The following is a 121896-nucleotide window of genomic DNA, read 5'->3' as shown; positions in this document are numbered from 1 at the left end:
AGAATGCAACGACATCAAAACTGTTGCATAAAGATAGCTCTTAAAGCTTGACTGAGGAAGGGGCTGGAGAGATGGCGCAGCGGTTAAGAGCACTGACTGCTCTTCCATTGGTCCTGAGTTCAATTCCCAGCAACCACATGGTGGCTCACAACCATCTGTAATGGGATCTGATGCCCTCTTCTGGTGTGTCTGAAGATAGCTACAGTGTACTTGTATACATAAAATAAATTAATTAATTAAAAAAAAAGAGCATGCCTGTAATCCCAGCACTCTGAGAGGCAGAGGCAGGCGGATTTCTGCGTTCGAGGCCAGACTAGTCTACAGAGTGAGTTCCAGGACAGCCAGAGCTATACAGAGAAACCCTGTCTTGAAAAAAACCAAATGCAAAAAACCAATAATAATAATAATAATAATAAAGATTGGTTGCAGAAGACAAATTTACAACTCTCTTTAGGGGAGCATCAGGTGCTGGAAGTCTCTAGCCAAACAGAGCCAAGGTCACCAGGTTAATGCCTGCTTCCAGCCTCCTTCCTTTGAAGGAACAACCTTGTATGCTTAACATTACAGATTCCCCCAGTGTTGTATCTGTATCTGTGTATCCCTCCCCCATGCCTCCTAGAGGAAAGAATTAGCATTTGTAGGAGATGGTTATATTTGGTCATTGTGCTCAGATATGATTATGGAATACACTTTTTATCCACCAGAGTGTGAATTTGTCTCAAATTTGTGTTTGGTAAAACTGAGCTGAACAATCACCACACCCTCATCATGGGTGCCAGGCCTGTTCCTGGCAACTGTTAAGGCTTCAGGGAGGAGAGTGCAAGTTCCAGTCAGGAACTTTTTCACTGCTCCCCTTGATGGGGAAAGCAGGCTTGGCAACCCCCTTTGCAGAACGAGTCTCCATTACTAGACACATTCCTCTCTAATATCTTTTACTAGATCCACTCTGCTTCTCCACATGGTTACCTCTCCACAGTGAACGCTACCAGATTTAGACCCTTGATTAAACAGTAAAAGAACCAACCAGACCCAGATAGAGCTTTGCCCAGATCTTCCAGTTAGCTGGTGACAGAGTTAAAACTCTCTTCCAGGTTTTCTCTATGTAGACTAGAGCTGGCCTTGAACTCAGAGAGCCACCTGATTCAGTCTCCTGAGTGCTGGGATTAAAGGCGTGAGCCAACTCACAGCTGGTTCGACTTTGTTTTTCCATCCAAGCAAAACCCCTTCCAGACATTAGGGCAGGCTGTCAAATACCTCAGGTATCAGCTTCTGAACTGATTTAAAAACTGAAGACTTCTTGTTCACAATGTGCTTTACCTTCTTTCTTCTCTTTTGGGGTTCCTTGGAAGGTCTCTTAACAGCTGAGATTCTAAGATCTTCACTAGCTTGTCTAGTCTTATTCTTGTAATCGCCACGTACCTGCCTAATGGTTCTCCTTTTGTTCTGAGATAGATAAGACTGTATAGGTCAGGATCACCTGAAACTCATAATCTTCCTGCCTCAGCCTCGAGGGCTAAAATTAGTTATTTGTAATTCAGGTCTCTGGCCTTCTCCCCTACAGGGAACTCTTTGCATCCTACCTCCACACAGGCGCTACTTTTCATCATATCCTCCCTTAGGCCTTCTAACTTGTGAATTCCCTACGGCCTCATTGGAGAACTTTCTTTTTTGTTGACTGTTCTTTGTACAGTTTGTCAAGTACACTGGGCTGGGCTAGGAAAACCATGCTCAACCTTCAGCCTTTGCGCCTCTTTCCTTTCGCGTGAATGAAGCACTGCTGCAACCGTCACGGGCTGCGGGCTACTCCGTTCACATGAACAAGGGGCAAAGGGACCTTTGGACGCTTTCTTCATCCAGGTTCCCGGCTCTCCCCAAAACATCACAGCCCCATGCCGCACGAGGGACTGCAACGGCGCCACCGACTGCGCACGCCCCAGTTATTGGCCCCGCCCCCGAGACCCCCCCCTCACCCCCGTGCCTGGCCGCGCCTGCGCAACCCTGCACTCTGGCTTCCGGGTGGAGAGAGCGCGATGGGGCGGCTGGTGGACGTCGCGGTGTAGCGGTGGCGAGTGGGCGTGTGCGCCGAGCGGTCGGGCGCCCGCGCTGGAGTCGCGGGGTCTCAAGGAACCGGTCCCGGGCGCAGAGAGAGCCTTCGACTGCCACCCGCATCTGCTCACTGGCATGTCGGCTAAGGCCTCTGGCCCGGCGGCGGCTGAGGCCGAATGCCTGGAGTCCCCTAGCCCCGCGGGTGTGGAGCCTGGCTCCCCCTCGTACAGTCTGAAGCCCCTGACCCCGAACAGCAAGTATGTGAAGCTGAACGTGGGCGGCTCGCTGCATTACACCACGCTGCGCACCCTCACGGGGCAGGACACCATGCTCAAGGCCATGTTCAGCGGCCGCGTGGAAGTGCTCACAGACGCCGGAGGTATGCGTGCCGCCGGTACACGTGCTGCCCTCCAGCCCCCAGTTCATTCCCGGCTCCCTAGTCCTTACCTTCCTAATTCAAAATCTCTCCTTTTCCCCAATCCTTTACTTCCAGCAGTAACATCTGCCAAGCGCTCCATTGCCGATTACCTGCTCTTCCCTTAGTTAAAAAAAAAAAAAAAAAAAAAAAAACCCAAGGAACCAGTCCTACTGCAAGCAGTACCCCTCACAAACCGTTACCACTTCCTTCCCACTGCCCAGCCTTTTGTTTGCCTCTCTGCGGTAGAACCGCCCCAGGTAGCCTCAAGAACTGAAGAATTTGGTCTGTCTCTAACACAAGTGCCTGCACTCTTATCTATGAATGCATATATGTAGAAAGAGAAGGCTGCTCTGGGTTTGCCAGGGGCCTGAGTGAAGGGCGCAGCTCTTATTGACAGGTAAACTTTAACCTCGGAGTGTTGCCTTAAATTTGGGACCCACTTATTGTAGAATAGCTTTAAAGGGAAGGGTTTGACAAAGATGAAAGCAAACACTTAGGAGGTGAAGTTCAGCTTTCAAACTGAAGATGAAAACTCATTAAGTACTGTGAAGTGTCTGTTAGTGGTAGAGAAAGTTTGGTAAAGGTATCTGATGAATCTTAGGGAGTTAACCCCGCGTCCCGCTTGGGGAAGGCATTGAGTAGGAATGACCAGAAGCAAGAAAATCTCATGTAATCAGAGTAAGTTCTTGGTATTCCAAGTAATATTCTTTCTTCTTGAGCGTTGTGAACTGGAGGGTTGAAGTGGGTGTTTTCATTAAATTAGTTAAAATTAATATAAGGAGTTAAATTTTTTAATAAGGTAATTTGGTAAGAATCTCCCCATGGTAAGCTGGGCTTGGTGGCACCTGCCTATAATGCTAACACTCAGTTTGGGCTACATAATGAGATCCTGACTTAAAAACAACTTTCCCATGGTGAGAGCCTTCTGACTGTCCAGCAGATTTGGGAGGGAGCTGTTCTGTGGCAGGTGTACGTATGATACACTGGAGATGTTTGAAACAGGTTTTGAATGTGGTAGAGGTCTGAGGCCAGTAAGTATTAGGTTTCCTTGTTGTCTTTGTTGTTGCTTCCCTGTCCCCACAGGGTTTCTCCATGTAACTTTGCTGTCCTGGAACTCACTCTGTAGACCGGGCTGGCCCTGAACTCAAGAGATCCACCTGCCTCTGCCTCCCAAATACTGAGATTAAAGGGGTGGGCCACCAGGCATATCTAGGTTTTCTTAGGACTTTGAAATCAATTTTCTAAAGATGTATTAGCCCCAATGCCCCCAGCAAGCCATCCTTCCTTTTGCCTTTTCCCACCCCACCAGGTTGGGTGCTGATTGACAGGAGTGGCCGCCACTTTGGTACAATTCTCAACTACCTGCGGGACGGGTCGGTGCCACTGCCTGAGAGTGCCAGAGAACTCGGGGAGCTGCTAGGTGAAGCCCGATACTACCTGGTCCAGGGCCTGATTGAAGACTGTCAGCTGGCGCTGCAGGTGAGCCCCCCCTCTGGGTCCCTGGACTCCTATCCAATAGATATTATAGCTATTACTGCAGAAGAGAGACAGGGCCTAGAGAGCCTGGCTTAGACTGGACAGAACCCCTAGACTTTTGGCATTTGGGGGCACAGTCCTCAGCAACATCCCTGCTGCTTAAGGCAGGGCCTCAATGCTACCTGGTGTCCAGACTGTCGCCATTAGAAATGCCTGCTCTTGGGAGGGGGGCTGAGGTGGGGGGGAGTAGGGAGCACTGAAGAAATGGCTTGGGAATTAAAGCACTGGCTGCTCTTCCAGAGGTTCTGAGTTCAATTCCCAGCAACCACATGGTGGCTCACGACCATCTATAATGCAATCCGATTTCCTCTTCTGGTGTGTGTGTGAAGACAGAGCATGCGCGCACACACACAATTATTTACATAAAATCAGAAATACCTGGTCTGTGTTTGCAGCTGTTCCTGTTCAGCTAGCACTCACCTGAGTGACCTTCCCATATAGCCTCAGGTCATTCCAAAGTCCTAAGTAGCTCTCTAGGCAGTAGGGGCTCTCAAGTTACATATTTAAGTTTTTGATTCCTCATTACATTTATGTATGTATGTATGCGCGCGCGCGTGTGTGTGTGTGTGTGTGTGTGTGTGTGTGTGTGTGTGTGTTTTCCTTTTTCACCATGTACATTCTGGAGATAGAACACTCACTGGTCATCAAGCATCAGGTTTGACCGCTGAGACATCTTACCAGCCTGCTCTCACTACATCTCAGTTTAGGCTGGAATGTAATAACCTCAATGGTTCTGGTTTTCTGCCTTGGGAGGCAGCGCACATTTGCACTCAAATGCGCATGCACAAATGCCTACCTGTCTTCCAACCCTCAGGGGTTTTTATTTTTAGATTTTTTTTCAGTGGTGAAACTCTTTTCTCAAAGTGTCATAAGGTGGAGCCGTACTCCATCAGCAGGGCTGGGGCTTCCCTGGCCTCCCCGTCTCACTGTTGTACTTCTGTGGGTTCTAGGGAACCCATCAGGATCCCCTTAGGATCCAGGCCGACTGGGCCTAGTACTCTTGAGCCAATCAGTTCCTACCTCTAGCTTTCTGTTCTCATGTTCCAAAAGATAAGTAAGAAAAATAAATACAGTGTAGTAAGTTTTAATCAACTCTTTTGTTCAGGGTCATTGTAATAACTCCGTAGTAGATTGTTTGCCAGTTGTCGTTAACTGGAGATGGACTACTTTTCTCTCAGGGAATGCTTACTGGTTTGAACTGTTTTATTGTGTTTATTCATTTAATGTGGGTGTGTGTACAGGGAGAAGGAACCATAGCCGGTATGTGAAGGTCCGAGGATAACTCTCCCTCCCAGTTCTTTACCTCCAACAGTAATCAATAATTATGCCAGATACCTTCTTCCTACCATAATATGGATTCCGGGGATTGAATTTAGGCCTACCAAGCCACCTCACTGGCCTGATTATTGGCTCTTGAAATCTGAAAAAGCAGAATTCTTTCAGACAGTATATATATTTTTCAATTTTTTTACCTGTAGCCCATAGGGAAAAAAATTAGTTTTGTCCTTATATAATTCAAGGCATTTTGTGAAAGGGTGCTGTTAATAAAATGTCCCTTAATATATCATTCCTTTGCCTCCTCCTTCCCCCTCTCTCTAATATTTGAGACCCATTATACTCATGTAGCAGTTTTAAAAATGTTGAATATATTTTTTAACATATTTTTGGGGGGAGAGTGGCGTGTGCCACACGTATTTGTGGAGGCTGGAGAACAACTTTGGAGAATGGATTCTCTTCTACCTTGTGGCACCTGGGGCGGGGGATCAAACTCAGGTGTCAGGTTCTGCCTCCTTTCCTTCTGAGCTCCTTGTCTGGCCCTGAGATAGACCTTGGGGACACAATTCTGCTTAGTTATTTTATCTTACATGTTTGAGACAGGGTCTAGGCATGTAGCCCAGGTTGGCCTTGATTTCAGCCTCTTCCTGCGACAGCCTCCTGAATGCTGGGATTACAGGTGTGCATGTCTATAGCTTTGCTCTGTAATTAAAGCTGAAATACTGTCCTTGCCTACCTGCTGAGTCTGAAGGAATTTTTCTGTTGCCTTGTTGGTACATTTTGTACCCTTGATTAACATAACAAAGATACAAAGAAACATTAGGGTTGCTTTTAAGGCCAGTGAGTTCCGTTTATCTGACTCCTGAGTATAGTGCTTCCTTCCCGTGCCCCCTCTCCCAGCTTTTTCCCACACCACCCTCTGCCCTGGCCCCCACCCCCACCCCCCACCCCAACCCTTGCAGCAGCTGCACAGTCCTCAGGGCATGCCAGAGCTTCTCTGGTCTAGGCAAATCTTTTCTCTTTCAGTTTTGTGTCTTCTCCTCCTCCCCCTATTCCCCATCCTTTGTCCATCTCCCTTGACTCTACCCTGTCTAATCCTAGTGTGCTGGTACATGTTCTTGGATTATACCTCTTCCTTGCATATATGCTTTGGTGTGTCCTTGTTTCCATCACCATTACTTAGCTGTGGGCCTTGGGGCTGTTTTCTCACTTAGCACTTCCTGCAGGGTCCAGTCACGCGGTGTGGACTGCAGCGTGGCCATGCTGTATCTTCATCTTATTCGTGCATCCTCCTGAGTTTGGAGTGTACTTTCTCCTTCCCGCTCCTGCAGTGCTGCGGCAGGCATCCTGAATGTGCACCCTCTGGTCTTATGTGAATTTCTTAACAATTATAGCTCGAGAATTACTATGCTAGTGGATACATGCCAGCCAGACTTCAGTAAATATGGTCAGATTGTTTTCTCAGACGGTTGCACTGACAGGCACTGCACAAGAAACCTCATTCCGGCATTCTCAGTAATCTTGCCATCCTCCATCTTTCTAATTTTACCATGAGGATAGGTGTGGCATGATCTCATTTGACTTCCGTGCTTCTCATTACTAACCAGGTTGAGCGTCTTTCTCATAGGTGCTCACTCGACTTCTTTAGAGTCCCTTTCTGCAACTGCTTTACATATTTTCTCCTGAGTTTCTTATGTTCTTTTTTAACAGGAGATCCTTGACTATTTTAGTTTAGTTCCTAGGAGAATTAAACCATGTTACATAAGAGCATGTATTACACATCTTCTAAGGCATGTGTTAAAAACAATTGACTTTTCCAGCCAGGTGTGGTGCTGCACACCTTTAATCCCAGCACTCCGAAGGCAGAGGCAGCAGGATTGTAAATTCAAAGCCAGCAAGAGTTCTATAGGAGCTGGGCATAGTGGCACACACCTTTAATCTCAGCCCCAGGGAGTAAGAGGTAGGCTGAACTCCTACCTAAATTTCAGGTCAGCCTGGTCTACAGAATAAGTTCCAGGATAGCCAGAGCTATACAAAGAATGCCTGCCTGCCTTCCTTCCTTCCTTCCTTCCTTCCTTCCTTCCTTCCTTCCTTCCTTCCTTCCTTCCTTCCTTCCTTCGAGAGTTACGTAAGGAAATCCCATGTCAAAAGCTCAAAATCTTCAGTTTTTCTCCTGGCTTTTGAGGATCAGGTTTAGATATTGTCAGTGTTTTCTCTTAACATATCACTTGTCTGTGGAATAGAGATGTGTATATGTGTGTTCAATATTTTTTTACATTTTATTCATATTTGTGTGGGGGAGAGTATGTGTGTCCTACAGTGGGAATGGTTGAGGTCAGAGAACAACTTGTAGCTGTCAATTCTCTCCTTTCAACATGTGTGTCCCCAGGACCAGACTCAGGTTGTTGGGCTTGGTGACATGCAGCTATGTGCTGTGCCATGTTGCTAGCCCAAGATCCTTGAATTCTTAAATTGCAAATAGCCATTTGTGTATAGGTGTTATGTCTATGTGCACATGTGTGCATATAGAAGCCAGAAGTTAACATCCAGTGTCTTCCAGTGTCATACTCCACATTGCTTTCTGGTTTGTTTGTTTGTTTATTTTGAGACAGGGTTTTACTTTATTGTACTTGCCTGGAACTTGCTGTGTAGGCCAGACTGGCCTCAGATCCACAGAGACTTGCTTTTACCTGCTAGGATTAAAGAGTACATTCAGCTTCCACCTTACTTTTTGAGACAGGCTGTCACTAAAATGGCAATTCACTGGCTTGGGTAGGCTCTGGCCAGTGAGCTCAAGGGACCCACCTGTTTCCACTTCCTCAGCGATGGGATTACGATGTAGGGCACCAGCTTTTCACGTGAATGCTAGGAATCTGAACTCAGGTCGTCCTGATTGTATGACTTTATTGACTTAACCATCTCTCCAGCCCCACCACCTATTATTTTTAGAGCAGTATTATCAGCTAGAGAAATTTAGGAAATAAATCACCAAAAAATAAAGCATCAATTTTTTTTCAGGTTTTGTGTGTGTGTGTATGTTTCTGTGTACTCACTAAAATCTGGCCATGTTGTATGTACTATTTTGTATACTTTTTTTGACATTGTTAATAATTTATATCTTTCTGTGTCAATAAAATTTTACTCTAACATGCAGGGCATATGCTCCAGTTTTTCTAGTTCTACTTGAAATGTGTTGAGTACTTCACTTAGAGTTGAGTTTCACATTGTGTCTGACTATGTTCTACAAGTGTCTTTGAATCTGAGACAGTCTGGGTTTTGTTTGTTGTTTTTTTCTTTCTTTTTTTTTTTTGTTTTGTTTTGTTTTGTTTTGTTTGGATTTGATTTTTTTCGAGACAGGGTTTCTCTGTGTAGCCTTGGCTGTCCTGGAACTCACTCTGTAGACCAGGCTGGCCTCGAACTCAGAAATCCGTCTGTCTCTGCCTCCCAGAGTGCTGGGATTACAGGCGTGCGCCACCACCGCCCTGCATTTATTGTTTTTCTTATAAAGGTTGTTAGAAGACATTCCCTGTAACCATGGTCTGCTTACCAAACTTGCCTGATTGCTCAGTTCTGATGTCATTTGGTTTAAATCCTGATATATCCGAGATTTGCTGTAAATTAGGTCATAAATTTAAAGGTTTGATTGGTTAGAGTACATTCTAGAAGGTGTACTGTATTTCATACTGTATGACATCAAGAGACCCATGATGTTGCTAATATGACTAACAATGCAGATTTGGTCCCTGAATTCAGATAATAGATTGAGTCCTTCCTGCACTGTATTTAGATTTCCTTGTTGCTAACTATAAATTTATCTGTGTGTTATTAATTTGGGCATTGTGCACGTGGCAGTTGCCAGTCACCAACACACCAATTGATAGTTCTTGCCTGAGTCAGTGATTTCATTAGGGCTATGGGATAATTACCATTTAGCATTTCTTCAGTGTTCCATGTGGTTGTTTGTAAAGCCCTGCTTTACACTATCAACTGAGTGAGTCTTGTAGTCAAGTAGCACCTTTCCCTAACAGTGTAGGTAAACATTAGTGGGGGAGGGGGTTATATATCTTTTTTACTATTCTATGTTTTTTATTAGCTTTATAATTTTATGTATAGATCTTCTTGCCTGCATTGTGCATATGTATGCTACGTGCATGCCTGGGACATCAAATCCCCTGGAACTGGTGTTATGAATGGTTGAAAGCTGACACGTGGGTGTTGGAAACCAAACCTAGATCCTCTGCAAGTGCAGCAAGTTCTCTTAACCCTTGAGCCATCTCTCCAGCCCCTCATATATGGACATTTTAATCTTAATGAAAGCAGGGTGGTGGTGGTGGTGCACGCCTGTAATCCCAGCACTCTGGGAGGCAGAGGCAGGTGGATCTCTGATTTCGAGGCCAGCCTGGTGTATAGAGTGAGTTCCAGGACATCCAGGGCTACACAGAGAAACCCTGTCTCGAAAAAACCAAATCCAAAAAACCAAAAAAACAAAAAACAAAAAAAACTTTTAATCTCAATGAAACTCACTTTTATAAATGTAAACTGTGAAGGGATTCAACTCTTCTTTTGTTCCTCATAGAGTAAGTTAGTTTCCATCTATTAAACAGTTTTTGATACCTAGTATCCAAAATGGCCACCAGTGATTCTTGCCTCCCTTAGGATTGGGCTTTCTTTCTTTCTTTCTTTCTTTCTTTCTTTCTTTCTTTCTTTCTTTCTTTCTTTCTTTCTTTCTTCCTTCCTTCCTTCCTTTCCTTCCTTTCCTTCCTTTCCTTCCTTCCTTTCCTTCCTTTCCTTCCTTTCCTTCCTTTCCTTCCTTTCCTTCCTTTCCTTCCTTTCCTTCCTTTCCTTCCTTTCTTTTTTATTTTTCGAGACAGGGTTTCTCTGTGTAGCTCTGGCTGTCCTGGAACTCACTCTGTAGACCAGGCTGGCCTTGAACTCAGAAATCCGCCTGCCTCTGCCTCTCAAGTGCTGGGATTACAGGTGTGCACCACCATACCCAACTCAGGATTGGGCTCTTATTTAGTCCCCTCCCACACTACTTAGGACTAATGTATCCCATCATATTGTAGAGATACAGAAATGGAAAGAGTTTCAAGTAGTTGCCCACTGCGAGAAGAACTTCTGATTCTTCTACCACCACCACCCCCTACCACCACCACACACCCCCACCACCACACCCCACACCCCACCACCACCGCCACCAGGATCTCAGGTATGCACTACTACTCTCAGCTCTAATGTGTGACTTTTGAAATTAGGTCATTAAAAAAAATAGTTTCCAACTTGTGGACCCTTCACTCTGGTAAGCAAGCCATTGTATGAGGAACCCAAATAGCTCTTGGGACATCTCCCTGGTAAGGAGCCTTCTGTCAACTGACTCCCAACTGTGTGGGCCAACTATCAGAAGCAGATCCTCTAGGCCTGGTCAAGTATTCAGATGATGCAAATGCACTTCTGGCCAGCATCTTCCATTGTTTATAGTGTTGAGATAAGGTCCCCGCGTATAGCCCAGTCTAGCCTTGAACTAAGGGTCTTCCTCCTTTCACTTCTTACAGACTGGGATGACGTGTGCTAGTGTGGCCATCATTTAGACTAGTTCATGAGAGCCTGTGGGCTGGGCTGAAGGTCTGACCCTCAGAAATTTAAGAAGGCAACAACAAATGACTATACAGTAGTCATTTGTATAGGCTGCTGTGTCTATAGTAATTTGTCATCGAGAGGTAACACATTGTACAATGACTTTCAGACACAACAGAACCCAAACACATACAATAGAACTCACAGAGACCATGACTAGTACACACCCAAACCAGACAAAAGCTAGGCACTAAGAAGGGGAAATGGATGCAAAGACCCATCCCTAAGAAGAACCCATTTGCAGTGGATATCTTCTGGGAAAGGGAATATCCATGTTCTTCAATGGAGTATCACTATAGCAACCATTTCAAGGTGTCCAGGAGTGGGTAGCCAGCACAAAATATATTCCATACCTTTTAGTTTGGTATTCTCTGTCTTCCTGATTTTCTTATCTCTTTGTTTGTATTCAGACTGGGTCTCACTATGTATCATGGCTATCCTGGAATTCCCTTTGTAGACCTCAAAGTTACGGGGATCTATTGCTTCTGTTTCCCAAAGTGCTTGGGTTAAAGGCATGCACAGTCACCACCCAGCTTGGTTTTCTTTTCTTTTTCTTTTTTAATTTATTTACTTTTATTTTATGTGCATTGGTGTTCTGCCTGCATGCATGAGACTGTCAGATCTTGGAGTTACAGACAGCTGTGAGCTGCCATGTGGTTGCTGGGATTTGAACAGGTCCTCTGGAAGAGCATTCTTTCATTCCCCTTAACTGCTGAGCCATCCCTCCAGCGCACCTTCCTCTTGAGAGAGGGAGGGAGAGGAGGAGGAAGAGAGAGAGGGGGGGGAAGAGAGAGAAAGAGAGAGAGAGAGAACACTGAATTTGGGTGGGAAGGGAGGTGGACCTGGGGAGGATAAAGAATATGATCAAAAAAAGATTTAATAAGCAGGGTGGTGGTGGTACATGCCTTTAATCTCAGCACTTGGGAGACAGAGGCAGGTGGATTTGAGTTTGAGGCCAGACTGATCTACAGAGTGAGTTCCAGGATAGCCAGAGCTACATAGAAAGACTGTCTCAAAAACAAAGCAAAACAAAACAAAACAAACAAAACCCAGAAGAGATTTAATACATTAAAAAGAAAGGTAACAAATTGTGATTCTAGTGTGTGGGCTTTTCTATGCAAAACCTATTTCTATGCAAAACCTTTATAGAAAATGTCACGTCTTTAATCCTTTAAGCACTCATGAGGTAGAACAGGCAGACCTCTGTGAGCTCCATGCCAGCCTGGTTGGTCTACAGAGGGAGTTCCACAGTCAGAGCCTCGAGGTTTCTTGTACTGGCAGAGGAGAGGGAAAGCTAAAGAAGCAAGCAGCAGAACAACAAAGCCAGGAAGTATTTGTGCATTCCCAAGCTTTCCAGATAGTACATACAATTAACAAATGGCTTCCATGCAAAGATTAAATACAGAACATTCCCAGGAGAATATAAAGATAATTTAAGAATGTGATTGTAAAGTCCTTTGTTTAGACCCCAGAAGTCCCCAGAGATGGCCAGAGAATCATCCAGTTATATACTAGCCTTTTGGTTTTTAGGCAGGCTTCCTTTGTAAGCATAAGTCTCATCCTTCTATGAACTTGATTACAGGAATGTGCTATACATTTACCCAAATAACAGCTCTTCTAAGAGGCTAACATTGCACCGTTCTGGTGGTACACTCTAATCCCAGTACTCAGAGGCAGGGCTCTCACAGAGACCCAGTCTACTAAAAATAAAAGTTTAAGGGCTGGAGAGCTGGCTCAGTGGTTAAGAGGTCCTGAGTTCAATTCCCACCACATGGTGGCTCACAACCGTCTGTAATGGATCTGATGCCCTCTTCTGATGTGTCTGAAGACAGCTATGGTAAACTCATGTACATACAATAAATAAGTCTTTAAAAAAATAAAAGTTTTAAAAAGGCAACTTAAGATGTGACCTCTCAGCAGCTTGTTTCCAAGCCTAAAGCAGTCAAAAGCTCTTTTCAAAGAGGCTATAGGTGTGTGTGTGTGTTTTTCTCTTACTACATGAACCCTAAGCTTAGACAACAATAAGCATTTATGACATTAGCAGGGACTTGAAGGATCAGCTATAACTGAAGCACAAGAAGGCTTTGTTTTTTTGTTTTTTGTTTGTTTGTTTGTTTGTTTGGTTGGTTTTTTAAGACAGGGTTTCTCTGTATAGCCCTGGCTGTCCTGAACTCACTTTGTAGACCAGGCTGGCCTCGAACTCAGAAATCCCCCTGCCTCTGCCTACGCCACCACCGCCCGCCTAACAAGAGGGCTTTGGACAGTGAAATTCTTGCACTTGGGAAGCAGGTTGAGGAAGCCAGGATTATGAATATATCCTGGGGGTGGAGCAAATGATGCTTCTGGACGCCGGAGCTCCTGTGTGAATCATACATGGTCAGGGAGGGCAAAGGAAGGTGTCCAGTGAGCTGCAGACTTTAGACTTTAGGAGAAAAGACTTCTACGTGCCTCCTCTTGTCTTTGCCCTCCCTACCTTTTGAACAAGAGCATCCTAAGTGGTTGTGTGGAAGAGGCATTGCCTGTACTTCATCATGCCTGTAGTTTCCTGCCTCTTCAGCTAGGAAAAAAAAGTCCCTTCATGAGCAGCAGTTGATGAACTGTACCCAGATGGCCTCATCCCATCCTGAACCTGGTTCAGATTTTCTGTGCTTTGAGCTGCCAATGTAATGGTGAGATGTGGACAGTCTTGGGAGCAATGAATTAATGGAGCCAACCTTGAGACAGCTCCCAGTGACTTAAGGCAGATGAAGCTAGTCACAGCTGTCTGTTGTCCATCTTTTGCATTATTTTCTCTGGAGAAAATAACTGTTATAAAGACACTCAAGCAGACCTACAGAGAGGTATAGGTGACAAAAGGTGACAGAGGTTAAATCCCTCATGCACCAGCCATATGAGCATAGCAGCCATCCATGTTTCTTAGAAAGTGATCCCGAAGAAGCAGCCTTGCTCTCAGAGGCTGTAGCCCTGCTGTGAATGCCTTCATGGGTCAGGGAGCCTGGGCCGCAGGACCTGGGCTGCTCACAAAGCTTCCTGGCCCACAGGAGAAGGAAGCCATAAATAGAAGCTCTGGCATTTGGGGCCATTCGTTACACAGCATAGATAACCAGTATTCACTCTGCTTCCTGCGCTTACTCCTCCGTTCTCTGATGGCCACACCCTTTTGTTTCTGGTTTCTGTCTACTTTCTTTTGTCTCTATCAAAACTTCAGTTTCCAGGATTTTGCCTTTGTAGTGTATCTTTATGTCTTACAAACTCACAAATTTGCAGTAATTGAAGACTTCTGTGCTTCCATTGATTTGTTTGTTTGTTTTTGTTTTGAGGCAGTTTTATTAAGTACCCTAAGCTACTTTCAAACTTGATGACCACTGGCCTCTGCCTCCCAAGTGCTTCCATTACAGGTGTACACATTCCTGGCTTTCTGTTGTTTTTATTTTGAGACAATCTTGATGCAGAGTCCTGTACAGCCTCAGATTCTATATAGACCAAGCCAGCCCTGCGCTCGTGGCCCTGCTTAGCCAGCATCTGTCTCCTGGGGTTATGGGTAAACTTATTTTTTCCTCTGTACTTTCTTTGAGAGTTAGGTCTAGGCTGTTCTCACAGTCCCAAGTTTAAGCAGCCCTCCCACCTCAGCCTCTAGTAGCTAGGCCTTAGGGTACCAGCTCCCATGCCTGGACTTCCATTTAAATTTTATATGTATATCTAAACATACAGAAACACACACATACACACAAAAACCTCTTAGCTGGGCATTATGGCTCACACCTGTAATCCTAGTACTTGGTTGGAAATCAGAGGCAGGTGGATCTCTAAGTTTGAGGCTAGCCTGGTCTACAGAGTGAGTTCTAGGACAGCCCAGGCTACATGGAGAAACCCTATATATCTTAAAAAACTAAATAATATCTTAATTTCTGAAATTTGTCTCAGAATTGTACCTTTAGAGACAGACATGTCTTTTTTGGTTTTTTGAGACAGGGTTTCTCTGTATAGCCCTGGCTGTCCTGGAACTCACTCTGTAGATCATGCTGGCCTCGAACTCAGAAATCCGCCTGCCTCTGCCTTCCAAGTGCTGGAATTAAAGGCGTGCACCACCACCGCCGGCTCAGACATGAATCTAATATGTCTCTAAAGGTACATTTCAACATTTGGGAAGCTGAGACAGGAGGATTGCTTTTTCTTTGTTTTTGAGACAGATCTCACTATGTAGATCAGGCTGGTCTCAAATTCTTGGAGCTCTGATCCTAAGTGCTGGGCAGCTGAGGCAAGAGACTGCAAATTCAAGCAATTTAGTAAGGCTGTCTTGGTATTTAAAATGTTTAATTTAAAAAAAAATGGTGAGGTGTATTAAGTCAGTGGTAGAGTACTTGCTTGGTATACCCTCATGGTTCTGGGTTCATCCCCCAGCACTCCAAAGATAAGCAACCTCACTGTACCCAGTCATTCAGCACCTGTATACTGACCATTACCTGTACAGTCCTCAGGAAGTACATGTCAGAAACAGACATAGACTTAATTAAGTGCTGTGAGGAAAAGGAACCAATACTCGGAACCTAAGGAAGCTATGTGACTGCACAGGAGTGGAGCTGTCCTGTGGGGTCAGCATGCTGCACACAGCTCAATGAAGCACACCCTGGAGGCTGGCAGGCTGACCCGTGCAGTCAGGGAGCACAGCCGGGTGCCCACAGAACAGCAGGTTGGTGGGAAGGTAGCATTGTGGGGAGGGCACTAGCTAGACCCAGCCTCTAGTGGCTGGGCCTTTGGGGACCTGCTGCCATGCTTGGCCTTTCATCTTAATTTTACATACACACAAACACACGAAAAATAAACCTCTTAGCTGGGCATGCTAAATTATATACTAGCAGTAGCACTGCACAACACTGCCAGAGTGGTGTGGGGTGGTCACATCCTAGTGAGCCTTGGGGACATGGAAGAGAATTTCCAACTCCCAAGCAGCGTCACGGCCTTTATTTAAGTAGCATGAGTGAACACCAGTCGGACTGCTAATCAGCTTCCACTTCCTCCCCAGCAAAGAAGGGAGAAGCTGTCACCGCTCTGCCTCATCCCCACAGTGACATCACCCCGGGAGGAGCAGCAGCTCTTGGCTAGCACCTCCAAGGTGAGGCCCTGGAGACCAGGGTTGGACGGTGGTCGTGAGGGTTGTGATGGCTGTGACGGTTGTGATGCTGCTGGTCTCTCCCTGATTCTGATTACATCCTTCTGCTTCCCCTACAGCCTGTGGTAAAGCTTCTGCACAACCGCAGTAACAACAAGTACTCCTATACCAGGTGAGCACTGTGGGCCAAAGACGTGTCTGTGGATTCACACTCCGCAGAATCCTAGGTTTAGCACAGCTCTGCTGTCCCATGGAGGACTCTGGTCATATGGAGAGACTACAGAATGCCTGCCCACCTTTCATCAGTAAATGAGGATCAAGCCAAGCCTGTGATAATGCTTAGCATAGGTTAGTTCCTTATCTCCCAACAGGATTGGTCTCAGTGTTGTTGACTTATCCACACTCCAGTGGTCTGAGGATGTGATGGTCTCCATCTGGAGATGATACTGTGGCACCAGAGGATAAAATAACGTGCCTAATGTTGCTTAGTTAAAATGTGGCAGTGCTGGGGTGCCTCTGCGCTGGGCAGCGTTTTGCCCTGCAATGCTCCCCTTCTGAGGTCTACACAGTCAGAAGTGCCCTGCTGCACAGGACTGGAGTACAGGGAGTGTGGGCCCTGAGGTGGGGTGGAGGGGAGGAAGACAGTCACCTAAGGCCTGCTGGCCCCTGCTTCTCAGCACTTCAGATGACAACTTACTGAAGAACATCGAGCTGTTTGACAAACTAGCCCTGCGCTTCCATGGGCGGCTGCTCTTCCTCAAGGATGTCCTGGGGGACGAGATTTGCTGCTGGTCTTTCTACGGGCAGGGCCGAAAAATCGCCGAGGTGTGCTGCACCTCCATAGTCTATGCTACGGAGAAGAAGCAGACCAAGGTCAGAGGGGACCAGGGAGGGGCGGGAGGCTGGCAGGGACCCTGGACAGAGGTCGATCACATGCTGGCAAAGGAAAGCTCTTTGATGGTTATCAGGGACAAGAGTTCTAGTTCATGGCTATGTAGTTTGGGAAGGTCGCCTCATTACCTATTAGATTAGAGAAGATTCTGTTTTCCTTTTCTTTGTTTGGGATGCTGGAGATAAACTGGTCTGCAGGCCTTGTGAAGAGCATGGTTTACTTGTTTGTGGCTTTTTAAAAAAGCTGTGTTTATTTTATGTGTCTATGTGTTTTGCCTGCATGCACATAAATATATCACATATGTGCTGGTACCTGTGGAGGGCAGAAGAGGGCGTCAGATCCCTTGGAACTACTTGTGAGCAACCATGTGGATGCTGGGAAATGAACCTGAGTCCTCTGCCAGAGCAGCCAGTGCTCTTAACCACTGAGGCAACTGGCCAGCCTTAAAGCAGGATTCCTTTTTTTTTGTTGTTTTTGTTTTTTTGTTTTGTTTTGTTTTGTTTTTTGGTTTTTTTTTTTTTTAAGATTTATTTATTTATTATATGTAAGTACACTGTAGCTGTCTTCAGACACACCGGAAGAGGACATTAGATCTCGTTACAGATGGTTGTGAACCACCATGTGGTTGCTGGGATTTGAACTCAGGACCTTCGGGAGAGCAGTCAGTGCTCTTAACCGCTGAGCCACCTATCCAGCCCTGTTTTTTGGTTTTTTAAGACAGGGTTTCTCTGTGTAGCCCTGACAATCCTGGAACTCACTCTGTAGACCAGGCTGGCCTCGAACTCAGAAATCTGCCTGCCTCTGCTTCCAAAGTGCTGGGATTACAGGCGTGCGCCACCACTGCCCGCTTAAAGCAGGATTCTAATGTAGGCAGTGGAGAGGGTCAAAGCTGTTTGAGGTTCCCAGAATAACATTCAGGTTTGGAAACATGTATGTGTTTCTCTGCATGGAAGATCCATGGAGCTGGGTCCAGTGTGCATGTGATCCCAGCACTCAGCAGCCTGAAGAGAGAGGAGTATGAGTTTAAGGACATCCCGGGCTACATAGTAAGATCCTGTCTCAAAAACTATCCCCCCAAAAAGGTTCATGGTTCACTTTAGAACCCCAAAAGGCCCATTACCAAGAACGAGTTTTGTTTTTGCAGTATTGCAGAAGGAACTCAGGACCTCAGGAAGCTAAGCTAGTGCTGTTCCATTGAGCCACTTCCCCAGCCCTTTGTTATTTCATTTTGTTTTGAGACAGTCTTATGCTGCACAGGCTGGCCTTGAACTTGCAACCCTTCAGCATCAGCTTTGACTGCCAGAATTATATACCTCCAAGGACAAGATATGCATGGTGGCCCATGCCTTCAGTTTCAGCACTCTGAAGCAGTTTTGGACCTGCCAGGGCAGCATAGTAAAATTCTGTCATTAAAAGAAAAAACCTCAGGACCTTCTGAGTATATGCTGTGAATATGATAGCATCAGTGAACATTCACAGTACCAGGGCTGGAGAGATGGCACAGTTGTTAAACACACTAGCTGCTCTTAAGGATTACATGGGTGTGGTTCCCAGCACACACCTGGAGGTTCATAACTCCAGTTCCAGGGGATCTAGCACTCTCTGGCCCCTGGGGGCACCGCATACAGGTGATGCACAGACAACATGGAGACAAAACACCCACACATATAAAAATTAATTAGCTAAAATTTAAAACTCAATATCCAATCTGTGTTAGGCACTGCTCTAGACTCCACACCACAGGCACAGCATGTTGAAGAGAGTGTGAGTCTTCCCTGGTGGTGTACAATAAGCAGTCTTTCCCTGCTGTCTGTCAGCTAAGGAACTTGTGCTTTCAGACCCAAGCCAAGCATCATTTCTCTTTGGACATATTTGCTCATGAAATTTCAGTGCAGCTACTCCAGACAAAGTTGTAAAGCTCCCTTTTTAGCTACACACAGTGCTATAGTCCTGGGTAGAACTGTGGCTGCAGAGCAGTACTGTAACCTCTTCCTGTCCAATGTCCCCTAACTAATATTGGCCTGATGCTTGTCACCTGGTGGACGGACTAAGAAACATTGATCAAAGGCATGGTGGGTGCCTCATCTTCACAAAGGGTTTTTCCCCCTGCAATTAGGAAGACAGGAAGAGGTAGTGTAAGAGGAGGGTGTGATGGTGTATACCTGTAATCATACGTAACTGGGAGACAGTCACACTCAGTTGTATTGGCTGACCTTATACAGGAGGATTGCATGTTCAAGGCCATCTTGGGCAACCTAGTGAGACTGTCTTAAAATAATTCAGTAATAAACAATTTAGAGAATGGGTGTAGCTCAGCCGTAGAACTGGCCCAGCGTGCATGAGACTCTGTGTTCATCCTGTCTTTTTGCAAACTGCCCCTTTTCCTGCTTCTTTTCCATATGTTTGTCGTCTTCATTCTGTCTTGGCATTTGAGACACATTCCTGTCTTGCTGCCACTCCTCATGTTGCTTTCTCTAGCTATCTGCCTCCCCCTTGAGTTGGTCAAACACCACATTCCCAGCAAGGCGTGTTTGAGTTCCCTACTGAAAGATGAAACTCTCTTGGGAAAGGCCATTCAGGTCCCCCTTTTCAGCTTTCTGAATAAAATGTCATCATTTGACTTAATATATCTCTTAGGAAGAATGTGTCTGTGTTCTCCCCCTAGACTTCCGACATGCGGGGGGCAAGCATTTGTTTATAATACTACATTCCTGATGCATGGAACAACCCAGGGATAGTGGCAGGTATTCAGGACTTATTAAATGAAAAGCATTCCAAGAGTCTGGGCAGTGAAGGAAAGAAAAGAACCCTAAGTGCCTCAGGGCTTGGAGGAGAGCCGACAGAGGGGCCACTGGGGAAGCGCTGGGGACTGGGCCGGGGTAGGAGCTGTGGGTTGCTGGCCTTTTGCAGGTGGAATTCCCTGAGGCTCGGATCTTCGAGGAGACACTGAACATCTTAATTTATGAGAATTCCCGAGGCCCAGATCTGGCTCTCCTGGAGGCCACAGGGGGTGCAGCTGGCGGTGGTGGGGCAGGCCGAGGGGATGATGAAGAGAACCGAGAGCATCGTGTACGGAGGATTCATGTCCGCCGCCATATCACCCATGACGAGCGTCCTCACGGCCAGCAGATTGTCTTCAAGGACTGACCGCATCTCCCCTGCCTCCCTCTTGCTTCTGGGACCTAGTCCCTCTGTCCCTTTGCCCCGGCTCTGCTGGCCAAGTCGTGGGTCCTCCCTCTGTCCCCTCATTGCATTTGCATGCTATCTATGTTCAGTGAGCCCTTTCCTCCCAGCCATCCCCACTCACTGCTAACTACACGGTACATTCCAGCATTTCCCTCTGGTGGGCTCTTCAGAAAGCCAGTGACCACCCCTCCCCCATAGCCTAGTTCTGCCATCTTTCTTTGTTTTTTTTCTGCCATTTTTCTCTTACCATCTAGTTTAGAATGACACAGGATTCCCTTTCCACTTTAATACATTGAACATACATGTAGAAAGGACAGTACCATCAACCACACTCCAAGCTGCTTTCTGCCATTGCGACAGTCTTTGCCCCTCCTGCCTCACCATTCGCCCTACCTCCTTAACTTTGTACTAGGCTGGCCTGGACCTGATCCAGCTCGGCTATCTTGATCTGTTTCATATTATTTATTATTTTAATTTTCTATTAAATTATTGGAATAAAGTTGAGCAGAAGGTCTGCTGCTGACCCGGATGAAGGATGCAGAGACAACTTGTATTAAGACGCCGGGCTGTTCATGTGGGAGAAACATGAGCCCCTTGCCCCAAGCCCTAGCCTGGGATTGTAACTGGGAAGGAAAGAGTCAGGACTTAGGAGAGGATTGAGAATTTGTATTCAGTGCTGGCTGAGTAAGTCACACCTTCCTGCCTCTCTGGAAAAAAAGGTCTGACCGCCCACCACTCAAGCTGTCCTTGAGTGCAGCATCGCTCCAGCTCAGGTGCCGGCTTCTTTCAAGGGTCTGGTGCGAAGACAAAGTCAAGAGCTTGGCGTTCAGCCCCAGCCACGTTAGGGTGCCAGAGGTCCACAATGAAGACCACTCGAGGCCCATCTTCAGGGGATCCTAGGGCACACAGGGATGGAGACAGCAGCTGATACAAGAACTTCTGTGCTAGGATTCATATACACTGAGGAAAGCCACAGTCAGTACCAGGCCCTCACCAGTGCATTTGTTCATTTAAGCCAGGGTTTCATCATGTAACCCAGCCCTTAAACTCACCATCCTCCTGCCTCAGCCTCCTAAATGTCACCATACCTGGCATTTATAGTGATAACTATGTGCCGAGAATGGGTACATTTTATGCCAACTGACAGACATGATTAAGAAAATGCCTGAGGTCCCACAGCAAGAGGACAGAGGTGCACATACTCTAGCTTATGGCCCTAGCTCATATGCAGTCACCGGTAAAGAAGGCAGATGCCCCACAGGTGAGGAGCTGTGACTTGCCCAAGGCTGTGCTGCTGAGAGAAGATGGGCTGGAATCCCTCAGCTCTTTGGCCCCCTGGCCCACCAGAATGTGAGTCCGGTTACCATTGTGAGCCACTGTGTGCAGGAAGGAGTCGTCCACCAGGAGGCAGTGCCCTTCAGCCCAGCACTGGGGCTCACCACCAACGACCAGCTCACAACCAGGAGGGATCTTCAGGCCTGTGAAGAGAGAGAGGGCATCCACCATTCCTGCCTGTGTTCAGGGGCCTGCCCACTCGGGGAGGGGCGTGGGCTCACAGGCCAGATTCTGTGGTCTTCTCAAAGATGGCTGGAGTACATTCACCACACAGTATAGTCTGAAGGATGCTAAGACACTGGGAAGTACTGCTATGGGAAGCATATCTGTCATTTGGAAAAGAGTTCCCCTGAACGATCTCCTCCTGGACTTTCTGTCAGTTCAGTTCCAGAATGTACTGTGTACTGGGCACTTCTCCTATGAGGCAAGACTAATGGCTCCAGTCTGACCCCAGGACCTTAGTGCTGAAAAACAGCCAACTCTGATGGCAAATAAGACATTCCAGAAAGTAGCATCTGGAAAAGTCCTTAAGGCTGGGTAGTTTTCTCAGTGTTACTGAGGTTAAATGTCCAACCCGTGCATGGCGTCTGCAGGAAGCAGCTGCTCCGTAGGAGCTTCCCGTCATGCCCCTGGGCGTCACGTGGCACGAAGCCGGAGGAAGGCAGGTCTGGTAGGAAAAGCCGTGTGCCCCAAAGCATAAGACACTTCCAACTGGCAGCACAGAGATTTAGGGTAAGCTGAAGACATAATATTTACTTTTCTGGTTTTCTTCCAATGTTTAGAACATAAGAAAGAAAAACCCAGGGGGCTAGGGAGATGGCTCAGCGGTTAAGAACACTGACCGCGCTTCCAGAGGTTCTGAGTTCAAATCCCAGCAACCACATGGTGGCTCACAACCATCTGTAATGAGATCCGATGCCCTCTTCTGGTGTGTCTGAAAACAGAAAATCTCAGATTGGTGTTATTGAACACCCCACTAACATTGCTACTCATCAGTGAAAAGACCTAAATAAAGTAGGCCACCTCCTGTGCGCGCCTTCAGTCCCAGCATTCAGGAGGTAGAGGGAGGCAGATTTCAGTTTGAGGCCAGTTGGTCTGTATTTAGAGTTCCAGGCCAGGACTACATAGTGAGACGTAGATTATCTCACTATACTCCCTAGACTAAATAAAAGAGAAATAAGACCCAGGCTTGCCTCACATTTGGGATCCTTGCCTCAGTCTCCCAGGTGCTGAGATTATAGGCATGCAAGACCGTGCCTTGCTGAGGGCTATCTTTTTTTTACAATTTAAATGTGATTTTCTGAGTATTTTTCTCTTCAGGGCAAGTAACAGTGACCACTTACAGTTCATTGAGGATTTCTTTTAAATTAAAAGAGGGGAGGGTGATTGGAGAGAGAGAGTCAATGTGGAACACTGGATAGTTTGCATGAAAGCGGAACTCAGGAGATCTGGTTGGGGAAGATTCTGAGAGGCATGATGGGAACCATGGTGCAAAAAGACCCAATGGCAGAGAAGAGGTGGTGAAGTAGGAAATACGGAGGGTTTATACTCACCCAGATGGCATCTAACCCGAGCATTGGTGGGTCCACAGCGGCCCTCGAGCCGGGCCCCAGGCAGTAGAACGGAAAAGCCAGCATTGCCGAAGGTATTGGCACTCATGAAACTCCGCAGCCCCCTCAGTGCCCGATAGGCTCCTGGGCACCGCCGGCAGTTGCTGGGTTGGCACCGGCCTGCTTGGTACAGCAGGAGCTGGTAGCACCCAGGGGCCACGGGTGGGGACCAGCCCCGAGGCAGAGGGGTAGTTCCTGAGAAGTCCCAGCTCACAGCCCCGAAGTCCCGCAAAATGGCGGGGAAGCTGCTCTGTAGGAGCTCCACATCGTGCCTCTGGGCATCCCGTGGCACAAAGGGGGACGAAGGCAGGTCTGGTAGGAAAAGTAAGCCAGGGCGCTGAATGCCCATGACCCCTGTCCCTCCTGTGAGGCCAGAGCCTCCCTGAGCTGCCCGCCTCACTCTGCCCATCCCAGCCCAGGAGTAACGCCTTGCATAGGCCCGAAGCCGCCTGCTCACTAGACCTTCTGCCCTGAGTCCTTCCCCGGGACCCCCAGGGCCCCTCGGGCCCGTCTGAGAACACACATCGGGCATACCACTAACACCCCCGGCTCGGCTCCCAGCCCCCAGGGCCTGCATGTCTTCGGAGCCCAGGCGGTAGCAGTACCAAAGGAACAGAGAGGTGAGGGCTCCGAGGAGCACCGTAAGAGCTGAGGAGCAGAGGGGCAGTGGCCATGGAAACAGGACAGGCAAGGAGGCCCTGGCTAAGAGGCAAGCTGCATCTGGCAGACCCCAGCTCCCTGGTCCCCCCAGTTCTCCACCTGACCCCTCGATGACTGCCTCCTGATTCCCTCCCTTCCACATCCCCACTCCTGTTCCCTCCTCCTACTGCCCCCCCAACAGACCTTTCCCTCACTTCCCTCAATCTCTTTCTCTCCTCCCTTCTCTGTCTCCACTCTGAGATCGCTCTAGTCCTCAGTCTTCCTTCCGTAGCCCCCCTCTCGTTCTCCTTCCCGCAGTCTCCTCTTCCTTTCCTCTCTCTCTCCACCCTCAGTCTCCCAGTCTCGGCTCGTTTCTCCTCCCTCCACTCCAGCCCCCCTTTCCTTATCTACCCCTTCTTGTCTTCTTAGCTTCCCCTGACGACAGCGGGCCCTACTCCACCTGGCCCGCAGCCCACTCTATAGCGGCCCTTTCTCTTTCCTCTCTCCTTGACCTGTCTTCTCCCTCGACCGGGTCGGGTCCGTCCTCTCCGATTCCCGACCTCCTACACACCCCTTCTTGGGCGCCCACTCACCCTGACGTCACTCCTTCCCGCAGCCCTCTCTGCTTAGCTACCCAGGACCCCTCCCAGAGGCAGTCGCAGCCCAGCCCTGCAAGGGGAATGGAGGTGGGGAAGACCTCTCTCTGGATTTGCCTCTCCGGACCCCCTCCCCCAGCCCTGACCCAGCGCCACGTGGGGTACAGGGACACGGTGCCAACCTCTAGCCGCCCCGCAATGCGAAAAGAAGGGCGGGGTAGACTCGGGGGCGGGGCGAGGGCCCTGACCCGGGCGTGAGGCCGGTGCTCTCGTACTGCGAGTCCGGCCGTGGGCCTGCGGGTCCCTGGAGAGGTCGGCCTGTGACTCCCCTTTCCCTAGCTTGGCTACCGGAGCCAGCACTGAGCGAGACGCGGGTTCGTGAAAGCGACTTCAGCCAATCACTGGCTTCAAGGCCCGCCGCGCAGGCGGGGCCGGGAGCTGTCCGCGCGCAGAGGTGCTGAAAGGGCGCCCGCTTGCGAGTGGCAGAGCCAGGAGATCACGGGTGGGAGCCGCTAGGCTGCAGGCTCTGTCCTGTCGCCTACTGGAGGAGGGAGTCTCAACACGTACCCCTCAGACTCGGTACAAACCTGGATACTCCCCTTTTCCCTGCGGGAGGGGCGAGCCCATCCCACCTGAGCTTCTGTAAAGGGCATAGCGAAGGCCCTGGGGAGGTCCGGGAGTGGACAGAGGACATACTGGACAGGCCAGGAAGACGTGAACCAAGCTGTGCCCACTCTCGGCACCTTAGGAAGACCAGGTGCAGTTACCAGATGTTCTGGAATGGCGTCGGGAGGGAACCTAATTACTACTGGGACCAGAATTTCCTTCCGCTCCCCTAGGGGCCTCGGGAAGTGCAGATTACGGTCCTGGCTCGGGATCCCTCCTTCCTCCATCTGCACTTCCTCCTCCTCCCTCATCAGAGAATAAATCCCAGGCCCCTCCCTTCGCCCGTCCCCAGGATCTGACGTGGGCTTGACACCTTTCTCAGCTTCTCCCTCCCGCAGCTCCAGTGGCCGAGCTTCAGCTTCGCTGGTTCCGCAACCCCTTCCCTCTTCCTCTCCGTGATAAGCCCCGGTGGAACCCCAGAAGGGCCCTCTGGATCCTCCAGCCCACCCTGGACCCCCGGAAGCTGCCTTTCTCCTCCCACTTTCCCCGGCTATCTATCTATCCATCTATCTATCCCGGAGGGCCCAAGCTCCCGAACAAGGGGATAACCTTCGGCCCTCTCGGCCCCACCCCCCGCAGCGGGAGCCGCGCCCCCCTTTGCCATAGATCGCAGAGCAAAGGATAAAGATTGAGCAAAAGGGGGCGGACTCCAAGCAACCCCTAGGCCAATTCTGCGCCTCCATCCCAAAGGAAGAAAAATTGCCTTGCTTTGCTGACCCTTAGCAGGAAAGCAAAATTAAAGGAAAAGATAAAAGGACGCGGAGGGAAAGTGACAGCTAGATTATTCAGAAGAGCCACAGAGAAGAGAAATAAGCGTGAGTCGCCATGGGGACTCCCAAGGCCCAGCACCCGCCGCCTTCCCAGCTGCTGTTCCTAATTCTGCTGAGCTGTGCCTGGATTGAGGGTAAGGACATGTGGGGGTGGGCCCTGGGAAGGTTCTCGTGGGTCCTCTACCTTCTTTCTCTGAAGATATTGAGTCTTCCGAGCTTGTGGGGGGAAGGGAGGGGCACAGTTGACTGGGAAGGGGCAGGCCAAGGCTCTCTGACTGGTATGTGGAACCCTTGAACTCCTAATACTAGGGAGGTAGAGGAATGAATAAGAGGAGCGTTTCGTTGTATTTTAGGGGTTAAATTCAGGAAGAAGAGCTGGGGGAAGTTGGGTGGATTTCTGCGGAGGCGGTAGCAGCAGGCAGGGTACCTGGGTGGGAGATGGGGGTGTGGGAGAGATGACGGGCGCTGTTCAAACAAATGTTCTTGGACAAATGGACAAAGACAGACGTACACAAGCAGGGATATTCAATCCCTGACTCTACTCTGATCCCCAGCCAGAGTCCAGAGAAGGCAGCAGAGGCTGCAAAGACTGCAGAGAGAGAGAGAGAGAGAGAGAGAGAGAGAGAGAGAGAGAGAGAGACTGTCTGCAGAGGCATAAACCCAAAAGAGAAAGCTGGCGCTGCAGAAGCAGTCTGGGAGATGCTGTCAGACTCGCCTCAGAGTTTTGGGGTCAGGGGAGTGTGTCCCTGTGGAGGACTAGAAAGCAGCTCCAAAGCTTGCCCTGCTAGAGCTGTCCAGGGTTAGTACTAACTGGGACTCTCACTGAAGGCCCAGAGACCAGGAGCTGGAACTCTAGGAGGGAGAGGGCCGATTGGAGCAACTCCTCTGATCTTGGCTCTCAGCCCAGCCTGGGACCCCCTGAGTGTCCGATAAGATGTGCTCTGGGAAAAATCCTTTCCAGATACGGATGGGAGGTAGAGGAATGGAGAGGCTCACAGGCCTTCACCTCCTAGGTCTGCCCCTGAAGGAGGATGACATGGTGCCAGAGCCTGGAAGTGAGGCTCCCACAGCAGCCTCTGAGGACCTGGCTGCGCTGCTCCACGGGGCTTTGCTGCGGAAGGGCCCAGAGATCGGCTTCTTGCCGGGTGAGGCCCACAACATGTCTTAGAAGTAGAAAGAGCGGCTCTGTCTCTGAGAGATGGCGTGCCTGGCTAGAGGGAAGAAGGTGCAGAGACCCCTGGGAAGCCCATGGAAGTCAGGAGAGGCAAGCTGAGAAAGAGTCGAAGCTGACCCTCCACAGAACCAGAGACAGGGACAAAATGATGAACAGTCAAGAGGTCATGTATACAGAGAGAGATGTGAATTCAGACAACAAATGGCAGAGCGATGCACAGCTAGCAGTTGATCCAGGATCGTAAAACCAGAGAGCACTAAGGATGCCAGGCATGGAAAAGCTCCAGCGAGAGCTCCACAGGACAGAGAAGGGAGGGGCAGGCAGGGGGAGAGCCAGGTCAGGGTGGGGAGAGGCTCAAGGGGGCTGTCAAGACTCTGGTGGAAAGAGAAAGGGAGCTTTAGCTGAAAAATCTTGAGAGACTGTGGTGGAGAGCCTGTGTGGGTAAGGGGAAATGGGGCCGTACCCTGTGGGGAGGTTTTGGGGTGTTTCATTCTAAGCTGTTCCCCACCCCCATGGGCCAATTTGCTGCTCCTGTGTGCTGACTACCCTTAAATTATCTCAGGATCTGACCCAGACCCCACACTAGCCACCCCTCCAGCCGGCCAGACTCTTGCAGGACCTTCCCTGCCACGTGCCACTGAGCCAGGGACAGGGCCTCTGACGACAGCTGTCACCCCTAAGGGGGTCAGGGGGGCAGGCCCCACCGCGCCAGAGCTGCTGACCCCACCCCCTGGGACTACAGCCCCGCCCCCACCTGGCCCCGCCTCCCCAGTCCCACCCCTCAGGCCCGAAGGAGGAGAGGAGGAAACCACCACCACCATCATCACCACAACGACTGTCACCACTACTGTCACCAGCCCAGGTGAGGTGATGGGAAGGCATGGAGGCTCCCGTGTGGGGTTGGATGAGGGACAGCTGCATGGAACATGTGGAAGATTTAGGTCGAAGAGGGGTAATGACAAAAGGCCAGCGTTAAGATCCAAGGGCTCTCCTGTGGCCTTCCATCCATATTGTAGTTGGGGAAGGACTCAGTAGAGATAGAAAGGGAGCACCGGATAAAGATGGTGAAGGGTGGTGCGGATACAGGCCAGCCCTGAAGATGCTTGCCTGGGAGGGCGTCACACAGGACCTCTCAGTCCCAGCCACTTATATCTCTTTAGTTCTGTGCAATAACAACATCTCGGAGGGTGAAGGGTTTGTGGAGTCTCCGGACTTGGGAAGCACCGCCAGCCGCTCTGTGGAGCTCCTAGATTGTACCTACAGCATCCATGTCTACCCTGGTTATGGCATTGAGATTCAGGTACTTTTCTGTGGTGCCCTTTGAAAGTGACTAAATCTGGCCTGGGAATCGATGAACCTGTTTGCTGACTTAGATAATCTGAAAACTCCTTCAGAGTTCTGCAACTTGGGGCATAGGGGCTTAGGTGGTCATGTGACCCCTCCCCTGCTGATGTGCCCTGGCCTCCCTGTATCTGGCTTCTCTAGGTGCAGACGCTCAACCTGTCTCAGGAGGAGGAGCTCCTGGTGCTGGCCGGTGGGGGTACTCCAGGCCTGGCCCCCAGACTCCTGGCCAATTCCTCCATGCTGGGAGAAGGACAAGTGCTTCGGAGCCCCACAAACCGGCTGCTCCTGCATTTCCAGAGTCCTCGGGTCCCAAGGGGCAATGGCTTCAGGATTCACTATCAGGGTGAGGAGTCTGAAGGGCCATTAGAGGGACAAGAGCCATCTAGGGTACAGAAGACATCTCCAGGGTCCTTCTGACTCAGGGTTCTGAGAGAATCTTCCTCCTGCTTGGGACCCTGTGGGGGCAGGACTCTCAAAAGACACACGTGTACATTTTCTCACGCATTCCTGGATCTGTAAATGCAGGTGACTGAATCCAAGTAGAGTGGAATTCACTATTCCATTCGATGAATTTTTACTGAGTACTTCACACCAGGCTCTGTGTTTGCCGCAGGGAAAACAGTGAATAAGCTCACTCTAAGTCTGTCTTTAAGGAGCTGAAGATCTGGGTAGAAACAGAGAGTAATTGGAATGGCGGTGTCCATCGGGAAAGGACTACGCTGGAGGAGAGGCCAGGCCAGGGGAGTAAGAATCAAAGGGACCAGTGTTTTTCTGAGGGATATAGGAATGGCTTCTTGGAGGAGGTGGTGACTAAGAAGAGACCTACGGGATGAGCTGGCCAGGGGAAGGGTGGGAGGAAGAAAGAGAAAGAAGCAACTGGAATGGATTGGAAGAACAATTCCAAGTCCCAGAGAGGAGAGAAAATGGAGCCCTTAGAGAGACAGAAGGTAGGATTGTCTGCATCATGTGACCCAGGGCAGTTTATTTCACCTTTCTGTGTCTCGTGGCTCTGTCGGGAAAGCAGAAGTAAGAAAACTTACTGTGAACTAGGATGATCAGGTGAGTTAGTACCTGTGGAGTATTTAAGACAGGGTCTGGAACACAGTAAAAACCTCAGCAACGTCAGTCAGTGCTCCCACGGCCAAAGCAGAGCCGTCCCCCTTCTTCCCGGACACCATGTGCATCTTATTGAGGCTGCAGCGAGCGTCCCTTCCTCATGTGCTGAGGGTCGATTGTTCAAGGCAGAAGCTCCTACCACCAGGCCTGTAGGAGAGACCAGTGAACTAGGGCTTGTATTTGGTGCCAGGGACCTGGTTGTTGGAGACAAAAGCATGCGTGCCTTGGGATGCTAGACATCAGATGGAAAATGAAAATAAAGAGCAGCCCACCGGCTCCTTTAACAGCCATTTCCCTGGGGCATCAAAACTAGGACTCCCAGGCTAAGTGGAACAGCGAGGAGAGCAGGGCTGTTTCGTAAAGGGGACGTCACTAGTTTCCCTTATTTGCAGCTCCTGCAGGCATTCTTGGACAGAGGCACTGTTAAAGCCCTCCTTAATCTGTTCTAACTGTGGCCTCATGTCTAGAGTGCCAGCCCAAGGTCAGCAAATTTGCCATGTGCAAAGTCCTTTACCCCAGCCACTGCTTCTCATGCAGAGAGGGTGGAGTCAGCTCCATCTCTCCGAGGAGGGAGAAGGTTTGAGGTTGCATCGCTTTCTCGGGCACCTGAAACTTTATTGAGGAGTCAGAAACCAGATGACCAAGTCTCTGCCCCATGGTCATTCCTAAAATGAGGGTGGGGTGACTGGCATGAGGCCCCTTGGGCAGGAAGTCCTGTTGTTTTGAGACAGGGTCTCGTGTGATCTAGACTGGCCTGGAACTCAACTATGTAGCCAAGTATAGCCTTGAACTTCTGATCCTCCTACCATTTCCTCCCTAGTGCTTGGATTATAGGCCTGGTTAATTCAGAACTAGGTATTAGTGACTGAGTTACATCCCCAATCCTGCATATAACGTTTTTATTTAGATTTCAGACCAATCCCCTTACTAGTATGGATTATTTATATTAGTGAGAGGAACCCCTTCACAGTGTGAGGTCAACCTGCTCAGGCAGTGTTTCAGTCTCATAGTGGTAACAGATAATAGGTAATGTGATGAGAAAATGACATATATAGAATTGAACATGGGGGAGATCTTGTGGGAACAGGGAGAGTCTAGACAGCTTCCTGGAAGGAGTGGTACTTAACTTACTCTTTCAAAGATCAGAAACAGCCTAGAAAGCCTTGCATGTGGAAGCATAGGAATGGGCAAAGATACGGAGATGGTTAGTCTGAGGTGGTACATGCAAGTAACTCAAGCTCTCTGGGTGCTGAGTCAGGAGATACAAGAGTTCAAAGCTAGCCTGGACTACATAGTAAGATCTTGTCTCAAAAAAAAAAAAAAAATCAAAGGGTAGCTAGGTGTAGATGGTACTTGGAGGCAGAGACAGATGGTTTCTGTGAGCTCAAGATTAGTCTGGTCTACATAGAGAGTTCCAGAATAGCCAAGGCTACATAGTTAGCTCGTGTCTCTCACAAGGGCTAGGGGTATAGTTCATGGGGGAGCATTTGTCTAACATGAATAATGTCCTAGATTTAATTCCATCACCAGAGGGAAAACGAAAAAGAAAAGACCATGAGATAGGAAGGAGTCACAGACTGGGTTGCAGAGCCTTAGGAGCTAAGTACCAACTTAAGGACTTGTTGGACCGATCAAGCTAAAACATCCAGATTTGGCTCTGTTGGTCACAAAGGGTTGGCATTTACCCAACCTGCTGTACTTTAGATAGTTGTTTCTATGTCTAGTTTTAGTAGACTGGGGACTCCAGAAAGGCAAGTTATGGGCTTGTTTTGTTTCTGTCTGTCCCCACTGCTAGATAAATGCTTGGTGACTTTTGAAATGTGGAGGGGATAGGTTTCTGACAGAGTCACCGAAGGTTCCAGAGTCAGGAAAGACAAAGCCTTCTGCTGGCTATAACTGGCTTGTGCCCCCTACAAGACACAGCCTTGGAAACTGAGCATGGTGGTGAGATTTTCTAGAAGCTGAGGCAGGAAGATTGAGAAATTAAGGCCAACCTGGGCTACATTACAAAACCACACTCCACCTTACCCACTCCCCAGGCTGAATAGTTTCAAGAGGCATTGAGAAAGGGCGGAAGTGATGCGACTGCTCAGAGTGTGTGCGGGGGAAACAGCTCAGGAGAGGATAATCTGAGGACAAAATGACTTGAATGTGGATGAACAGGTCACTGTTGCTAGGGGAAAAGCAAAGTCATCGCAAAAAGGGAGGCCACGTAGTTCTCAGTGCAAGAGATAGAAGACAAATCAACTTCTCAAGGAAAGCAGAGCACTCCACTTCCACTAAAGGATCCCTCAGGGGTGCTGGAGAGTAAGGCCTTCAGTGAACATGCCTAAGGCAGTGTCTTGTGTCTGGCCTGGCTGCAAGCCGTGTGCGTGTGTACCTCCATACAAGAAAATTTGTGAAGAAAAATGCCACAGAGCATTTCACCAGCGGGAGCCTCTGCATCCACCTCCAGGAAGTGGGTTGTGTTCTTTCTCCGCCTACCTTTAAAACTGTAAATTGAGTCTGAAGTTGAACCATCTCTGCAGATGCCTTTTGTTGTTAGTACTGATGGGAGTCAGGGTACTCGGTCGATTTACTTGAGGTGCTGCAACCAATAAGACCAGGCTCTAAGATAACTTTTATCTATAAATGGCCAAAGCACCTTAAATGGCCAAGGCCAGAGGTGAGCACTGCTGACACTGCCTCTTTATGAGGCAGAGAGCCAGCATAGGAGTAGCTTCCCTTCAGTGTGCACTCGGCATGGAGCCGGTTCGTTCCCTGGGAATAGGGGATGGAGGGATTTGCAGAAGGACCAAGGAATGGATTTGAGAACTCACTGCCATGGAACAACAGCCCCTCTTCCTCTTCTTTGACCTGTCCAGCATACCTTCTGAGCTGCGGCTTCCCACCCCGGCCAGCCCATGGGGACGTGAGCGTGACAGACTTGCATCCTGGGGGCACTGCCACCTTCCACTGTGACTCAGGATACCAGCTGCAGGGTGAGGAGACCCTCATCTGCCTCAATGGCACTCGGCCAGCCTGGACTGGTGAGCCCCCTAGCTGCACAGGTGAGTCTCTCATTGAAGGACTTCTGTCCTGGCTAGGGGTGGGGGTGAGCTGGAAAATCACCATCTTTGGGGAGAATCCATCTTGAAGCTTTTAGTTGCTGAGACCCAATGCCAGGGTCTCCCCTAGAGGTCTCTACAGTGATGGTCTCCTTCCTTAGAGAAGCTCCAGTCTTGTCTTGGGATGTCCCAGTTGGCGCTTGCCATCCTGTTACCACTTGTAGACGCCCTTTCTTTGGAGAAGGCTTCATTTCAATGAGCTATGTTTGGGGTTCCTGGCTGGTAGCTCTTGGTCCTAAGATCTTCATTCTGCAACCTATCCACCAAGCTTAAAATGCTTCTAGGGTTGCCGACCTTCAGAGCTTCCCATCTGAGAGTTTCGATTTTGACTGAAATCTTAACTCCTTAAGATTTCAGTCTCCTTAACTGAAGGTACCCACCTCTCCAGAGGCTTCATTTTAGCAGTTCGATGCATAGGCCTCTATTTCAGGCCTGGTAGCAACCTAGAGAAGGTCCTGTCTCTCTGCTAAATGCATGGGGCAGAGGCCATCCCTGGCCAGTACCCACCAAGTTCTAGATCAGGCCTGAGAAAGGGCTAAAGCCTTCCTGTTCTCTCTCTGCCCACAGCATCTTGTGGTGGCACCATCCACAATGCCACACTGGGTCGAATTGTGTCCCCTGAGCCTGGGGGAGCTGCGGGGCCCAACCTCACCTGCCGCTGGGTCATTGAGGCGGCTGAGGGACGCCGGCTACACCTGCACTTTGAGAGAGTCTCACTGGATGAGGACAATGACCGGTAAGAATCCGGGCTTTGGGTCAGAGGTGGCCGCCTTGGGAAAGCTGGGGGGCTTCAGGGGAGATACTGGATGAGGTGTCAAACCGAGTTTTGTCGTAATCTTCTCAGAGAGTGCAGCTATGCAAACCTTAGATGCCTCGGTGGACCTGGGAGCATCTCAGCTCTCGTTGGTAGAATAGAGACAAACAGCACCCTTCCAAATGCTCAATTAATAAAAGCATTAAGACATGTAAGGCAGTTGGAGTGGTGCCTAGGACACGATAAGCATTAGAAACGTGCATGCTGCCATTCTCCCGTTCTTTGTTGCTTTGCGGTGGGCTCTCAAGCTGAGCACCCGGTCTTTCTGTGCCTCTGCATCCTCACCTGTAAAATGAGGGGTTAATAATAGTGTCTGACTCAAGAGTCCTTGTAAAGATCAAACAAGATCAAATACATTGGGGCTTAAGAGAATGCATGGTATGGGCTAGCGTTGGATGACAGCAGCTATGAAGACAAGCCAGGAGAGCAGGCAGGAAAATGCACCTGCCACCCTTGTGTTCATCCCAGGCTGATGGTGCGCTCAGGGGGAAGCCCCCTGTCCCCTGTGATTTATGACTCTGACATGGATGATGTCCCTGAGCGTGGTCTCATCAGTGACGCCCAGTCCCTCTATGTGGAACTGCTTTCAGAGACACCAGCTAACCCCCTGCTGCTCAGCCTCCGATTTGAAGGTAATAATCTTACTTCCTGACCACGCCCAAGTCCACAGCATTTCCTCTTCCTCGCTCGAGGAATGGTCACAGGCACATACCCTCCTCCTTGTGGTTGGTCTCTGATACCTGACAGGGATGCCTTCACAGGGACATCTTTTTATTCCAAGTAGTCTCTTCTAACTCAGTCTCAGACATGGCCAGATCCAGTATACAGCCAAGTGGACAGTTCTCTGTCTTTTAGTTTTTTACTGTGCAGTGACTTCTTTGGCATGGAAGCTCTCCCTGTGTAGTGGACCTAACTACATTCTTACAGGCTATCACCGTACTTAATGCCATCAGGGAAAAAAAAAAATGAAATGAAAATGAGAAAGGAAATGCTTGTGAGAGCCTGGGCAATGATTGCAGAAATGGTTCTCATTGACTTGATTAAGTTCAATTAAACCAGGCAGTATCATGGTCGAGGTTTGAATGGCATGGCTGTCTCTGCTTGGTCACAACCAACCTCATGGACTAGGAGTAAGGAAAGCACATTCCACCTAGTGAGAATAGGGGAGCGGGTACCAGAAGGAAGAATGGATGTTGGGCAGGTCAGAAGGAATCAGTAGTCATGGCAGTTAGGTGTGGCCTCTAGGACGGAGCATAAGGAGATGGTGTGAGAGAGGAAGGTGGAGGGCAGCTGGGGGGGGAGGGAATGGTGACTTGCATGGTGACTCAACTTTTACAGAGAACCAAGTCAACCAGAATGCCCATCCCCAGAGCATTTTCCTGCCCATCTGACTGTATCTTATCTACACAACAGCATGGCTGAGCATTTGTAAAAACAGTAGCAAGAGACAATGGAAGAGTTGGGCAGTGGTGGCTCACGCCTTTACTCCTAGCACTCAGGAAGGAGAGATGGGGGCATCTCTGAATTCAAAGCCATCCTGGTCTACAGAGCAAGTTCCAGGACTGCCAGGGCTACACAGAGAAACCCTGTCTTAAGAACAAAGAAAGAGGTAATAAAGGGAAATGCTCAGATTAGAAGGATGTAGTTTTGAATAGCTTACAAAGAAGTGGGATTGGCCCTGGGACCTGGGAAATGGATGGGATTTGCGCAGGATGCCTTGTTAGGTTAAGTAATACAAAATGTGGTAGTAAATCTGCAGAAACCCAGAATATGATGAGTTCTGAAAGTGCTAAGGAGCAGTCTGTGTTTCGGTGAGAATCCTTATCTGTCTGTCCAAGTAGGCCACTGCTGTGCTGTGAGCTTCAGAATCTTCCCCTGAATCCTAGGTGGTTTTGTAGATAAAATACAGTCAGATGGACAAAAAAAAAAAAAAAAAAAAAAAAAAAAAAAAAATGGCTCTAGAGATGAGATGTTCATTTCGCCGATTTGGTCCTCCGTAAAAGTTGAGCAGCTTCTGCACTAGCTATAATTTTGGATTCTAGCAACAGTGTGGATGATCAGAATCCAAATGTTATTTCTGAGGCTAGAACACACCTACGCAAGCCAGCTTTCCAGAAGCACCCCTTCCCAGGCCCCTTGCTGTTTCCAAAGCCAAATGTCTGTGTTTGAGAACTAATCGTTCAGGATTGTAGCTCTGCCTCTGTAGTTGGCCCCTAGCTGACCCCAAGCAGGTGGCTTTTTGTCTGAAGATGTCCTTGTCTATAGAACGGTGGTTAGTACTATGGTGCTAACTCTAAATGGTGGTTGGCACAGGTACATGGTCCCAGCAGCCACTTGGAAGGCTGAGGAAGGAAGATCTCAAATTCAAGGTCAGCCTGAACTGTATAGTGAGACCCCTATCTCTAGATACCAAAGCAAACAACCTATGAGGGGCCTAGCCACACCCAAAGCCATCATAAGTCTTCAGCATGAGTTCCTGAGATCTGTCTAATGCTTAATGCTTGTGACCAACCCTTCTCTAGCCTTTGAGGAGGACCGATGCTTCCCCCCTTTCCTGGCCCACGGCAATGTGACCACTACAGACCCTGAGTACCGCCCCGGGGCACTGGCCACCTTCTCATGCCTCCCAGGATACGCCCTGGAGCCACCAGGGCCCCCCAATGCTATCGAATGTGTGGATCCCACCGAACCCCATTGGAACGACACAGAGCCAGCCTGCAAGGGTAAGTAAGCCCTCTCATTCCACCGACCCCTTCAGCCACAGAAGACTGGCCCCGAGGCTGGGTCCCCGGGAAAGCATTGTGCAGGAGATCTGAGTGAACATTAAAACATATAAACCCAGAGCCTGGGTAAAGCTCTGCCCCTTCAGAGACTGCTTTCTTGGGGGAGTAATTTCTGGACTTGTTATGAATTCAGGCTCAGACCCAAAAGGCTTCTAAAGCTAGAACTAGATTTAGGCCGAGTGTGGATTGGGTGGTGAGTAAGCTGGAAAGTGGGTGGGGTTAACTGAGGGTAGGCCTAGAGAAGCAACCAGAATAAAACCTGGTTATGGCAAGACCGAGGTGGCCTGTGCACACTGCCTAGGACAATGAGGACTGGTGAATGGAGAACATGTGCCCACACGGGTTCTGAACCTGACACCTCTTCCCTAGCCATGTGTGGAGGAGAGCTGTCTGAGCCAGCTGGAGTGGTACTCTCTCCCGACTGGCCCCAGAGTTATAGCCCTGGCCAAGACTGCGTGTGGGGCCTGCACGTCCAGGAAGAGAAGCGCATCTTGCTCCAAGTTGAAATGTATGTTTGGGTTACGGTAGCGTGTGTGATGGATGTGGGATCTCTCTGAGGTGTGCGAGAGGGCACTAACCTGCATTCTGAGCTCACACAGAGTTCCTTGGGTTCCATGGTGTTCTGAGGGTACAGGACAGAGGTGGGAGACCTGGGTTCAAGTCACTTGGAGAATAAGAGTTAGCATAGCCCACGTCATGGGCTGCTGCAGGTCTGGCGGGTTCTGCTTTCAAATGCTTTACCACTGAGCTATACCTGTGTGTGTGTGTGTGTGTGTGTGTGTGTGTGTGTGTGTGTAACATGGCTTCTTGAGCAAAGGGACCCTGGTCCCAAGTTGGTACCTTATTGCTAGTACAAAGTCAGCAGGTGCAAGTCAGTAGGCTCATTTGGTATGAGGCGGTCACGTGAGTGGAGAGAAGGACAGTGAGCAGGGGCCCAAAACAGATAAACAGGCAGAATCCAGCATCTGAGTTTGGAAGGGCTGTGGTCTATTATTGATCAGGCTGGAGAGTGGATGGAGCTAGGAATGTACAGGCTTGAAGATGAGGAATCGGAGTGGGGAGGAGCCAACCCACCTCTGGAAACCTGGAGGGAACCCTAGACTGGTCAAAACTGAGAGGGGGATTCGGGGCAGATCTAGTTAAGACTGAGCGATTGGGCGGAATGTGATGAGAGGGTTAGTGGTGGTTGGCCTAATTGTCTGATCCCCCTCACCGCAGCTTGAATGTTCGAGAAGGGGATATGCTAACCCTGTTCGATGGGGACGGTCCAAGCGCTCGAGTCCTGGCCCAGCTGCGGGGGCCTCAGCCACGCCGCCGCCTCCTCTCCTCCGGACCTGATCTCACTCTGCAGTTTCAGGCACCCCCTGGGCCCCCAAATCCGGGCCTAGGCCAGGGCTTCGTGTTACATTTCAAAGGTATGGAAGGCAAGGAGGTCTGGATGGCCAGGGGTCTGGCAGGGAAGGGGTACCAGCGCGAGGTCCCCTGAAGCTGGAAGGGCCTCCCCTCTTCACTGCAGAGGTCCCGAGGAACGATACGTGCCCGGAGCTGCCACCTCCTGAGTGGGGCTGGAGGACAGCATCCCACGGGGACCTTATCCGGGGCACAGTGCTCACCTACCAATGTGAGCCTGGCTACGAACTGCTGGGGTCAGACATCCTCACTTGCCAATGGGACCTGTCCTGGAGCGCGGCGCCCCCTGCCTGCCAAAAGAGTGAGTAGGGCCAGCCCCACCTCTAAACCTGCGCTCTGGCCATGGCTTCACCCCTTCCTGTCCCTCTTGGATTCCTTTCTTTTAGCCCTGAGTAGTCCTGCCTGAGTCTTCAAGCCCAACCCCTATGACCTTAAGCCTTATAACCTTAAGCCCTATGACCTTAAGCCCTATGACCTTAAGTCTTGAAACACACACACACACACACACACACACACACACCCTGCCTTTAGCTCAGGCTGCTTTCCTTTCATCCAGTGTGTTCCACCAGCTTTGTTTGTTTGTTTGTTTGTTTGTTTGTTTGTTCCATCAAGGTCCAGCCCCTCCCACTCCTGATTCCACCCCTGCCAGGTTTGACTCCCTCCCCCACAGGGGTTCTGCCAAGTTGCTTCTGGGCTCTGCCCCATCCACTCTTAGTTCTCTTCCAAGCCTCAACCAAACTCTCAGTTCCCCGACAGCTGACTCTGGGAAGTCACCCTGTTAGAATCAAGGCTTACTAGTGGACTAGACTTGTTTTAATGCGATCACCGAAGTCCGGCTCTGGGCTATGGTTACAGGACAGGTTTCTGGCTCTTTCCTACCTTGATGGATCTCAAAGGCCTCTGAGCTTTGGCTTTGCCATGGATGGAGTAGGAGAGGGCCATTTGTGGAGCAGAGGCAGCATTTCATACAGGGCCGGGGCACGGAAACAGCAAGCCACAGCTCCAAGCACTGCATTGTGGCTCCATTCACCCAGGGATGGGCCACATTTACCTCAGAGGAGGAGGCTTACAAGAGCCTGAAGTCTTTGTTCACTTTTTAAGAAAGGTTGGGCACATTGGCACACACCAGTAACCCCAACACTTGGGGAGCTGAGGCAGAAAGATCATGAGTTCAAAGCTAACCATGTCTGAAAAGCCCAAGGACCCTGGGGTGGGGATGAGAGGATGAAACAGGAAATTTCTATAAGTGTAAGGCCAGCCATAGCTACTTAGTAAGACCTATCTCAAACAAACAAACAGACAAACAAGCAACAACAACAACAAAACAAAAACCAAATAAAATAAAGCAAATAGTAGAAAGAAGTAATATCTTGTCTCTTTAACTTTGAGGAAATTAGTTAAGTAGTGGTGGTGGTAGTGCATGCCTTTAATCCCAGCAGGAGGATCTCTGCGTTCAAGGCCAGCCTGGTCTACAGAGTAAGTTCCAGAACAACCATGTCTTGAAACTCTGTCTTGAAAAAGCAAAAATAAAATAAAACTGGGGAAACTGACACAAAGATTGATTTTAGTTCTTTCCCCACCCCTTATTACTTTTTCCAGGCAGGCTTTCTCTGTGTAGCCCTGGCTGTCCTAGAATTCACTCTGTAGACCAGGCCTACATTGGAACTCAGAGATCTGACTGCCTCTGCCTCCCCAGTGCTGGGATCAAGGGCATGTGTCACCACGGACCCATTCCCATTCTGCTGTAGTTCTTGGAAACAGCCCCCAGGGAAGCTGCAATGGTGGAGTGAATGGGGAGGAGTTTCAGAAAGCCAGATTCAGGCTGGACTCAAGGAGGACTGTGTAACCAGCACAGCGCCTCTTCCTTGGATGATTCACAGAACAGGGACATGAGTAAGCTAAGCAGTCAGGTTGTGTAGCCAAGGCTAGCCTTGGAAAATTGCCCAGGCTACACGCTGAGTCTGCTGCTGTGTTGAGACTCAAGTGTCAGGATCTATCCAGTTCTCCAAGGCCCTGATCTGGCAGGTTCCAGCTTGGCTAAGTACCAAGGCCTGGGCCACAAGGGAAATGGTAGTAACATTGATCTCTCCGGAGAATCAGGGTTAAGTATCTCTCAGGGTGTCTAGCACAGGCTTGTATGAATCAAAGGCCATGTGGTTGGAGAGGTAGCTCAGATACCACAACAAGCATCAAAACTTGATTGAACCCGACCTCCGGAATGGGCATAAAGGCCAGGTGTGGTGGTACACGTCTGTAACCCGCAGAGGTAGGGGCTTGGAGGGTCACTGGAGCTCACTGGCTAGACAGCTCTGCTGCACAGGTGAGCTCCAGATTCAGTAAGAGGCTCTGTTTCAGGACATACGGTATAGAGTGATAGTCAGAGACACTCAACATCAACCTCAGGCCTCTGCATGCACATATATGAACACATATATGTGGTCTACAGTCACAAAGGCTGTGATTATGACCTTCTGTTACAGTGGCACTGGAAATCAAGTATAAGTAAAGTGGGCTAGGCACCATGGAAATGTGGGGGACACAAGAGCCATCTTGTCTTGAGACACCAACTTCTGTCCATAAAAATGATCTGCCATAGCTGGGCTGTGGTGGCAGCGATGCACACCTTTAATCCCAGCACTCTGGGAGGCAGAGGCAGGCAGATTTCTGAGTTCGAGGCCAGCCTGATCTACAAAGTGAGTTCCAGGACAGCCAGGGCTACACAGAGAAACCCTGTCTTGAAAAACCAAAAAAAAAAAAAAAAAAAAAAACAAGAATGATCTGTCATGCCAGGGACAGTGCCGGGCTTCCGTTAATGTGCTCTGATATATTGATTATATTTTTAATATGGGCGCTTCTGTTAATGTGCTCTATTAATTAAATATTTTTAATTTTACCTAAATACCAGGTTTGCCCCACACTTACCTGTTTTCAGAAGAAATATAAAACACACTCTTTTTGTCCCCAGCCATGGGGTCTCATTGTGTATTCAGGGTGTCCTGCTCTGGAATTTGCTATGTAGCCCAGGCTGGTCTTGAACTCATATTCCTTCCTTTAGCCCCAAAGTGCATTGCACCATCAGGATCAAACCCACTGACCCTGAAGTGTTCTGGCTATAACCTGTATCCTTCTAAGGGATTTTGAGAAGAGGACAGGGCTGTTTTGAGGAGATGGCAGAAGCTCAGGCCTCTGTGAGCCCTGCTTCCAGACAATCTGCTAAGACCGTGGCAACCCCTAACCTGTCTGTCCTGTCCCAGTCATGACTTGTGCTGACCCTGGCGAGATCACCAATGGCCACCGGACAGCCTCGGATGCTGGTTTTCCCGTGGGCTCCCACGTCCAGTATCGCTGTCTGCCAGGGTACAGCCTGGAAGGCGCAGCTGTGCTCACCTGCTACAGCCGGGACACGGGCACACCCAAGTGGAGTGATCGGGTCCCCAAATGCGCCTGTAAGTTTGGGGACACCCAGGGAAGGGAGGACTGGGGGACCCAGACTGAGCCTGTTCAGTATCTAAGTGGGCATGTGGCTGGTGTGCTCCCTGCAGTAAAGTATGAGCCGTGCCTGAACCCTGGTGTGCCTGAGAATGGTTACCAGACACTGTACAAGCATCACTACCAGGCGGGCGAGTCACTGCGCTTCTTCTGCTATGAAGGCTTCGAGCTCATTGGCGAGGTCACCATCACCTGTGTACCTGGTCACCCCTCCCAGTGGACCAGCCAGCCCCCACTCTGCAAAGGTGCCTGGGCAGACAGGGCAGGAGGGGCATATCAGTATACGGGGAGAGACAGGGTTAGAAAAGTTGGGTAGAAAGTCCAGAACAAAGGCCGACCCTGCCGAGTGCCTGTCCTGTGGCCTCTCCTCCTTATAGGCATGGCTGGAAAACCTGGGGAGATTAGAGGCCCCAGAATTACCAAGGGATGCAGTGAGGGCGCTCTACATAGAGGGAGAGTTTTGCTGTCAGTGAGAAATTCTGAAGCTGGCTGGCTCAGACTGTCCAGGAACCTTGAACCTTTAGTGGTCTGAAGGAAGAGGACAGGCCCTGACCCATCAGCCCCCACGGCCCCCACACACTCGGAAAGACAAGTTCAGATCGAACAGAGGGCAGAGAACCAGGCTGTGCAGCCCACCCGCCCCACCCGGCTCTGGCCCTCTCCAGTCTCCTTCCCTCCCTGGCTCAGACCCCGTCCCCCTCCCCCTCCTCTCCCTGCAGTGGCCTATGAGGAGCTCCTGGACAACCGAAAACTGGAAGGTCAGTGAGGGTGCAGGTGGAGACCAGGCCTGGCCAGGTTGGGGGGGCAAGGTCAAGGCTGGGGGCAGGAGGCCAGGCCCCGGAGGGTGAAGCCAAGGGTCCAGGCCCAGGGCCGAAGGCTGGGAGAGCCCAGGAGTGGGCGCAGCCTGGGTTCATCTGCTACTTTTCCTCCATCCCCAGTGACCCAGACTACAGACCCATCCCGGCAGCTGGAGGGTGGAAACCTCGCTTTGGCCATCCTGTTGCCCCTGGGCTTGGTCATTGTCCTTGGCATTGGCGTTTATGTATACTACACTAAGTAAGTACCCTGCTCTTGACTGCTGTCCAGGGCAGGGGGCTTACCTGGCATGGGAGTAGGGAGGGCCTTCAAGGGCTCCCACATAAGACCGGCCCCCCTACCTTTTCCAGGCTACAAGGAAAATCCCTCTTTGGCTTCTCCGGTTCTCATTCCTACAGTCCCATTACTGTGGAGTCCGACTTCAGCAACCCACTGTATGAAGCTGGGGTGAGTCTCCCCTCCCCTTGGGACGTCCCATCTCTCAGTCTGCCTCAGGACTTCATAATCTTCTTCCAAAGTCCCTGTGATCTTTTTGGGGGATTTCAAACTCATTTGCCCACAAAAGCCATGACAATGCCAAAGTGAGCTATATGTAGACAATAGGGAATAGTAAGGACTGCAGCAAACCGGAGAACCAGAGCCTACAGGGTACAGCTCTAAGCCGTAGCGGGCATCTAGGCTCAGCCTTCCAATTGTTCAAGACATTTCAGAAATTCACATCTTTGTCATCTTAAGATGCTATAGGATATATCTATATATAATACATACACACATATATATATACATATATACATACACACACATTGCACACACACACACACACACACACATATATATATATATATATTCTACCCAGGCAGGAAGCTTGGCTTGCTTGTTTTATTTTTTGGTGGTGTTGTTTTGAGACAAGGTCTCACTGTGTAGCCCTGCTGCTGCCCTGGAACTCACTACATAGACCAGGCTGGCATGGGACTCTCAGAGATCTGCCTGCCTCTGCCTCCTGAATGTTGGGGTTTAAAGTATGCACCACCACACCTGACTAAAAATCTTTACTAAAAAACAATTTCTAAAAATTTTAAACTTGTTTTATGTGTATGGGTGTTTGCCTGTCTGTCAGTACACCAAGTGCGTAAGTGCCCTCCGATGCCAGAAGGGGGCATCAACTCCTCTGGAGCAGGAGTTACAGTGGTTGTGAGCCAGCTTGTGAGTGCTGGGAATCTAAGTCCTCTCGAAAGGCAGCCAGTGCTGCCGGGCTCTCTCTCCAGCTCCTCTATATTTAAATATAGAGGTCTTATTGTGGCTCACAATTTAATTCCAGCACTTCAGAGGCAGAGGCAAAGGCAGAGACGGGCAGATCTCTGAGTTTGAAGCCAGCCAGGTCTACCTAGAGAGTTCCAGGACAGACAATGCTCCACAGAGAGACCCTGTCTCAAAATATGAAGGTATTTTGACTGTGCCTAGCACTAGAGACTGAACTTAGTGCCTTATGTAAAGTCAAAGTTTCATTTTCAGTGTCTCGTTCTTTTGTATTTTCAGACAAGTCTCTCTATAGCACTGGCAGGTCTGGAACTCTATATAAAACCAGGCTGGCCTCAAATTCACAGACCCACCTGCCCCTGCCTCCAAGTGCGGGGATTAAAGGTGTATGTTTCATCATGCCTGGGTCTCCAGTCCTCTTTTTTTTTTTTTTTGAGACAGGGTTTAAATTTTCCACTCTGGCCTTGAGATACGTTTGTAGCCCAGGCCAGCTTTGAGTTGTGATCTTCCTGCCTCTCCCTCTCTAGTAGTTGGAATTACAGGTTGGTACCACCACACTCAAGACAAATATGCCTCACCCCCTTTTCCTGTGGATGCCTCTTCATCCCCAACTGACTCTGATTTATCTGCTTTCTGTCCTCAGGATACGAGGGAGTATGAAGTTTCCATCTGAGCCCCAAGCCTAAGTCTGCAGGACCCAGGACCCCCATTCTCTCATCGTTCTGGGCAGTGAGGAGCATTGGCCCTGGTCTCTGGCTCCCCTCCCCCCTGCTGTGTAAATAGTCTCCCCATCCCATGAGGGGGCTTTGATGGCCCTGGAGACCCTACAGTAAATAAACCAGCATCCTGCCGCCCAAAGCCGCCTCTTCTTAGTTGCCAAACAAGGGGCCTTTCACCCCTAGTCTACTGATTTCTGGACCCAGGGAAGGAAACGCCCCTTGCAACTCTTGGGACTCCTCCAGGCCAGGGCCCTACTCAAGAACTGTCCCTAGCTCTGCTATCCCATGGCCATGAAGGCTCCCTACCCCTAGATGCCTGACTGCTGCTGGGCCTTGGAGGGTGAGGAGGAGGAAGGGAGAGAAGTGGGCCCAAACCCATCCCGTCCCTGTCTCCCCACCCACACTTTCTCCACCTTTATTTGCTTCTGAGTTCTTGTTTTTGAGCAATAAACAGAAAGTCACCACTTGTAACTGAGCTGGTGAGTCTAGAAAGATGGGTCTCAAGGTGTTGGGGCCGGTGGTGGGGAGCCCCGTGGAGAGTGGGTTTGGGACAATGGAAGTTCTTTGGAGGGAAATAGAAATCCAATTTGGGGCAGTATCCCAGGTGTTGGCCTGGAGTCCAAAAGCTGTACACAGTACGAAGTTGCATACCTCTAGTCCTAGCTTGTGGGTGGTAAAAGCGGGCAAATTTTGAGGGCAGCCTGGTCCTATACAGCGAGTTCCAGGCCATAAAGGACTACATAGTGACCCTGTCTTCCAACAACAAACTTGGCTTGAAGCTCTGCCCCTGTAGAGGGCTGGCTGGCACAACCAACCTCTCCACTAGGTCTCGCTAGGTTCCTCCAGCTAGAAGAGCCAGGGAGCCGTGAGCCTTCTACTCCCCTCATGAGCAGTTTCCCCTCTGAAAATGTTTGCAAACAGTTGTGCATTCTGTGTCCTTTTTCCTGCTGATTTTGGTGGCTTATTTATTACCTCTCTCTTAGTGCTATAGCCCAGGGGTTTTACTCCGTAGCTTTGGCTGGCCTGGACCTTGCTTTGTAGACTCCACTCACCATTGCCTTGAACTCCTGGAGATCTGCCTGCCTCTGCCTCTCAAGAGGTGGGATTAAAGGCGTGCATCAGCACACCATACTCCAGGTTGGTCTTGAATTTGAAATCCTGACCAGTCTCTCAAGTGCTGAGACTGTAGGTGTGTGCCACCATGCCTAGACACATCTACCAAGAATGCCCATTTCCCCATAATATCCTATCTACATTATATGCAGACCAGAGCTTCTTTTGGTGCTGAGAACTGAACTTAGGGTGTCACGTATAAGCAGGCCATGTGGCTTATACTCCCAACCCAATGTCTAGCCTATTTGCCAGGTTTTTTTTTTAATCAAATGAGCTGATTTTACTAATTTGAAATTGTGTACTCCAGCTGAATGTCTGCAGGATATTTGAAAAGATGCTAAAATATTTAAAAAGGGGTGAATTTTAGCAGACTCAAGCGAAGTAGCCTTGATTACAGCTTAAGTAAATTTGAGATTGCTTTTGTACTGAACACTTTTGTTTTTGAGATGGGGCCTTATGTGGTCAGGTTGATCTTGAATCCCAGATCCTTCAGCAGGGCCTGCTGAGTGGGCAGGATTCTATGTACATTGTGGTTGGTTTTTTACCTTCTGTTTTTGAGACAGGACATCACTGGCTTGATGCTCTGAACTGGCAGCAGTCTTCCTGCCTCTGCCTACTACATGCAGGGATTATTCAGGATTAAGAGGGATAACCCACTTTTTGTTGTTTTTAATCCTTGTAAGGAACTTGTGAAACTAGGGGAATTTATTACTTACAGTTTGGGGGTATTTTTGTTTGGTTTTTTCGTTTGTTTGGTTTTTTGAGAAAGGGTTTCTGCCTCCCCAGTGCTGAGATTAAAGGCATACACCACCACTACTCAGCTATTCAGTTTTCAGTTAAGGAAAGTAAGGTTGAAAGAGGCGAACAGACTTCAAATGAGCCAGATTGGGCCTGAAATACAAACTCTTCAGAGCTTCCTGCATCACCTTCTGTCTGGTAGGTAACAAGTTAGCACATTCTCTTAAACATGAGATCCCACAAAGTAAGAGAGCGCCTCAGAGGCAGAGGCCCAGGGTCCTCAGAACCCAAGGCAAAGGCTCTCCTGACCATCAAGAGTGGCCACCCGTATGCTAGGGCTAGCCAAAAGGTACCAGGCAACAGGTTTGGCTCTAGCAGGAGCCAGACAACTAGATTTTAGAGAGATGCTGACATGCACCATCTCCCTCTAGAATAAAGGCACTTCCGCTCAAGGAGCTACTCCAGAACACTGCCAATGATTTGGGGAAGGGAGGATCCCTGGTTCTTTATTAAAACCTTTTCTTTCAGTAGTGTTTGCCCATGGAGGGTGGAGGGCCCTCCAGAAGATTTTCTTGGTTTCAAAGGTGGCGCTGCTTATGACCAGGAGTTCCTCCCAAGATGAGAGGTTTAGCCAGTTGCAAAAGAGGGGCTTTGAGGTTTTCACTGAGGGACATAGGGGGGAGGGCAAGAGGCCGAGAGAGAGCAGTTCTAGGGAGGACTGAGCTCATCCTCCAGTTGTCAGGATGTTGGGGAGTGCTCCCTGGAAGAAAAGAAGAGCTGTTGACTCTTTATACTTACGGATTCTGTCGTACCCTTCCATCTTTCACCCACCCATACAACCACACACCACCCAGAGTACAGACACCATGCCCCATGTATCCATAGCCCATTTCTCTATACATACAGCCACCTACGCCCTCCTTCCCCAGCCTCCAGCTCCGTCCACCTCATCACCCACTCGTTACTCGGCCATCTTCCCACCCAGTCACCTCTCATCTCCCACTTACACTTCTTGAGGGCAGGGGCTTTACCTTGCTCAGAGCTGCACTCCAGGACACTCTGGCACACAGCAAGCGATTAGCACATGTTAACATATCCAGTCGTCATTTACCTATCTGCCTCCTGCTCCTTTAGCTCATCCATCCTTCCCTATCTAATGTCTGTTTGCTTTTTACTTGAAGTATCTACTTGTCTACCTATAGGGTAGGGTCTATATAGCCCCAGCTGACCTAAACTCCCTCTGTAGATCAGGGTGGCCTGGAACTCAGAGATCAACCTGTCTTTACCTCCTGAATGGCTGGAATTAAAGGCATGCACTGCTACACCAGGCTTTTAGAAATTTTTAAAATTGATTTTATATGTATTAGTGTTTTGCCTACATATATGTCTGTGTACTACTTGTGTTCCTGGGTGCCTATGGAGACCAGAAGAAGGTATCAGATCCCCTGGAACTGGAGTTAAAGATCGTTGTGAGCCATCACATGTGGGTGCTAGGAATGGAATCTGGACCCTCAGAAAAAATCAACAAATGCTCTAAACTGCTGAACCATATCTCTCCAGCCTCTTTTATCATGTATGTATACTTTCTAAATTCCTGTTTGGTTATTTTGGGACCAGGTCTCTCAGAGCAGCCTTGGCTGTCCTGGAAGTCACTATCTAGATCAAGTTGGCCTTGAGCTTGAACCCCTGGCTCTGCCTCCAGAATGCTGAGTTTAAAGACATATGCCACCACACCTGGCAGGTCCTAGAGCGTCCGAGCTGCTCACAACCCCACTCACTATGATACCTCTCTGTCCCTTGGTCCATGCAATCTCTACTGCTTAGAATACTTAGAGCTGTTTCCCTGGAAAATTCTTTCTTTAGGTGTTTCCTTCTTCAGGAAGCTCCATGATGCCTTTCCTTCCCAGCCCAGCTGAGGCTGGGCTAAAAATAGTCTTATTGTTTCCTCTTCTTAGGTAGGCACCATTCCATATTGTGTTGTCACTGGCCATTAACTTGCCTTGGCCCTCATTCTAAACTGAATTCTGCTGGACATGGTGGTGAGCACCTTTAATCCTAGCACTGGGGAGGCAGAGGAGGGTTATCTTTGTGATGTCAAGGCCAGGCTGGTCTACATGGCAAATTCCAGGCCAACCTGCTACATAGTGAGACCTTATCACAAACAAACAAACAAACAAAGCAACCAACCCCTGAATTCCTCGAGGGCTGAGTCTATATCATGCATTCTGTGTCCCAAATGTCTAACTCCTAGCACGTGGAGCAGCCACAGGGGATGCTGGAAATGTTGGAACTGAATAACCTCACACAAACCTTTTCACGAGGAGATGGCAGAAGGTGTGCCTTGGTTCGGGTTCGATTTCTGTCAGAGCTGGAGATGGCAGAAGACAACAGAATAGGCTGAGAACCATGATCTGGAGCATCAGGAGGGAATAGAATAGAACTTCATGGTTGAAAACTCCCCCTACCCTGCTGGGATGCTGTCAACCCTTGCTCTCTCCCCACAGGCTCCTCTGTCCTGGGAGAAGGACAGAGCCTCACTCACCGGGTGTCGGTGCCTCGGGTCTTGGTGAAGAACACTGGAATTAGAGGCCCCAGTTAAAGGAACAACTTTCCCCGTGGTTAGAAAGAGTTGTGGCTAGAGCAGATAGGAACAAGGGGCTCCTGGCTAGCAACAGTGAGTGAGTTAGAAGGTGAGGGGCACTGTGCCTAGGACGGGCAATGAGGAGGAAAAGAGTGGGCAGATTCCTGGGGAGACCAGCTATGGCTGGAAGAGAGTTGGGGACTAGTCTCTAGATGAAGAGGGAGAGAGTTCACCATGTCTAGATATCTGAGTCCCTTGGTCTTTTGTCTGCTTTTCCTTGTTGGGCATAGGATTCAAATGGGAGCGAGCAATAAACAGTGCTTCATCTGTAAGTTCTGTGCTGATTCGGGTCAGGAATTCTTCAGAGCGGGATAATGAGGCTTTCTGGAAAGGAAGTTAGAACTCAGCCTGCAAATTCCCATCAGTCTGCTGTCTTCCAGGCTGCGGCAGGCTCTGGCTGAGGATTCTGGTATTAGAAGGCTCGGGTATGTGATTTGACTGGAAGGCCCTAGACCTAGAAAGCAGTCTGTGGGGCCTCAGGGTTAAGGATCAAGGCTAAGGCTCAAATCTCATGGCTCGGATGGAGCTACTTGCGTAGCTCTTCCCAACGTTCACTTTTCCGTTGTCGATTACCTGCCCTCCACCTAAGGAGGCAGCAGCTTGAGATGGCCAGATGTCCTTTTTGTCCCCACTCCTGGCAGATGTGGATGCCATCCCCCCTGGAAACAAAGTTGGTGTTAGACTGAGAAACCAGCCCACTTCCCCTCAGATTTCCGTCTCACGCCATTCCCAGAGCCCAGATTTGTTTAGTCCATGACTATAGCTCAAACTTCCTACTGTCTCAGCTCTGTCCTTGACAAAAATTGGTTGTTTTGCCTACTAAGTTGACAGGAGGGGCTCAGAACAACTCCCTTCCCTATTCCCTTCAGAGCCCTTCTTCCTTCTTTTCTGCCAAGGCACATCCTTAGGCAAGGCAGCCAACATCAGCCCCCGACCTGGCTGATTGGTTGAAATCTTAGGCTACTCCGCAGGAGGGGGAGACGGAAAGTTCTAAGGGGACCATATGATGGGCCTAGGGGATTGGGAGTCCAGGGAAGAAGGTTGGGAAGAGGGGGAAACAGGGGAGAGCTGCTCCGGGTTGCTATAAAGACCTAAATGTTTCCGGAAGTTCTATAGTTCCGTTGCTAGGAGACTAGAGGTTCTAGAACTAAGGACATTTTCCTAGCGTGTCGCAGTGGCTCTCCAGGTTCCTTCTTGGGGGCGGTGACCCCAGCGTGATGTCAACGCGTTTTGGAGATGACGTAGGGTGGAATCTGGGCTCTAATCCTCCCACCACCAGGGCGGCGCTAGAAGCAGGCGATAGGCACGCCCGGAGCCTCTCTAGCCACCTCTTCCCAGCCTGGGTCCGGGAGAGCGACCGTGGTCGCAGGCGTAGTGGGCGGGGAAGCGATGTGGGCCGTACTAAGTCACCCAATCTCTCGGGGAGGCGCAGACTCGGGACGGAGGAATCTCTACGCTTTACCGTTGCCTCCAGGGGTTTACGCCCTCTGTGAAATGCAAAATGCAGATTCCCTCTCAAGTCTCTTCTGCTGCTCCCTTTTCAGTTTCTTCCTTTGCGGATGGCTCTCGAGTCTTTCCCCTCCCTCGGTGCGTTGGTACGAGCCGAAGCCAAGGGGCCCCGGCAGGAAAAGGAAGCAGGCCGGCCTTAAAGGGACCTCAGCCATTATTTATTTAATTTATTTATTTATATTTAAAAGCCGCTCTCTCCTTCCTGCGATGTTCTTAACGTCCCCGACAGAAGAGTAGGCTCGAGGAGCCAGGCGCAGCCGGAGCTGCGGGGCCCGCTGCTGGAGACGGCAGCTCCTGCCCATCGGAAGGCCAGGTGTGCGTGAGCTGTGCCCAGGGGTGTCCCACGCCCCGGCGCCCTGCGGGCTCTAAAACTGCTGGGATCGCCCGGGGGAACTGGGCCCTGGGCTCAGGTGGAGCGGCCGATGCCCCGGGCTGAAAGGTGAGACCACGCTGGTGAGGCTGGGACAAGACCTTGCACCTCCAAACCTGGGCCGAGACGACGGGGGAGCCGCCAAGATGCCAGAGGAAAATATCTTCCTGTTCGTGCCTAACCTTATCGGTAAGTGCTGCCTGCAGCCCCAAGAGCAGCGGAGGGCGAGGAACCCTAAGCTGGCTCCCCGATCACACCCTGTACCTCTTCCATCCCGTCCCAAGGTTATGCCCGGATTGTCTTCGCCATCATTTCCTTCTACTTTATGCCCTGCTGCCCCTTCACGGCCTCCTCCTTCTATCTACTCAGCGGACTTCTAGACGCTTTCGATGGACACGCAGCTCGAGCCCTTAATCAAGGTGACAGAACTTTACCACCACCGGTACCAACATCCCCTGTCCTTTTCCTCAGAACCTCGTTGAGGACTCTTTCATTACCATCTCTGTAAGAAAGCAAAGCAGCGCTGCCTGGGATTTAAGCTTGCTCTTGAGGATGGATCACTGTTTGTGATGGCTGTGGAAGACCTAGACTCGGCATAGCTGTGGGAATGGAATTCCATTCGGGTGTGGCGTGGTGGCTCGTGCTTGTAATGCCTGCACTGATGAGGTAGACAGATTGCGCCAAGTCAGAAGTCATCTAGGCTTCATACTGAGTACAGCGAGAGCCAGGATTACACAGTAAAATCCTGCAAAAATAAGTGATTGGGGCTGAAGGTTAAGTTTGTGCTCAGAGGTTAAGAATGCTTACTGCTCTTTTAGAGGACCTAGATCTGATTCCCAGAACCCACATGACGGCTTACAACCACCAGTTCCAGGGAATCCAATGACCTCTTTAGACCTCTGTGGGCACCAGGCATGTATGTAGTGCACATACACACATGCTAATAGACACTTAGACCATAAAAAAATAAGTAAATGAACTTTTAAAAATGTAAGTAAATAACAAAATTCCATTCAACAGGGTGTTTACTGGGTAGTTACTATGTGCTAGGCACAAACATTAGGGATTCCAGAAGAGAGGTTGGTGCCAGGAGGGAGGAAAGCAGATGATATATAGAGCTCTGACTAATTTTGTAATGAGTTCTCCAGACCCACCTCTAAAATTGCCCCTGAGACTTTGGGTCTGCTTGCCTTTCTTTGGGGCCTGGTTCTGGGTTAGAGGAGTTGAAGATAGAGTTTTCCCATTCCTCCAATACTTCTCCTGCCACGGCCCCATGTCTTCTCATTTCTTGTCCTCATAATCCCTGCCCTACTGGCCTCACCATCTATTGATGGCTACCTGCTTTCCTCCTCTAGCAGTCGATGGTAGACATTTTCAAACTCCTTTATACTCAGCATGGCGTGGTACGGCAGAGCAGGCACCCGTCATGGGTCCGCTGTACCTAACAGTCCCTTTCCACTTAGTAGTTATTATTTCTCAGGAACCCGATTTGGGGCCATGCTCGACATGCTGACGGACCGCTGCGCCACCATGTGTCTCCTGGTCAACCTGGCCCTGCTGTACCCGCGAGCCACTCTTCTCTTCCAGCTGAGCATGAGCTTGGACGTGGCCAGTCACTGGCTGCATCTGCACAGGTCAGCTTTCATGCTGGGGGTGCTGAGGAGTGGACAGCACTACAGTGGGCTGGGGACTGGGGCGGCTGCAGCCTGGCGGGGTGGTGTAGCCCAGGGCTCCTTAGAATTCAGTGTGTGCCCAGGTAGGCCTCAAATTCGTGGTGGTCTTCCTCCCTCAGCTTCCTGAGTGCTGGAACTATAGGCACATGCCAGCATGCCCCTGTCGTAAGACCCTGGGTGATCCCTGAGTCTCAGAGTGGATTTGTCATTTTTTTTACAGGTAGCTTAAGGAATTTCTAGCATGGGCCTGGCTGAATATTTTAGGGTTCCAAATGGAGGGGAGAAGTATGGGTGCTTTGTAGTGGGGCATTTAATCCTAACTCTGTCCCACCTGGGGAACTGTATGATTTTGAGCAAGATAGAGTTTTCAGCTTCACACCAGTTCCTCCGTACAGTGAACGCTCATGACGTCCCATGCTTTTCTCCCCAAGTTCTGTGGTGCGAGGCAGCGAGAGCCACAAAATGATCGACCTGTCTGGGAACCCTGTGCTTCGGATCTACTATACCTCTAGGGTGAGCGTTTCCTTCCCCGCCCTGACTTGATTCAAAAATGGGAAGTCTTAGGCTGAACACTGGTCAGGAGAGATGATACAGCCATGTGGGTAGTAGCATGCATGGGTGGGGCCTCCTGAGCACCCTTGGAAGCATGCATGGTAGAGGATAATTGGTGGGAGGTCTTTGCACATCATCCTGGCAGCAGTGACGATGAAAGGGGGGGCTGGGGGGGGGCAATGACACCAAAAAAGTATGCAGTATAGTGCAGTGTGCAGCTGGCTGAGAGGCATTCTCCTGTCTGTGACAGAAGTCCCTGTGGGTTACGGTAGGGACATGACCCTACGTCTTAGGCAGCCTTATATTGTGTGCAGCCTGCTCTGTTCACCCTGTGTGCTGGAAATGAACTCTTCTACTGCCTCCTGTACCTGTTCAATTTCTCCGAGGGACCACTAGGTAGGAAAAGGGGGTGGAGGTGGGGGTCCACCCTGCCCTGCATGGGGGGGAGGCCTCCGTCTTGTCTCGCACCCCTCCATCCCTGCTTCCCTTCTTTCTTCTCTCTGCCTCCCCGTAGTCGGCTCTGTGGGGCTTTTCCGGATGGGCCTGTGGATCACAGCTCCCATCGCTCTACTCAAGTCCATCATTAGTGTCATCCACCTCATCACGGCTGCAAGAAACATGGCTGCCCTGGACGCAGCCGACCGCGCCAAGAAGAAGTGATCCTCTCCCGTCCCCAGCTGCCCACCTGCCCTGGGTATCTACTGTACCACGTGGCTCCTCTCCTCCTCAGAGGTTCCAGTGTCATGTCCTTCTCGTGTGCTCTCTAGCCTACTGGGATTAGGGCTCACCCTCTGTTTGGTGTTGTCACTATCTCTTTAATCCTGATGACTAGACCCAACCTGTGACCCCAAGGACCTGGCGCTGCAAAGCAGGAAGGGTGCTCAGGAGGCCCCACCCATCCAGCTGGTGCTCCAGGAGGCCTGTCTGAAGACTGGGTGTTGCCACACATCCTGCTGGCCCAGCCCTGGGGTCTGGACTGAGACTTTGGAGACACGTGAGGGCAAAGGAGTCAGACTGATGCCAAGGAAGTCTGGGGTACCAGGCCGGGGAGGGAAGGGGCCAGGGGCCAGCTAGGCCCTTCTCTGAGGCGAGCTCCTCTATCCTGTCCTGCTCTGGAAACCTCCGTAATAAAGGGGGGCTTTCACTCTTTTTGGATTTGTTTACTTTGAGACCCTCTCAGATGATGGCCCAGGGTTCAAAGGAGCTAGATTAAAATCCATCTGGATGCTTTCCCAGAGTGGGTGGCTGGCTCCTCCCTGTCATCCCAGGGACCTCAGAGAGGCCTTGCGGCTCTTCAGGCTCACAAGCATTGTCTCTGCCCACCCGCTTTATGTCCCTGGCTGGCCACTTTCATTGTAACCTTGATCTTTTCTACCCTCACAAGAATGTAAACTTCATGAGAGCAGACTTATGTCTTTCTTGTCTCTGCCTAGAGTGAAAACTAGCCTGGCATGTGGTAGCTGCTTAATAAATATTCATGGAAAGATGGGTGGCTTTCTCACAGCCTGGTCCTTAGTCCTCGGTCAACCTGGCCCTGCTATACCCTCGAGCCCCACCCCAACCCAACCCCACACACACATGTGTAACAAACACTACATACCACTTCCTGGAACTCCTGATCCTATACTGGCTTCCGGGTGCTGCCTTTATACTGAATACCACCATGCCAACTCAAGGGTTAGTGCACACTGTATATCAGCCAAGGGTTTGTAAGTGTTGGATCCCCTGGGACTAGAATTAGACAGTTGAGACCTGCCATGTGGGTGCTGGAGAACTAAACTGGGTCCTTTTTTTTGGGGGGGGGGGGTTGTTGAGACAGGGTTTCTCTGTGTAGCTCTGGCTGGCCTGGGACTCACTTTGTAGACCAGGTTGGCCTCAAACTCAGAGATCCGGTGGATCTCTGCCTCCCAAGAACTGGGTCCTTTAGAAGAAGAACAAGTGCTCTTAACCACTGAGCCCACTCTAGCCCCAAGGATGGATGGGGCTAGAGTCATATATATATATATATATGTATATCTTTTTTTTTTTGAGATAGTCTCATCGCCCACACTAGCCTTGAGTTCCTAAGTGTTTTGCTTCTGCCTCCTGAGTGCTGGAATATGCCATGATATGAATTTTGTTTTGTTTTGCTTTGTTTTTTGAGATGGCATTCCTATATTACCCTTTCTAGGCTCAAATGAGCCTACCTCAGTCTCTCATGGGACCATGGGTACATGTCACTAGCTGGCACCAGCTTTCTTTATTCTGGCTTTTTGTCACAGGCTATATGATAGCCCAGGCTGGTCTCAACTGCTCTAAGGAGCTGAGGATCACCATGAACTCCTGATCTTCCTGCATCCGTCTCCCTTGTCCTAAGATGACAGTAGGTGCCACCAAACTCAGCGCTCCTTCATTTTTTAAGTGTGTTGGGCTAGACCCCATGTTGGTGTTATTGGCAGACATTATTTGTTCCATCCTCATAATAACTTGGCTGTTTCACACAACTTGTGTTTGGGAAAACTGGCATTCAGGCACAATTTTGGAGTTTGGGAGATAGGATCTTACTGTAAAGCCCAGGCTGGCTTCAAACTCAAGACCTTCCTGCCTCAGATCTTTGAATGCTGGCTGTGTGCCACTATACCCAGTAGGATGAGGTATTGATATTTTAAGTAGGTAGCTGGTGAAGAAGGAGGGAAGAGTTTCTGCTCCCGGCAGAACAGACAGCCCACAGAGGCAGGGGTCCAGAGATCACCCAGGCAATTATGAGCGAGAGGGTGGGGGGAGGGAGATTAAAACAGACCTTGATCGGTGTATCTGGAACACTAAGTGCTGGGGTGCAGGGGCTGGTGAGAGCTACGGCCGCAGCAGCCAGCTGGGAGGCCCAAGGGGCTCAGTAGGACATTAGGCCTCTCTTAGTTCCTTATGGAGAGCATTTCAAAGCGCTGTTCTTATCAATGTGCATTATCTCCTGGGCTTGCTCCTCTGAGATGGCTGTCTGTTGCCCTGCTTGTCCAGAGGCAAATAATGAAAGGAAGCCAATTTGGCTCCAAAGTCCGCCCTGTTTGCTGTTTCATGTCAGTAGGCTTCTAGAGCGTGGGGTGCCCTCTGCTCCTGATGTAACTAGGTCCTGCCGTGACCTAAAGACATGGCTGGTAACTCTTCCTCCTCCTGTTTGGGGAGGCACGTGCAGAATGTATGTGGAAGGGCCGAGGTATTGGTGCTTGAGGAAAGTGTTGACTCACACAGAGCCCATCACATTGCAGATGGTCCAGCGGCCCCCTGCCGGGCCTGCCCCAGTGGCAGTGGGAGGCTGGGTGAGGAGGCTCTAAGGGCAGTCCTAGAAGTAGCCTTCGCTCCCACCAAGTGGATCTTCTGAGTGTCCTCTCCTGCTGTCCTAGCTCCCACAGTCCTGAATGACTCTAGGGCCCTGGCTGTGATCATTTATGATGTCACCAGCAGCGTCCCTATATAGGAGTGCAGCTGTATATGATCTTCACAGGAGGAATAGGGAAAGAGAGAGGAGTGGGTGCTTTGGAGCAGAATGTTGCACCCAAGGCCCGAAGCCTGAAAGGCTAACACTGCATGAGCGGCATATGCACCGAAGGTCCTCTGACCCTTGAAGCTGAGTCTCAAGTCAGCATGGGACCCTTGGTCCGCCATTTGGTGGTTGGATTCAACTCTAACCTGCAGGGTTCAGGGCGTGCCTTTACAGCCTAGGACCCACAGGCCTTGATCTGAGGGCAGGAGTGAGGAAGTCTGGAATTTGGTCCTAGACAGATCTTGGGTTCCATGTTGGAGGTATGTCCTTGAACCAACCCTCCACAGGTACAGAGGGATGATTATAATAATTTCCTAGAAATCAACTATGTTCATTCCGGCAAAATGAATACCCTCATTCAAGACATTGCAGCAGTTCACTCCATGTCTTGGAAAGGGCAGGAGATGGATATCCCCGGTTTGCTGCTCCTTTGAGTGCTCTCTAATCTCCTCTCTGTTTCATGCTGCAGTTAAAAGTGACCCTGGGTGTAGGAGCGATTGCTCAGCTGCTAGAAGCCGTGCTGCTCTTACAGAGGATCAGAGTTCCAGTCCTGGCAGCTCACAACCACCAGTCACTCCAACCGGAAGGAATCCAGGTTGCTCCCTGTTGCCTGTACTCAGTATGCACAGGCATGTACATAAACAAAAGGATTTTCAGCCAGACATGGTAGTGCACGTCTTTAGTCCTAGAACTCGGGAGGTAGAGGCTGGTGGATCTCTGAGTTTAAGGCCAGCCTTCTCTACATAGTGAACTTCAGGGCATCCAGAACTACATAAAGAGACCCTGTCTCAAAAAGCCAAAACAGAGCTTTACTGTGGCTGTGGCTGCCCTGCAACAAATTGTAGATGAGGCTGGACTCGAACTCACAGAGATCCACTTGGCCTCTGCCTCCTGAGTGCTGAGATTAAAGGTGTGCCGACTACTGCCTGGCTGATTGATTATATATATATATATAAAATCTTTAAAAGAAAACAGACCAAAACCAAACTCCAAAGTGCAGTGTAAGAGGTTTCCAAGACCACTGAGACACGCCTATAAGCGTGACAGGTGGCTGAGACAGGTGGATTGCTGAGTTCTGGAGGCCAGCCTGTGCTACATAATGAGACTGTCCCCATCAATAACCTATAAATTTTTTTCTCATAAAAGGTTCCTTAAACCTGTTCATTTTTTCTGGCATTTAGCCAAAGGTAAGGCATCTGTTCTAGAGCTGGAAAACGTGGCTTGTGTTGAATTTCATCGGCAGCCACATTGTTGTTTATCTTCTGGGCAATTATGGTAACCAATGGAACCTGCCTCCTGTGTGAGCAGGGACCCTACTGCGTTCCCACGAGGTGCTTTCCTATCACTGAGGTAGACATGTCTCCTCACCTTGCTTCCAGTGCGGGGCCAGTCTTCATTGCATACAATTTAGAGTGATTTCCCTAACCGCCTGGGACTGTGAACCTATGGAGTACATAGGCCAGGCTAGTCATGCTGTGGTAACATCCACCACCCCCGTCTCTGATGGCATACACACTTCTTTCCGAGGTTTAGCTGTGGTTTATTATGGCTTACCTCTATGCCATTGTCCATCTAGGATGCAGACTTGTGTGGGGAATATTAGTGATCATACTTTTATATGGAAAGAGAGAAGAGAGTATAGTGCTTACATTAGGCCCCCAGCATTTCATTGGCTATAACAAATCCCATGAGCAACCTGTTGGGCACTATGCATCCACATAGACATGTGAAGCCATCAGTTGGAAGAGAACCCAGGGGTCAGTGGTGACAGTAAGACTGGAGAAGTGGATTCTGAAGCCAGTGGTTGAGAATGTAGGTAGGAGAAAAGGGGGTTTGGGGGGAACCTGCCCTGAGGGCTGTGTAGAAAAGACAGCACTGGCCAATGGTGAGGCAGAAAGAAAACTAAGGTGTGTGGTCATGGGAGCCCAGTGTGGAAAGCAGTGACCTGTCAAATGACAGGCAAGGCCGGACAGGGGCTGACTGAACTGAATAGGCATGGGGACACACTGTGACAATCTGAAAAGCCAACAAGGTGTGAGCAGTGGGAGCTAGGACTGCAGAGGACTCCGGATGGAGAGAGCTGGCTGTGAAGAAAGGGAAAGGTAAAGACAGAACGGGCATAGGAGTCAGGGAGCTCTTGGGCCAGAGGAAGACTCTGGTGTCCTGGCCTATTTCCCACCTTATTCCTTAGAGTGAGAGCTTCTCACTGAGTCTACAGTCACAGTTTTATGGCTAGGCTAGCTGGCCAGCAAGCCCCGATCTATGTTGTGGTTATAGCCTTACAGCCTGGCCATAGTTGCTGCGTTTTGAGATTTTTAAAAGATTAATTTTTTTATGTGCATTAGCGTTTTGACTACATGTATGTCAGTATGAGGGTGTCAGATTCCCTGGAACTGGAGTTATAGACAGCTGCTGTGTGGGTGCTGGTACTTGATCCTGGTCCTTTGGAAAAGCAGCCAGTGCACTGAAGAACTGAGCCATCATCTCCTCAGCCCCCACAGCTGCCTTTTTATGTGGGGACTCTGAATGCAGACTCAGATGCATATGCTCTTTAACAGGGAAGGAGTCTCACCTGTTTGCTTTTATAGAGTTGGAGGAATTTACAGACTGATGGATGGGGTCCCAGAGAGAGGAAGCCGTTGGTGGTTACAGAGTAGGTGGGCTTCCCGACAGCCCTCAGGACAAGATGGGCGGGATCAGGGCCCAAGGTGAGAAATCCTTGCTGGGCACAGTGGCAAGGACAGCCAGTTTTGCTGCTCAGTGTGTTGATCTGCTGCTGGGAAGGAGAGAGGAAAGCCTTCCTGCCCGGATCTGCTTCTATTTTTCTCAAAGAGGTGAGAAAAAGTGGGCAGGGGAGGAGGAGGGTGTGAAGAGGATGAGCAGTTGTTCAGGAGGGAGGTGATCTCAGAGAAGATGGGGGAGCACGGCTCCCTGGAGATTGTGGTTGGAGTCTAAACTGAGACTGGCCACATGCTGGGGTCCCCTCCAACAACAAGCAGCTGGGTTGGCCTTTACAGAAGAAGGCGGGAGTTGGTGGCTAAGTGCCACATGTCATGAGCCTATGGCTGGGCAGTGAGGTGGGAGGGCTGAGTTCATGGTCAGACAGGCCCTGTCTCAAAGGAAGAAAGCAAGGAAGAGGAGAGAGGGAGGGAGGGAGGAAGGAGGGAGGGAGAGGCGGGAAAGGAAAGGGAGTAGGTAAGGGGAGGAGAAAGAGGCAAGAAAAGAAAACCAAACGCCAATAATTCAGTGGTAGGGCATTTGCCGTGAGAACCCTGGGTCCTAACCCCCAGGGCATGGGGATGGGTACAGGGGAGGGGGCTTTGCCATCTAGCATGACAAAGGTGGGGAAAGATGAGGGAATCACGGGGTTGGCTTGAGTAATTGTAGGGACAGAGCCCAGGATCCAAGTTAGGCAGTGGAAAAGTTGTCCGTGTAGTGTGGTTATTGTCCAAGGACAGCCGTGGGCCAGTAGCTGAGACCTGAACAGCCACCATGGACAATCTCACTTGTTCCCAGAGGCCCTTGGTGATACACAGCATTTACTAGGCAGCAGGTACCAGTTGAAGAACTGTAAATTAATTAGTTCTCTCGAGGAAAGACTCAGGAAGGCACACATCAAGCCGGAGGGTGAGTTGTGAATTAATATGGGCAGACACTGGGCTTACGGGTTTTAGAAGAGACACCAACCACACAAGTGCAGCTCCAAAGTGCTCTGGGGAGAAGCAAGGCTCTTGAGATGGAGATGAGGCACCAGTTAGGAAAAGGAACAAAAACATCACCTACCTTGCTTATCTGGGGGACCATGTCATGGGAGGTGATGGGAGGGACTGAGTCAGTTGTCTTCACAGACACACAGGGAATGGCGCCCATTTTCTCTCTCCACCCCAGGATCATTTTACTTCCACAGTAGCGACGGGGCAGGCCTAAAGCTCCACTTGGCCTATAACCCAGCACCCTAGCCTCCACTGGTGTTCCCCAGCTGACTGAACTGACATCATCTGACCAAAGACCCTTTACAAGTTCAGGTAAAGTTTGAGGGGCAGATAGGAAAGAGGCGCCCCAATGCTCCCTAAGAGTCCAGACCAGAAGCTTCAGAGTATGCTGTAGATCCTGCTGCCCCTGGCAGGGTCCTCTTCCCTAGATGGCCTTCTCCAGGAGCAAGCAAGTACAGGGGGCCCAGGGCAGGCCTGGCACAGCTGCTGTACCGCAGGCTACTGGTGAGGCTGGCAGGCGGTGCCAAAGGAGAGCCTCCAATGGCAGGCAGGGCAGATGCGCAGCCTGAGGGCGACTCCACAACTAGGTGGTTGGGATTCATGGAAAAACCAGCTGTGAGCCAAGGTCTCAAGGGCGGGAGTGCTCTCCGACAGGACCCTCGCTGGCCTGACAGCCCTCACACAGCACCATCTCTGCCTACCCAGCTCTGAAGAGCTGCAGACTAAACAACAAACAGGTTTGAAAGACTTTGGGTTCCATGCTTATCATTGTGGCCTCAGGATAGTTTTCTCCCTGTTTTCCTTGGAGACCAAAGTAGTCTCTGGTAATTTTATCAGAGAGGCCCTTCTCGTCCCCAGTAAGATCACCCAGGCTGGAGGTAAGAGAAAAAAAAAATCAAAAGGTAAATGTCTACGGTTGTCATTTATTTCATCCATTGTCGGTGCAGTCAGTGTTCACCTAAGGCACAGTGTGGCTGCCTCAGAGGGCCTGGGAAAGCAAGGCTTCCCCGGGGCTGGGCCGGCTGGTCACTTTTGTACTGGTGGCTGGCCGTCAGAGCCCAGCCCCAGCAAACCGAAGGCTGTGTTGAAGAGATTGATGGGAGAAGAGCCATCTGTGATGAGAGTGGATTTCAGGCCCAGCGACTGAAGAAGCTTCACCTGCAGGGTTAGAGGGTAAAGTCAGCAAGAAGACACCTCAGAGACGGCTGTTTACCTCAGCTGCCTCCTCAGGGCAGCCCGCCCTAAACCATGTGGTCTCTGTCCCCCTAGCAGTGCCAGCCCTGCAGGGTCTAGGACAGTGCCTCTTGCTGGTGTGACATCACTTGATGCTCCATGACAGGTCACCCCACACCCCTTTCCATCCTCCAACGCGTCCCCGAATATGCTTTCCTCTTGGTTCCAAGGCAGACATCCTCTCCCCTCCCGTCTCTCCCGTTCTCACCTGCATCTCTGGCCCGGCCACAGCCAGGTCCCTGATGGTGCTGGGGCCCAGAGCCTCTGTCATCTCCTTGAACTTCTTTGCCTCCACATCGGCCAGCTGCTGTGCCTTGCTCACCTCCAGCTCCAGCTGGGCCCGGGCGTAGATCAGCTCCATCTCTCGGACTTTCTTTACTCGCTCCAGCTCTGCCTCCTGGAAGGGGGAGACCAGGCTGGCTTTAGGTCACATGGCCCAGGAACTGTCCAGCCAGCAACTCTGAGAGAACTGAGGCAGAAGTGAATCTCGGGTATAAATCCTAGCTATGCCACTATTTAGCTAGTGAATCTTGGGAAGGAGTCCCCTAATTCAAGCCGAGGTGTAAAATGGAAGTGACATACACCTCCTCAGGCAAGAAGGGAGGTCACAGATATGAAGCATACAAGGAAGTGGGGGGATGGCGGTATGCCGTCAGGGATTGTCCTAAGTGCATTGCTACAGGACAGAGGACCTTGTGAATCACAATGCTTTGTCAGGCCACTCAGTACCGACTTGGCTTCAGACCCTGTAACAAACAGGCCTTTCCCAGGCCCGATGCCAATGCCCCGGCCTTCCAGAAGCAGCACCTGCACTCACCGTCTCAATGGCTAACGCCTGCGCCTTTAGCTTCGCCTGCAGCACAGAGCCTTCTCCCTCAATCCGTGCCGCCTCTGCACGGGACTCAGCCTCTGCTTTGGCATTCCCAGTGCTCTCCACAGCCATGCTGCAGGGGAAACAGAGTCAGGGGAGGCCTAGAAGAGATGTCCCCCAACCCAAGGACACCATGACAGAAGTATGTCAGTCAGGACAACGTGTGAGATCAGCTCTCTCCTTTCACTGTGTGGGATCCGGCTTGGTGGCAAGCTCCTTCACACACCGTCATCTTGCTGGGCCATCATTTTTAATTTTCTTCCCGTATTGGGGATGGAGCCTCAGGCCTTGTGCATGCTAGGCAAGCTCTCTACCTCTAAGCCACATCCCCATCCCTTCTGGGGTTCTGATTTAAGCCTCAAGGCATTGCCCCTCAACCCCAACCTGCCTGAGCCAGCAGCTTTTCCAAGGCCTTCAGACTGGCCAGTCTTTCTACCTTTATTTCTTGACCCACCTCATAGCCTCAAGCTCCAAGAGTTCCTTGCGGGCTTTTTCAGCTTCTGACTGGTCCAAGATCTTCTGCCTCTCAAGCCGACCACGGGCTTCCTGCTCTAGTCTCTGAGCCTCGTGCCTGGGTAAGAGCAGGGGCAGATGAGATGGGGGCCCAGAGTGAAGAGAGGAGCATGTGGAGCGGAGACTGGCCCTGCCCCCCCCCCCTCTGGGAACTCAACATGCACTTGGGCCTAGAACAGTGGGCATGCTGCGAGCAGCCACAGCCTGGCTCCAGGCCTGCGGAGGACAGACAGACATGCTTGCGGCCACTGCTTTTGCTGGACGCGTCTTCCCATGGGAAGAAAACAGGCTATGGTGCTTTTGGGCACTGATGAGCATCTGAGAGCAAGTGGGGGAGCAGGGAAAGAGGACACTGCAACAGAAGCTAGAGAAAATAAAGGAAGGGCTCTCCGAGGAGGTGACCTTGGGCCGAGAGAGTACAGAAGTTCCAAAGGCCCACAGTGGAACCAGGCTGAAGTGAGAGGACAGGGAAGCCAGGAAGGCCCTGAAAAGGGGAGAAAGCCTCCTGCCTACAGCTTTGCCATGCTGGGAAGAGAACAGACCCTTGTGGAGCAGACAGCAACAGGCAGACTGTCTGTGGGTGCCATGTTATTCAGTATCCAGGTCTTGGCCATAGCTGAGATGCTCCCCCCGGGACCCTGCACCACTCACTTGGCTGCTGCTTCCTGGGAGTTGGTTGTAATTTCAATGGCTAGCTGGACACTGCGCTGAAGGGCATCCCGGGTCCTCTGGTCCACAGGCTCCACTGACTGCACATCCACGCTGCTGACTACCAGCCCATTTTGGGGAAAGACTGCCCGGTCTCGAGCCCTGGGCAGGAGTGCGCCATCAAGACCTGTGTCTTCAGACATCTCAAAGCCAAAAACAGCCATGCGAATGATCCGCGCTGAGTTCTTATGGAAGTCATCAAAGGTGACGGAGGCTACAGCCCCCCGGACTCGGGATGCAATGGCCTTGCAGGCGTCACCCACGAAGTCAGGCACGGAGAACAGCTTGGCTGTCTCTTCAGGGTCATTCCGGTTCTTCACTTCAAAGTGCCTGTGAACAAAGAGGCCCAGGGAAGCTGTTGTCCCACAAGAAATGATAGCCTTTCTGAGCAGCATTTCAATACCCTGCTCTGGGGCTCAGTGGAAACTCCTTCCTACAATGGAGATGTTAAGTTGTGCCCAGCAAGCACCCATGTTTCCATTAAATCCTCCCAGAGTCCCTCAGGTGGAGATGCATATTATCCCATTTTACAGAAGAAGAAATAGAGGGTTAGAGGTGCTAAACCCCAGGGCAAACCAAAGATCATAGCATACATGGGAAGCCAAACTTGGAACCCAGGCAAGATGGCTCTAAGGTCTGTGCTCTTATCTGTCACCAGGTCAGCACCCCCATCTACCTCAGTCATAGTACTAGCCTGCTCTCCACCACAGGAGAGGAACTCAGAATGGGCTCAGACACTGGTGAACACCATTTCTCCAGGTGACTGACTCTCTGAGACTGGGCCTCTTCACACTGGAGACCCAGGCTGGCTTTGAGCTCTTTCAGATGACGCTGGCCTCGAAGACCTGATCCTCCTGCTTCTATCGCTGGAGAGCTGGGGTTACAGCCATGTGCTGTGGGTTTCTCTGTGTATCCCTGGCTGTCTCTGTAGACCTCACTCTGTAGACCAGGCTGGCCTCAAACTCAGAGATCCACCTGCCCCTGCCTCCCAAGTTCTGAGTTTAAAAGGCATGTACCACAGCGGCCCAGCTTTGCGCCATTAATTTTTTTTTTAAAAAAATCTTATTGCACATGTTTGTGTACATAGTGTAGAGGGGCATGGCCGTGGCCCTCCTATAGAGGTCAGGGGGCAATTCTGTGGAATCAGTTTTCTCCTCCACCTGTCTGTGGGGTCTGGAGATGGACCTCAGGCTGCGGGGTGGTACCCAGTGGGTACACTGAGCTGTCATGGGCCCTTGCTTGCTCTTTTGAAAAATAGCTTATTATTTTGCAATTTCATATATACATATATATATATATACATACACATATATATTGGTGTATATATGTACATGTATTTTGATCATACCCAATTACCTTCTCTCATCCTCCTCCCCCTCCCACGGATCCGTTGTTCCCAACCTTGCTCCTAATTCCATGACTTTTTTTTTTTGTTGTTGTTGTTGTTTTTCGAGACAGGGTTTCTCTGTGTAGCCCTGGCTGTCCTGGAACTGACTCTGTAGACCAAGCTGGCCTTGAACTCAGAAATCCGCCTGCCTCTGCCTCCCAAGTGCTGGGATTAAAGGCATGCGCCACCACTGCCCGGCTTTTCCATGACTTTTTAAAAATGACCCACTGAGTTTAACTAGGGCTGTTTGCATGAGCACTGGGTGAGGTTATTTAATGGAATATGGGCAATTTATGGGTGGCTACATCACTGAAGAAAAGTTACTCTCCTGCCTCCAGGACCCCAGCATTTAACTATTTCATGAAGTAGGTAATCTTCATTTTCTAGCTAGGGAAAGGAGGAAAACACAATGTTCCCTGCTCAGGTCCCCAGACAGCAAACAGCACAACTGGAACAGGACCCCAGTAGTGCACTCTGGGGCAGGTGCTCTGACCACTTGTTCACACTGCTCGTGCCCAAAGGCTGTAAAAAAACAAAAACCTTGCAGAAACCATGAGCGGTGGAACACTCCTTTAGTCCGAGGCAGGTAAAATCCCTGAGTTTGAAGCAGCCTGCCTACACAGGATACCCAGGCCTGTAGACAAACCTTGTCTCAAAAACAAAAACAAAACAATTACAGTAATAAACGACAGAGGTGTGGCTAAGTAGTCCCTTGTTACTGGAGCCCTGAAGTCCTTATCCTAGAAGGCCAGGCCATATCCACCCCATATTTTCTAAACTCCCAGCTTCCCTTTGGTCTAGGACGTCAAGACCTGGCCTCTGTCTGAGCTGGGAAGCATGTGCCCTCCTCCATTTCTGAGGCTGCGCCTTGGGCCCCCAGCCTCACCAATTGTAGGCAAGCTGCAGCTGCAGCCTGGCATGATCTGCAGTTTCGATGGTGATGACATCAGTAAAGAAATCGGGTCCCAGCAGCAGGCAGAGTGCACGGCGGGCATGAGGTCGTTTGGGACGCCCAGCAGAAAGGGACAACACTGTGAACTGCTCCTCAGGATCCAGTGACACTAGCTCGGGCCCAAAGACCACACTGTGGAGAGAGAGGGGCGGAAGTCAGCTGCCCCGAGAGCTTCCCTCAGGTCCCCGGGACCCACAGCGACCCCTGCTGGCTCACCGGGCTCTCTTGGCTCTGTAGTCGTACACCTGCACCGCTGCATTGTGTGGGACGCGGTAGCTGACCACTCGGGTCTTGTTCCTTGGTGCTGAGGGCAGAAGGGCCTTGGCTTTGCCCGTCTGACCCCGGTCCGCCAGAGGGTCGTGCCCCAAGTTCAGCAGCTCCTCCACCCCAGAAGGCAGCTCCTTTTCCCACAGAACTTCATCCTGAGTCAGCATGTAGGTGCTTCCAATCACAGCCCGTACCTAGGGAAGGTGTTTTCGGAGAGGGTAGGAGGGAGAGCCCACCCCGCCCCCCAGGGGTAGCACAGTGTCCTGGTTAAAGCAGGTGTCTGTGGGAAGACTGCACTCAAGCTTGGTTGCCGTCTGCTCACGTTTTCTCAAGCTATTGCCCATGCTTTCCTTTCACATCTGTACAATGGGCCATCTGGGGTTATGAAAGGAGGAGTAGCTCACATGTCTAGGTCAAAGAACAGCACTTGGTATGCAGTAAGGGCTTGATAGTATTTCTAGGGTTTTCCTTGGTGGAGCAGTGCGGTGGGCATCACAGCTACAGATGTGATCCTAGGACAGCCTCAAACGCACCATCGCTGCCCCTGGCTCTGAGCTGTTTCCTCATTAGATTCTCAGGAAGAAAGTTGGCAATGTAATCCTCAGTAGGACCAAGGTCAAGGTTTAGGTGAAGCAGCAAAAGTCCACCGAGACCTTTATGCTAGGACCACATCTGCAGTAGGGCAGAACCCCTGGCTAAAGGCCAGCTCATTCTCTCAGTTGGAGCCTCTAAAATGTAAAATGAGGTGTTTGGGACAAAGAGGACAAGTGCAGTATGAAATGACCTTGCATCTGCCAGCCAGCCACCCGGCGACTGCCCCGTGAGTCTTCTCCTGACCTGCCTCTTTCTATCCGCATCCCCTGCTTGCCCAGGGGAAGCCACCACTGGCACCTCCCATCCCACAGCTGGTACCTTCCCCGTCTTGACATCCTGCACATAGATGCCCTCATTTTGGTCCAGAGGGATAGCCTGACGCTCCTCCACCACCTCCACTTTTGCAGATGGCACATACTCCAGGGGCCCACGAATGAGCCAGCGGTCTCCAGCCTGGTGGGAGACCTTCTCCTCGCTCTCCCCCTCCTCCAGGGGCTGCAGCGCCTTCAGTAGCAGCCCCTGCTGCTCTGACAGTACGTACACATCCTGGATGCCTCGTTCCAGCCTCTCTCCTGGCTGGAGGAAAAAGGACTTCTCTCCCTAGTGGGAAAAGGGAAGGTTAGGTCACGGTGTCTCTCAGGCCTACAGAAGAGCCACACTGCCTCGATACGGCCTCCTGACTTGCCACCTAATGCATGACCTTGAGCCATGTCTTCCGGTGGCACTTTCCCATGCTGTGGAGAGGGATTTTAGCCCAGCAATATGGCTACTCTGGCTGGACTACAGACATGCCCTTAATACACACCATTAATCCCAAACAAGGAAAGTAGAGTTAGTTTGTACAAGGAAGGACCCATGTTTGAAAGTGACATCTAGCCAGGCAGTAGTTTACTGCCTATAATCCCAGCACTTAGGAGTCAGAGGCGGGCAGATTTCTGAGTTCAAGGCCAGCCTGGTCTACAGAGTGAGTTCCAGGACAGCCAGGACCACACAGAGAAACCCTGTCTCGAATAAAGAAAGTGACATCTAATTGGGTGGCAGACTCCCAGAGAAAGATTTGACAGAACAGGATATGCCCAACTCTCACAAGAACAGAGAAAATAATGAGTGGTTACTTAAGAAAGAGCAGCACAGAAAGAAAAAAGAAGAGGGAGTTTAATGGGAGTCTTTTACAGAGATAGGTTGTAGAGAGAACATGCTAGACACAGGTGAAGACATACTGAGCTGGAGAATGAGAAGTCAGAAGATTAGAACAGATTGCTAGAGTTAGTTTCAGGCCAAGCAGAGCAATCAGAGGTCGAGAAAGAGGCCAGTTTGAATTAGTCAGCACAAATAGTTTGAGCCAGAACAGCTGAGTTCAGGAAGAACAATAAGGAGTGAGTGTATTCAGCAGCAAGTCTCAGAGGCTGAAAACATTCTAGGCCTAGACAAGACTGTGTAGAGGCTAGCAGCCCCCACACCTAGGCCTAGGTTAGCAGGCTGAGGCAATAAGCCTCGGAGGGAGATGACACTCAGGCCAGGTGAATAAAGTTACTTTTATGTGGAGAGCTTTTGGGACTGCCTTCTAGGAATTTGGTGGGAATTTGACTTTGGGCTAGGACAAGGACGTAGGCTCAAAGCCTTGATCATTTTGTGAAGACCCTGAATACCACGGAACTTTGTTTGATGCCTTGTTTGTTCCTTGACCTAGAACTGATCTTATTCTCTGCATGTACTTAGAATGGTATAAAAACAGGCTAAAGAAAAACAAACCCACTTCAGCCTCAGCACTGGCTGGAGTCATGTTATAACGTTGTCTGATTGCCTTTTTCTTTTCAATCCTCACTCCCTCCCTCGCTCCTGCTGACTGACTGAACTGGCCTGGTCACTTTAAAATGATATGTTGGGGTTATGTTGAAGACAGAAACCCAAAGGACACCCTTATCATAGCACCAGCCTCTCTGTCTGGACAATGGCTAGCAGCTCAGTTAGTCAGATTTGCAAATGATGGAGATTTAGGTCATCCAGTTGAACTGTTAAGAATTACCCTAAGCTGAGTGTAGTACATGTGTCTTTAACCTCAGCACTCTGGAGGCTAAAGAAGGATCATCCATGGCTCAAGGCCAGCCTGGGTAACAAAGTGAGAACCCTGTCACAAAGGGCAAAACAAAAAATTTCCTAAGAAACAAAATGTTCACAAAAAAATTATAAACACATATGAATACACTGTTGCTGTCTTCACACACCAGAAGAGGGCATCAAATCTCATTACAGATGGTTGTGAGCCACCGTGTGGTTGCTGGGAATTGAACTCAGGACCTTTGGAAGAGCAGTGCTCTTAACCACTGAGCCATCTCCATATATATATTGTTGCTTTTCATTTTTCCCATGGTTTGCTTTTTTGACATGGTGGGATTTTAGGGTTTGCAAACTCTGGTCTTAGAGTCAAATCTGACCTGCTACCAATGATGATATGGGACCAGAACGGTTTTGAGCTTCTGGACTCCTATATTAGGGTCCCAAGTAGGTGCGAGTATAGATACATGTTTTACTGGCTTTCCTCTCCACTGAGAAGAGTGCTTGCTATGTAGCCCAAGCTGGCCCCAAATTCATAGCCATACATTTTAAATACCCATACATTAAATGACAGACTTTTCAGGTTGTTTTGTTTGGTTTTGAGACAGGGTCTCAATAAGTCATCCTTGCTGGCCTGGAACTCTTCTGTAGACCAGTCTGGCCTAGAATTCACAGAGATTTGCCTGCCTCTGCCTCCAGAGCGCTGGACATGCGCCACCACATCCTGAGCACTAGAATTCAGGGCATGCGCCACCACATCCTGAGCACTGGAATTCAGGGCATGCGCCACCACATCCTGCAAGGGTTGTTTTCACTTTGAAGCCTCCTCACCTCTTCTTTTCTTTTCCTTTCTTTAAGAGATAATCTCATGGATCCAGGCTGACCCCAAAACACCTGATTCTCCTGCCTTAGCCTCCCTGGTGCACCGCCTTACACCTTGTTTCTAGCTTTGCTTCCATGTTGTCTCCGTGATCTTGCGGCAATACCCTAGTTGGATAACTTCAGCAGAAATCTCATCCACACAAGCCCTAAACGTTTTATCTAGTCCCTGCCTTTGCAGAGGCAGCTTGCTGAGCCCTAACAGTTCTCACAGGAGGCAGAGCAGGGGAGACCATGGGGGCTTCGGGGTGTGAGATTTGTTTTGTGTAGCATGACAAAGGTTCCAGAACACAGAGGAGCAAGTTCCAGGAACTTCAGGAGAAGCCTAAGGCCTCGGGGAGGCAAATAGGATAGAGTGTCAGGGATAAAAACCTAAGTATACAAAAACACTAACGGTATGTCTAGAACATATGTGCTGTTTGGAAGACGTGGAGCAAGACAGATGAGAAGGCCTCTTGTCACTCAAGGGTCTTAATTCTCACAAGCTCTGAGGTGGAGATGGGCTTACCTTGACAACACGCTTTTGTCCCAGCTGGTTCTTGCCATCTGGTCCCATTGGGTCAAGGATGACACAGTAGTGTCGAGGTCCCAGGGTGGTGATGGGTACTACCCCCAGCACCTCCTCATAGACATCTGGGACATGGGCTTCTGTGTCCTGCACCGTCACTAACCATTCCTCCCCAGTGCGGTGAGCCACTCCTCGAAGGTCCTTGAAGTTCTGCCGAGCCCGGAGGTGCAGAGCTGTCTGAGGGAAACACAGGGCATTTGTGGAGGCCTCTCTCTACCTTCCTGCTGCCGGGGCCTTGATCTGGGGACACCTTAGGCCCCCTAACTTGATCCCAGTTCTCAGGGACAACACCTCCCTACCCAGGAGGATGCTCCAGGACGCCCCTCTGGAGATCTGACCTGATTCCTCTGGTGCACAGAGGAATGCTGCCTGACCCTTTTCTTGCACATTGTATGCCCTCTAAGCACTACCAGCTTCCCTACCCACACCCAAGTACAAACCTTTTCTGTAAGGATCACAGCGTCCACCAGATCCAGTACCTCTTCAAAGACAGCTGGGAGATAGGCGCCCACGGATCGAACCAGCCACTCCTCACCTGGGTCAGGAGCAGGAAGGACCACCAGTCACCCACCATCACTTCATAGCAGCCCAAATAACAGGACTAGCTGGGCTTTGAAGGTAAAGAGATGCCACTGCCCCCAGGGTTGAGCACCTAACAAGGTCCTTGCAGCCACTGCTTTCTCTGAGGCCAGGGGAACCCTTCTCCCAGAAGAATTAAAAAAAAAAACAAAAAATGAAACAAACCCAAAACTTTTCAAGGCTGGGCATTCTGGCACATAACCATAATCACAGCATTCAGGTGATTGAGGTTGAAGGATAGGGAGTTTTTGGCCAACCTGGGCTACACAGGGAAACCTGTCCCAAAAGACAAAACCCACAAAGGGCCTTCTAGAATGTCAAGTCACTACTACAGGTACCCCGTGTGATGCTGTCTCTAAGCACCAAAGGCTGACCTTTCATACTCCTGCATTGGGTAAAAGGGGCTCTCATAGACCTGTGAAAGTCATTTTGTTTGTTGAAGTAGCACGCATGCCCAGCAAATAATAGTCTCACCCTGAATGGCCACGTACCCTAGGCAAGGCAAGTGCCTCAGGCTTGTGTGGAGAATGGGAACAGTAAGAGTCTCACTCTTGTCAGGGGACTAAATAAAACACCACCTATCATCTTGAACCGACATCGGGTCAATGTATGTGAACAGCTTACTTTTGATCTAGAATCAGGTAAAATGTGGCCAGGGGCCAGTGCCCACAGTCTACATTACAGACTGGGAACGGAGGACAGTCCTATCATGTGATTGCAGGGTCAAGGCTAGCATGGAAGTAGATATGCAAGACACAGCTGGTAGACCTCAAGAGAGACTGGGAGAAGCCAGGCATGGGGGAGCATTGATAGTCCCAGCACTGGGGAGGCTGAGGCAGAGGATTGCCATGCAATACATGTTGAATATCAGGTCAGTCAGATCTACATGAGACACTGTCTCAAAAGGAACAGACCTTGGAAGATGGCTCAGCGGTTAGGAACACTGGCTGCTCTTCCAGAGGACCTGGGTTCAAACCCCAGCTCCCACATGGTGGCTCACAACTGTCTGTAACTCCAGTTCCAGGCGATCTGACACTCTCTTCTGGCCTCTATGGGCACCAGACACAAAAGTGGTGCATACAGACATGCATACAGACTTATACACATAGAAATAAGGTAATGATACATATTTTGAAAAATCTTTAAAACAACAAAAACAAGCAATGAAAGACAGACATAGGCAGGGCAGTGCTGGTGCACACCTTTAATCCCAGCTCCTGGGAGACAGAGGCAGACAATCTCTGAGTTCCAGGCCAGCCTGGTCTACACAAAGAAACCCTGTCTCAACACAACTCCCTCCTTCCTGCCTGACCACCCACTGCAGTGCCCCAGTTGATCTCACCTGTCACCCGCTCTTTGCCATCTCGGTCAAAGCATTCCTTGCGGGCCCTTAGCCGCAGTGCTTGGTTCTGTTTGATGACCGTGGCCTGAATGATCTCCACGACTTCCACCTCCTTTTGTGGGATGTAGGTGCCTGGGGACGGAGGGGAAAGCTGATGCTGACAGCCAAAGATGTCAGGGTTACGGGAGAAAGGCAGGAAGCCCGGGCCCAGACAAACACCAAGAAGTGGAGACATAACTCACCAGGTCCCTCAAATAGCCACTCATCTCCCGCCATGACCTTGTCTCCATTCTTGTCCTCGAAGTCCAGCAATGCCTTAAGATGCAGGGCCGTGTTGGGAAGAACCACCTGCAGCGGGGTGATGTCCTGCAGGGAAAGGGGGGTCATGAGTGTTCAAGCTGTGATCCCAGGTTCAAACCTGATACTTGGAGATCAGAGATCTGTACAGCATTAGTCTCTGGGAAGTCCACACTGCTGTGGATCAGATCATGGCCTCGTGAATGCTGAGCAAGTGCTCTCCCACTGAGCCACACGCCCAGCCACCTTTGTGTATCTCCATTAAAATCCTAGTGTAACATACAAGGTAGAGGTGGGCCCAGGGCCACCGGGTCTAATGAGGATGTCACTGCTGATGAGCCATGAACACTCTCCTCTGTCTGTCAAGGACAAGCACGAGGAGGGGACCTAGTGGGAAACTGGAGATACATTTAGGCAGCTGAACAACACCTGCAGGACCTGGCTTACACTGATGTGCTAGAATAGCGGTTCTCTTTGTGGTCCTGGCTGTCCTGGAACTCACGCTGTAGACCAGGCTGGCCTTGAACTCAGAAATCCACCTGCCTCTGTCTCCCAAGTGCTGGGATCACAGGCGTGTACCACCACACCCAGCCAGAACAGTGGTTGTCAACCCGTGTGTCATGACCCTCTGGGGGTTTCATATCAGATATTTATATTAAGATTCAAAACAGTAGCAAAATTACAGTTATGACATAACAATGAAATAATTTTATGGTTGGGGGTCACTGCGACCTGAGGGACTGTATATATAGGGTGGCAGTATTGGGAAGGCTGAGAACCACTGAACTAGAAAGGATGTGAAGTACAGACATGAAGCTGGGCACAGGAGCACCAGCCTACAATCACAGCACCGGAGACACGCCGACAAGGGGAGCGGTTCAAACACAGGGAGCTCTAGGTCAGCCTGGCTACATGCGGCCTTGTCTCCGGAAAACCAAAAAAGAAAGCAGGACGGTATAAAGGGACGTCCATTGCAGGGTTTAATCTGTGGCTTTGCTTTCGGCCTTGCCTTGTGCCCTCACGGTTCCCTCCCGTAGGAAGGGGAGGCCTTACAAAAGCAGATGAACCTAGAAGTTTATAAAATTGCCTTTACCACTAGGACTAGATTTGATTTCTCAAAATATTCTGAAGGAGGCAGGAAAGAGGGATGGGCAGACACAAGTGAGTTGAGCCAGCTACAAAGCTGTTAAAGAATTAAGTCAGGACATGAGACCAAGTGATGCCCAGAGTCCCTGTGACAGACTGGTCTGGGCTGTAGAAGGTGGGAAGCCATTTTATCTCCTGGCCTCACACTGGGATGGAGAAAACAGATGCCCCTAGCTGCTTCTGACTAACCTAGATTTACCTCAAGATCACCATCGCCTGCCTCTGCTCTCTAAGGCACAACTCGCTGTCACTTCCTGTCTGCTGTATCACAGAGCCACGGTGCCTCCTTGGCGTGCTCTCTGCCTAAGTGACAGGATGACAGTGACAACTGGCAACTGGCTGCCCCACTGTTTCTTCCGTTTGTCTAGCTTAGACACTCGTTCACCTGGTGGTATCTTGAATCAATACTGAAAATAAGAAAGAACAGAGCTGGGCTGGAGAGATGGCTCAACGGTTAAGAGCACTGGCTGCCCTTCCAGAGGTCCTGAATTCAGTTCCCAGCACTCACAACCATCTAAAATGGGATCTGATGCCTTCTTCTGGCGTGTCTTAAGAGAGTAACAATGTATTCACAATAAATAAAATATTACAAAGGTGTGGTGGGCCATACCTTTAAAAAAGAAAGAAAGAAAGAACAGAGTTACTGGGTAGGAAGCTGCTGGGTTCAGGTGTCTAAAATGAGGCCATTCTAGGAGAGGGCTCCCAGCTGCGGCCGGAAGTGCTACAAGTGCCCACTAGGTCTTGAGTAGTCACAGATACAGGACAATGAGAGGACACGGGTGCTCAGGACAGTGTGTGACAGCAGCAGAGACAGGGATACAATAGACACAATGTATACATATATATACATATATATACATACATATGTAACCTACACACACACACCCCAGGCTGACCTAGAACTCCTGAGATTCTCCTGCCTCAGCCTCCCAAACCCTGGGATGACAGGCCGGCACCACCACACCTGGCTTGTCTTGGGGCTTTGCCAAAGGACTCTGTGAAGGACTAACGTAGAGAAGGTCGTGTGCAGGTTGCTCAGGCTGCTGGGAAAGAGCAGGCAGGAGAAAGAAAGCAATGGAGAGGAGAAAATGGATTTACTGGGCTGTCCGTGAAAGGCTACAAACGCAACAAAGCAACAAGCTTGGGAGCCTGGAGCAGGGGAACTGCCACAGGACCAAGGCCCCTGTGCGGTGTGCAGAGAGTTTTAGGTGAGCCGGGGTTATGTGGTAAGACTGTCAAAAAAGCCAAAAGGAAGGCCAAGCTGTTGTCATGGTTGTGAAAATGTCCCTTGTGCCATTATAATACGTTGCCAGCCTCAGAGAAGGTGGTACCGCGGAAGAACAAGAACACTGACTGAAGATGGCAAGGCCTCCCGCAGGCGACACCCGCCCTCCTGCTCTGAGGTAAGAATGAGGCAGGGATGGGAAGGATTTGCAGGTGCCCGATCTGAAGGCTAAAGCTCTGTACACCTTACCTCAGCCCTTCTCACCCACTGTGGGGTGCAGCTAGTCTGAGGTAAGACAAGGGTATAGAGTTTTGAGAGTCCTTACTCAGTTCCTCTCTCTCTCTCTTTTTGGGGGGATTGGGATGGTTGGGGAGTGGAAGGGTTTCGAGACAGGGTTCCTCTGTGTAGCCCTGGCTGTCCTGAAACTCACTTTGTAGACCAGGCAGTCTTTGAACTCAGAGAGAGCCGCCTGTCTCTGCTTCCTGAGTGCTGGGATTAAAGGCTTGTGCTACCACTCAGATTCTTTTCAGGACTGCTGTCTTTCTTTGTTATTTATAGTTTCATTAAAATTTTCATTTTATTTATCCATGTGTGTATATGTAGATATGCATGAGTTACCATGCACATTTGGAGGCCCGAGGACACCGTTCGGGCGTCAGTTCTCTCCTCCCACCATGGGCATGGGTCTGGGGCACTGACCCCAGGTGGTCAGGCTTAAACAGCAAACACTTCTGGCCATCTCACTGACCCCTGGCCGTTTCGATTATCCCTCTCCCCAGCTGTGTGTGTGTGTCTATGCACACCCAGAGTGCGCGCTATTAGCTCTCAGGAGCAAGAAGCACTGATTAGGGCTTCCGGATATAGAGCACTTGCCTAGCATACACAATGTACTGGAAAAAAAAAAAAAAGGGAAATTTAAGAGTGAGGTGGGAAGGCAGCTCAATGGTGATCGCTACCAAGCCAGGTGACCAGATGGCCAGCGGTCAACCCCAGGACCCACATGGTGGAAGAAGAGCACTGGCTCCCGCATGCTGCCCTCTCACCTCCACACGCGTCTGTAGCGGGTATGCATGCCCTGCCCCTGCGCCCATTAAATAAGGAAATAAAATGTAAAATAACACAAAAGGCACTGGCCAGTGGATAAAGTCACTTTTAAAAGCATAAAATGCCAAGCAGGTAAAGTTAGAACTATTTAAAAAAAAACCCAGTAGACTCCCTGGCTTGGGAGCTCAGGCCTGGGGGCAGCATGGGTGAGGTCTGGCTAAGATGGTGGTTCATGTCTCTCGCCACTGCGACATCCCGGGCACCTAGGCATGGCTATTGTGAGACAGCCTGAGTATTTGTATTGTGAGTCTGTCTGAGGTGTGTGGGGAGAGCAGGGGAGTTAGAATGGAGGGACTGTGAGTCATCTTTGGCCCTGGTGAGAATCCATAGCTGCCTCCTCAGCCCTTCCCACCACAGCTTGGTTTCCCCATTAAAACGCAGGGGGCAGCCCTGGGGCAGGTGCAGAGCAGGTAGAGTTCGCTCAAAGGAGGAAAGCAAGGTACCTTTTCCAGCACCTCCCCTGGGTACAGGGGGAAGGGGTCCTGGGCTAGTCGGATCTCCTGGTCAGCGTGACGGAGCCGGACTTGTCCTGTGACGTCAAATAACACAGAACTCTGGGCGTCCCGGGACACAGGGTTGGTCACTATGCAGTAGTGGCGTGGGGGAACGGTCACCATGCGAACGGGGGCAAATAGCACCCTGTCGTAAAGTAAGAAGGGGTGTGAGGAGGCAGGTCGACATTCCAAAGGATGCAGTAAAAGCAAGAGAAACCTCCCAGCACCCAGATGAGGGCCGCTCTGGCCGGCCAGGCTGCCCTCAGCTGGGACAGCCCTACACCAACCTCTCATTGTCCTGCCGGATGTAGGTCTTTGGTCCAACCTCTACACGGGACACATTACTGTTCTGGTCCAGCACATGGATGTAGTGGTATGGGGGAATGCGGATGATCGCCTCTTCATTCGCCATGGTGAATCCTAAGCTCCGGCCAAACCTGAATGCAGCACGGAAAAGGACAGGTGGGGAAGACAAAAGATTAAACCAGGCATTTGGGACAAGGCAGGGTAGTCCAAAACTGGCCTCTCCTTCCCAGCGTCCCTGGTTGTCCCCTTCCTGATACAATTCCCACCTCCTCTGCCTTTTTAAACAGAAAATATTTTATTTCATGTCATGTGTATTTGCTTGTATAAGTTTTTTTTATTAAAGATTTATTTTATTTACATGAGTACACTGTAGCTGTCTTCAGACACACCAGAAGAGGGCATCAGACCCTATTACAGATGGTTGTGAGCCACCATGTGGTTGCTGGGATTTGAACTCAGGACCTCTGGAAGAGCAGTCAGTGCTCTTACCCGCTGAGCCATCTCTCCAGCCCTGCTTGCAGAAGTTTATGTGCACTGTGTGCTTGCATGCAGGAGCCTTCAGAGACTGACCCCCGGGAACTGGAGTCAGTGGCAGTTGTGAGCCACCATATGGGTGCTGGGAACTGAACTTGGGTATATATAGTAATTAATTACATAGTTAGCTTTCTTTATACACATGAATGTTTTGTCTGCACTTATGTATATGCACTTTGCGTGTACCTGGGGCCCTGCAGGGGTCAGAAGAGGATGTCAGAACCCCTGGAGTTAGACTTAGAGGTGACTGAGTCACTCAAAGTCAGTACTGGGACTCAAATTTGGGTCCTCTCCAATCACTCCTGACATCTGAGCCATCTTTCAGGGCTCTTCCTCCTGCTCCTCCTCTTCCCCCTCCTCTTCCTTCTCCTACACCCTCCTCCTGCCCTGCCCCGACTTCTGAGATGGAATCTATCTAGCGCCATAGCCCTGGCTGACTCTGAGCTCACCATCTTTCTGCCTCAGTCTACTGGAATGAGAAGCAGGCTCTGCTGTGCCTGCCTCTCCTTTTATCCACACCTCTGAAAAGAACTGCTTGCTTTAGTTTACCCCCAGAAGCTAGAGGTACTGCCACCTTTCCCTCCCTCCCGTCCACTCCCTCCACACATCTATGAATCAAAGGTTCCCATTTCCTAAGGCACACCAGGCAGCTAGGCCAAGCTGAGCGAGCAGATCACCTTGGGACATAACTCTGTGGCCTTGTCCCACACACCCTGGGAAGTCACAGTTCTGCGAAGGTTACTGGCTGCTCCACAGTCAAGCAGCTTTATAGCCCACGAGCCTTGAAATCCTGGCTATATTCAGATGTCTGTCTGCACCCCTCCGCCTTTCCTGTGCTCTAAGTAGTTCCGAGGTGAACCTTTCAGAAGGGCCCCCCCACCCTCCACCCCCGACAGAAAAGACCCAAGTGCAGCTCCCACGGAACCAGGTGGATTCCTAACATAGCAAAGCCCAGTGAAGATGAGGAATTTTCACTGTTCTTAGCCTGTGGAGCCCTAGGCTCTTGTTGTCAGAAGAAGCAGGAGCAGGATGGAGAGGAAAAGAGGGGCAAATGGTTTTGTATCTACCCACTCCGTGGTATCTACCCACTCTGTTGTATCTACCCACTCCGTGGTATCTACCCACTCTGTTGTATCTACCTCTGAGTCCTGGCTGGTTTTATTTGGTGCTCATCTCCATAGTAAATGACTCAGCCCAGCACTGTCCATCCTTAGGCCCAGCACCTCTTGGACTTTGGACATGTCTATTTGAGTCAGAAAAAGGCAGTCAAGTCTGCTAGGAATGCCGAGGTTTGCCTCCCTCTGTCTGTCCCTCTCTCTCTTCTTTCCTTCAGTGTGTGTGTGTGTGTGTGTGTGTGTGAGCAAGCACACACCCGAGTAGTGCCTGCAGAAGCCAGAAGAAAGCTTTGGATTTATTGGAACTAGAGACACGGGCAGGTATGGGTTGCCTATTATGGGTGCTGGAAACAAACTCCTGTCCCCTGCATGAGCAACAGGTGCTCTTAACTGCTGAGCCACCTCTCCAGCACCTGGAAATATTCCATTCTTCTGTCTCTGGACTAGCCACATGTGATTCTACCGAACATTTGGAATGTGATTGGTAGGTCTGGGAAAATAAATTGTTACCTTTTTGTTTCTTCGTTTTGTACAGACTCTTGTTTTGTAGCCCAGGCTGGTTTAAAACTCCCTACTTTCCCACTTCAGTCTCCTGAGTGCGGGAGTTAAAAGCATGTGTCGCTGTGCTTGGGCAAAGCATCTTTGTTTTGGCAGTGCTGATAATGTAACCTAGTGGACTGGAGAGATGGCTCAGTGGTTAAGAACACTGACTGTTCTTCCAGAGGTCCTGAGTTCAAGTCCCAGCAACCACATGGTGCATCCCAAGCTCTCTTTTGGCAAGCAGGTGTCCATGCAGATAGAGCACTCATATACATAAAATAAATACAATCGAGAGAGAAAGAGAGAGAAAGAGAGAGAGAGAGAGAGAGAAAGAGAGAGAGAGAGAGAGAGAGAGAGAGAGAGTGTCTACCTAGGGCCTTCCTTGCACACGCTTGGCAAGTGCCCTGAGCTACACTACATCCTGTTCTCATCCTGCCCTGAGTGGATTCTGGTCACACAAGCTAGATTCAAGTGTTCCCAAGAGACAAGATGCTATGTGACCTTGCCCCCAAGTCCTTTCTGATTGGTAAGTAAAGATGCCCACAGCCTATACCTGGGCAGAGTTGAGATGGGTGCTGCTTGGTGTTCCTGGCCTGTGAGGAGAGCACAAGGAAAGGCGAGAAGAAAGGGGAGGAGGAGGAGGAGGAAGACGCCAAGGGTTGGGAGTCCACAAAACCTGGCCCTGAGGGCTGGCCACGTGGAGTTAAGGGCAGCCCAGGTGAAACATAATACGTAATAACTTGGGGTTATCGATAGAAAACAGATTTTAATAACATAGAAGGCAGATATCTGCCCAGTTCTAGCGCTGATTAAGGCTTATTACAAATAGGCTGTGTATATCTTTTATCCAGCAATTAAAAGGTTAAAGGTGGGGTAGAAACCACAGATTGGGATTAAATATGTCAACAACCAAGAAGAGTACAATTGAGACCATGCCTCCATCAGACTGTTTGTAGGCAAGCCCCTAGGCCATTTTCTTGATTGCCAATTTGTAGAGAAGGGCCCAGAGACCATTAGGGACAGACCCCACCACCGCCCCCACCAGGAGGTCCTGGGTGGTTGAGAAAGTGGGCAAAACAAGTCACCAGGAGCAAGTCAGGAAGCAGCACTCCCTCATGGCCCTGCTTCTTCAGTTCCTGCCCTCACTTCCTGGATGAGGGCATCTGACCCGTTTCTTCATCATGTTCTAACACAGCAATAGAAAGCAAGTTAAGGCACATCCCCAGGGGAAAAAAATTTAAATTTAATTTCAGGGGCTAGCAGCGCGGCTCCCCAGTACAACACTAGGTCCTACACACAGCCCCCCCCCCCCACACGGGAGAGGAGGGAAAACCAACTTAAATTTTAATCAAATTGACCATTGTGGCTTTTTAATCCATTTTGCCATTGTGGATATTATAGCCCTAAGTAGCTCAGATAAAGAATGAGTCATTCCAGGTCACTTGATGTGACTCAGGACTAGACCCCTGGGCCAAAGCCTGAAGCTTTTTAAAAAGTTTTATTATTAATTGTTCTGGCAGCATTGCGGAGTGTACTTCACAAATGCTAGACAAACTTTCTTTGTAGCACGAAGCTACAGCCCCAGCTGGTCCTTTCTCTAAAGGTAGTTAGAAACACTGGCGACATTGGTTAGGGACATGGATTCAGAAGGCTTGGGCTGGACCAGTGATGAGGCTCAGCGGGTAGGTCTGTTGCTGGTCATGCATGAAGCCCTGGGTTCAATTCCCAGCACAACGGGGGAGGGGGGAACGACTATAGTGGCTCCCGCCTGCCACCCCAGCACTCAGAAGGTACAAGGGGAGCATCTAAAGTTATCCTTCATTACACATCAAGCTTGAGGCCATACGTGAGACTATCTCAAGACAAAAGAAAAGCAAAAGTAAAAACAGAAGGAAAGGTTGTCTGTTGTCCGGGGTGTGTGTATGGATGCAAGAGGAGGCCACATGTCAACCTTGGGCATTTATCTTCAGGCGACATCTACTTTTTTTCCCCACTGGTTTTTCAAGACAGGGTTTCAGAGATCAGCAGCCCCTCGAGTCCTGGGCATGCGCTACCACCACCCAGCAAACTTCTTTTTTAATTTGTTAAATTTTCTTAAGTGTGTGTGTGTGCCAGAGTGTGCCTGTGGAAGCCACAGGACAGCATACAGAAGCAGGGTCAGCTCCTTCCACCGTGTGGACCCCAAGGCCAACTCTGTAAGGCTTAGCAGCAAGTGCCTTCCCCTTAAGTCTCCTGCCCCACCTTAGTTATTTTTAGACAACCCCCTCCCCCAAACAAACAAACAAAGCCTCTCCATATGACCCATGGCTTGCCAATTCCAGTAGGCTGGCTGGCCAGCAGGATCCAGAGATTTGTCTGTCTTCACATCCCCAGCGGGGCTAACATCATAGTTTAGATTTTTTTTTTTTAGGATTTATTTTATTTTATATGCATTGGTGTTTTGCCTGCATGTATGTCTGTGTGTAAGTGCCAGCTCGCCGGAAACTGGAGCTGTAGACAATTGTGAGCTTCCATGCTGGGAACTGAACCCAGGAACTCTAAAAGAGCTGCTCTCCCACTGAGCTATCTCTCCAGCCCCTAGCAATTTTTTTTTTTTAGGTGCTGGAGACTGAGCTCAGGTCTCACTTAAATGCTCATAAGCATTTTGTCAGCTAAGCTATTTCCCTGGCCCAATGCTTTTCTGATACGCTTCTCATGTTGAGGAAATTTTGCTCGGGATGGTGAAGCATTGCCAACTAGACAGTGTTTAGAATCACCCAGCAGACAATCCTCAGGCCATGTCTCTAAGGGAATTTTCTAGACTAGGTTTAATTGATGTGGGAAGACCTAGCCTAACCACCACTCTGTGGGCTTGGGGTTCACACTGAATCAAAAGGAGAAAGCTGAGGACCAGCATTCAGGGGCTTCCTGATGGCTGGTGGGTGCAGTGTGACCCGCTGCCTGGGGGTCCTGATGGCTGGTGGGTGTAGTGTCACCCGCTGCCTGGGGGGGGGGTCCTGCTTCTATACCATCGGACATGCTGGCTGCAACCTCAAACGGTGGAAAAATCAAGTCCTCCCTGAAGTAGATCTTGTTTGGAAACACATAAAGCGGCGAACACACTGCCTCTTTTTTAACCCTGCAGTTGTGATCTGACCTAGGAGCTTTCCCGAGTTCCCTTGTCACATTAGGCTGAGTTCCCTGATTCTCAGGAGGTAGCTTTTCCAGGCTCAGAGCTTGCTTTCCGGCTTCCAGGCTCTGTCCCGTCATGTTGTCCTGTCCCTCCTCTGTGCTCCCTGCCTCCTGACCCTCACCCCCAGCTGGTCTCTCTGCTCTGAGTCCTCCTAGCCACTGAATATCCGCCTCAGCTTTGCCTCTGTTCCAGTTGCCCTGGGACATAAACTGGAACCCTGTTCCAGGACGACGACATTCAATACTCTAAGATGGGAGCCACTTAAACTGAGACCCTAACTCCTTTTTGTTTTTGTTCTGTTGTTTTCTGTGTAGCTCTGGCTGTCCTGGAACTGGCTGTCTAGACCAGGCTAGCCCAGAACTCAGAAATCTGTCTCTGCCTCTTGAGTGCTGGGATTAAAGCTGTGCACCACCACGGCCATTGTGCTCCTGACTCTTTTTGGATGGATGACCACAGACAAGTCCTTTGTTCTTCTCTCTGCCTCCTCCATTTCCAAACTGGAATGACTAATAGTCTTTTCCCAGCACTGTGATGACACGTTTGTACAGAAAGCACCCAGGGCCAAGCCGGGCCCTTTACCAGTACAGTGTTTACTACTGAGAATAGACAGGGCCCAAGGCCCAATTTTCCTAACCCACTGAGGGTGTGGTCAGGGCCTCCTTCCCCATCTGGCATTAGGGCTTAACCCTCACTTATCAGGAAGGAGGTAAGCCTTCGTGCTAGAGGCACAACAGTACAGAAGCTTCCAACAGTTGGATACAGGGTCTCTCCAGGGGCTCCAATGGAGGTTCATTGCAAGAGAGAAGCCAGGCCAGGAAACCAGATGGGACAAGAAGAAGGGCCTGTGATGCCAGCAGGGTGTGGAGGCCCCACCCGGAAGAAGGGAACTGTAGAAGGTCCTCTGAGGTGGGGGTAGGCTCCCGGCACAGCCTCTATTGGCTCTACTCCCCAAGACTGAGGCCTCTCCACCATCTGTCACCCCAGCTGGGAACAGTCAGGGGGCCTGAGAGCCTCTCCCAGCTCAGTGACTCAGCAAGAGCCTTCCTCAAAGCTAATCAGGCTGGGTTCCGGCCTTGTTCTGAGGCCAGGCCCCGGCTTCAGTACAAGGGTTCTGTTTCACTTCCCTGTCCACTCCCTGCCACGCCCTACAGCTCCCCTTCCACTGAGACTACCAGTCAGACTCCCTTGGAGCAGGCATTGCCTCTATGCCCGACACTTATATTTGCAGCTTACTAGATGACGCGTACAGTTCCAGCTGTTTTTCTGTCACGTCAAGGCCTTCAAAAGACATGATATGCAAGGTGTGGTAGCACCTGCCTTTAATTTCAATATTTGGGAGACAGAAGCGCGAAGGTCTCTGTGAGATGGAGGCCAGCCTGGTCCACATCGTGAGTTACAGACTAAGTAGGGTTACATAATGAGCACTTGTCTCAACGTAAATGAATAAACCGGTGGTAAAGGACCTCTGGATGCCTCGGTCTGGCCCCAACTCTTGCCGGCTGCACCTCTCCTTTCGGCCTTGTGCTGAGCTCTGCTCGCTGCCAGCTCTTGGGCACACATCTAGTCCAGCCTGCTCCCAAGGCTTAAAGTGTCAGCAGCCACAGCTAGTCCTCAAGTAGCAGCAGAAGCTGGGTTCACCTGCTGTGCAGAGGGGAGTGTGGGCCAGGGTGCAGCTTAGAGGGCTGGCACACACCTCCACACTGCACAAAACAAGGACAGGCTGGTAAGCCCAGTGTTTTTTTGAGACAGCATCTCACTCTAGCCCAGGCTGGCCTTGCATGGCAATCTTTCTGCCTTAGTTTCCTGAATCCCGGGAGTGAACTGCTATTTCCTTTCCCTTTTTGAAATAGGATCTTGCTCTATAACCCTCGATAGTGGATTACTACTCTGAAGTCCATGAAGGCCTTGAACTTAAAACGAGCCTCCTGCCTCAGTTTCCTGAGTGCTGGGAATATTGGCATGGGCTACCATGCTTGGCTTCATTCCTTTTCTGGCAACTCAAAGGCAATATTGATGTATCAGCCAAAATTAACGAGCCATGAATCATCACATTTCAGAGATTTTCAGAATAACCTCAGCTGGCTGGCATAGTGAATTGAAATAGCCAGTGCCTGCTTCAAAGTAACCGCACTGCACTCCTGGTCTGCAGTGAGATTTTTTGTTTTGTTTGTAAGGTATTATATTATTATTATTGTTATTGTCATTATTAAGAGTCTCTATATAGTCCTCACTTTATTTTTATCATTGTTATTATTACTAAGAGTCTCTATATAGCCCTCGCTGTCCTGGAACTTGCTACGTAGATTAGGCTAGTCTTGAATTTACAGAGATCCACCTGCTTTTGCCTCCCAAGTGCTGGGATTCTTTTTTTTTTTTTTTTAACTTTTTGTTTGTTTGTTTGTTTGTTTTTTGTAAACAGGGTTTCTCTGTACAGCTCTGGCTGTCCTGGAACTCACTCTGTAGACCAGGCTGGCCTCGAACTCAGAAATCCACTTGCCTCTGCCTCCCAGAGTGCTGGGATTACAGGCGTGCACCACCACTGCCCGGAGGGATTCTTTTATTTATTCTTTTTGTTTGTTTTGCTTTTGTTTTCTGCTTTTTTTTTTTTAAAGATTTATTTATTGTTATATGTAAGTACACCGTAGCTGTCTTCAGACACCCCAGAAGAGGGCATCAGATCTCATTATGGATGGTTGTGAGCCACCATGTGGTTGCTGGGAATTGAACTCAGGACCTTTGGAAGAGCAGTCAGTGCTCTTAACCGCTGAGCCATCTCTCCAGCCCCTGTTTTCTGCTTTTTTAAGACAGGATTTCACTGTATATCCCTGGCTGTCCTGGAACTCACTCTGCATACCAGGCTGGCTTCAAAATCACAAAGATCAGCTGGCTTCTGCCTCTGGAGTGCTGGAATTAAGGGCAAGTGGTACCACTGCCCAGCCTATTTTATTTTAATTATGTGCCTGTGTGGGCATGCGCATGTGAGTGCAGGGAGTCAAATTCTGGTCCTCTGTAAGAGCAGGGCCAGCAGGGTGTGGGATGTGGGCTGCTTCGGACTGTCCACAGCAGCTGACTATGATTTGCCTTGTGCTCTAGCAGAGGCGTGGTTTTACCAGCTGCAGTTCCTTCAATTGTGTGACATCTGGAATTCTGAGAACTTTTTAGAGGGTACATACATGCTAGGGCCCTAACAGGCATGGGTGGTTGTTGGCTTCATTTGGTTGGTTTTGGTTTGTTAGTAGTCATGCTCATAAAAGAAACAAAAGTTCAATTCAGGGATCTCTCTCTCTCTCTCTGTCTCTCTTTCTGTCTCTCCCTCCCCTCTGTCCTTCTTTCCCTCCTATCTAGTGGTAAGGGATGAAATGGAGTTGGGGGAGGATAAAGGGTAGGAAAAAGAATCCACAAAGCAGCAAAGACCAGCTACAGGCCACTCTGGAGGTGATGGTGACGGTACCAGCCCAGGCTAGCCTGGGTTACATAGAGAGATGCTGGCGTGTGTGTGTGTTGTGTGTATTTGTGTGTGTGGGGGGGGGGGGGAGCTGAATCTAGTGGCTCATGCCTGTAATCCTAGCACTTAGGAGGGAGGAAGGAACTGCGGCATGAAGGACTGAGCTACGGAGCAAGTTTCCAGCTAGCTGAGGCTACGGTCTGAGACTTAACAGAGCCAAGTGAATCTCCGAATTTGAGGTCAGCCTGGTCTACAGAGTTTCAGTATAGCCAGGGCTATGCAGGAAAACCCTGCCTCAAAAACAAAAACAACAACAACAAAAAAAAAAACCCCAAACCTCAACAACTGGAAACATCAGTTTTGTTATGGTTCTGTTATTGCAACCTTGGCTCCAAACCACTCCTAGCAACCAAACTTCCTCCGCTGGACTGAAAAAGTTGCAAGGTGTGTGTCCTAAAGCTACAGGTTTAGGGACGTTTAGGAGGTCCATCTCAAGCAGTCCAAGTTCACCACATGTTTACATCTGGAGTGCAGAGACCTTTTCTCCTTTCTCTGGTGGGTCCAGGGTGGCTGTGCATCTATTGTGAAGCTGAGTGAATGGCCTCAAACCCTAATCTGCCTTCAGGAGAACAAGACCATCCACTCCGTGGCCAGTCCATCCAGCCCCTCTCCACCCGTGACTGCGTCCCACGTTGGACAGCCTCTCTCCTGTGAATAACAGTTCAGTTGCTCCACCTCCCCTGAAAGTCCTCACTGGGACCATTCCTGCACCTCCTACTTTAACCATTACCACTGCCATAGAGCACTCTCCTTCCTGCCTTTCTGATAAGAACTCTCCTCTCCCCTGCTTAGCTTCGAGTAGTTCCCTTTGTTCCCAGCTGTCTTGAGGGCAGGACAGAGAGTGAAGGGGAAGGAGGTGACCCAGCCCAGCCACCAGACGGCTGCCCACTTTGGTCCACACTGAGTGGAGGCAGGGCCTGTCCTCCACGGAGCTCTCCCCTGATTGCATGTTGGCTCTGGGGCTTGCCAGGCACCAGTGAGGCTTGGCGGCAATCTCACTAGCTCTGCTCAAGAAAAATCTTAACCAACCTACAGCTAGGGTCAAATGTAAAGTAGGCACGCCAGGCTAAGGGAAGGCTAGAATGAGGCTCTTAACCTGAACTGTGGCCCAACTAGGCCACTTTGTGGTAGGGGGACAGCTCGGTAGCCTCCCCATGTGCCAAGTGGCTCTGCCCCCCTAAGACCTTACAAGTGAATGCCAGTCACCAAAGTGAATAGAGTGCAGACTAGAATCAGACAGGCTCAGGAGCCGAGTCAGAAGCCCTGATCCCCATCAAAGGTTTCTCTCCTAAAGGAGAACTGAACCTGACTGGGATTTTTTTTTTTTTAAACTTTATGTAAGTAAGTAGCTGTCTTTAGACATAACCAGAAGAGGGCATCGGATCCTATTACAGACGGTTGTGGGCCACCATGTGGTTGGTGAGAATTGAACTCAGGACCTCTGAAAGAGCAGTCAGTGCTCTTAAGTGCTGAGCCATCTCTCCAGCCTGCGTTAAGGCGAGTCTTATTGTGCTGTTTAGGCTGGCCTGAAACTCTGGGGGGTAAAACAATCCTCACGCTCCCACACCTGACCTCTGACATTTTCTCCTATTCACACTTTTCTCAGGCCTTCCTTGGGATTCACAGAATCAAGGAATCCAGGAACCACTCACCCTGCCATGTCAAATGCCTTTAAGGGACCCATTCTAGCCTTTGAGGTCAAGGCCTGGCCCAGCCATTGGGCTCTGGATGGCTGGCAGGGTTCGCTGGTGTCCTTGGAGACAGTATGACAGTGAGCACCAGGCAGGCAGTCTCACTGAAGGGGACAGAGAGGACTTAGATGTCCTTGTTGCTGTCCAGGAAATGGCCTTTCAAAGGTGAGTGTTTTCTATAACCTGAGGCAGTGAACAGTCTCTGCTACAGGAGAGGAGTGCCGCATACCACAGCAGGCCTGAGCAACAGGTACCCAGCACCCAGGTGGTTACTGACCTGCCCGAGTGCCCCACCTCAGGGCGGGGACAGATATCCTATGTGCCAAAGGTATAAGCAGATAGTTTCTGGGACAGCCATCTGGGACACCTGTGATGGCCAGCATCTCTTTCAGGTCCCAGAGATTCACAGGCAGGAAGGACATAAGGAACAGCTTTGTCAACCACGTCTCCCATTAGAGCTGGGTTCAAGTCACCGATCCCAAGTCCCCAGTCCAGGTGAGCTTCCTCCCTTCCCCTTCTCCTAAAGCTTTCCTCTGGAGACCAAGCTACTCTTGCAGTTGTCCTGCTAACCACTGCAAGAGTGGCCAAGGCCCAGGCCTGCACAGGGCAGCGGGAACAAGCCTCTGTGACTGGCCGAGAAGGGTAGCAAGGAGGTGAGGTCCTATGTGTCAGTCACTCAAGGGAAGGCAGAGCCCAGGTCCTCATGGTGACGGCAGAGGAGTAAAGTCAATGATGGAGTCTGAGTGGAAGCTGTAACTGCCCAGCTGGCTTCTGTTGTTTGCGACGGGGTCTTACCTGGTGGCCTGGGCTGTGGTGGAACTGTATCTCAGGCTGGCCTCAAGCCTCTGGAGACCTTTCTGCCTCAGTTGCCCAAGTACTGGGATTAGAGACGTGAACTGTGTTAGGCAAGGTTCCCCATTTCTTTCTTTCTTTCTTTCTTTCTTTCTTTCTTTCTTTCTTTCTTTTTTTTTTTTTTTTAAGTGTGCTAGGGACTTTTTAGAACATGTAGGTATGCTGTGCCACCAAGTCACACCCCATCCATCAGTTTGTAGAGTCCTTGCCCAAAAATGCGTGAAACCTTAGGTTCGAGCACTCACTCAGGAAGTGGGGCAAGAACGTCAGATGCTCAAGGTCATCCTGGGCTACACAGAGAGTTCACGACCACTCAGGAAACATGAGAGGACCCTTCCTCAACCACCCTCGCCACCACCACCACCACAACACCACCACTTAAAGTCATCCAACCCAACAAGGGAAACAGAAATGATGGGGTCTCCCCTGCTAAGTGCCTAAGTTGGTTCAGGACTCCTGGGCTCAAAGAACCGCCCTGTTCCAGGCTCCTGAGGGAGGGAGTAGCACCTGTGTGCTCTGGGCCTGATAAAAGTACCTCTCACCTCCACTCTCCCGTGAGGGACACCCTGATGTCATGGAGGCCTGAGGTTTGGGGGGTTGAGGACATTAACAGGGTGCTTTCGAACCCTGAAGCTTTTAGAAAGTGAAACCTCACAAGGCAGAGCCACCAACGCCCTCCTTCCTGTAACTGTAATTTTAATTGGTGACTGAGGTGTCACTGCCCCAGAAGAAAAGTGTCTGGAAAGCAGAAAGACCAGACGGAGCCTATGGGACAGATACCTACTCCTGGGCTGGAGTCCGGGGTCCACCCCGGCCCCCCGATCCGATCCATCCATACTCACATTTAGCAGAGTAGCTGGCTGCTGCAGGCCACAGGTCAGGAATTTCCCTCACCAACCCACGGGATGACTTCCCCTAAGGGGCTGGGCTGGGCAGGCAGGGGCGGAGCTTGGGTATTTAAAGGGCCCTGCAACTGGATCTTTTCCTCCTCCAGGAGGCATTGCAGCTAGGTCCACACTAGGCAATTTCTGCCTCAGTACTAACTGGTGGGGTTGGACGGAGCCTAGGAAATCAGAGGGCCCAGTAGTGGGGGGAGCGGAGGGTGGCTGGCTGTGCCTCTGCCTCATCTGGCTCCAGTATCACAGCGTGGAGGAATATAGTTCTGCCTCTGTCCAAGTGAGAACATGCGCTTGGGTCGAGCTGCAGTCTCTCCTCTGAGAAGATCAGCTGGCATCTTTATTAGATTCAGCACATCCAGCTCAAAACTGCAAACAGACACTAAACCGAACACACACGCACTCTCCTGAAAGGCACTGTGCTGGGAGCTTGAGGCTTTTTCTGTTACAAGTTTCCCAAGGCTTGGGTTGGGATAGGCCAGCCATGACAGAACAAAGCAGTCTGCACCAGTAGGCCGGAGCAGCACCAGTCAGTACTTCCGCTGCCTGGGAAAGAGGCTGTTTCCTGAGGATCGGAGTGGAGGGCTGGCAGGGCTGGGGCCCTCCGTGTCTAAGCTGAAGAGGTCTCTCCCAGTCCGGAGGATCTGCTCCTCTAGTTTCTTGTGACGTTTCATGTCTGAGAGGACCTTATCCAGACGCGCCTCCCGTTTCTGGCTCCGGGCTGAGTTTCCTAAGAAGGAAGGAACTGTGTCAGCATCGAGAATGGGCAACCCCAAGCCCCCACACTTAGAGAGCTTGTTAAATACACCCTTGTGAGGCCTCAGGAGCACAGAGAAGCTAATGTTTAGGTTTGGGCCACATACAGGATGCCTGATATTAGGCTAAGATACCCATAATACAATGGTGGGGAACATAGCCATCAAGTGCAAAGGTCCTGGGGCAGGAGGCAGATTTATTCTGAGTACAGTGCACTGGGGTAGGGGTGGAGGACAGAAAGCTTAGGTTCTCCCTGGACATCCTGTTCCACCCTATAATGGAATCCTCTGGAGGAGTACAAGCAGAGAAAAGACAGGACTTCATTTAGAAGGACTACTCTGGCTGATAATGGTGGATCTGCAGACATGAAGCTAACGCAACTCGCTGTTGGCTTGACCAGCTGGGTGAGAGCTCAAGGATGCTCCGGAACGCATCCTTGAGGAAGGCCCGTGGGCTGGGATGGCAGGTCAGCTCTGGACACGAACACAGCGCTCGCTTCAGAGATATGTTCAGGAAAGTGAACTTCTGAAAGGTCTGCAGGTCTCTGACAGGAAAGTATAACACTGACCTAAGCCAGAAATACGCTGGTACTGTGTAAATGCGCCTTCCTGCAGTGAGTCTTACATGACTGCGGACACCAGCCAAGGCCTCAGACCAGCTCACTTCTGAGGTAACTGGAGGAGGCCCCTTTACTTCCCCTCAATCCTTCCCTCTCGTTCGTTCGTACCTGGTGTACGTCTTCGGTCAATCAGTGAGTCTTTCGGTGTCATTGGCTCATCATCAAAGTCGAATTCTGTAGGCATGTGCGGCCTGAAACAGGGTGGACAGAAAGCGAAGGGTGAGAGAAGCTCTCCCAAACACCTGCTGGCATCCCCCTGCCCCCAGCTCAGCCTTCCTGCTCTCCCCTCCCTCTGGTTTCTGTGCTCAGAAGAGCAGTCCCAGGAATAATGTACAAAGCACGGCCTCACTTTTCCTCCTCCTCTTCTTTGGCCTCTGGCTCCTCATCTGATCTCTCCTCTTCACTCTGGGCCTCAGGAGTAGGCGGCCGGCGGGGTAGGATCTCCGCTTGAAGCTCCAGAGTACCCTGGGTGGCCAGCAGTTCGTAGAGCCGCTGGATTTCGGAGGGTGGGGGCATCCAGGACTGCCCATTGGCCGGCAGCTCCACCTCCTCATCGCTGCAGGGCACGCACCAGTCTTCCGATTCTCCCTCGGCACGCTCGTCGCTTGCAGCGCTGGGAGCATCTAGTACCTCCTCAACCCTGGATCCCTCACGCCCGGCCTCCTCCTGACTGCCTTTCCCCTCTTCCTCCGCCTTACTAGCCGGGACAGAGGGACCTCCAGTGTCCTCCACCGCCAGAGCCTGGAGACCGGAAGTCACTTCCCCTTCTTCAGACAGAGGCGCCGCTGTGCTGCCTGCAATGGCTCCATGGCCCAGGGCAAGGGACATAGAGTACTAGAGAAGGAGCCCAGCACTACAGGAGAGTCTAGAGTACCAAACCAGGGTGCCTCCCCCAAAAGGCTTGAGATCCAGTGGCGTCTAGGAAATCGCCCACCAGTCAGTCCAACAGCTGACTGCGGCCAGAGCTCCGTCCCCAGGAGGGGGCGCTCAGATCCCTGCAAGGACAGACCCCACCCCACTGATCCAGATTTCTGCCGTTCCCAGGGACCCGCAGGAAACACGCTCGGAGCTGGAAGGGGAAGGGCCTGCTTTCTCGCTTTCACATCGCCTTCTCCATCACCTGGATGGAAGTCATTTCTTTTTAGACCTGGCAAACCTAGTTCGCGTCTTCTCGGCAGCGGTACAAACCTGGAGCTAAAACCCGCCTCCTAGGCTGCGCAGGATCGCAGTACGCAGGCGCAGAGAAATGGCGCGCGGAGGCTCCGCGGTAGTCAAAGCTTCTTGGAAGAGGAAAGAGATTTGCGCATGCGCAATTAGACCCTTAGGAATCACTAACTTCGGCCCATACTAAAGATGGCCACTGCGGCAGCGCATGCGTATTCCGTTTACTAGGACCTGCCAAAAAGCAGTACTTTGACTCTGCAAACCGACACAGGGACCAACTGAGGCCAGTCTCATGCATTCTCTGTTTATTAGTGTTTAAGACTCATGCAGCATTCAGCATACAAAAAGGGAGACTCAGTTTTATTTTTTTTTAAGCAATTTTAGTTTTCCCCCACCTTTTTTTTTTTTAAAGAAAGGAACAAACAAAAATCCCCCGCCAACTCCGAAATGCATCGCAGCTGGCTCTCTGCCTCCTCAGAGGGCTGTCGCGTGCAACAAACCTCCCTCATCCTCTTAGAGAATAATTATACAGAGCTGCCCCACCCTTCCCTTGCTCCCTACAGCTGGCAACTTTGGTCCTTTTTTTTTTTTTTTTTTTTTAAATTCTACTGTTTACAAAGCACATAAATGGACCTTCAAACAAGAAACTCTGAGGTTAAAAAGCCCAAATGGGCAGGTCAATTCAGGCTGACTCTTCAGCCGCAGCTGCACCCTTCCTCCCCTGGATGCTCAAAATGAGGACTCCTACTCTTGTGAAAGTCCTCCAGGTGAGGCCTGGCTGGCCAATAGGCACCTTAGGGGTTGGGTGGGGGTATGGTCTGGGCCTGGGTGGTCCCCAGTAGAGAACAGTCAGAGCCCCCAGCTAAGCTCCTCTCCCACACCACCCCTCTTCCCTCAGCCTGACCTAAGTACTGCAGTTTCTGCAGACTAAGTGTTGGCAGGAGGGTGAAGACGCTACGGGGAAGATGAAAAGGGAGACGGGGTCAAGGGATGTGGCAAGGGGAAAGGATGTTAAGTTAAGGAAGGGAAGAAAAGGAGGGGTTAGATACCAAGACAATGAAAGTTGGGAGGTCGGGGTTAATTAAGGTTCAGAGGACTCCAGAGGCGGAGGAAGTGCAGGGGCTGGGGGAGATGCAGAGGTGCAGAGTACAATTTAGATGTTCAGGAAGGCTTCCAGAAGTGCAGAGAGGTTTTCAGAGTGCAGGGTTGGGGAGGTCAAGAGGCAGGAGGGGAGGTCTGCAGGCAAAAGTGCAGGGGGAAAGGAAGCCTATGGCTGGCAGAGGAGCCGGGCAGGAGCAGGGGCAGGGGCAGGAGCAGGGGAGAAGCTGTAAACAGGCCGCTCAGGCTTCCTTGGTCCCTAGAAATGGGGGCCAGGGCCAGGGACTGGGACTCTCCCAGGATAGGGACAGACCCAAGACAGCTCCCAACAGGAAGAAAGGTCTTGGAAAGCAGGGCAGAGCCCCTCACTTATACACTGTGGGAGAGGAGAGGGACAGACAGACAGGGAAGGAGACAGGAAGACACAAAGGAATAGGGAGGACAGACAGGAGAGAGCAGGGTCAGGGGTTAGTAAAGCTGTCCTTGCCAACCCTCCGCTCCTCCCTTCCTGTCCCCGACCCCCACTCACCGCCTAAGTTGATGACGCAGGAGGCGATGATGATGAGGACCCCCCCAACCAGCGCCACGATGCTTAAGAGCTTGGCTACTCGGCCCAGACGTTGAGCCCCATCCACGTCCCCCTGTTGCAGGCTGTTCCGGGACTAGGGTGAGGGTGAGGGGTTTGGAGGTATCGTGGCCCAGGTCAGCAGGAGCCAGCCCAGCAGGGATCGGGTGAGAGTCCAGAGGGAGGACAGCCCCACGGGGTTAAGAAAGGAAGAAGAATTGGGGATGCAGGGGGGAAGAGGGTACAGGTCAGCAAGATTATATGAAACATGTTTCCCTCCCGCTTGAAGGTGTAGGGCAGGAGTGCCTTGGAAGGTTAGGTCCTGGGGGGAGAATGCAAGCAAAGGCTGGGCAACTGGAAACGTGGGGTCCATGCAGCGAGGTGAAGGAAGGTGTCATTTGTGGGACTCCGTGCTGGCACTGGCACAAAGCTGGGAGCCACAGTACACTTGGGCCAGGGTCCCTTGGGGCTCACCATGACGGCATAAGCGAAGGCCACAATGTTGACAGGCCACATGGGGCAGAAGCAGGACAGGATGGCAAGGATGATATAGTCCCGAGGTTTCTGGGTGCCTTCACCCCCTTCCACCCCAGGCCCTGCCAGCTGGGAGCTGGGATGGCGGCTTAGGCTACCTCGAGGAGAGCCTGGATGCCCACCATGAGCCCTTCCTATTCGGTCTTCCTCAACTAGCTTCTGCAGCACACGAGGGGGAGCCCCATTGGCTGGGGGTGTTTTAGTTGAGGGTGGTGAGTGAGGTTGGGGGGCTGGGCCCTCCTCCCCATCACCAGCCTGAAGGGGAACCACTGCTCCATTTTCTTGTTTTTCCCCTGTACTTTCTGTCAGGGCCTCTGTGGTAAGGTCCTCTTGGGTGGGGCGCTCTGCCTGAAGGGGTGGTTTAGAAGGAGGCTGGGAAGTTGGCTGAGGGTCTGACTGGGTATTTAGCTGAAAAGCAGGCTCTGGGGTTGGCTCAGGAGGAGCTGCAGACTGCTGCTCAGACCCTTGCTCTGCTATAGCTTCTCTGTCAGCCTCTGGTTTGGATGCTGGCTCTTGGCACGCCTCTTTGGGGCTGGGGCCGGGGCTGGGGCTGGGCTTGGAGTCTTCTCCTGGGTTTAAGTTGAGGTCTGTGGCCTGAACTGTTTCTGAGGTTTCAACTGGGGTCTCTGTGGTTTCTGGTGCCAGCTCTGCCTTAGGCCCTGAGTCCACAGGGGCTGCAATGATGCCTGCGCCCGGCTGAAGGGCCTCTGTCTGGTTTGGGATCTCTGCTACAACCTGGACAGGGCCTAGTCCTTCTTCAGAATGCCTGGGACCTTCTGTCTGGGTGTTGGGACTGTCTTCTACCCCCTTCATCTCAGAGACCTCAGAGCTGCTGGCTTCCATCTTAGAGAAGAGAGATGGGAGAGGGCCCGTGGGGAAGAGGAAACAGCAGTGACAGTAGCAAATCCTGGAAGAGGAGGAGACAGGCTTGGTGAGGAGGGAAGAATGTCTCTCATCACCACAGGCCCAAGAGGGCTAGGATTCTGTTTCAAGGCTAGCCTGTACTGTCCCCAGGTCCCCAGGGAGAGGAGGAACAGTTGGGATTTCCTTAAGGTAGGACACCCTTGGGTGGAGAGTGTTCTACTTAAAGTCTGCTTGGAGAGCCATGGGAAGATAAAGCCTTTTCTAAACAGAACTGCTCTTGGGTCTGTTCCTAGATCCATCCAACACATCCTACAAGACCCAGACTCGCAGCTCCCAACTCAAAGGTACACCAGAACATCAAAATTTGTGCATGCATCAGACACTCCAACAGGCAGACTGACAGAGGACCCCACACCTTCTGTTCCTTTTGTACCGTTCCCTCCTTTCTGGGTACCACCTGAGAAGTGCAGGTTTTCCTACTGCGCATTCAGGCTCAAATGCCTGTCTACCTCCTCCCAGACCCTTCTTGGGGAGACCCAGTACCTTGTGCATACCTTCTTAGCCCTTCTTTTAGGGGTTCCCTTGTTGCTTTCAGCAGAGATTGAGGGGGAGGGGATCTTCTCCCGATGGTACGACGCACCCAGCACCACCCTCTAGTTCGCCTGGCACCTGCATTCCCATGCCACCCAGCTGTCTGTCGTCCACACCTACCAGCAGTCTCTGTTCGTCCCAGTCTCATCCGCTGCTGCTAGCCTCGGGACTGCTCCTGCGTCCCGTCGCCGCCGCTGCCGCCGCCGCTGCCGCCGCCGCTGCAGCAGCCGCAGACCGGGGAGGGAACAAGTCTGTGAGCAATGAAGGGAGGTGGCGGGTCTCCCCTCCTCTCTCCTCCGCGTTTGCTCGGCCCTTCTTCTCTGGTCCCCTCCCCTAAGCTCCACTGCTGCCGCGCCGCCCCCGCCCCTAGCACGCCTCCTGCCCCTCCCGGATAGCCCAAGAGAACCTCGTGCCAGGCCCCGTGTTACCTGGGTAACCGGCCCGGGGACCACTCGTGCCCCCTCCCTGCCCTTTCTCGCCCCCTCCCTGCCCTTTCTCACGCGCACCTCCTGGTAGGGCACCCCCTTCCTAAGTCCTCGGCCCCTCCCGCCAACGGTCACCGGGGGATCCTGGCAGAGACCTAGGTTTGCGAAGAGACGGACCAGCGAGGCTTGGGTGGAGGCATCCTGAGCAGCATAGATGGGTTAAGCAAACAGGTCTAAGTTTGGGGCGGCTGCAGGGGAACTGCGTGGGGTTTCAAGAGAAGGGAGCCTGCAGAACTGAAGCCTTCCTACTCCTGGAAAGCAGCAGCAACAATGCGTGATGAAAGCTTAAGGGAAGGTCTTTTGTAAAGGTCTGAGCAAAGCCCAGAAAAGGAAATCCCAGCAAGCTAGGAACCGGCTAGGGCAAACAGTCCATGACCACCGTGGTGGGCCCCAAATGCAGTTTACTGAAGTCTTTGTCACCCATGGCCCCTGGGATCTCTATGTGCAGGCATTTGGAGGGGTTCTGTGCAGCCTGGTGCTGGGTTGTGGGTAGGATAGCATCAGTAATTAGCTTGGGCATCCCAAATCTCCAGTGGATATTCTGTGCCTGTCCAGATCGGGTATTCCCTGAGGACCTGGAATTTGCTCTCCACAACTTCTGGATTCTTGGACCCACCCTAAATTTGTGTTGTACTGCAGCTAGAGGCTGTACCTCAGAAGAGAGCAGCTCCCACTTAGCAGGGCAAGAAAGGCTGGGACTATGATCAAGGTCAACAAAGAACCCCTCCCTCTCCCTGAAGGGGTGAGGCACACAACAACAGGGGTTTGGAGAAGATAACTTAGGAACCCAGAGACAAGTTTTTATTTAAAATTTATTGTAATGGGGTCTGCGCAAAAGGAGGGAGGGGAGGCTGGGGAACATGCAAGGGACACAGGAACACGATGACATGGCCAGGGCCATTGCTTCTGTGGTGGGAAAGAGGAAGAAAAGACCAGGGCTGGAGCTGGGGTGGAAGAGGGAGGGGGGACACTGTGGCTGCATTCCCCCACCCCCAGGAAGCACCTCTTGTCCCTGGCTCCCCTCCTTTACCCTGGCCCCCTAAGATTCCATCTCTGTTCTGCCTCTGGCCCCAGTGGCTCCTTCTGATGCTCCCCTTGGCTTTTCCTGGACGGATACTCCAGTAGGATGCTTGGGGTTTAACCACCCAACCTTACTCAAAATATCCCTCTGCCTTCCCTGCTTCTGCCCCTCCACAATACCACCTCTTCTCTCCTCTGGGACAGAATCTTAATTCCCCTCCTCTCTCCTCCCTACCCCTGGGAAAAAACAACAACAAAAAAAGAAAGCACCAACTCCCCAGGAAGGGCAGCAGACAGTAGGGGAGGGGTCGGAAGGAGGAGAGCACAGGACCTTCTAGGGAAAGGCTCACACATCCCTGGGAGGAGAGGCAAGGGGTCAAGGGTGAGGGCAGTGGCTGCTGCTGTCCTCTGCCACCCCTGCTCACTGTCCAGGGGACTTCAACACAACTCAGGGGACAAGTGTTTGTAGGGTCAGCTCTGATAGGGAGAAGAAAGGAGCAGGAGAAACATTGTTAAAACCTAGTGAATTCCTTCTTCCTCCTCTCTGTCTGGAGGCTCCTCGGTCGATGAAGAGTCGTGAGGAGTTGGTGGGAAGAGGAGACTGTACCAAGAAGACCTTTCCTCCACTCTCCCCTCTCCTCATCAACTTGGAGCTCACCAAGGCTGGGAGGGAAGTGGCTGAGAGCTCACTGGAACCCCCTCTGCCCCAGAGAGGGAGCCCACAGCTGTGGGAGGGGCTGCCACCACTGCTGCTGCCGCTGCTGCTGCTGCCGCCGCTGCTGCTGCTGCCGCCGCCGCCGCCATTGGACACACCTCACCAGTACCTACAGTGAGAAACACCAAGGATCACAGCACAATCTAAATGGCAAGAAACATGCTCCATACCCCAGACTTTTCAACTATTTCCCTACTTCCCCTGGGACACAGCCGTTACTTCCTGTCTGGTCCCCAGAGGCTTTGGCCTGCCTGCTTTCCCAGACAGAGCATGTCTCTACTGTCCTCTCTGGATCCCAAGTTTCCCTAATCTGAGTGACAGACTGGCATCCCTGGCCTTCCTGAGATCCCCTATTGGGCCCTTTGAGTTCCCTTGTCCCACACATCCCATCCTGCCCCCCCAGCCATGTCCCACACCTTGCCTGGTGGGTGCAGGGGTCCCCCTCAGCAGGTAGGCTGTGGCTGGGGGGCATCTCCCGGGATAGGAGGGGCGGCCCCCCCCAGATGGGTCTGCATGTGGCCGGCCAGCTGGGCAGGGGTCTTGCAGTGCACGCTGCACAGCTTGCACAGGATGCGGTCAGCCCGCGGGGCCTGGAGCCCATGGTCCTTCACCGCGTGGATGCGCAGGTATGCTGCTGTGGTGAAGCCTATGGGGGGTGGGGGTGGGATGGGGGTGGGGGTCAGCCTGGTGGAGACCCCAGAGACAGGGCTGTTCTCCTAGGCTGGGGACACCCTCCTCACATGGCACTGTCCTCCTCCCGCCGCATCCTTGGTAGGCTGGGGCCAACTATTCCAGAGGGACATAGCCTTTTCCTGAGCTTGGGGACTGGGTTGAGTGGTGCCCGTTACTTAATCCTTAATATCTACAGAGACCTTCCCCCATGACAGGAAACTGTGGCCTAGCTTTGTAAAGGGTTGACTCTCAGTAGAGACGGCTGTGTCCCCCCTCTCCAGTGCCCCAGTCTCAGCTCCTTTAGTGACTAACCACACTGAAGACAGCTTTGCGTTACTGGGTAGGTGTGTGCTTGTTACACCCATGCTGGTGTACTCCACCTGCCCCAAGAGCTGGAGACAAGAACTTGTGGCTGCAGAGCTGAAACCCTTAGGACTGGCATTTGGCTATTCTTTTCTCAAAGCAACCATGTCCCACTTTCCTCCCAAGCACACCCAAGAGGCTGAATTTCCGGTAGCCCACCTCCTGTGAGCCATGGCACATAATTTGGTGATGCTGTTTCCAATGCTGTTGTGCTTGCTTCTTAAAGGGTTCTCTACACGCCACGAGCTCTTGGCTGCAGCACCCTTGACCACATCGGTGAGAACACCCAACAGCTGTGCCCCACTCTACCCTGCCCTCCCGGCACCCCTCAGCACGTACCCTTGTTGCAGAGCTCACAGACATGGTGAGGGCCCTGGCTGTGCACCTTCATGTGGTCCGAAATATAAGCCGAGCTCAGCATCTTGCCACACACATGACATGGCACCTTCTCCTCGTGTCGTACTGTGTGCGCTCGGAGTCGATCCTTCGTAGCAAAAGCTGCCTCACATTTCTGGGGGGGAGGGTGTGGGGGGTCACAGGAGAGTTAAAGCTTCGGGTAGTAGAGAGAAGGGAGCAAGATAAAGGGATCAGAGCCTTGGGGGTCTTTGATCTGTAGGAAATGGGCGTGAGATGACCAGGCCTTGAAGGAGAAATGTGAAAATGGAGTGAAGAGGCAAAAAGAGAGAGAAAAAGGGGGTCTGAGAGGCTGAACCCACACAGCTACAATGAGGATCAAAATCATGAAAACCAGGACAGGAGGAAGCGGGCTTCCTACCTCACATTTGAAGGGCCGCTCTGTTGAGTGCACTTGTCTGACGTGACTGTTGAGGTGATCCGGCCTAGGGATATGTTGAGGTGGGAGGGGGTGTGTGTTAGGGCTAAGGCTCCGAGATGAGGTGTGCCTCCAATCTACCTAAGTTTCTCCAAAATGCCTTTCCAAAAGTCCCAGCGTTTTCCCCACAGCTTCTGTCCTCAGGCAGGAAAGCCCTCAAAGCAAGATTCCTCTTCTGCCCAGAGAGAGGCTGCTTTCCTTCAGCCCAGAGTCCCACCTCTTCTAGAGGACCACCCCCTGTTCCTAGCGACCGAGGCTCACTTCCCTCCTCCCTGTGAGTGGTTCCTATCCCCAGGAACGGGAGCCACCTCCCCACCAGCCAGAGAGGCCACCTTGGCACCCTCCCCCACCCCCACGGCCTAGTGGGCAGCCGAGGCCCCTGCACACCGGGAGAAGCTCTTGCCACAGTGGGAGCAGTTGTAGGGCTTGTGCACAGCGCCGTCATGTGAGCGCACGTGGTAACTCATGCGGTCCTTGCGCTTGAAGCGCTGCTGGCACACAGGGCACTGGTAGGGCTTCTCGTCCGAGTGCGACAGCTTATGTCGGTTCAGGTGGTAGACGTCGCGGAAGGCCTTGCCGCACATCTCGCAGGCGTGATTCTTTCGGATGCGCTTTCCAGAGGCAGTCGTGGTTACAACGCCACCAGCTGCCACTGCGGCTGTGCCGCCGCCAGCCCCGGCTTCTCCCCCACCCCCGCTGGCCCCGCTCAGCTGGGGGACACTCAAGAGGCTCAGGGGCACCATGGTGGGCATCTTCATAGCACCCGAGGGGACCCGGCCAGCCTTGGCTCCTGTGTGGATGGCTTCGTGCCTTCGGAGGTTGTAGCCGTTCTTGAACTCCTTGGCGCACAAGGCGCAAATGTAGGGCCCCTTGCTCTTTGTCTTCTTCTCCAAGACAGACGCAACCGGGGCCACAGCGACCGTCGAGGTTGGGGCGACGACAGCGGTGGCAGCCGCTGCGGCGATGGTGGCGGCCGCGGCGGGGGGCGCGGCCTCGGCGGCTGGTGCGGAGACGGCAGGGGGTGGCGGAGGAGGCGCCGGAGGCTGCTTCAGGGCCGCTGTGTCCACTGTGGAGGCGGCGGCAGGGGCCGGGGGTGCAGTAACCACTGCAGCGGCAGCGGCCGCAGCAGCGGCAGCGGCCGCAGCTGATTCCTGCGCGGCGGCGAGAACCGGGAGCAAGTCCACTTGGAGGGGCTCGGCCGCCGGGGCCTGGGGCGTGGGTGGGGGCGCTGGCGCGGCCTGCGGAGACAAGGCGCCGTGTGGGCCGCGGTCGCTGGTCGGCGCCTGCCCGCCCGGCCCGGCCCCTACTCACCTGGAATGGACTCTGGGCGCAGCCCTGGGAGGCAAAGAAGCGGGACTGGAGCTCAGCCCCGACCTGCAGGGGGTTCTGGGCGTGACCCTGAGGTGGCGGGAAGGAGTTCATGAGGCCGCCCACCCCCCGGGAGTCCAGGCCCAGCACGGGGAAGGGGGGGGCCAGCAGCGTGCAAGGGAACACGGGGAACATGGCCTCGGCCACAGTGGGGCCCCCGGAGCTCAGCGGGAGCCGGGGGCACGGGCCGCGCGGGGCCCGGGCTCGGGGCGCCGCCCCCGGCCGGCCGGGTTGGGCCGAGCCGAACGCATGGCCCGAGGGCCGCCCCGCCGCCCGCGCACCCCGGCCGGCGGGAGGGAGGGAAGGAGGGCGTCTTGTGGGGCGCGGAGCGCGGCGGCGGCGGCGACGCCCCCTGGGTGGGGGCGAGAGGCCCCGCGGGGCCGAGGGCCGGGGCCGGGGGCGGGGGCCCGGGCGGCGGCGGTGGCGGTGGCGGCAGTTGGAGCCTGGCGGGGCGGGGTGGGGGGAGCGAGGGAGCAGCTTCGGCCCCCGCCGCGCGCGCGCGCCCAGCCGGCGCCTCGGGGAGGGCGGGGGAGGGCGCGAGGGAGGGAGGGGGACAGCTGCGCGCGCACCGGGCGCGCGGAGGGGGTGTGGGACAGGAGGGAGGGCGGGCAGGAGGGGGTGTGGGAGGGGGGGGCAGGGGCGGGGGTTGTTACCTGGAAGATGAAGCTGCTCCAGTTGCTGGGATCCATGGCGGAGGGAGGAGGGAGGTGGCTCGCGCTCACCCTGGGGCGGGAGGAGGCAGCGGTGGGGGAGGGGGGACCCGGGGAGGAGGCGCGCAAGGAGGGAGGGGGGAGGAGGGTGGGGGAGCGGAGCACACTGCGCGCCGGAGGGCGGGCGGGGGGCGCGAGGACACACAAGAGGCTGGAGCGGGCGCGAGCGCGAGTGCGCGCGGGGCCAGCGGGAGGGGGAGGTACAGGAGGGACTCTAGAGGGCGGAGGGACGGGGAAACCACCCAGCAGCCCTAGTCGCCCCGAGCGCGAGACCCCCGAGACGGTTGCTGATTGGCTGGCGATGGTGCAGGTGGTGGGCGCGCGGGAGACTAGGCGGCTTCTCTTCCCCCACTTGAACGATTCTACCCCCCACTTCCCTCCGCCAGCGGCCGTTATTTCGCGCGCACGCGCACATAACATGGACGTCGGCGCTGAGCGGGAGAATGGGGAACGCGCAGAGGGAGTTACAGCGGGGCGGGGCTAACTAGAAGCGCGTGCCCGCTTAACGGTCGCTGTGCTTAAGCTTTCGCCTCAGCTTTTTGGTTCTTCTAGGCCACCGTCCCCTCCCCATTCCAGTGGTTTATTTACAATCTTGGCCTAGTTTGGGGGTTTCCCAAAGATGGCGCCTATGTGGGTGGGTGTCCCGCAGAGCTTGATCCCGACCCCCAGGGTAGTTATGGGCTCTCATCCAGCCCTGTCATCCTCAAAAAAATCAGGCTCAAGCACGGAATAAAAACTGTATTTACACAACGTCACTATACAAGGATTTTTAAAAGAAAAAGGTAGAGGTAGTGTCAAGAGCTGGTAGTCAGGATGGATCGCTTTGCTGGCCGGCAGCCAGGCTCAAAAGATTCGCCTGTAAACAAAAGGAAAGTGCATTAATGTCGCAGCGGAAGGGGGCCTGGGCTGGGGGGGACAACATGCAGGGCGGTAGAGAGGGCAAAGGTCTTACCTTCAAGAAAGAGTCCACCAGCTTCCTAGAGAAGCCTTCCACCTGTTCCAAGTCCTCCACCTAGTGGGACAGAAATAGGAAGGAAGTGGACAAGGCATCGGGGACACCCCACTGCACCCGTCTCCCTAGGTTACCTCTTGGAAGGGGCCATGGAGCTCCCTCCAGCCCACGATGAGCTGGGCCTTCTTCTGGCCAATGCGCTGCAGGCAGCGCAGATCCCGAGCCGAGCCTTCATTCAGCAGATTCAATAATTTTTTTCGCCCCTGGACCAGTAGCTCTGGGCTAATCTGTACCTCCCAGTAGTCCTCATCCTTCTCCACAGTTTCTGACTCCTCTGATGGCTCCTGCTATGCGGTAAAATAGCAGTAAAGGCCAGTGGATGACGGTGCCAGTCAGCACAGTACCCACCCTCTGCAGCCTCTCCCCTCTGGCCACTAACTTTGTTGTGCTTGTATAATTACTAGTCCTTTCTCAGTTGCTGTGAAGATTTGATGAATGAATGTGTACACATCAATCCTGACTTGGAGGAAGTATAATTCAGTGGTAGAGCATTTGCCTACCATGCTTGAGCACTGGGGTTCAATTTCCTTATCCCCACCCCCATAGTTCTTTAAGGCATCCTCATATGTAAAAGGCTCGCAGCTGGAAATGGTTGGGCTCACCTTCCTTTTGTGGCCTTTCTTCAGGAGGTGGATCTTGTTTGAGGACTCTGACTGCTTCTGAACTGAAAGGAATTTGGACCTGGTCACTGCACAGGCAACCTCCTTTCCTCCCTCCCTCCCTAGTAACCGTTTGTAGCCTAGTAACCTCCCTAGTTTCCCATTTCTGATTTCTCTAGCTCCCTCTAACCGTAAGCTTTTATTTTTTCAATATGACTTTTTTTTTTTTTTTTTTTTTTTTTGAGGCAGGGTCTCACTCTGTAAGGCTAACCTAGAACTCATAGTAATCCTTCTGCCTCCCCTCCAGAGTGGCACAGTATCCAGTTAACACCCCACTGCCCACAGCACCCTAGGACAAGCATCTCGGGCTTCCTGAAACCCAGTGGGAGGATGAGCGACATGACACTAGCTGTTCTTTACATGTCTTCCTCTTTGAAACAGCTGCTTCTTCCTGGAACCTGGAACTAAACTTACTCCGTTGCAGGGGCATCACTACAGCCTTTTTCAGGGGCTTTGCCACTGTGCCACTAGAAGAGGAAGGGGTCTGGAGAACTGTGGGAGTGTTCTCTTTTTCCCTTGGATCCAGTGCCTTCTGGGCTAGCACCTTGGCTTCCAGTTCTTTTTGCTTCATCTTAAGCCTCTGTTGAAAAGAATCATGGGAGATGTGATTAGCTCTAGCCCCAAAGCAGTGGATTAGGAAGGTGGACTCTGAGGTCCAAGAGGACAGAGGTGGCAAGGGTAGGAGACCCAATGAGACAATTCAAAATAACTAAGGGCAGTCTAGTGGTCAGAGGGCTACCTAGAGACAGAATGAGTCTTTAAGCAAGGTATTCAATGTGAGGAGGTTTTTTGTTTTGTTTTGACTTTTGGAGACAAGCTGTGAAACCTTGATTTTCCTGGAACTCTATAAACCAGGCTGGCCTCAAACTCACCGAGATCTACCTGTTTTTGCCTTCAGAATGCTGGAATTAAAGGTGTGCACCACCACCTCTCTGAATGTGAGGTTTTATGAAATACATTTTTAAAAGATTTTTTTTTATTATATATACAGTGTTATGCCTGCATAGGCACCAGATTTCATTATAGAAGGTTGTGAACCACCATGTGGTTGCTGGGAATTATACTTAGGACCTCTGGAAGAACAACCAGTGTTCTTAACCTTTGAGCCATCTCTCCAGCCCTAGTTTGTTTTTGTTTTGTTGTTGTTAAGATAAGGTCTCACTACGTAGCCACAGCTGGCCTAGAATGTACTATGTAGATTGGGCCAACCCTGAATTCATACACACAAAAAACTGCCTGCCTACTTAGGCAGGTTATATATGTTTATTTATATGTGTGGGTGTTTTGCCTGCATGGATGTCTGTGCACTATGTGCCTGGTGCCCTTTAAGTCAGAAGACAGTGTTGGGTCCCTGGAAATGGAGTTATAGGCAATCATGAACTGCCATGTAGTTGGTTAAAACTGAGTCAGTGTTCTTAACTGCTGAGCCATGTCTCTAGCCTCCGGTAATATATTTACTCTTTTATGTATGTATGCATGTCTGTGTCTGTACCCAAAGACCTCAGAGAAATGTTGGCTCCCTGAAGCTGGATGTTACCTCATGCCGGTGCTGGCAGTTGAATTAGGGTCCTTTGCCAGAACAACATGGGCTCTTAACCACTAAGCCATTTCTCTACCCTCAGATAAATGTACTTTTAACTTGGATTTCTTCCCCCTGTTATCTGATGTCAGTTGTTTCTTAGGCTTCAGTCATGTTAAGTGTATTCAAGCGGGGGCTAGAGAGATGGCTCAGTAGCTAAGTACGTACACTCATTGTTCCAGAGAACCCAGGTTCAATTCCATCAATATGGCAGCTCATAACTATCTCTGAACTCTAGACCCAGGGTATCTGACACCCTCTTCTGACCTGTGTGGGCATTGCACACATGTGGTTCAGTCATAAAGGTCAGTATAAAACCCATATGCATAAAAATAAATCTTAAACACCAAACAAACAATATTCAAACAGCAGACAGAAAATGTCCAAAACTAGATGAAAACATTTAAGTACCCTTCCCTGTCTGAAGATACTAGGAATGCTTTTTTTAAAGCTGGATGGAATAGTCAGCCGCCTTCCCCAACATTTACCTCGATTTCCAAGTTCTTTTCCTCCACTGTCTTAATGAGAACCATCCGCTCTCGCTTTGGGGTATTCAATAGAGGTGCCCCTTGGCTCCCCTGGGAACCCAGCAAACGCTCCATCCTCAGGAGGTTTTCCAACATGGCTGGATCCATATTGCTTAGCTTCTGTAAGAGGCTGAGTTGAAAAAAAGGTTACCTTCTCTCTCCTTACCTCCAGCAGCAGGGCTACCCTTGTCCACCTTAACGTGGTTCAGGATCTTGATGGGAACTCTCTAAGCAGTTATATAGTGTCCGACTATCCTGTCTTTATCAGGTGAAGTACATTCTCAGGAATACCAGAATATCAGATAAGAAGCTGTTATCATGCACTGGATGCCACACATTAGGGACCTACTGCTACAACTACCACTACCACCACCACCACCACCACCACCACCACCACCACCCAGTCCAGGAAATGGCACTTGTGATATGGGAGAAAGCGAGTGGGGCGCTGAGAAGATAAGTCAGCAGTTAAAGCACTTGCCATGTAAACAAGGGGCTTGGGAGCAAGCAGGCAGGCTAGGGGTACTAGCCACAGCAGGGAGTTCTGGGTTTTGTTGAGACCTCAGCTCCGTGAATAAGGTACAAGAGTGACTCAGATAGAGTCTCAGCTTCAACCTCAAGCACCACATGCATATGCACACATACACATGCATGCCACAAACACAAAGAAGAGGATAAGGCAGAGCTGAGGCCTTGGACATTTGGAAAGCATTTGGAAAGCAAGTAGGGAAAGCTTCCCAAAAGAGCTCAGGAGCAGGAACGCTATTAAAGTCCTAACATGAGAAGAAGCCTTTATCCAGTGGGCTGTACACAGAAGGATCTTGTTCAGTAGAGTCCTGGCTGGCTGAGCACGGTAGCTCATATCAGTCATACATCATTCCGCCTGGAACCTTCACCCTCACCTCTGATGAAAATTGCTTTTTCAAAATGAAAATGCCACTTTCCCCATAACGCCCAGTGAGATTCTCTGTGCCACCCTGAGCTAGCTCTCAAAGCCACAGGCCACGTGCTGTTCTTCATGCTCCAGCCTTGGAACAGCATAAGAAAGTGCAAAGCAGCCGGGCGGTGGTGGCGCACGCCTTTAATCCCAACACTTGGGAGGCAGAGGCAGACGGGTGTCTGAGTTCGAGGCCAGTCTGGTCTACAGAGTGAGATCCAGGACAGCCGGTGCTACACAGAGAAACCCTGTCTTGAAAAACCAAAAAAGTAAAATAAAAATAAAAAAGAAAGTGAAGAGCGAACAGAAGAAATAATTTTCCTGGCTTTCACAGAACAAGCCATTCTTTCTTGGGGAGTGGGGTAGGGAACAGTTTAGGGGCAGGGTTTCTCTGTGTAGCTCTGGCTGTTCTAGAACATACTTTGTAGACAAACTGGCCTCAAACTCAGAGATCCACTTGCCTTAGCCTCCCAAGTGCTGGATTAAAGCAGAGTGAGGTGGAGAGCACTGGTCTTGTATTTTGATGCTAATTCTACTCCTGGGAAGGGCTGCAAAGGAGGAGTTAATCTGGAATACAGGTGCCTAGGGAACCTTCTCCCCACTGTAACTTTTCAAATAAAGGCTAGAGCAAGGCAGTAGGAGGGAAGGTGAAGCTGAAAAGGTTTTTGGGGGGGAGGGGAGGAGAGAGGATCCATGGAGGAGGAGGTAGAAGGAGGATGGAGAGAAGCACCTGGCTTGGAGAAACTCGCAAGTTATGTGGGATCTCCTAGATGGGAACAGAGTAGTGTAGTGGGAGATCTGCCCAGTCTAGGCGTGTAGCTTGTATTCCTATTGAGTTGTGATTTCTTTAACTGGGCAATTTGGGTTGGAGATTTACCGCAAAAGATGTGCACCGCCACTGCTGGGCACCTTTCTTTTTCTGTATGAGCTTCCTGGCTTTAAAAACTTAGGTTCTGGGGGCTGGAGAGATGGCTCAGCAAATAAGAGCACCCGACTGCTCTTCTGAAGGTCATAAGTTCAAATCTCAGCACCCACATGGTGGCTTACAACCATCTGCAAAGAGATCTGACGCTCTCTTCTGGTGTCTGAAGACAGCTACAGTGTACTTACATATAATAGATAAATAAATCTTTAAAAAAAAAAAAAAAAACTTAGGTTCTCCATCTCCTAAAAGTGAATCTTCAAGGTCAGATCTAAGCTTGCTATGCCCCATCTAAACTTGCCTTTGTCCAAAGTGCCAATTTGGTGGGCCTTTGGTGAGTTTAGAATGAATACCTTTGCTCGAGGATTTGACAGGCTAAACCCATTGTTACCTACAGCTATTTAAGATTCTGCAGGGAAGGCCTGATTCTCACCCTAATTTCTCAGAGGCAGATGCTGGAGCTGCTGTAGACTCAGGGCTCCTAGTTGATTCTTCTTCAGGGCCTTTGGCTTTCTTTGCCTCTGACGGGCCTAGTAGTTCTTTCTGAGGCACGGTAACAGGTGCCAAGGCTGAGAAGATTAATGAGATATGAATTAGAGTCAGAGTGGTCAGCTTCAGTGCCAGTGCTTGGTGGTGGTGGCAATTCCACCTCTTTCTTCCCTGGGGCTCACCATGAGGCTGTAGACTCTCATTGGTAAAGGGCCGGTTAATCACCTCTCTGGACCTAGCGGTGAAGTTCAGGGCTGAGATTGTATCCTGGTAAAAACGTCTTTCAGGAGCGATGTTAGCAATGAGGATGCTGTGCGCTGAGCCTCCCAGAGAGTCCTGAGGATGAGAATTGGAGTATGGGTCAGACTCGCATTCCTATTCCCTGACAACGATGCCCCTGCCCTAACCAGCAGGCCTAAGCCGCCGCCTCCTGTCCCTTTTGACTCAACAGGGGTGGGCATGACCTGCAACAGACGAGTGAGCTTGCTGTCCCGGTACGGTATGCGAGGGAGGCCCTGGTTTAATGCATCCACCACTTTGCCCAATACAAAGAGGGAGCTGTTGATGGCTCCACTCTCTTTGAGCCGAATGCCCTGGTTGCCTGTGCGACGGTTGTCCTCTGAACCAGCCAAATCAATAAGGTAGAGTTTTCCTTCCCGCTGGCGAAAGGGAGTCAAACGTTCACGCTGATCTAGCTAGGGGAAGAGCAAGAGACCCAGACTCAGTCCACACCTCAGGGGCTTCCCAGGCCTTTCTGTCAGTGGGCCTTACCTTGACCAAGAGCACTGCATGACTACGGGAAGAGCGCTGGTTAAGCCGGGTGGCTCCTACAACTCGATTTCTGCTGGCTGGAAGGAAGTGCTGCTCAAAGTCAGAGAAGGTAGTGATGGGCTTCTGCGTGAGGCCTGGAATCAGGATGTTCCCTCGACAGTCTTCTCGGATCACTAGGTCTCCTGAGGCAGGATCCAGGAGGTCTAATACCTATTTGAGCAGTGACAGTAAGCCTATTTCTCCATGACCAGGGCGCCTATTTCATGGGGATTAGAATCCTTTTCTCTACTGGATTCTTAGGGTTCTTCCATTTGCTACCCCAACCCCGTCTGTCTAGGCTTCACTGCACCGCTTTACTAGAGAAGAGCTTCATGTTCATTCCAGAAGGCCCTGATGCTTTGCCACCTCACCTTTTCCTGGTAGATCTCTAAATAGGACATAGAAACAGAAATGTCCCATGGCCGGCCCTCAGCACTCTCTTCCCTTGCTAGTTGCAGGAGGTCCATGAGAGCCCGAGGAATCACTCCAGGCTGTTCTGGGCTGCCCAGCATTGTGTGTGTCTTCCCTGGGCAAAGAGCAGAGAAAGGCATGAAGCTCCCCCTCAACTTCCCTAGCTCTTCCTCAAGCATAGGTAGCCCTCTTCTGGCTCTCTCACCTGCCCCAGTAGGCCCATAGGCAAGAACACTGGCATTCTGCCCTTCCAGCAAGTGCCTCAGGATGGGCTGTACTGAACCTATATAGACTTCCTGCTGAGTGCTCTTCTCTCCATAGAAGGCATCAAACCTGTAGGCAGGAAAAAGGTATTAGCAGGATGTTGTTGATAACCTCACCTAGATGGTGCTGGCTTTAAAGGCTCTATCCCATTTTTTTGACAAAGACCTTGAAAGTGTTCCTGAAAAATCTACCATGTCCAGTCATTGTACTAATGTTAGGGAACAAATTAATCTCACATTGCAATCTGGTTGGCTGATACCAATATTCTGCAATGACTCAAGAGATAAAGACAAGAACATGTTAGAAGGAATAAATGATTCTGCTGGAGAAGGAGGTGTTGCCAAGCAGAAGGACACAGAAGCAAGACATAGAATTTTGTGGAGGGAGCCTGAGCTCAGGAAGTGAGTCCGAGACTCACATGAACGAGTGCCTCCCTCAAGCATAGAAACAGGCCTCCCGAGAGCCGCTCTCAGAGTAGCAGAACAGTCTGGAGAAACAGGCTAGCTGAGCTGCGTGGAGGAGACTCACTGCCTACAGGCTGTGCAGTGTGCTCCAGGATTCCATCTTTTTGAGCTGTCACCCATGCTGGGGTGGGCTTTGGTGATACAGCTGTCTGAGTTGTCTCTGTGCCTATAAACCCATATTCCTGTAAGTAAACCCAATAAAACTTATTGGTTCACCAAGTTGGATATTGGTGGTATCCTTATTTAGGTCTGTGGTTGGTTCCCACCCCGTGGTGAGCGGACATTTGTTTATATCTCCTCAGTAAAATATCACATAACATGGTGTAAAAGGGATTTCCAATATTTCTCTTGAGGTAGCACTGCAACAGGGTAGATAAAAGGTTGGTCTAGTGACTCAGTACATGCTGACAAGAGAACACTGGAAAGGAACAGAAGCCTTATTTTTAAGGGATTAGCACTGAAGTAAACTAACTTTCTATAAAGAAGCAAATAATAAATATTTTAAGTTTTGTGAACATGTGACCATGTCCGATTAATTCTAAGGTTAGTTAAGCAGCTATTGTTATGTAAACAAATGATAAAACTTTATTTACAGAAAAGTCTACTGTGCTGGGCATGTCAGAACACCACCTGGGACCCCAGAACTGAAGAGTCAGTTAAGAGAATCAGTAGTTCAAGGCCAACCTGGACCTTGTTTCAAAAGAACAAAATCCAAACAAACAAAAAAATAAAGCAACCAAAATAAAGCTTTGGTTGGATCTGATCTGCTGCATGCAGTCAGTCTGTGGCTTCCAGCTCTCTAGGCCAGACTAACAGGCCAAGTGTTCAACTTCTAATCTTTCTCCACAGTCCTCACCTCACATCATTAACATCTAATTAACCAAAGGAAGGATTGAGAACAAAGCGTTTCCCAGCAAGGAACAGGATCCTGGGAGACAGATCGCAGAAACTCCGTGAAAGTAACAAAATGCACAGGCCTAGATGGAGGAGCAGCCTGAACCTTACTGATATTTGAGAGTCTCCTGGTATTTCCTCCAGTTAGCCACTTCAAGAGAGCAGCTGTCTACGGCTCGTACACAGGAGGGCTCCTTCGCTTCTGTCTCTGCATCCATAAACGGGCGCAGCCGCACAGCCACCCTTACTCGAGCTAGAGTCGGACGCCGGCCAAGTCCTCCCTTGTTTACACAGCGTCCAGGTCCTGGAAGAGACCAGTGTTAGGTGTTAAAATTGGGAGAAACACAGGGAAATCGGAATGAACTTTCCTAGAAGGTCCAGGGGTGCCTCTGACTTAAGGGGAAGCTCTTTTCATCATGGCTGCTGTGATGGTTTGAATATGGTTAGCCCAGGGAGGGGCACTATTAGGAGGTGTGGCCTATTGGAGTAGGTGTGTCACATGGGTGTGGGCTTTAAGAAGCTAACCCTAGCTGCCTGGAAATCAGTATTCCACTTGCTGCCTTCAGATGAAGGTATAGAACTCTCATTCCTCCTGCACCAGGCCTGCCTGGATGCTGCCATGTTTCTGCCTTGATGATAATGGACTGAACCTCTGAGCCTGTAAGCCAGCCCGAAATTAAATGTCATCCTTATAAGACTTGGTTGATCATGGTGTCTGTTCTTATAAGGCAAGTCTTTATAAATAAGTCTTTAAAAAAAAAAATCTCCTAAGGAAAAAAAGAATCTATCTTATCTTGGAAAGTATCATAACAAAGTTCAAAGAGATTCAAGCCTGGATCTCTTTATTCTAAAGTTAGGGATTTTCGATTAGTTTTTTTTTTTTTTTTTTTTTTGAGATCATAATAATGGGCTTCTATACTGCTAGATCCAGTAGGTACTCAGTTCCTCTGTCTGAATCCTGACTTCCAAACAGAATTCAAAATTCACCACTCTTGTGAGACACTTTCCCCGCCATCCATTCATCCATGTCCCTGATTATCTTACTACTTCTCCTCATTATTCCTTAGTTTAACAGTCTTTGTGTGTGTGTGTGTGTGTGTTTCGAGACAGGTTTTCTCTGTGTAGCCCTGGCTGTCCTGGAACTCACTCTGTAGACCAGGCTGACCTTGAACTCAGAAACCCCCCTACCTCTGCCTCCACCTCCCAAGTGGTGGGATTAAAGGCGTGCACCACCACTGCCCAGATGTTTAACAGTCTTAATTAAATGTTTTCCCTAGGTTCCATCCTCTGTCAACTTTTGTATTAATAGCATTTTGAGTTGTATAGTTCTTTGTTTCAAGGCTGTCACACTGCAGACTGTTCAACACTAAACCCCGGTAGCACTCTCCTTATTCACCTCCAAGTTGCAATGAGCAAAACGTCTCCAGACGCTTCCACATGTTCACTGGGGTACAAATGCTGTCCCTAGGCGAGGAAGCTCAGATTCACTTCACAGGCACCTGCTCTCTTGGCACCAATTATCTTCTATTCCTTTTTAAAATATCATCTTCAAGCTGATGACTCCTCTTTAGCACTTCCATATTAAAGAGCTGTCTCTGATTGCAGATCTTCCTTCCAAGTTACCATCGAGCTTCTCTTGGATGATTCTCGGGTACCTCAAATTCCACCTTCCCCATCTCTCTGCAACAGTTTCCTCACTTTGCTAGCACCCACAAGTACCTCAGCCCCCCAAAGAAGAATTTTTAACTGTTTTCTTTCTTCTACACAGTCATCAATACCTACCGGCTCTTTTTATTTAAAAATGTAATAGTATGAATGTCTGTGTGCCGCCATGCTGGCTAGTTTTATATCAATTGGATACAAGCTAGAGTCACCAGAAAGGTGGGACTCTTGAGCAAATGCCTCAAGAGCAAGCTGTAGAACATCTTAACTCCTGACTTATGTGGGTGGTGCCGTCCCTGGGTTGGTGGTCCTCGGGTTGTGTAAGAGAGCAGGCTGAGCCAACCATGATGAACAGCCAGTAAGCAGCGCCCTCCATGGCCCCTGCATCAGCTCCCGAGTCACGGTTGCAACCCTGCTAGTGTTCCTGTCCTGACTTCCTTCGGAGATGGATTAAAATGTAGACATGCAAGCTACATCAACTTGCTTTTGGTCACTGTGTTTCGTCACAGCCATGACAACCCTAAGAGAACCTCATATGTCCCTAATGCCTGTGTAAGCCAAGAGGGCATAGGATCCTCCAAAACTGGAGTTACAGATGGTTGTGAGCAACCATGTGGGTGCTGGGAACCCAACCAGGACTCTCTGGAAGAACTTCCAATTTTCTTAGCTGCTGAGCCATCTCTCTAGCCTTGGCTCTATCTTTTTAAATATTTATTTTTGTTTTTTTGAGAAAGGCTGGCCCTGAGCTCCCAAGCCCCCCTATCTTGGCCTTCTGCTTGTAAAGATCACACCAGGGGTAGGTCTTAAGTCTTCTGTTTGTGCACACCCACACCTATATGTGGATGAGTGGGCATGGAGGCCAAAGATCAAATCCTAGTGTTCCTCAGCATGGGATAGAACTCAGTCCTCACACTTCCGTGACAAGTACAGCCTCAGGCTAAGCTGTCCTCCCAACCCACTCCTCTCTTAGGAAGAGAAGAACCAATCACCACACCATTTGTGGCCTCCTTTATACTTAATAACACTTGTTCTTGTTGATATTTTCAAGGTCCAGTAAAGGACAGGCACACCTGTGAACCTACTTTAACTACCATTTTCACTCTTTTTATGTATGTGTCTGTCTGCAGGTGTGGAGATCTAGTAGGCACTCAGTCCCTCAGTCTGAATCCTATCTGACTTCCTAATGGAATTCAAAATTCAGAACTTTTGTGCTGAACTATGGTATGTGCATCATGTTCAAGCCTGGCAAACTTGACCCTGTTGCTGGAATTATAGAGAGTTGTGAGCCACCATGAGGGTGCTGGGGACTGAACCCAGATCCTCTCTCAACCCTAACTATCATATCATTCCTCTCTCTCTCATATTCAGATTCTCATTCTCTCTCTCTCTCTCTCTTTCTCTCCCTCTCTCTCTCTCTCTCTCTCTCTCTCTCTCTTTCTCTCTCTCTCTCTCTCTCTCTCTCTCTCTCTCTCTCTCTCGTCTCTCTGTCACTCTCATTTTGCTTTTTCGAGACAGGGTTTCTCTCTGTAGCCCTTCTTGTCCTAGAACTCACTTTGTAGACCAGGCTGGCCTTGAACTCAGAGATCCATCTGCCTCTGCCTCTGCCTCTTGAGTCCTGGGATGAAAGGTGTGCACCACATAAAGATTTCTCAAAAATATTCAAAGGTTTGTTTCAGATTCTACAAGTTTATGCCTATCTACCAATGTATTTCATCATATTACATTCATTAATGAGACTGTCTGAAAACGATTGTAACCTCTAGGAAAGGGGCAATAGTCACTCAGCACCTTACTGTTTACTACAGACCAAACACACTGGGTCTCAGTCTGTATTTGGGCATAAGGTCAAGGGCAGAGGCAACCTGCCCTTACCATGAATTTATACTCCCAATATTTACTAGATCTGTTATCTTGAAAGAACTCTTTACCTCATTCGCGCCTGCTTCCTCTTGTCAAAAAAACAAAAACAAAAAACAAAAACAAACAACAACAACAAAAACCAAGTAGAGGAGACTGGAGAGCCTTAGAAATTCCAAGTGCCTGCTATTTCTCTAGAGGCTCTGAGTTTGGGTCCTGGGGTACACTTCTGGTGGCTCAGAGCTGCCAGTAACTCCAATTTAGAGGATCCAACATCCTGGGCAGTGGTGGTGCACGCCTGTAATCCCAGCACTCTGGGAGGCAGAGGCTATACAGAGAAACCCTGTCTCGAAAAAACCAAATCCAAAAAACCCCAAAACCCATAGAGGATCCAACACTCTCTTCTGGCCTCTGCGGAGATCCACACAGACGTGGCACACACTGATAAACATAAAGCTTTTTCTTAAAGACAGGGCATTAACAGTGACTTCAGAGTTCTGCACAAACATTAAATGGTTCATCACAAAACGCTTGCAGCACTGCCTGGCGAGGCGTTCTCCTAAAGGTCTGCCTCCCCCAAAGCCAAACAGGCCAGATTTCAGCCTCAAGCAAGAGGAAGGACACGCATGTGCAAATCGTCTTTGGAAAGACTTTGAATCTCCTGGCAGCCTTTTCAGCATGAACACAGCATCCAGTTCCAAGGCTAGACGGAAAGGATTTTCCTTCGCCGCGTGAACAAGCCTTCAGCCGGGGTGGGATCTCCGCACAGACAGCTGGCCGCCGCGTCCCTCAGCCTTTGCAGATGGGAGGCTGCCGGCTTTACGGACCACACCAACTGAAGCGCACACATTAGCGCGCAGGCTCCAGACAGGCGCTGGAGCCCGGGTAGGGTCTCAACCCCGTCTACACCGCCGAAGGCAGCGGAGAGGACAGGGTGCTGCGGTGCCCACCCCCACGCCCGCCAGCCAGCGTCCCCTAGCCCTTCCGCCCTGCCTGGATTTTCCGGGACAACTACTCCGTACGTCTCACACAGTGGCGCTCCCTCCTCCCGGCCCGCGTACCTGAGGTGGCCGACGCCATCTCCCGTCGCCGGAGCCTCGTCTTAGCACTAACGCTCATATCGCTTCCTTCTTCGGCCCGCTTTTCTCTTTTGAATTGGCGGGGCCCCGCCTCCTCTCAGATTCGCCCAATCACGACCACTTACCGCCGGAAGTTTCCTTTCTAACTCACCGGAATTCTGCCTTCTCGGGCTCGCTTCCGGTCTGGAAAGGAAAAATTCCCAGGGATAGTCTGTCACTAAGTGGTGAGTGCCTGAGGTCCCTGCCCTTTCAGGCTTTTGAATTTCCAGGTTGGAATTGGCAAAGTGCAGACTTTCGCCGTACTTTTCCTTCTCAGCTACGAATCTGAAAGCACTTGATTGATTCTATATTCAAAGTTCCCAGCTCTGAATACAATTTTTGCCTTTTGGAGCAATCAGATTCTCTCTCTTTGTAGCTCTGGCTGTCCTGGTGTGATAAGGCAAAACGTTCTTCTTTGAGCTTAACCCCTCCCCCCCTTTCTGTTTCTTTTTTACTGTGGAAATGTTCCCAACCCTGTTTTAGAATCTTGGGATGAAATGCCTCCCCCCCCCCCCCCCAGCTAATTGCATGCTTTTGGCTTCTGTTACACTGATTGCGTTCCTTTGCCCTGCAACTGCCACCCAGGATGTAGTTTTTCTGTGCTTTTTATCTTTAAAAGCTTCTGTAAAATGCAGTTGAGACTACTTTGTGAGGAATTCACTGGCGCCTTAATACAGATTGTCAAATCAGACTTTGGTCACCTTGAGTGGTCTTTGGGTCTCTATCTAGCAACATTGGAACACACTATGTATACCAAGCTGGCCTTAAACTCAAGAAGGATCTGCTGGCCTCTGTCCTGGGAGCTGCAATACCTTCCCATCTATCCAGGAAGGACAACTCTGAGACAAAGTATCTTTATGTAGCCCTGGCTGTTCCAGAACTGTGTAGACTAAACTGGACACAAACTCACAGAGACCTGTCTGTCTTTGCCTTCCTAGACCTGGGATTAAAGACAGAAATCAAAGTTGTGTGTCACTACACCCAGCTAAATTCACAGATATTGACTAACACAATTTACAGTTCTAAAATGAGACCACATTGCACACAATCAAGAACTGACTGGTCACAGTCTAGTGACGAAAGGTTAACTTCATTATCATGGTAATGGAAATTGGACTGTCTGACATTTGGTTATTGCTTCTGAATTCTTGGAAGGAAAAATTCAGTTTGATGATGTGAAAACTTTGCACCACTCTGAATTTTTTTATTGTTGCTGTTATTTGTTTGTTGGTTGGTTGGTTTGTTTGTTTAGAGACAGGGTCTCACTAGGTAGCCCTGGCTATCCTTGAACTTACCATGTAGACCAGGATAGCCTTGAAATTTATTGAAGGCAAAGCACACAAAGAGACTCATCAGATGGGGAGGGGGCCCAGAGATGGTGTCCCCAAGAACTTACTTTTTCTCTGGGATTTTAGAATCAAATATATGCTACACATATTTTCTCATTTCCCAGTCATTCCTAAATCAACTACAGCTTAGCTTTAGCTTTCTGAAACTCCCAGGAACTCTGTCTCAATTGATGATATTCTGGTAGCTAAGGATGGGGGGCCGAGTTCTTCATCCTTCTGGGCATTAGCCACATGGCATGTCTTCTGTTCTGCGCATCACTCCTCATTCCCATTGCTTCCTACACATCCATTCTCCCCTTGCTGCTACCACACAGCAGGTGTTGGCCTTCTCAAGTCCTACTACATACAGCCTTCACTGCAATGTCGTTATTTATACACTAATAATTCATTAATCTATCCTAGCTTTAGTCCCAAATCCAGCCATTTGTAACAATCTGCGTGAACTTGGAGATTATGCTCAGTGAAAAAAGCGAGGCCAAAAAATGAATAAATAAATAAATAAAGGACAAAAAGTATGTCATTTCATTTACATATGGAATTTAAAAATGCTGGATTCATGGGAGCAGAGAACAGAATGAAGATTCTCAGAGGCTAAAGGAGGGGTGGCTGAGGAAAGAACAGATGCTGACAGGAGGGAGCCGAGAGCCCTAGTACACGGAACACCACACACCCCAGAACTACTAAAGGAGCAGTTGTGTGCCTGTTTGAGATACATCTTGCTGTTTGTTGATGGACAGATTGACACTGTCTGTGTAGACCAGGCAGGCATCAAAATCGTGGTGATCCACCCCTCCGTGTGTCTGACTCATAGCTGTGGACCTCCAGACTCAGCTTTTTCTTTCTGTTGTTTTGTTTTTCAAGACAGAGTTTCTCTGTATAAACTTAGCTGTCCTGGAACTCTGTAGACCAGGCTGGCCTCAAAGAGATCTGCATGTCTCTGCTGGAATTTAAGGTAAGTACCATCACCCAAACTTTTTTTTCAGGTGGGGAGGGGCAGGGTCCTGTAGTGAGAATTCTGGAATCTTGGTTCCTTAGAAAACACAAAAGTATTATAAGAATGTGTTTTCATTTTAATCCTGGTGTGGGCTGTGGGCTGCTTCGGACTGTCCGCAGCAGCTGGCTATGGTTTGCCTCCTGCCCTAGCAGAGCCATGGTTTTGCCATCTACAAAGAGTTTGTGCGATTGTGTGGCTTTTGGAATTCTGGGAACTTTTCAAAGCGTACATAATTGCTAGGGCCCCAAGAGGTAGAGTTGGTGGTTATTGGTCTTTTAGGGAAGCTGGGTGTGGTTTGTTAGTAGCCATGGTCAAAGAAGAAACAAAGGAAAGAAATTAGATTCAGGAATTTTTCTAATTACTCTACCCCTCTATCCTTGTTTTCTCCTATCTAGTGTTATGAAATGGTGTGTGTGTGTGTGTGTCTGTGTCTGTGTGTGTGTGTGTCTGTGTGTGTATGTGTGTGTGTGTGTGTGCGTGTGTGAAGGGTAAGAGAGAGAAGAACCCACAACAAAGCAAATTCCAGCTACATATTCTCACTCAGTGCTCTAGGCTGGATTGGATCTTACTATGTAGGTCAGACTGGCCTCACATTCTAAGCAATCCCCCTGTCTTAGCCCCTAATGCTAATATTACAGGTATGACCCATTATCTACAGCAAAAGAATACATTTTGAGTGTTTTCAGCACACACAGTAGTACATAGGCAGAGATTTGCTATTTTAATCATCCCACACTGAAGCATATGTCTGAGAATCATGGAGGATGCTACTGGCTGGGTGGCTCACTCGGGTTCATGTTTAACCAGTGCTCTGATACAGCATGGGAACACTTGCTAAGGGATGGTGCTGCTCACAGTGGGCTGGGAACTTCCTTTACCAATTAACAATCTAGGGGCTTCCCTATCTGCAGACAATCAATGGGCTTATTTGATCTAGTGGTTTCTCAATGGAGGTTTTCCTATCAGATGATTTAAGGTTATGTCAAATTGACAAAGCTAAATAGGACACCTATATTTCCCTTACTCTTAGTATTTAAATCCTTGACAAGAACTTTTGCTTTATTTCAGAATTATCACTTTAAGAAACATTGACAAGGGACTGAAGAGATGGCTCAGCGGTTAAGATCACTGGCTGCTCTTCTGGAGGACCTGAGTTCAATTCCAAACAACCACATTGTGGCTCACAACCATCTGTAATGAGATCTGGTGCCCTCTCTGGCACGCATCAGCTGGTGTCCCTTCCCTCTATCACTGCTCCGTGTGTGTTCCTGCTTGCTTGGTTGAAGAGATGACCTTCATGAACAGACGAGGACCATTCTCCAGCCAAGGGTTCAGAGAATACCTGTGCTCCCCTGCTGGGATTGCAAACAGTCTCTCAGGAAATAGTGATGGTAACAATGCACCAGCAAACCATATACACGGCAGCTATGTCATTTGTATGTCTCATGAAATCAGTGACTTATTTCTCAAGGTATCATGATGAAGCACCTCCAACCAATATTAAATAATTCTTCAAACTTATCATGTAGAAGCAACAGCCATGAAAACCCCTGTACCATGTAGGAAGGCTGCTGAAGAAGGCATCATGCCCCCTAATTATGTAGCTCTACTGTCTTAGCATTCACTATGTAGATCAGACTAGCCTCACACTCACAGAGGTTTTCCTGACTCTCCATCCCCAGTGCTGGGGTGAAAGATGTACTCCACCATGTCAAGTGTTATTTGTGTAATAATTTGTTTATTTAATATGTGTGTGTTGCCTGTATGTCTATATGGACACTACATTTGGGTGAAGGGAATTGAATCCAGGTCCTCTGCAAGAGCAACCTGCTGAACTGTCTCTCCAGTGCCCAAACCTTTCTTTAAGTAAAGAAAAAATGTCTTCAAATACATGTTTTTTGCAAAAATCTAACCTGTGGGGCTGGAAAGAGGGTTCGGGGGTAAGAAGCCTGGCTGTGAAAGCAACTGGATTGGAGTTAAATCTCCAGCACCCCATAAGAGCCAGGCATGGCCATTGTTACTACACCCTGGGGAGCAGAGACAGGGAGGTTCTGGGAGTCTCCAGGGAGCCAGCCTCTATTAAACAGAAAGCTTCAGGTTCAGTGAGAGACCCTGCCTCAAAACTGTTAAGGTGGAGACAGACAGGGCACATAGTGTTGACTGTGATCTCTGCAGGGACACATGTGCACAGCTGTGTGTGCCTGTCTACCCACACACACACTCTCACACACAGTCACACACAGTCACACACACATATACATACACATGCATACTCTCACACACACACACAGTCACACATGGTCACATACACACAGTCACACACAGTCACACACACATATACATACACATGCATACTCTCACACACACACTCACACAGTCACACACAGTCATACACAGTCACATTCACACAGTCACACACAGTCACACACACACTCAGAAAGGAAAAAGATGAATGAATGAATGAATGAATAAAAGAGAAAGTAAGAAAGAAAAGAAAAGAAAAAATTTCAAAACGAAAAAATTTTCTGGAGAGCACCAGAAGATGCTTGACCTCAACATCTGTCTGCGCGCGCGCGCACACACACACACACACACACACACACACACACACATGCATGTATTACATTTACACATATGGATATGCCACAGACTATATCCCTACCCAAACTGCAGCTTTTAAAGGAGTGAATTTGATGTTACATGATTTACATATAAATAAAATAAAGCAATGGCATAATCTCCTGCATGTAACTATTTAATAGAAGGAACATTTGGAGACATGGTCAGTTGATAAAGTGTTCACCTAGCATCACAAAGCAGGGTGTTGGTGGCACATGTCTGAGACCCCAGACTTCAGTAACCCCTGCTGCTACCCACTAAAACTGTTCATAGCCTAGGATTTGAAACTGGGATTCTAATAATTCCTTTCAAAGTGACTTATATCTTTGCTGACTCTCTAGGGGCCCTTAATGTCACTGACCCCTTATATTGGTGACTACCCACAATGAGGCCCTCCCCTCTGTGACATGTCTCTCTTATTCATGCATTCAGGTGTCTCACTGTATTCAAGACTGGTGTATTCACTATGCTCCCATGCTGGTCTTAAACCTGTGACAATCCTTCCTCCCTAAGCCTCTTACTGAGGGTCTCACTATGCAGTCTGAGGTAGCCTTGAACTCACTATGTAGACAGACCAGCCTGGCCTCGCAAATTCTGGATTAGATCACCACTGTGGTTCAGGGAGAACTCCCCCTTTTGTTTGTTTGTTTGTTTGTTTGTTTGTTTTTGAGACAGTTTTAGCAAGTTGGTGCAAACGAGCTTACCCTAGCCTCTGAACTATTAGGAAAAATCCTCAGGGATTATCCTTGGAAAGAGCCAGTGTAGGCAGAATATTGTCTTTTTTTTTTTTTTTTTTTTTTTTTTTTTTTTTATGAAGTACAAAGAAGAGCCCCGCCAGGCAGGGATGGCACATGCCTTTAATGGCAGCACTCAAGAATCAGAGGCAGGTGGATCTCTGAGTTTGAGGCCAGCCTAGTCTACAGAGTGAGTTCCGGGACATCTAGGATTACACCATGAAACCTTCTCTCAACACACACACACACACACACACACACACAAGAAAAAAAAATGGAAAAAGAAAGTCCCTAGCACTTCTCTTCCTCATCCTCCCATTTCCTCAGTCTAATGTCCAACAGTGGCCTGATAATTAGCCAGGCATGGAGGCACAGCCCTGTAAGCCCAGCACTCTGTGGGAGAGGCAGAGACAATCAATTTCTGTCTGTTCAAGGCCAGCCTAGTCTACATAGTGAGTTTCAGGACAGCCAGGACTATGTAGGAAGACCCTGACTCAAAAACATTATTCTTATTTAATTTCTTAAAAAGTCAGAAATAAGATTCACACATTTCTACTGGAATTAGAATGTAGAAAAACACTGTCTTTAACCATATCCTTTTTATTAAGCTATTTGCATGCTTGCATGATGCTTAGTGATGAGGGAGTTCTCACACCCACCACAGCACCCCTGCCAGAGAGGAAAGTGGGTTTCAGCAGGTGTTGCAGTCGCTAGGGTAGGAATCCCAGTGCATGCTAATAGAATCTATGACAGAACCAGATCGGCCACTAAAGAAGCGGAGGACAGTGTTGGGGTGCAAAGGAACAGCGTTGAAACTCGTGCCTGAGTCTTTTCCAAAAGGCAGGTAGCGGCCTTTGTCTGTCACGAAGATCAGCTGCTTCACGTAAGTTTTGTATTTGCCAGACACCTGGATCACAGATTCCCCGGGGTGCAGAAAGATCTCCTCCAGGTCTCCCTGTTTGCCACCTACATAGTCACTCCACACTGTGCCATAGCGCACCTGGAGACTGCAGGCAGGGGCGTGAAGAGAAGAAGGGACACATCAGACATGATTATCGAAATTCAAGACTGGGCTGCCGAGATGGCTCAGCTGGTAGAGACGCTTGCTGCCAAGTCTGATAACCTGAGTTCAAGCCCTGGGACCCACGTGTGGAGCAAGAGAACCCCCCTGCCTCCGGCTTCCACATGCACAATGAGACATTGAGCACACACTCACATATGCACATCAGCAGAACCTAGATCAATGACAAACATTTCTGGGCTGCAGCGATGGCTCAGAGATCAAGAGCTCTTCCAGAGGTCCTAAGTTCACTTCCCAGCAACCACATGGTGGTTACAGTGGTTCACAACCATCTGTAATGGGATATGATGTCCTCTGCTGGTGTGTCTGAAGACAGCTACAGTGTATTCGAGTAAATATAATAAATCTTAAAAAAAATAAAATCAAGACTTTTCTTTTTTCTTTTTTGGTTTTTTGAGACAGGGTTTCTCTGTATAGCCCTGGTTGTCTTGGAACTCACTCTGTAGACCAGGCTGGCCTTGAACCCAGAATACCAGCTGCCTCTGCCCCCCAATTGCTGGGAATAAAGGCATATGGCACTACTGCCTGGCAAATCAAGACTTCTTAGTCTACATGCTGAGATCTTCAGACTGGTAAAAAATTCCATATGCTATAAAGGCTGCATGAGCCCTAGGAGACCAGGCAGAGAATCTCAACCTCTCCTTTTGATGCTAAATATGCTTGTGGGGCAAAAGTCAGTTTCTCAGAGGCACTTAAACAACAAGAGTCTGAGTTTGCCCACAATACACACTTCAAAGAGGCCCTAGGATTTCAAACACCAGGAGT

The 121896-nt window shown here is 50.4% G+C and overlaps 11 protein-coding genes and 1 long non-coding RNA gene across 20 annotated transcripts in view; 4 read left to right on the top strand and 8 right to left on the bottom strand.

Moving 5' to 3' along the window:
• The first annotated feature begins 2009 nt into the window (after nucleotides 1-2009).
• On the top strand, nucleotides 2010-20626 carry Kctd13 (potassium channel tetramerization domain containing 13). Its single transcript, XM_052198782.1, has 6 exons — nucleotides 2010-2425; nucleotides 3774-3943; nucleotides 15933-16022; nucleotides 16139-16191; nucleotides 16697-16892; nucleotides 19822-20626. Exons 1-6 carry the CDS (start codon nucleotides 2182-2184, stop codon nucleotides 20056-20058), a joined length of 990 nt encoding a protein of 329 aa, XP_052054742.1. The 5' UTR covers nucleotides 2010-2181; the 3' UTR covers nucleotides 20059-20626.
• A 216-nt stretch (nucleotides 20627-20842) lies between these two features.
• Nucleotides 20843-23844, bottom strand: Asphd1 (aspartate beta-hydroxylase domain containing 1). The gene is made up of 3 exons (XM_052174744.1): nucleotides 22986-23844; nucleotides 21462-21575; nucleotides 20843-20993 (listed from the first exon to the last, which is right to left on the bottom strand). Exons 1-3 carry the CDS (start codon nucleotides 23842-23844, stop codon nucleotides 20884-20886), a joined length of 1083 nt encoding a protein of 360 aa, XP_052030704.1. The 3' UTR covers nucleotides 20843-20883.
• Nucleotides 23845-25268: 1424 nt separating this feature from the next.
• Sez6l2 (seizure related 6 homolog like 2) lies at nucleotides 25269-44208 on the top strand. Of its 2 annotated transcripts, XM_052198694.1 has the most exons (18): nucleotides 25269-25847; nucleotides 26727-26858; nucleotides 27450-27749; nucleotides 28048-28187; nucleotides 28373-28574; nucleotides 32212-32397; nucleotides 33022-33190; nucleotides 33737-33900; nucleotides 35791-35991; nucleotides 36421-36559; nucleotides 37270-37466; nucleotides 37568-37762; nucleotides 40716-40907; nucleotides 41004-41195; nucleotides 41670-41708; nucleotides 41889-42006; nucleotides 42117-42213; nucleotides 43667-44208. In XM_052198694.1, the coding sequence occupies exons 1-18, from the start codon at nucleotides 25769-25771 to the stop codon at nucleotides 43694-43696; spliced, it is 2772 nt and encodes a 923-aa protein (XP_052054654.1). In that variant the 5' UTR covers nucleotides 25269-25768; the 3' UTR covers nucleotides 43697-44208. The 2 variants fall into 2 exon arrangements, with proteins under 2 accessions (XP_052054654.1, XP_052054662.1); XM_052198702.1 differs by lacking the exon at nucleotides 41670-41708.
• A 1875-nt stretch (nucleotides 44209-46083) lies between these two features.
• On the bottom strand, nucleotides 46084-49421 carry LOC127679119 (putative protein T-ENOL). 2 transcript variants are annotated; one of them, XM_052174733.1, is made up of 6 exons: nucleotides 49326-49421; nucleotides 48808-48893; nucleotides 48408-48558; nucleotides 48136-48169; nucleotides 47904-47961; nucleotides 46084-46353 (listed from the first exon to the last, which is right to left on the bottom strand). In XM_052174733.1, the coding sequence occupies exons 2-6, from the start codon at nucleotides 48886-48888 to the stop codon at nucleotides 46318-46320; spliced, it is 360 nt and encodes a 119-aa protein (XP_052030693.1). In that variant the 5' UTR covers nucleotides 48889-48893; nucleotides 49326-49421; the 3' UTR covers nucleotides 46084-46317. The 2 variants fall into 2 exon arrangements, with proteins under 2 accessions (XP_052030693.1, XP_052030686.1); XM_052174726.1 differs by lacking the exon at nucleotides 46084-46353 and having other exon boundaries at nucleotides 47719-47961.
• A 382-nt stretch (nucleotides 49422-49803) lies between these two features.
• Nucleotides 49804-53826, top strand: Cdipt (CDP-diacylglycerol--inositol 3-phosphatidyltransferase). Of its 2 annotated transcripts, XM_052198678.1 has the most exons (6): nucleotides 49820-50302; nucleotides 50398-50532; nucleotides 51594-51747; nucleotides 52218-52299; nucleotides 52653-52734; nucleotides 52853-53826. In XM_052198678.1, exons 1-6 carry the CDS (start codon nucleotides 50260-50262, stop codon nucleotides 52996-52998), a joined length of 642 nt encoding a protein of 213 aa, XP_052054638.1. In that variant the 5' UTR covers nucleotides 49820-50259; the 3' UTR covers nucleotides 52999-53826. The 2 variants fall into 2 exon arrangements, with proteins under 2 accessions (XP_052054645.1, XP_052054638.1); XM_052198685.1 differs by lacking the exon at nucleotides 52853-53826 and having other exon boundaries at nucleotides 49804-50302; nucleotides 52636-52734.
• Nucleotides 53827-60471: 6645 nt separating this feature from the next.
• Mvp (major vault protein) lies at nucleotides 60472-88411 on the bottom strand. Its single transcript, XM_052198642.1, is given in 17 exon segments — nucleotides 60472-60638; nucleotides 60640-60726; nucleotides 61010-61198; nucleotides 61619-61745; nucleotides 62127-62243; nucleotides 62837-63223; nucleotides 65167-65364; nucleotides 65449-65693; nucleotides 66412-66693; nucleotides 69536-69772; nucleotides 70036-70130; nucleotides 71517-71648; nucleotides 71759-71882; nucleotides 75732-75927; nucleotides 76070-76219; nucleotides 87441-87522; nucleotides 88340-88411. Coding segments are annotated over 15 exon segments (2664 nt in total). The 5' UTR covers nucleotides 76195-76219; nucleotides 87441-87522; nucleotides 88340-88411; the 3' UTR covers nucleotides 60472-60515.
• Nucleotides 88412-88710: 299 nt separating this feature from the next.
• On the bottom strand, nucleotides 88711-91057 carry Pagr1 (PAXIP1 associated glutamate rich protein 1). Its single transcript, XM_052198667.1, has 3 exons — nucleotides 90118-91057; nucleotides 89877-89959; nucleotides 88711-89123 (listed from the first exon to the last, which is right to left on the bottom strand). Exons 1-3 carry the CDS (start codon nucleotides 90594-90596, stop codon nucleotides 88924-88926), a joined length of 762 nt encoding a protein of 253 aa, XP_052054627.1. The 5' UTR covers nucleotides 90597-91057; the 3' UTR covers nucleotides 88711-88923.
• Nucleotides 91058-91720: 663 nt separating this feature from the next.
• On the bottom strand, nucleotides 91721-94884 carry Prrt2 (proline rich transmembrane protein 2). Its single transcript, XM_052198657.1, has 2 exons — nucleotides 94705-94884; nucleotides 91721-94036 (listed from the first exon to the last, which is right to left on the bottom strand). Exon 2 carries the CDS (start codon nucleotides 93970-93972, stop codon nucleotides 92911-92913), a length of 1062 nt encoding a protein of 353 aa, XP_052054617.1. The 5' UTR covers nucleotides 93973-94036; nucleotides 94705-94884; the 3' UTR covers nucleotides 91721-92910.
• Nucleotides 94885-95863: 979 nt separating this feature from the next.
• Nucleotides 95864-100798, bottom strand: Maz (MYC associated zinc finger protein). Of its 5 annotated transcripts, none has more exons than XM_052198587.1 (7): nucleotides 100693-100798; nucleotides 99983-100069; nucleotides 99059-99909; nucleotides 98615-98678; nucleotides 98179-98350; nucleotides 97221-97450; nucleotides 96826-96913 (listed from the first exon to the last, which is right to left on the bottom strand). In XM_052198587.1, the coding sequence occupies exons 1-6, from the start codon at nucleotides 100726-100728 to the stop codon at nucleotides 97248-97250; spliced, it is 1413 nt and encodes a 470-aa protein (XP_052054547.1). In that variant the 5' UTR covers nucleotides 100729-100798; the 3' UTR covers nucleotides 96826-96913; nucleotides 97221-97247. The 5 variants fall into 5 exon arrangements, with proteins under 5 accessions (XP_052054563.1, XP_052054579.1, XP_052054547.1 ...); XM_052198595.1 differs by having other exon boundaries at nucleotides 97226-97450; XM_052198603.1 differs by lacking the exon at nucleotides 97221-97450 and having other exon boundaries at nucleotides 95864-96913; nucleotides 100693-100797.
• Nucleotides 100799-101472: 674 nt separating this feature from the next.
• On the bottom strand, nucleotides 101473-114401 carry Kif22 (kinesin family member 22). Of its 2 annotated transcripts, none has more exons than XM_052198569.1 (14): nucleotides 114298-114401; nucleotides 109829-110021; nucleotides 108301-108428; nucleotides 108056-108210; nucleotides 107646-107855; nucleotides 107339-107569; nucleotides 107057-107210; nucleotides 106819-106954; nucleotides 104488-104656; nucleotides 102835-103000; nucleotides 102364-102425; nucleotides 101836-102048; nucleotides 101702-101761; nucleotides 101473-101605 (listed from the first exon to the last, which is right to left on the bottom strand). In XM_052198569.1, exons 1-14 carry the CDS (start codon nucleotides 114353-114355, stop codon nucleotides 101558-101560), a joined length of 1983 nt encoding a protein of 660 aa, XP_052054529.1. In that variant the 5' UTR covers nucleotides 114356-114401; the 3' UTR covers nucleotides 101473-101557. The 2 variants fall into 2 exon arrangements, with proteins under 2 accessions (XP_052054529.1, XP_052054536.1); XM_052198576.1 differs by having other exon boundaries at nucleotides 101836-102045.
• Nucleotides 114402-114460: 59 nt separating this feature from the next.
• LOC127696116 (uncharacterized) lies at nucleotides 114461-118544 on the top strand. The gene is made up of 3 exons (XR_007980172.1): nucleotides 114461-114539; nucleotides 116565-116655; nucleotides 117766-118544. It is a non-coding gene; the product is annotated as an uncharacterized LOC127696116 (long non-coding RNA).
• A 2086-nt stretch (nucleotides 118545-120630) lies between these two features.
• The window catches only part of Zg16 (zymogen granule protein 16), a 2696-nt gene continuing 1430 nt past the window's right edge, over nucleotides 120631-121896 (bottom strand). Inside the window, exon 4 of the mRNA XM_052198555.1 lies at nucleotides 120631-121057. Within this exon, the coding sequence (XP_052054515.1) occupies nucleotides 120742-121057 (316 nt within the window). The 3' untranslated portion in view covers nucleotides 120631-120741. The remainder of the gene's footprint in view (nucleotides 121058-121896) is intronic.

Source organism: Apodemus sylvaticus, chromosome 1, assembly GCF_947179515.1.
Source record: "Apodemus sylvaticus chromosome 1, mApoSyl1.1, whole genome shotgun sequence".
Classification (NCBI taxonomy): Eukaryota; Metazoa; Chordata; class Mammalia; order Rodentia; family Muridae; genus Apodemus; species Apodemus sylvaticus.
This window is presented reverse-complemented; position numbering and strand designations above follow the sequence as displayed.

What these genes read in the sequence shown, in the direction of transcription:
- Kctd13 (XM_052198782.1), top strand. Translation starts at nt 2,182, where the DNA reads ATGTCGGCTAAGGCCTCTGGCCCGGCGGCGGCTGAGGCCGAATGCCTG. An exon ending in AGTGCTCACAGACGCCGGAG is followed by an intron (nt 2,426 to 3,773) that starts GTATGCGTGCCG and finishes CCACCCCACCAG; the next exon opens with GTTGGGTGCTGATTGACAGG. An exon ending in TCTTGGCTAGCACCTCCAAG is followed by an intron (nt 16,023 to 16,138) that starts GTGAGGCCCTGG and finishes CTTCCCCTACAG; the next exon opens with CCTGTGGTAAAGCTTCTGCA.
- Asphd1 (XM_052174744.1), bottom strand. Translation starts at nt 23,844, where the DNA reads ATGTGGAAGGGAGGGAATCAGGAGGCAGTCATCGAGGGGTCAGGTGGA. An exon ending in TCGGGTTAGATGCCATCTGG is followed by an intron (nt 21,576 to 22,985) that starts GTGAGTATAAAC and finishes CTCTCTTCACAG; the next exon opens with GCCTGAAGATCCCTCCTGGT. An exon ending in GCACACAGTGGCTCACAATG is followed by an intron (nt 20,994 to 21,461) that starts GTAACCGGACTC and finishes TGTGTGCCCTAG; the next exon opens with GATCCCCTGAAGATGGGCCT.
- Sez6l2 (XM_052198694.1), top strand. Translation starts at nt 25,769, where the DNA reads ATGGGGACTCCCAAGGCCCAGCACCCGCCGCCTTCCCAGCTGCTGTTC. An exon ending in ATCTTGCTCCAAGTTGAAAT is followed by an intron (nt 36,560 to 37,269) that starts GTATGTTTGGGT and finishes CCCTCACCGCAG; the next exon opens with CTTGAATGTTCGAGAAGGGG. An exon ending in GCCCCCTGCCTGCCAAAAGA is followed by an intron (nt 37,763 to 40,715) that starts GTGAGTAGGGCC and finishes GTCCTGTCCCAG; the next exon opens with TCATGACTTGTGCTGACCCT.
- LOC127679119 (XM_052174726.1), bottom strand. Translation starts at nt 48,888, where the DNA reads ATGGCATCCACATCTGCCAGGAGTGGGGACAAAAAGGACATCTGGCCA. An exon ending in CCTCCTTAGGTGGAGGGCAG is followed by an intron (nt 48,559 to 48,807) that starts GTAATCGACAAC and finishes CTTCCTTTCCAG; the next exon opens with AAAGCCTCATTATCCCGCTC. An exon ending in ACCCGAGGCACCGACACCCG is followed by an intron (nt 47,962 to 48,135) that starts GTGAGTGAGGCT and finishes TGCCATCTCCAG; the next exon opens with CTCTGACAGAAATCGAACCC.
- Cdipt (XM_052198678.1), top strand. Translation starts at nt 50,260, where the DNA reads ATGCCAGAGGAAAATATCTTCCTGTTCGTGCCTAACCTTATCG. An exon ending in CACTGGCTGCATCTGCACAG is followed by an intron (nt 51,748 to 52,217) that starts GTCAGCTTTCAT and finishes TTTCTCCCCAAG; the next exon opens with TTCTGTGGTGCGAGGCAGCG. An exon ending in GGATCTACTATACCTCTAGG is followed by an intron (nt 52,300 to 52,652) that starts GTGAGCGTTTCC and finishes TATTGTGTGCAG; the next exon opens with CCTGCTCTGTTCACCCTGTG.
- Pagr1 (XM_052198667.1), bottom strand. Translation starts at nt 90,596, where the DNA reads ATGTCCCTTGCCCTGGGCCATGGAGCCATTGCAGGCAGCACAGCGGCG. An exon ending in AAAGAAGAGGAGGAGGAAAA is followed by an intron (nt 89,960 to 90,117) that starts GTGAGGCCGTGC and finishes ACCCTGTTTCAG; the next exon opens with GCCGCACATGCCTACAGAAT. An exon ending in TGACCGAAGACGTACACCAG is followed by an intron (nt 89,124 to 89,876) that starts GTACGAACGAAC and finishes CTTCCTTCTTAG; the next exon opens with GAAACTCAGCCCGGAGCCAG.
- Prrt2 (XM_052198657.1), bottom strand. Translation starts at nt 93,972, where the DNA reads ATGGAAGCCAGCAGCTCTGAGGTCTCTGAGATGAAGGGGGTAGAAGAC.
- Maz (XM_052198612.1), bottom strand. Translation starts at nt 100,174, where the DNA reads ATGTTCCCCGTGTTCCCTTGCACGCTGCTGGCCCCCCCCTTCCCCGTG. An exon ending in GCGCCCAGAGTCCATTCCAG is followed by an intron (nt 99,910 to 99,982) that starts GTGAGTAGGGGC and finishes TTGTCTCCGCAG; the next exon opens with GCCGCGCCAGCGCCCCCACC. An exon ending in AGCGGCCCTTCAAATGTGAG is followed by an intron (nt 98,351 to 98,614) that starts GTAGGAAGCCCG and finishes CCTCCCCCCCAG; the next exon opens with AAATGTGAGGCAGCTTTTGC.
- Kif22 (XM_052198569.1), bottom strand. Translation starts at nt 114,355, where the DNA reads ATGAGCGTTAGTGCTAAGACGAGGCTCCGGCGACGGGAGATGGCGTCG. An exon ending in TGAGAGTCTACAGCCTCATG is followed by an intron (nt 106,955 to 107,056) that starts GTGAGCCCCAGG and finishes TAATCTTCTCAG; the next exon opens with CCTTGGCACCTGTTACCGTG. An exon ending in AGTGATGCCCCTGCAACGGA is followed by an intron (nt 102,426 to 102,834) that starts GTAAGTTTAGTT and finishes AATTCCTTTCAG; the next exon opens with TTCAGAAGCAGTCAGAGTCC.